This window comes from Pleurodeles waltl, chromosome 11, assembly GCF_031143425.1.
Source record: "Pleurodeles waltl isolate 20211129_DDA chromosome 11, aPleWal1.hap1.20221129, whole genome shotgun sequence".
NCBI lineage: Eukaryota > Metazoa > Chordata > Amphibia > Caudata > Salamandridae > Pleurodeles > Pleurodeles waltl.
This window is the reverse complement of record NC_090450.1, coordinates 938,254,314-938,397,667: the sequence shown is the minus strand read 5'-3', so window position 1 is coordinate 938,397,667 and position 143,354 is coordinate 938,254,314. Positions and strand designations below refer to the sequence as shown.

General features: G+C 48.5%; 13 non-coding genes across 13 annotated transcripts; all 13 read left to right on the top strand.

Annotated features, from left to right (window-relative positions):
- Positions 1-3,623: 3,623 nt before the first annotated feature.
- Positions 3,624-3,764, top strand: LOC138266703 (U4 spliceosomal RNA). Its single transcript, XR_011199636.1, has one exon. It is a non-coding gene; the product is annotated as a U4 spliceosomal RNA (small nuclear RNA).
- An 11,278-nt stretch (positions 3,765-15,042) lies between these two features.
- LOC138266718 (U4 spliceosomal RNA) lies at positions 15,043-15,183 on the top strand. The gene has a single exon (XR_011199650.1). It is a non-coding gene; the product is annotated as a U4 spliceosomal RNA (small nuclear RNA).
- A 10,336-nt stretch (positions 15,184-25,519) lies between these two features.
- LOC138266812 (U4 spliceosomal RNA) lies at positions 25,520-25,660 on the top strand. Its single transcript, XR_011199726.1, has one exon. It is a non-coding gene; the product is annotated as a U4 spliceosomal RNA (small nuclear RNA).
- A 10,326-nt stretch (positions 25,661-35,986) lies between these two features.
- LOC138266811 (U4 spliceosomal RNA) lies at positions 35,987-36,127 on the top strand. Its single transcript, XR_011199725.1, has one exon. It is a non-coding gene; the product is annotated as a U4 spliceosomal RNA (small nuclear RNA).
- A 10,323-nt stretch (positions 36,128-46,450) lies between these two features.
- Positions 46,451-46,591, top strand: LOC138266712 (U4 spliceosomal RNA). The gene has a single exon (XR_011199644.1). It is a non-coding gene; the product is annotated as a U4 spliceosomal RNA (small nuclear RNA).
- Positions 46,592-58,797: 12,206 nt separating this feature from the next.
- On the top strand, positions 58,798-58,938 carry LOC138266705 (U4 spliceosomal RNA). The gene has a single exon (XR_011199638.1). It is a non-coding gene; the product is annotated as a U4 spliceosomal RNA (small nuclear RNA).
- Positions 58,939-69,276: 10,338 nt separating this feature from the next.
- On the top strand, positions 69,277-69,417 carry LOC138266716 (U4 spliceosomal RNA). Its single transcript, XR_011199648.1, has one exon. It is a non-coding gene; the product is annotated as a U4 spliceosomal RNA (small nuclear RNA).
- A 10,338-nt stretch (positions 69,418-79,755) lies between these two features.
- Positions 79,756-79,896, top strand: LOC138266701 (U4 spliceosomal RNA). The gene has a single exon (XR_011199634.1). It is a non-coding gene; the product is annotated as a U4 spliceosomal RNA (small nuclear RNA).
- A 10,325-nt stretch (positions 79,897-90,221) lies between these two features.
- LOC138266706 (U4 spliceosomal RNA) lies at positions 90,222-90,362 on the top strand. The gene has a single exon (XR_011199639.1). It is a non-coding gene; the product is annotated as a U4 spliceosomal RNA (small nuclear RNA).
- A 10,349-nt stretch (positions 90,363-100,711) lies between these two features.
- On the top strand, positions 100,712-100,852 carry LOC138266695 (U4 spliceosomal RNA). The gene has a single exon (XR_011199628.1). It is a non-coding gene; the product is annotated as a U4 spliceosomal RNA (small nuclear RNA).
- Positions 100,853-111,162: 10,310 nt separating this feature from the next.
- LOC138266694 (U4 spliceosomal RNA) lies at positions 111,163-111,303 on the top strand. The gene has a single exon (XR_011199627.1). It is a non-coding gene; the product is annotated as a U4 spliceosomal RNA (small nuclear RNA).
- Positions 111,304-124,979: 13,676 nt separating this feature from the next.
- Positions 124,980-125,120, top strand: LOC138266693 (U4 spliceosomal RNA). The gene has a single exon (XR_011199626.1). It is a non-coding gene; the product is annotated as a U4 spliceosomal RNA (small nuclear RNA).
- A 10,340-nt stretch (positions 125,121-135,460) lies between these two features.
- On the top strand, positions 135,461-135,601 carry LOC138266692 (U4 spliceosomal RNA). Its single transcript, XR_011199625.1, has one exon. It is a non-coding gene; the product is annotated as a U4 spliceosomal RNA (small nuclear RNA).
- Positions 135,602-143,354: the final 7,753 nt, after the last annotated feature.

The window sequence follows — 143,354 nt, the reverse complement described above, 5'->3', positions numbered from 1 at the left end:
TCTTGGGTGCAGGGGGGCCACCAGGGATGAGCTCAGTAGGGAACACCAAGTTTATCCAACACTGGAGAGCTTGAGGCAGCAAGCTGCAGCACAACAGGCAGGGGATGTTAGTGGCACCCATAAGGTGTACTGGGAATACAGACTCCTTTATTCAGAGTCCAGGGATCTCAAAGTTGGTGCCACCAGAAGATTGGTGATCCCTCTGAAATGTAGGGAATATCTGTTGACCCTTGCACATGACATTCCCCTGGCAGATCACTTGGGGCAAAGTAAGACTTGGGACAGGCTTGTCCCGCACTTTCACTGGCCCCACATGTCAGAAGACACAAATGTGTTTTCTCGCTCCTCTGTCACTTGTCAAGACAGGTGGCAACCCAAAGGCCCCCCTCACTTCCACTTCCAGTGGTTTTGGTTCCCTTTGAGAGGGTTGGGGTAGATATTGTTGACCCCTTAAACCCTCCATCAGTCTCTTGGAACAGATGTATACTGGTGGTAGTGGACAATGGCACCAGGTACCCGGAGTCCATTCCTCTTAGGACCACTACAGCTCCTGCAGAGGCCAAAGCCCTCCTCATTATCTTTTCAAGGGCGGGCTTCCCAAAAGAAGTGGTATCAGACAGAGGTGCAAACTTCATGTCTGTATACCTGAAAGCCACGTGGAAGGAACGTGGTGTGACTTACAAGTTCACCACCCCTTACCATCCCCAGACAAATGGCTTAGTAGAGAGATTTAATAAAACTCTCAAGGGTTTGATAATGGGGCTCTCTGAAAAACTCCGCAGGAGATGGAATGTCCTATTACCATGCCTTCTCTTTCCCAACAGGGAGGACCCTCAGAAGGGTGTGGACTACGGCCCATTTCAAGTTCTGTTTGGGCACCCTGTTAGAGATCCCCTTGCTTTTGTTAGGTAAGGCTGGGGACAACCTCTCAGGCCCCCAAACAAGACATAGTGGACTATGTGCTTGGCCTCAGATCAAGGATGGCTGAGTACATGAAGAGGGCTACTAAAAACCTTCAGGCCAGCCAGGAGCTCGGGAAGCAATGGCATGACCAGAAGGCTGTCCTAACTGTCTACCAGCCAGGACAGGAAGTGTGTGTCCTGGAGCTTGTGGCTCTCAGGGCACTCCAGGCAAAGTGGAGTGGTGCCCACACCATTGTGGAGAGAAAAGGGGGGGGTCAGCTACCTGGTAGACCTTGGCACTCCCGGAAGCCCCCATAACCCCTATTATGATAGGTCAGACATGGCTCTGCTCATGGCTACTGATGAGCGACAGGAAGAGGAAAGAGACCCTCTCCCTGACCTCTTCTCCCACAATACAACTGATGGCTCAATTGATGGGGTAGTCCTTTCTGTCTGCCTCTCTGAGTCCCAAAAGGAGGACTGTAGAAACATCCTAGGGCAGTTCTCAGAACTCTTCTCCCTGACACCTGGTCAGACCACACGGTGTAAACACACCATTGACACAAGAGACAGTTTACCTGTGAATAGCAAAATTTACAGACAACCTGACCATGTGAGGGAGTGCATCAAATCTGAAGTTCAGAAGGTGCTAGACCTAGGGGTTATTGAGCCCTCAGATAGCCCTTGTCCAGCCCTGTAGTGCGTATCCCAAAACCTCACTCCCGAGATGGAAAAAGAGAAATTAGGTTTTGTGTTGACTACAGAGGTCTCAAAACAGTTAAAAAACACTGATGCTCATCCTATATCTAGGGCAGATGACAAGTATCTGAGCACCTTTGACTTGACTGCTGGCTACTGGCAGATCAAGTTGGCAGATGATGTTAAACCCAAAACAGCATTTTCCACCCCTAGTGGGCATTATCACTTTACAGTGATGCCCTTTGGGTTGAAAATTGCACCTGCCACATTTCAGAGGCTGGCTTATAAAGTTCTACAGGTGTTGGAAAGCTTCAGTGTAGCATATCTGGATAATATAGGTGTCTTTAGCTCCAGCTGGGAGAATCACCTGGTCTACCTAGGACAGTGGTCTTCAAACTTTTTTTGGCCACTCCCCCCCCCCCCAGAAAACTTTTTTAGAGGTTGGGCCCTCCCTGCCCACCACTACCAGAGGACAATTTCTGTATGTTGGTACTCTGCATCATCAACAGCTATCACCACCTGCATATCCCAAATCATAGCTGGTTATATTTGGCAAATAATATTGAACATGTGTTTAGCAAACTGAAGATTTGTGACTGCCTATGGGCCTCACTTACAAGAATCGGATGCGCCGACATTGATGCGTCAGATTTCTTCTGTTTCCCTATGATCCCCTAACAACGTCATAGATCCTCTGTATTTACAATACAGAGCTCCATGGTGCACGTTTTCACAGATGCATCAGAAAGTGTGATGCATCTGTTGGCGCTGAGCTTACGCATTGTTGGACAAGATCCGTAAAATGACACTGCTCTAGCAATGTGAGGAGGCTCTCCTTGGAAAAACCCCAGCATCAATTTTACGCCTACTCTGAGCAGGCGGTACAGTTTTGACGCAGTGAAGTCTCAAAATGACAAAGTGAAATGTAAATTTAACTGCGTCAGAACTATGTGGCTTTCTCCCTGGTAAGGCCTACCCTGCATACATTATACCTGGGGAAGGTATAATGTGACGGAAAGCTTTACAAACTGACGCATTGGGCACCGTGTGTCAGTTTGTAAATCTGCAGCAGTTCTGTGCACGTCACTGGTGCGCCCATAAAAAAATGATGCAGCAGTGGTGTAAAGGGCATGTTAATTAGGCCCACAATATCACGGTCCCCATACTTTTTTACGGACTTCAACCGCTGCTTCCAGTTTGTTGGTATAGTCACAGCAAAGTAGCAAACATAAATGCATACAGTATTCTCCAAAGTGTCGGTTCTGCTTTACACACACGAGCAGAAAATTGGTTAGCTGCTGGTGTGCTCTCTGACCTACTTGAAGCGATTCTTAGCAAAAATATCTCCTTCGACTGTTGAAGAGACATATAGGTCTTTGAAGTTACTACTTATATAAATAAGGGGGCAACATTGATGTTTTCTTATTGCCCCCTTTCTTCCCCTTAATATGAGTCCACCATTTCCCGAGTTTCTCATTTTACAGATGTTCTCCGGCACACTCTAAGATGTTTTCGAAACGACGAAACCAAAATTGTATTTTTTAAAGGTGTAAATGAAATGCAGCAAATGCAACTGTGTAGCTCAATGAAACGGCTCACCTGCTGTAAGTGCTGTATCGAAAAATGTAGTTTACCATTTACATTTCTTTCAATGATTACCATGCCTCCTTGGTAAACATTTGAAGACATGCTTTAAGAATTCGTGCTTCTTCCATTTCCACACCACATCGCTAGCAGCATGGACCCCATCTTCACATGAAGAGCATCAAACCTGTAACTAGGATGCAGCGCTACCTGTGCAACTATTTAGCATAACATTTCCCAGAGTTCTCTGCTCGCCGGTATGGAATATTTGGGGCAGAGAGTGGACGGAACCTGATAAAACAATCCTAACAAAGTGTATTATTTTGCCTGTTAGAAGCCAGTGGAGGTGTAGTAATTATTGGACAACTAAACGTTTCCTTGGTCTTTGTATCATGAGGTGGTACCCCGAGACGCACCTTTATTCACCTTTTTATTGTTAGCTTTGCGCAGTGGCAGTATCGTAGCCAATGAGGTCTAACCGAGGCGCGATTATTGCTTATTGAAAACTTTACCCAATACCCCGCCATGACGATTTGAAATATAGTCGATATTGGCAATTTTTGATAGTCTTCAAGGAGACTGAATATTAATGTAAAAAAATAAGATTTTTTTTAGTAGTTTATGTGAACGTGTTGGTGTCGGGTAGACCACACAGAGTTTATTTTCTTTTAGTTCACTGTTTTCGATTTAGTTTTAGGCCCATATTTATACTTTTTGACGCTAAACTGCGCTAACGCAGTTTAGCGTCAAAAAATTTTGCACCGTCTAACGCCATTCTGAAGCGCCATGCGGGCGCCGTATTTATGGAATGGCGTTAGCCGGCGCAAGCAGACCGGCGCTGCCTGGTGTGCGTGGAAAAAAACCACGTAGACCAGGCAGCGCCGGCGTTGGGCAAAAATGACGTTAGGGCGTCTTAAAATGGGGCAAGTCAGGTTGAGGCAAAAAAATCGTCTTAACCCGACTTGCGCCATTTTTTAACGACGCCCATCCCCCATCAACATGACTCCTATCATTGTAAAGATAGGAGTCATGCCCCCTTGCCCAATGGCCATGCCCAGGGGACTTCTGTCCCCTGGGCATGGTCATTGGGCATAGTGGCATGTAGGGGGGCACAAATCAGGCCCCCCTATGCCAAAAAAAATTATTAAAAAAAAAAAAAAAATACTTACCTGAACTTACCTGAATGTCCCTGGGGTGGGTCCCTCCAGCCTTGGGTGTCCTCCTGGGGTGGGCAAGGGTGGCAGGGGGGGTCCCTGGGGGCAGGGGAGGGCACTCTGGGCTCATTTTGAGCCCACTTGTCCCTTAACGCCATGCCTGACCCAGGCGTTAAAAAGCGGCGCAAATGCGCCGTTTTTAGCCACGCCCACTCCCGGGCGTCTCTTTTGCCCGGGAGTATAAATACCACGTAAAGGCCTGGGAGTCATTTTTTAGACGGGAACGCCTCCCTTGCATATCATTAACGCAAGGAAGGGGTTCACGCTAAAAAATTACGCACATTCCGGGAACTTTGGCGCTATACGCCTCTAACGCCATAGTATAAATATGGCGTTAGTTGGCGTTAGTTTAGCGTCGAATTTGCGTCGAAAAAAACGACGCAAATTCGGCGCAAACGGAGTATAAATACGGCCCTTAGTGTGTCGGAGTTTCTGCATCCGGCAGGAACTTTCAGGATGCTTTCGTCTTGATTAGTTTTCGTATTTCTGTTGGAAGCCGTTTGTTATCAACAGGATAATGCGGAGAAAGTTCGCTCAGACTGTATGCAGTGTTTGAAACAGAACGAGAGCTGACGAAGGTGTCGAGCGTGACTTTTAACGTTATATAAAGTGGCATATTTAGGAGCCCCTAGCGCCCCCTTGCTCCACATTTGCGTCCTTTGTTTTGACGCAAATGTGGCCCAACGAGGCCAAAAACGCCGCGCCGTTTTTTAAATGCGACGTTACCATGGTGGCGTTAGGGTGGCGTTCAGGGGCTCAAGAAAAGTGGCAGCTCCACTTTTCATAAATCTGCCCCAAAGTGCATTTCTAAGGCGCTTCAGGGCACTCAATTACAGATGTTAACGAGCTCAAGGACAGAGGCGTACCATCTATTGGTACAGCAGGTGCCCAGGGGGCCGCTTTAACCCTAATTTTTCCCGTATTTTATCATTCAAACAGCAACAAAAGGGCCCATTTCCTTCCTTGCACTAGGGACCATTTTTTCGCCTGAGAGGGATGAAAAGCTATAAGGTATATTTGAGAGCCCCTAGCGCCACTTTAGTGCTGCCATAGCGTAATTTTTTTTTTACTCTAAGGCAGCGTTAAAGTGGCATTTTCCCCGGACCGTATTTACAAAGTGGCTCAATGCATCCATTGCACCACTTTGTAAACCCTTGCGTCATATTATGTATGGAAGGATGCAAGGAGGGCGTTCCTGCACTAGGAGAGGCGTAAAAATGGCACAAAGGAATCTACGAGATTCCTTTGTGCCATTTTTACCTGCAATTTTTAACATTGTTAAAAAGAGGCTGACATTGGTTACAATGGGCCACTGGGTGCTTTGCAGGGTTAGCGTCATTATTGTTTATGCTAATCCTGCAAAGCACCGGACTAGCGTAAAAAATTATGAGGCTAGTCACCCTAACTACTGCCATGGTGCGCTGTATTTTAAATACAGCACTACCATGGTGGCGTGAGGGGGGCCGTTAAGGTGCGCAGGAAAAATGACACTGCACCTAGTGCAAGCACAACTTTTCATAAATCTACCCCTGAGCGTGTATGCCCTGTTTGAATACTACGACAATGAGGTCACACAAAGATTCCTTGCATGGTTGCCTCGTCCAACTCAGCTACCAGATCCGGCACATGTGTAGGCTGCACGAGCACAGGGCACAGAACGTACACAGCGGCATGTACCATGCACGCAATACAACTTAGGGCCAGATTTATGAAAAGTGGAGCTGCACCCAGTGCAGTGTCACTTTTCTTGCACCTGTAGAAAAGCACCCTCTTTTTGGCATGGTTACCCCCATTTTTTGCCTAATGTCAGTGTGTTTTTAACTGTGTTCACTGGGATCCTGCTAACTAAGACCCCCAGTGACTGTGCTCTCTTTCTCTAAATTCAGTTGTTCATGGTCTTTTTCACTCCATAATTGGTATACTGGTGCCCCCATGTAAGTTACTAGTATATAGTACCCACGTACCCAGGGCACTGCGGCACCAGGAGTCCCACATGGGCTGCAGCATGTATTATGCCACTCATGGGAGCCCATGCAAAATCTCTCTGCAGGCCTGCCATTGCAGCCTGCGTGGAAGGGTGCGTGCACTCTTTTTACTACAGGTCACTGAAGCAGGTTACTGTAAGCCACCCCTATGGCAGGCCCTCCTAGCCCAGAGGGCAGGGTGCATGTACCTGTGTGTGAGGGTGCCCCTGAATGAGCTGAGGTGCCCCCACAAACTCCAGCTCCATTTTCCTGGACTTTGTGAGTGCGGGTAAGCCATTTTACCTGTGTACTGGACATAGGCCACTACCTATGTCCGGCTACATAATGGTAACTCCAAACCCAGGCATGCTTGGTATCAAACATGTTGAAATCATACCCCAATACTGTTCCCAGTATTGGTTGTATGATCCCATGCACTGTGAGGGCTCCTTCGTGGACCCCCCAGTTTTGCTCCTACCAGTTTGCAAGGTCTTCCTGGGCAGCCTCGCTGCTGCCACCCTCCAGACAGGTTTCTGCCCTCCTGCTGCTTGAGCAGCTCAAGCCCAGGAAGGCAGAACACAGGATTTCCTTTGGGAGTGGGATTGGGAGATAACCCCTCTCCCTTTGGAAATAGGTGTTACAAGGCTTGGGAGGGGTAGCCTCCCCAAGCCACAGGTATGCTTTGAAAGCCACATTTGGTGCCCTTCTTGCAGAAACTGGTTGGCACCAGTCCAGGGATACCGGTCCCTGCTATGGTGCGAAACTGGACAATGTAAAGGGGAGTGACCACTCCCCTGTTTATCACCACCCCAGAGCTCCTACAGGGGATCACTTGGTTCTGCCATCTTGAATCCAGGATGGGCAGAGGCCCCTGGGAGCATCTGAGTGGCCAGGTCAGGCAGGTGACGTCACAGCCCCCTCCTGATAGGTGGTCACCCTGCTAGGTGACCAATCCCCCTTTTAGGGCTACATAGGGTCTCCCTCTTGGGCGGGTCCTCAGATTCGACGTGCAAGATTCCAACAGGACTCCTCTGCAATGTTTACTTTTACTTCTGGCCACTGGAACCGCAACTGGACTCCACAGGAACCGACAATCTGCAGCTCCAGTGACGACTTTGCCTCTGCAACATTGTTTCTCTGGCTCCTCCCAGCTCCTGCAACATTTCCCTGGCTGTGCACCCTCTGAGGGTGGTAAGTCATCAGTCTGCACAAAAGAAGTAAGAAGGAATCTCGCTTGGAGTGAAGGAGTCACTCCCCAGTATCTGCAGCCACCAACGGCTCGACAACCAGCCACGTGGATCCTCTCTCCTGCAACTCTGTGTGCATCCTGCAACCCAGGTGGTGGTCTGAAGTTGTCCCCTTGGTCCTCTCTAACAGATGTCTATCTTTGGAGTGGGTGAGTCTTTGCCCCTCCTTGCATGACAGTACTCCTGTGCACCACGACTCTAGCAGCTACCAAGGCTTGTTGGCTCTTCATCCAAGGAATCTTCAGGCTCCATGTAGTCCTGTCCTCCAGCTCTCGTCTCTGACATGGACAGTCTCCTTCCTGCTACTCCAGTGATTTGGAACTCTCTGCCAGGTGTGCTGAGTGGGCCTCACCGCGACTCCTGTTCTTGCTGCCAGCGGGTCGCCTGTGGGGCCTCCATCTTCGTCTCAAGACTCTTCTAGTTCGTGGGGGTCACCTGGGTCTCCCCTCCATGGGTTGAGTCCCCTCTGACTCTCCTGGTCCCCAGCATTTCTCCAAACTTTTTTTTTAGGTACTCTTGCCATTGCCAAGTCTTGTTAGTGGTTTTCCCTAACCACTTATGTGCTGCATCTCTCCTCGCGATGTGGAACACCGACTGCATCACTCCTGGAACTGCTCTTCTGCTCTTGTGCTGCACAGCCGGCTCCTGTCCTTCCTCGTCAACCTGGTTCAGCATCACCAGAAGGGTGGGTAGTGGCTCCTGACCCAACCGGACACTCCAACTGGAACTGGACTGCTCCCCTTCTTTTGCAGGTCCTCTTCTGGCAGACTCCATCTTCAGTTTCTTCCAGTCTTGCTTGGGTCTTGCATTGTCCTTCTGCAAAGTTTCTCTGTGGGTTTGGGTGAAAAACAGGTAATTACCTCTCTTCTCCTGGTCGCTGGAGGTCACTCTTGTATTTACCTATTGGGGTCCCAAGTGCGTTCAGCTCCCCTCTACAGATCTTACTCACCTGGGTGGGGGTCCGACCTTCACATTCCACTTTTTTAGTACATGGCTTGTTCTCCCCCTAGGGTTCCTGTTGCATACTGTTCTTTCACTGTTTTCTATTGCATTTCAATGCCTTTTCCTATGTACCAGTGTGTATATATAATTGTGTTTACTCACCTGCTAACAGAGCATAACCTATATAGTAATTTAGTATTGATGTTACCAAATAAAGTACCTTTATTTTTGTAACACTGTGTGGTTCTTTCATGTGTGTAAGTGTTGTGTGACTACAGTGGTATTGCATAAGCTTTGCATGTCTCCTAGATAAGCCTGGCCTGCTCATCCACAGTTACCTATAGAGAGCCTGGCTTCCTGGACACTGCCTACACTACACTAATAGGGATACCTCGACCTGGTATAGGGTGAGAACACCTTAGGCATATACCACACACCAGGCCAGCTTCCTACATTGGTGGTCTAGCGTCGGGATAAGCACTTGCAATTGCCTTACCACTCTGCCACTGGGTACTTTCCACAGGAAAGGCTAGTACTGTTAGGTACACAATACATCTAGTATTAGGGATCTAGTCTCCTGAGTTTGGGTAAGCTAGGGGTTGGTATAGCCCTTGCTCCAAACTTTGCTGGGAGCCTAGTGCTAGAGTAGTTAGGGACTCTACACCACTCTAGCTAGCTGACATGTCTTCAGCAGAGCATACCTCTCAGCCCATGGATTCTCCCTATGAGAACCGGACCTTCCAAGAACTTAGGGAGATATGTGCTGAGAGAAAGCTGAAGACAGGGAGAAATCCCAATAAATTCTACTTCTGGGCCTGCTCCTCCAGGATGGCCAGGAACATGCTGGTAGCCAGGAGGTGAGGAGGAAGAAGGAGAGTCTGACCGTCCAGTGCTAGAAAAAGATGATTTAGCCACTGAGGTGGGTCAGGAAGTACCCAAGGAGGATCAGGAAACGTCTAGACACACCCACAGTCCTGTCAGGAGCACTGTTAGCAGTTTAAAGGGGGGTCACACCAGTAGGTCCACCTTTGTCCATAGAGGGCTGGTTGAGAGGGTGTCCAAGAATAGGAATAGATCCTCCTCTGCCCACTCTCACATCTCCTTGATATCTGAGGGAACCCACTGCTCAACTTCAGGGGAAGAATCCCTAGGCAGGGAACTCAGGCAACTGAGAATAGAGGAAGCCAAGCTGAGGCTGCAGTAGCAACAGCTAGCCTTAGATAGGGAGGCCTTGGCAGTGGAGAGAGAAATGCAGGGGTTGGGGTTAGGACCCCTACATGGCAGACGTACTAGTTTCAGGGAAAACAGGGTCAAGGAGGACTCTTTCGACTCTAGGAACCTGAACAAAGTAGTCCCACCTTACAAGATGGGTGATGACATGTACAAGTGGTTCACTGGTCTGGGGAGGGCCTGTAAGGTACAGCGGGTCCCTCAGAGGCAGTGGGCAGCTATTTTGTGGCTCTCCTTCTCTGACAAGGGTATGGACAGACTCCTCACAGTCAGAGAAGAAGATGCAGACAACCACACAGTTTTAAAATCTGCACTTTTAGGTGCCTTTGGTCTGACTACTGAACAATATGGAATCAAGATGAGAGAGACCAGGGAAGAGTCCTCACAGAATTGGGTTGATTTTGTGGCCTGTTCCTTGAAGGCCCTGGAAGGCTAATTGCATGGGAGCAAAGTCAATGATTATCAGGGCTTATACAGCCTAATCTTAAGAGAGCACATTTTGAATAATTGCGTGTCTGATCAGCTGCATCAGTACCTGGTGGACTATGATCTGACCTCTCCCCAAGAACTGGGTAAGAAGGCAGACAAGTGGGTCAGCACCAGGGTGAGTAGGAAGATTCACACAGTGGGTGACCACAAAATGAAGGAAGCAGGTAAGTCTCAGTATAAGCGTGGGGACAAAGATAAAAAAAAAGTCTTTATCAGCCCACAAAACCCATCTGGTGATGGGAACAAATCCTCCTCTTCCTCTTCCTACTACAAAAAGCCTTGGTGTTATGTTTGCAAAAACAAAGGCCGTAGGGCAGGGGAGAGCTCCTGCCCTATGAAAGGCACCACTAAGTCTTCCACAACTACTACCCCCACTTGTACTTCTAGTTCCCCTCACAATAGCAGTAGCGGTGGGACTACTAACAGTAGTCAATCTAAGAGTGTATCTGGGCTCACGTTAGAGTCTGTAGTGGGGTCTGGGCTAGTTAGAGAGACCACTGAGGCTGTCTTGGTCCCTGCTGGGGGCATTGACTTCGCCACCCTTGTTGCCTGTCCCCTTAATATGGGTATCTACAATCAGCATCCCCTCATAAATGGTGGTGAGGCTGAGGCCTACAGGGACACAGGTGCCAGGCTCACTATGGTGACTGAAAAACTGGTGTCTCCTGAGCAACACCTACTTGGTCACACGTCATAAGTGACTGACATTCAGAACAAGACCTTGTTCCACCTCATGGCAGTTATTGATTTCAGCTGGGTGGGTGGGTGGGTGGGGGGAGGGGGGTGTAACAGGTCCTAAAAAGGTTGTGGTTTCCTCAGACCTAACTGTAGAATGTCTACTAGGGGACGACTTGGAGACCTCAGCTTTGGCAGAGGTGGAATTGGAGGTGCACGCAGCAATGCTGAGCATCCAGGGCATATCTATGCCCTTACTAGAGCACAGGCTAAGAAGCAAAAAGAGCAAGGAACCTTGGAGCCTGGAACAATGGCCTAAGAGCTTCCTAAATCCAAGGGCAGGAACTGTAAGAAGTTATGCCCTACTCCAGCCGCCAGTGAGGATTCAACTCTTGAGGGTTCAGAATCCACTCCCTGGGTGGAACCTACACCAGAGGAGCTTCAAGCTGACACAGCTGAACTCTTGGGTGCAGGGGGGCCACCAGGGATGAGCTCAGTAGGGAACACCAAGTTTATCCAACACTGGAGAGCTTGAGGCAGCAAGCTGCAGCACAACAGGCAGGGGATGTCAGTGGCACCCATAAGGTGTACTGGGAATACAGACTCCTTTATTCAGAGTCCAGGGATCTCAAAGTTGGTGCCACCAGAAGATTGGTGATCCCTCTGAAATGTAGGGAATATCTGTTGACCCTTGCACATGACATTCCCCTGGCAGATCACTTGGGGCAAAGTAAGACTTAGGACAGGCTTGTCCCGCACTTTCACTGGCCCCACATGTCAGAAGACACAAATGTGTTTTCTCGCTCCTCTGTCACTTGTCAAGACAGGTGGCAACCCAAAGGCCCCCCTCACTTCCACTTCCAGTGGTTTTGGTTCCCTTTGAGAGGGTTGGGGTAGATATTGTTGACCCCTTAAACCCTCCATCAGTCTCTGGGAACAGATGTATACTGGTGGTAGTGGACAATGGCACCAGGTAACCGGAGTCCATTCCTCTTAGGACCACTACAGCTCCTGCAGAGGCCAAAGCCCTCCTCATTATCTTTTCAAGGGCGGGCTTCCCAAAAGAAGTGGTATCAGACAGAGGTGCAAACTTCATGTCTGTATACCTGAAAGCCACGTGGAAGGAACGTGGTGTGACTTACAAGTTCACCACCCCTTACCATCCCCAGACAAATGGCTTAGTAGAGAGATTTAATAAAACTCTCAAGGGTTTGATAATGGGGCTCTCTGAAAAACTCCGCAGGAGATGGACTGTCCTATTACCATGCCTTCTCTTTCCCAACAGGGAGGACCCTCAGAAGAGTGTGGACTACGGCCCATTTCAAGTTCTGTTTGGGCACCCTGTTAGAGATCCCCTTGCTTTTGTTAGGTAAGGCTGGGGACAACTTCTCAGGCCCCCAAACAAGACATAGTGGACTATGTGCTTGGCCTCAGATCAAGGATGGCTGAGTACATGAAGAGGGCTACTAAAAACCTTCAGGCCAGCCAGGAGCTCGGGAAGCAATGGCATGACCAGAAGGCTGTCCTAACTGTCTATCAGCCAGGACAGGAAGTGTGTGTCCTGGAGCTTGTGGCTCTCAGGGCACTCCAGGCAAAGTGGAGTGGTGCCCACACCATTGTGGAGAGAAAAGGGGGGGGGGTCAGCTACCTGGTAGACATTGGCACTCCCGGAAGCCCCCATAACCCCTATTATGATAGGTCAGACATGGCTCTGCTCATGGCTACTGATGAGCGACAGGAAGAGGAAAGAGACCCTCTCCCTGACCTCTTCTCCCACAATACAGCTGATGGCTCAATTGATGGGGTAGTCATTTCTGTCTGCCTCTCTGAGTCCCAAAAGGAGGACTGTAGAAACATCCTAGGGCAGTTCTCAGAACTCTTCTCCCTGACACCTGGTCACACCACACGGTGTAAACACACCATTGACACAAGGGACAGTTTGCCTGTGAATAGCAAAATTTACAGACAACCTGACCATGTGAGGGAGTGCATCAAATCTGAAGTTCAGAAGATGCTAGACCTAAGGGTTATTGAGCCCTCAGATAGCCCTTGTCCAGCCCTGTAGTGCGTGTCCCCAAACCTCACTCCCGAGATGGAAAAAGAGAAATTAGGTTTTGTGTTGACTACAGAGGTCTCAAAACAGTTAAAAAACACTGATGCTCTTCCTATATCTAGGGCAGATGACAAGTATCTGAGCACCTTTGACTTGACTGCTGGCTACTGGCAGATCAAGTTGGCAGATGATGTTAAACCCAAAACAGCATTTTCCACCCCTAGTGGGTATTATCACTTTACAGTGATGCCCTTTGGGTGAAAATTGCACCTGCCACATTTCAGAGGCTGGTTTATAAAGTTCTACAGGTGTTGGAAAGCTTCAGTGTAGCATATCTGGATAATATAGGTGTCTTTAGCTCCAGCTGGGAGAATCACCTGGTCTACCTAGGACAGTGGTCTTCAAACTTTTTTTGGCCACTCCCCCCCCCCCCCCCCAGAAAACTTTTTTAGAGGTTGGGCCCTCCCTCCCCACCACTACCAGAGGACAATTTCTGTATGTTGGTACTCTGCATCATCAACAGCTATCACCACCTGCATATCCCAAATCATAGCTGGTTATATTTGGCAAATAATATTGAACATGTGTTTAGCAAACTGAAGATTTGTGACTGCCTATGGGCCTCACTTACAAGAATCGGATGCGCCGACATTGATGCGTCAGATTTCTTCTGTTTCCCTATGATCCCCTAACAACGTCATAGATCCTCTGTATTTACAATACAGAGCTCCATGGTGCACGTTTTCACAGATGCATCAGAAAGTGTGATGCATCTGTTGGCGCTGAGCTTACGCATTGTTGGACAAGATCCGTAAAATGACACTGCTCTAGCAATGTGAGGAGGCTCTCCTTGGAAAAACCCCAGCATCAATTTTACGCCTACTCTGAGCAGGCGGTACAGTTTTGACGCAGTGAAGTCTCAAAATGACAAAGTGAAATGTAAATTTAACTGCGTCAGAACTATGTGGCTTTCTCCCTGGTAAGGCCTACCCTGCATACATTATACCTGGGGAAGGTATAATGTGACGGAAAGCTTTACAAACTGACGCATTGGGCCCCGTGTGTCAGTTTGTAAATCTGCAGCAGTTCTGTGCACTGCTAACGTCACTGGTGCGCCCATAAAAAAATGATGCAGCAGTGGTGTAAAGGGCATGTTAATTAGGCCCACAATATCACGGTCCCCATACTTTTTTACGGACTTCAACCGCTGCTTCCAGTTTGTTGGTATAGTCACAGCAAAGTAGCAAACATAAATGCATACAGTATTCTCCAAAGTGTCGGTTCTGCTTTACACACACGAGCAGAAAATTGGTTAGCTGCTGGTGTGCTCTCTGACCTACTTGAAGCGATTCTTAGCAAAAATATCTCCTTCGACTGTTGAAGAGACATATAGGTCTTTGAAGTTACTACTTATATAAATAAGGGGGCAACATTGATGTTTTCTTATTGCCCCCTTTCTTCCCCTTAATATGAGTCCACCATTTCCCGAGTTTCTCATTTTACAGATGTTCTCCGGCACACTCTAAGATGTTTTCGAAACGACGAAACCAAAATTGTATTTTTTAAAGGTGTAAATGAAATGCAGCAAATGCAACTGTGTAGCTCAATGAAACGGCTCACCTGCAGTAAGTGCTGTATCGAAAAATGTAGTTTACCATTTACATTTCTTTCAATGATTACCATGCCTCCTTGGTAAACATTTGAAGACATGCTTTAAGAATTCGTGCTTCTTCCATTTCCACACCACATCGCTAGCAGCATGGACCCCATCTTCACATGAAGAGCATCAAACCTGTAACTAGGATGCAGCGCTACCTGTGCAACTATTTAGCATAAAATTTCCCAGAGTTCTCTGCTCGCCGGTATGGAATATTTGGGGCAGAGAGTGGACGGAACCTGATAAAACAATCCTAACAAAGTGTATTATTTTGCCTGTTAGAAGCCAGTGGAGGTGTAGTAATTCTTGGACAACTAAACGTTTCCTTGGTCTTTGTATCATGAGGTGGTACCCCGAGACGCACCTTTATTCGCCTTTTTATTGTTAGCTTTGCGCAGTGGCAGTATCGTAGCCAATGAGGTCTAACCGAGGCGCGATTATTGCTTATTGAAAACTTTACCCAATACCCCGCCATGACGATTTGAAATATAGTCGATATTGGCACTTTTTGACAGTCTCCAAGGAGACTGAATATTAATGTATAAAAATAAGATTTTTTTTAGTAGTTTATGTGAACGTGTTGGTGTCGGCTAGACCACACAGAGTTTATTTTCTTTTAGTTCACTGTTTTCGATTTAGTTTTAGTGTGTCGGAGTTTCTGCATCCGGCAGGCACTTTCAGGATGCTTTCGTCTTGATTAGTTTTCGTATTTCTGTTGGAAGCCGTTTGTTATCAACAGGATAATGCGGAGAAAGTTCGCTCAGACTGTATGCAGTGTTTGAAACAGAACGAGAGCTGACGAAGGTGTCGAGCGTGACTTTTAACGTTATATAAAGTGGCATATTTAGGAGCCCCTAGCGCCTCCTTGCTCCACATTTCCGTCCTTTTTTTTAGACGCAAATGTGGCCCAACGAGGCCAAAAACGCCGCGCCGTTTTTTAAATGCGACGTTACCATGGTGGCGTTAGGGTGGCGTTCAGGGGCTCAAGATAAGTGGCAGCTCCACTTTTCATAAATCTGCCCCAAAGTGCATTTCTAAACCGCTTCAGGGCACTCAATTACAGATGTTACCGAGCTCAAGGACAGAGGCGTACCATCTATTGGTACAGCAGGTGCCCAGGGGGCCGCTTTAACCCTAATTTTTCCCGTATTTTATCATTCAAACAGCAACAAAAGGGCCCATTTCCTTCCTTGCACTAGGGACCATTTTTTCACCTGAGAGGGATGAAAAGCTATAAGGTATATTTGAGAGCCCCTAGCGCCACTTTAGTGCTGCCATAGCGTCATTTTTTTTTTACGCTAAGGCAGCGTTAAAGTGGCATTTTCCCCGGACCGTATTTACAAAGTGGCTCAATGCATGCATTGCACCACTTTGTAAACCCTTGCGTCATATTATGTATGGAAGGATGCAAGGAGGGCGTTCCTGCACTAGGAGAGGCATAAAAATGGCACAAAGGAATCTACGAGATTCCTTTGTGCCATTTTTACCTGCAATTTTTAACATTGTTAAAAAGAGGCTGACATTGGTTACAATGGGCCTCTGGGTGCTTTGCAGGGTTAGCGTCATTATTGTTTATGCTAATCCTGCAAAGCACCGGACTAGCGTAAAAAATTATGAGGCTAGTCACCCTAACTACTGCCATGGTGCGCCGTATTTTAAATACGGCACTACCATGGTGGCGTGAGGGGGGCGTTAAGGTGCGCAGGAAAAATGACACTGCACCTAGTGCAAGCACAACTTTTCATAAATCTACCCCTGAGCGTGTATGCCCTGTTTGAATACTACGACAATGAGGTCACACAAAGATTCCTTGCATGGTTGCCTCGTCCAACTCAGCTACCAGATCCGGCACATGTGTAGACTGCACGAGCACAGGGCACAGAACGTACACAGCGGCATGTTCCATGCACGCAATAAAACTTAGGGCCAGATTTATGAAAAGTGGAGCTGCACCCAGTGCAGTGTCACTTTTCTTGCACCTGTAGAAAAGCACCCTCTTTTTGGCATGGTTACCCCCATTTTTTGCCTAATGTCAGTGTGTTTTTAACTGTGTTCACTGGGATCCTGCTAACTAAGACCCCCAGTGACTGTGCTCTCTTTCTCTAAATTCAGTTGTTCATGGTCTTTTTCACTCCATAATTGGTATACTGGTGCCCCCATGTAAGTTCCTAGTATATAGTACCCACGTACCCAGGGCACTGCGGCACCAGGTGTCCCACATGGGCTGCAGCATGTATTATGCCACTCATGGGAGCCCATGCAAAATCTCTCTGCAGGCCTGCCATTGCAGCCTGCGTGGAAGGGTGCGTGCACTCTTTTTACTACAGGTCACTGAAGCAGGTTACTGTAAGTCACCCCTATGGCAGGCCCTCCTAGCCCAGAGGGCAGGGTGCATGTACCTGTGTGTGAGGGTGCCCCTGAATGAGCTGAGGTGCCCCCACAAACTCCAGCTCCATTTTCCTGGACTTTGTGAGTGCGGGTAAGCCATTTTACCTGTGTACTGGACATAGGCCACTACCTATGTCCGGCTACATAATGGTAACTCCAAACCCAGGCATGCTTGGTATGAAACATGTTGAAATCATACCCCAATACTGTTCCCAGTATTGGTTGTATGATCCCATGCACTGTGGGGGCTCCTTCGTGGACCCCCCAGTTTTGCTCCTACCAGTTTGCAAGGTCTTCCTGGGCAGCCTCGCTGCTGCCACCCTCCAGACAGGTTTCTGCCCTCCTGCTGCTTGAGCAGCTCAAGCCCAGGAAGGCAGAACACAGGATTTCCTTTGGGAGTGGGATTGGGAGATAACCCCTCTCCCTTTGGAAATAGGTGTTACAGGGCTTGGGAGGGGTAGCCTCCCCAAGCCACAGGTATGCTTTGAAAGGCACATTTGGTGCCCTTCTTGCAGAAACTGGTTGGCACCAGTCCAGGGATACCAGTCCCTGCTATGGTGCGAAACTGGACAATGTAAAGGGGAGTGACCACTCCCCTGTTTATCACCACCCCAGAGCTCCTACAGGGGATCACTTGGTTCTGCCATCTTGAATCCAGGATGGGCGAGAGGCCCCTGGGAGCATCTGAGTGGCCAGGTCAGGCAGGTGATGTCACAGCCCCCTCCTGATAGGTGGTCACCCTGCTAGGTGACCAATCCCCCTTTTAGGGCTATATAGGGTCTCCCTCTTGGGCGGGTCCTCAGATTCGACGTGCAAGATTCCAACAGGACTCCTCTGCAATGTTTACTTTTACTTCTGGCCACTGGAACCGCAACTGGACTCCACAGGAACCGACAATCTGCAGCTCCAGTGACGACTTTGCCTCTGCAACATTGTTTCTCTGGCTCCTCCCAGCTCCTGCAACATTTCCCTGGCTGTGCACCCTCTGAGGGTGGTAAGTCATCAGTCTGCACAAAAGAAGTAAGAAGGAATCTCGCTTGGAGTGAAGGAGTCACTCCCCAGTATCTGCAGCCACCAACGGCTCGACAACCAGCCACGTGGATCCTCTCTCCTGCAACTCTGTGTGCATCCTGCAACCCAGGTGGTGGTCTGAAGTTGTCCCCTTGGTCCTCTCTAACAGATGCCTATCTTTGGAGTGGGTGAGTCTTTGCCCCTCCTTGCATGACAGTACTCCTGTGCACCACGACTCTAGCAGCTACCAAGGCTTGTTGGCTCTTCATCCAAGGAATCTTCAGGCTCCATGTAGTCCTGTCCTCCAGCTCTCGTCTCTGACATGGACAGTCTCCTTCCTGCTACTCCAGTGATTTGGAACTCTCTGCCAGGTGTGCTGAGTGGGCCTCACCGCGACTCCTGTTCTTGCTGCCAGCGGGTCGCCTGTGGGGCCTCCATCTTCGTCTCAAGACTCTTCTAGTTCGTGGGGGTCACCTGGGACTCCCCTCCATGGGTTGAGTCCCCTCTGACTCTCCTGGTCCCCAGCATTTCTACAAACTTTTTTTTTAGGAACTCTTGCCATTGCCAAGTCTTGTTAGTGGTTTTCCCTCACCACTTATGTGCTGCATCTCTCCTCGCGATGTGGAACACCGACTGCATCACTCCTGGAACTCCTCTTCTGCTCTTGTGCTGCACAGCCGGCTCCTGTCCTTCCTCGTCAACCTGGTTCAGCATCACCAGAAGGGTGGGTAGTGGCTCCTGACCCAACCGGACACTCCAACTGGAACTGGACTGCTCCCCTTCTTTTGCAGGTCCTCTTCTGGCAGACTCCATCTTCAGTTTCTTCCAGTCTTGCTTGGGTCTTGCATTGTCCTTCTGCAAAGTTTCTCTGTGGGTTTGGGTGAAAAACAGATAATTACCTCTCTTCTCCAGGTCGCTGGGGGTCACTCTTGTATTTACCTATTGGGGTCCCAAGTGCGTTCAGCTCCCCTCTACAGGTCTTACTCACCTGGGTGGGGGTCCGACCTTCACATTCCACTTTTTTAGTACATGGCTTGTTCTCCCCCTAGGGTTTCTGTTGCATACTGTTCTTTCACTGTTTTCTATTGCATTTCAATGCCTTTTCCTATGTACCAGTGTGTATATATAATTGTGTTTACTCACCTGCTAACAGAGCATAACCTATATAGTAATTTAGTATTGATGTTACCAAATAAAGTACCTTTATTTTTGTAACACTGTGTGGTTCTTTCATGTGTGTAAGTGTTGTGTGACTACAGTGGTATTGCATAAGCTTTGCATGTCTCCTAGATAAGCCTGGCCTGCTCATCCACAGATACCTATAGAGAGCCTGGCTTCCTGGACACTGCCTACACTACACTAATAGGGATACCTCGACCTGGTATAGGGTGAGAACACCTTAGGCATATACCACACACCAGGCCAGCTTCCTACATTGGTGGTCTAGCGTCGGGATAAGCACTTGCAATTGCCTTACCACTCTGCCACTGGGTACTTTCCACAGGAAAGGCTAGTACTGTTAGGTACACAATACATCTAGTATTAGGGATCTAGTCTCCTGAGTTTGGGTAAGCTAGGGGTTGGTATAGCCCTTGCTCCAAACTTTGCTGGGAGCCTAGTGCTAGAGTAGTTAGGGACTCTACACCACTCTAGCTAGCTGACATGTCTTCAGCAGAGCATACCTCTCAGCCCATGGATTCTCCCTATGAGAACCGGACCTTCCAAGAACTTAGGGAGATATGTGCTGAGAGAAAGCTGAAGACAGGGAGAAAATCCAATAAATTCTACTTCTGGGCCGGCTCCTCCAGATTGGCCAGGAACATGCTGGTAGCCAGGAGGTGAGGAGGAAGAAGAAGAGTCTGACCGTCCAGTGCTAGAAAAAGATGATTTAGCCACTGAGGTGGGTCAGGAAGTACCCAAGGAGGATCAGGAAACGTCTAGACACACCCACAGTCCTGTCAGGAGCACTGTTAGCAGTTTAAAGGGGGGTCACACCAGTAGGTCCACCTTTGTCCATAGAGGGCTGGTTGAGAGGGTGTCCAAGAATAGGAATAGATCCTCCTCTGCCCACTCTCACATCTCCTTGATATCTGAGGGAACCCACTGCTCAACTTCAGGGGAAGAATCCCTAGGCAGGGAACTCAGGCAACTGAGAATAGAGGAAGCCAAGCTGAGGCTGCAGTAGCAACAGCTAGCCTTAGATAGGGAGGCCTTGGCAGTGGAGAGAGAAATGCAGGGGTTGGGGTTAGGACCCCTACATGGCAGACGTACTAGTTTCAGGGACAACAGGGTCAAGGAGGACTCTTTCGACTCTAGGAACCTGAACAAAGTAGTCCCACCTTACAAGATGGGTGATGACATGTACAAGTGGTTCACTGGTCTGGGGAGGGCCTGTAAGGTACAGCGGGTCCCTCAGAGGCAGTGGGCAGCTATTTTGTGGCTCTCCTTCTCTGACAAGGGTATGGACAGACTCCTCACAGTCAGAGAAGAAGATGCAGACAACCACACAGTTTTAAAATCTGCACTTTTAGGTGCCTTTGGTCTGACTACTGAACAATATGGAATCAAGATGAGAGAGACCAGGGAAGAGTCCTCACATAATTGGGTTGATTTTGTGGCCTGTTCCTTGAAGGCCCTGGAAGGCTAATTGCATGGGAGCAAAGTCAATGATTATCAGGGCTTATACAGCCTAATCTTAAGAGAGCACATTTTGAATAATTGCGTGTCTGATCAGCTGCATCAGTACCTGGTGGACTATGATCTGACCTCTCCCCAAGAACTGGGTAAGAAGGCAGACAAGTGGGTCAGCACCAGGGTGAGTAGGAAGGCTCACACAGTGGGTGACCACAAAATGAAGGAAGCAGGTAGGTCTCAGTATAAGCGTGGGGACAAAGATAAAAAAAAAGTCTTTATCAGACCACAAAACCCATCTGGTGATGGAAACAAATCCTCCTCTTCCTCTTCCTACTACAAAAAGCCTTGGTGTTATGTTTGCAAAAACAAAGGCCGTAGGGTAGGGGAGAGCTCCTGCCCTACGAAAGGCACCACTAAGTCTTCCACCACTACTACCCCCACTTGTACTTCTAGTTCCCCTCACAATAGCAGTAGCGGTGGGACTACTAACAGTAGTCAATCTAAGAGTGTATCTGGGCTCACCTTAGAGTCTGTAGTGGGGTCTGGGCTAGTTAGAGAGACCACTGAGGCTGTCTTGGTCCCTGCTGGGGGCATTGACTTTGCCACCCTTGTTGCCTGTCCCCTTAATATGGGTATGTACAATCAGCATCCCCTCATAAATGGTGGTGAGGCTGAGGCCTACAGGGACACAGGTGCCAGGCTCACTATGGTGACTGAAAAACTGGTGTCTCCTGAGCAACACCTACTTGGTCACACGTAATAAGTGACTGACATTCAGAACAAGACCTTGTTCCACCTCATGGCAGTTATTGATTTCAGCTGGGTGGGTGGGTGGGTGGGGCGAGGGGGGTGTAACAGGTCCTAAAAAGGTTGTGGTTTCCTCAGACCTAAGTGTAAAATGTCTACTAGGGGACGACTTGGAGACCTCAGCTTTGGCAGAGGTGGAATTGGAGGTGCACGCAGCAATGCTGAGCATCCAGGGCATATCTATGCCCTTACCAGAGCACAGGCTAAGAAGCAAAAAGAGCAAGGAACCTTGGAGCCTGGAACAATGGCCTAAGAGCTTCCTAAATCCAAGGGCAGGAACTGTAAGAAGTTATGCCCTACTCCAGCCGCCAGTGAGGATTCAACTCTTGAGGGTTCAGAATCCACTCCCTGGGTGGAACCTACACCAGAGGAGCTTCAAGCTGACACAGCTGAACTCTTGGGTGCAGGGGGGCCACCAGGGATGAGCTCAGTAGGGAACACCAAGTTTATCCAACACTGGAGAGCTTGAGGCAGCAAGCTGCAGCACAACAGGCAGGGGATGTCAGTGGCACCCATAAGGTGTACTGGGAATACAGACTCCTTTATTCAGAGTCCAGGGATCTCAAAGTTGGTGCCACCAGAAGATTGGTGATCCCTCTGAAATGTAGGGAATTTCTGTTGACCCTTGCACATGACATTCCCCTGGCAGATCACTTGGGGCAAAGTAAGACTTAGGACAGGCTTTTCCCGCACTTTCACTGGCCCCACATGTCAGAAGACACAAATGTGTTTTCTCGCTCCTCTGTCACTTGTCAAGACAGGTGGCAACCCAAAGGCCCCCCTCACTTCCACTTCCAGTGGTTTTGGTTCCCTTTGAGAGGGTTGGGGTAGATATTGTTGACCTCTTAAACCCTCCATCAGTCTCTGGGAACTGATGTATACTGGTGGTAGTGGACAATGGCACCAGGTAACCGGAGTCCATTCCTCTTAGGACCACTACAGCTCCTGCAGAGGCCAAAGCCCTCCTCATTATCTTTTCAAGGGCGGGCTTCCCAAAAGAAGTGGTATCAGACAGAGGTGCAAACTTCATGTCTGTATACCTGAAAGCCACGTGGAAGGAACGTGGTGTGACTTACAAGTTCACCACCCCTTACCATCCCCAGACAAATGGCTTAGTAGAGAGATTTAATAAAACTCTCAAGGGTTTGATAATGGGGCTCTCTGAAAAACTCCGCAGGAGATGGAATGTCCTATTACCATGCCTTCTCTTTCCCAACAGGGAGGACCCTCAGAAGGGTGTGGACTACGGCCCATTTCAAGTTCTGTTTGGGCACCCTGTTAGAGATCCCCTTGCTTTTGTTAGGTAACGCTGGGGACAACCTCTCAGGCCCCCAAACAAGACATAGTGGACTATGTGCTTGGCCTCAGATCAAGGATGGCTGAGTACATGAAGAGGGCTACTAAAAACCTTCAGGCCAGCCAGGAACTCGGGAAGCAATGGCATGACCAGAAGGCTGTCCTAACTGTCTACCAGCCAGGACAGGAAGTGTGTGTCCTGGAGCTTGTGGCTCTCAGGGCACTCCAGGCAAAGTGGAGTGGTGCCCACACCATTGTGGAGAGAAAAGGGGGGGTCAGCTACCTGGTAGACATTGGCACTCCCGGAAGCCCCCATAACCCCTATTATGATAGGTCAGACATGGCTCTGCTCATGGCTACTGATGAGCGACAGGAAGAGGAAAGAGACCCTCTCCCTGACCTCTTCTCCCACAATACAACTGATGGCTCAATTGATGGGGTAGTCCTTTCTGTCTGCCTCTCTGAGTCCCAAAAGGAGGACTGTAGAAACATCCTAGGGCAGTTCTCAGAACTCTTCTCCCTGACACCTGGTCAGACCACACGGTGTAAACACACCATTGACAAAAGAGACAGTTTGCCTGTGAATAGCAAAATTTACAGACAACCTGACCATGTGAGGGAGTGCATCAAATCTGAAGTTCAGAAGGTGCTAGACCTAGGGGTTATTGAGCCCTCAGATAGCCCTTGTCCAGCCCTGTAGTGCGTGTCCCAAAACCTCACTCCCGAGATGGAAAAAGAGAAATTAGGTTTTGTGTTGACTACAGAGGTCTCAAAACAGTTAAAAAACACTGATGCTCATCCTATATCTAGGGCAGATGACAAGTATCTGAGCACCTTTGACTTGACTGCTGGCTACTGGCAGATCAAGTTGGCAGATGATGTTAAACCCAAAACAGCATTTTCCACCCCTAGTGGGCATTATCACTTTACAGTGATGCCCTTTGGGTTGAAAATTGCACCTGCCACATTTCAGAGGCTGGTTTATAAAGTTCTACAGGGGTTGGAAAGCTTCAGTGTAGCATATCTGGATAATATAGGTGTCTTTAGCTCCAGCTGGGAGAATCACCTGGTCTACCTAGGACAGTGGTCTTCAAACTTTTTTTGGCCACTCCCCCCCCCCCAGAAAACTTTTTTAGAGGTTGGGCCCTCCCTCCCCACCACTACCAGAGGACAATTTCTGTATGTTGGTACTCTGCATCATCAACAGCTATCACCACCTGCATATCCCAAACCATAGCTGGTTATATTTGGCAAATAATATTGAACATGTGTTTAGCAAACTGAAGATTTGTGACTGCCTATGGGCCTCACTTACAAGAATCGGATGCGCCGACATTGATGCGTCAGATTTCTTCTGTTTCCCTATGATCCCCTAACAACGTCATAGATCCTCTGTATTTACAATACAGAGCTCCATGGTGCACGTTTTCACAGATGCATCAGAAAGTGTGATGCATCTGTTGGCGCTGAGCTTACGCATTGTTGGACAAGATCCGTAAAATGACACTGCTCTAGCAATGTGAGGAGGCTCTCCTTGGAAAAACCCCAGCATCAATTTTACGCCTACTCTGAGCAGGCGGTACAGTTTTGACGCAGTGAAGTCTCAAAATGACAAAGTGAAATGTAAATTTAACTGCGTCAGAACTATGTGGCTTTCTCTCTGGTAAGGCCTACCCTGCATACATTATACCTGGGGAAGGTATAATGTGACGGAAAGCTTTACAAACTGACGCATTGGGCCCCCTGTGTCAGTTTGTAAATCTGCAGCAGTTCTGTGCACTGCTAACGTCACTGGTGCGCCCATAAAAAAATGATGCAGCAGTGGTGTAAAGGGCATGTTAATTAGGCCCACAATATCACGGTCCCCATACTTTTTTACGGACTTCAACCGCTGCTTCCAGTTTGTTGGTATAGTCACAGCAAAGTAGCAAACATAAATGCATACAGTATTCTCCAAAGTGTCGGTTCTGCTTTACACACACGAGCAGAAAATTGGTTAGCTGCTGGTGTGCTCTCTGACCTACTTGAAGCGATTCTTAGCAAAAATATCTCCTTCGACTGTTGAAGAGACATATAGGTCTTTGAAGTTACTACTTATATAAATAAGGGGGCAACATTGATGTTTTCTTATTGCCCCCTTTCTTCCCCTTAATATGAGTCCACCATTTCCCGAGTTTCTCATTTTACAGATGTTCTCCGGCACACTCTAAGATGTTTTCGAAACGACGAAACCAAAATTGTATTTTTTAAAGGTGTAAATGAAATGCAGCAAATGCAACTGTGTAGCTCAATGAAACGGCTCACCTGCAGTAAGTGCTGTATCGAAAAATGTAGTTTACCATTTACATTTCTTTCAATGATTACCATGCCTCCTTGGTAAACATTTGAAGACATGCTTTAAGAATTCGTGCTTCTTCCATTTCCACACCACATCGCTAGCAGCATGGACCCCATCTTCACATGAAGAGCATCAAACCTGTAACTAGGATGCAGCGCTACCTGTGCAACTATTTAGCATAAAATTTCCCAGAGTTCTCTGCTCGCCGGTATGGAATATTTGGGGCAGAGAGTGGACGGAACCTGATAAAACAATCCTAACAAAGTGTATTATTTTGCCTGTTAGAAGCCAGTGGAGGTGTAGTAATTCTTGGACAACTAAACGTTTCCTTGGTCTTTGTATCATGAGGTGGTACCCCGAGACGCACCTTTATTCGCCTTTTTATTGTTAGCTTTGCGCAGTGGCAGTATCGTAGCCAATGAGGTCTAACCGAGGCGCGATTATTGCTTATTGAAAACTTTACCCAATACCCCGCCATAACGATTTGAAATATAGTCGATATTGGCAATTTTTGACAGTCTCCAAGGAGACTGAATATTAATGTATAAAAATAAGATTTTTTTTAGTAGTTTATGTGAACGTGTTGGTGTCGGCTAGACCACACAGAGTTTATTTTCTTTTAGTTCACTGTTTTCGATTTAGTTTTAGTGTGTCGGAGTTTCTGCATCCGGCAGGCACTTTCAGGATGCTTTCGTCTTGATTAGTTTTCGTATTTCTGTTGGAAGCCGTTTGTTATCAACAGGATAATGCGGAGAAAGTTCGCTCAGACTGTATGCAGTGTTTGAAACAGAACGAGAGCTGACGAAGGTGTCGAGCGTGACTTTTAACGTTATATAAAGTGGCATATTTAGGAGCCCCTAGCGCCTCCTTGCTCCACATTTCCGTCCTTTTTTTTAGACGCAAATGTGGCCCAACGAGGCCAAAAACGCCGCGCCGTTTTTTAAATGCGACGTTACCATGGTGGCGTTAGGGTGGCGTTCAGGGGCTCAAGATAAGTGGCAGCTCCACTTTTCATAAATCTGCCCCAAAGTGCATTTCTAAACCGCTTCAGGGCACTCAATTACAGATGTTACCGAGCTCAAGGACAGAGGCGTACCATCTATTGGTACAGCAGGTGCCCAGGGGGCCGCTTTAACCCTAATTTTTCCCGTATTTTATCATTCAAACAGCAACAAAAGGGCCCATTTCCTTCCTTGCACTAGGGACCATTTTTTCACCTGAGAGGGATGAAAAGCTATAAGGTATATTTGAGAGCCCCTAGCGCCACTTTAGTGCTGCCATAGCGTCATTTTTTTTTTACGCTAAGGCAGCGTTAAAGTGGCATTTTCCCCGGACCGTATTTACAAAGTGGCTCAATGCATGCATTGCACCACTTTGTAAACCCTTGCGTCATATTATGTATGGAAGGATGCAAGGAGGGCGTTCCTGCACTAGGAGAGGCGTAAAAATGGCACAAAGGAATCTACGAGATTCCTTTGTGCCATTTTTACCTGCAATTTTTAACATTGTTAAAAAGAGGCTGACATTGGTTACAATGGGCCTCTGGGTGCTTTGCAGGGTTAGCGTCATTATTGTTTATGCTAATCCTGCAAAGCACCGGACTAGCGTAAAACATTATGAGGCTAGTCACCCTAACTACTGCCATGGTGCGCCTTATTTTAAATACGGCACTACCATGGTGGCGTGAGGGGGGCGTTAAGGTGCGCAAGAAAAATGACACTGCACCTAGTGCAAGCACAACTTTTCATAAATCTACCCCTGAGCGTGTATGCCCTGTTTGAATACTACGACAATGAGGTCACACAAAGATTCCTTGCATGGTTGCCTCGTCCAACTCAGCTACCAGATCCGGCACATGTGTAGACAGAACGAGCACAGGGCACAGAACGTACACAGCGGCATGTACCATGCACGCAATAAAACTTAGGGCCAGATTTATGAAAAGTGGAGCTGCACCCAGTGCAGTGTCACTTTTCTTGCACCTGTAGAAAAGCACCCTCTTTTTGGCATGGTTACCCCCATTTTTTGCCTAATGTCAGTGTGTTTTTAACTGTGTTCACTGGGATCCTGCTAACTAAGACCCCCAGTGACTGTGCTCTCTTTCTCTAAATTCAGTTGTTCATGGTCTTTTTCACTCCATAATTGGTATACTGGTGCCCCCATGTAAGTTCCTAGTATATAGTACCCACGTACCCAGGGCACTGCGGCACCAGGAGTCCCACATGGGCTGCAGCATGTATTATGCCACTCATGGGAGCCCATGCAAAATCTCTCTGCAGGCCTGCCATTGCAGCCTGCGTGGAAGGGTGCGTGCACTCTTTTTACTACAGGTCACTGAAGCAGGTTACTGTAAGTCACCCCTATGGCAGGCCCTCCTAGCCCAGAGGGCAGGGTGCATGTACCTGTGTGTGAGGGTGCCCCTGAATGAGCTGAGGTGCCCCCACAAACTCCAGCTCAATTTTCCTGGACTTTGTGAGTGCGGGTAAGCCATTTTACCTGTGTACTGGACATAGGCCACTACCTATGTCCGGCTACATAATGGTAACTCCAAACCCAGGCATGCTTGGTATGAAACATGTTGAAATCATACCCCAATACTGTTCCCAGTATTGGTTGTATGATCCCATGCACTGTGGGGGCTCCTTTGTGGACCCCCCAGTTTTGCTCCTACCAGTTTGCAAGGTCTTCCTGGGCAGCCTCGCTGCTGCCACCCTCCAGACAGGTTTCTGCCCTCCTGCTGCTTGAGCAGCTCAAGCCCAGGAAGGCAGAACACAGGATTTCCTTTGGGAGTGGGATTGGGAGATAACCCCTCTCCCTTTGGAAATAGGTGTTACAGGGCTTGGGAGGGGTAGCCTCCCCAAGCCACAGGTATGCTTTGAAAGGCACATTTGGTGCCCTTCTTGCAGAAACTGGTTGGCACCAGTCCAGGGATACCAGTCCCTGCTATGGTGCGAAACTGGACAATGTAAAGGGGAGTGACCACTCCCCTGTTTATCACCACCCCAGAGCTCCTACAGGGGATCACTTGGTTCTGCCATCTTGAATCCAGGATGGGCGAGAGGCCCCTGGGAGCATCTGAGTGGCCAGGTCAGGCAGGTGACGTCACAGCCCCCTCCTGATAGGTGGTCACCCTGCTAGGTGACCAATCCCCCTTTTAGGGCTATATAGGGTCTCCCTCTTGGGCGGGTCCTCAGATTCGACGTGCAAGATTCCAACAAGACTCCTCTGCAATGTTTACTTTTACTTCTGGCCACTGGAACCGCAACTGGACTCCACAGGAACCGACAATCTGCAGCTCCAGTGACGACTTTGCCTCTGCAACATTGTTTCTCTGGCTCCTCCCAGCTCCTGCAACATTTCCCTGGCTGTGCACCCTCTGAGGGTGGTAAGTCATCAGTCTGCACAAAAGAAGTAAGAAGGAATCTCGCTTGGAGTGAAGGAGTCACTCCCCAGTATCTGCAGCCACCAACGGCTCGACAACCAGCCACGTGGATCCTCTCTCCTGCAACTTTGTGTGCATCCTGCAACCCAGGTGGTGGTCTGAAGTTGTCCCCTTGGTCCTCTCTAACAGATGCCTATCTTTGGAGTGGGTGAGTCTTTGCTCCTCCTTGCATGACAGTACTCCTGTGCACCACGACTCTAGCAGCTACCAAGGCTTGTTGGCTCTTCATCCAAGGAATCTTCAGGCTCCATGTAGTCCTGTCCTCCAGCTCTCGTCTCTGACATGGACAGTCTCCTTCCTGCTACTCCAGTGATTTGGAACTCTCTGCCAGGTGTGCTGAGTGGGCCTCACCGCGACTCCTGTTCTTGCTGCCAGCGGGTCGCCTGTGGGGCCTCCATCTTCGTCTCAAGACTCTTCTAGTTCGTGGGGGTCACCTGGGACTCCCCTCCATGGGTTGAGTCCCCTCTGACTCTCCTGGTCCCCAGCATTTCTACAAACTTTTTTTTTAGGAACTCTTGCCATTGCCAAGTCTTGTTAGTGGTTTTCCCTCACCACTTATGTGCTGCATCTCTCCTCGCGATGTGGAACACCGACTGCATCACTCCTGGAACTCCTCTTCTGCTCTTGTGCTGCACAGCCGGCTCCTGTCCTTCCTCGTCAACCTGGTTCAGCATCACCAGAAGGGTGGGTAGTGGCTCCTGACCCAACCGGACACTCCAACTGGAACTGGACTGCTCCCCTTTTTTTGCAGGTCCTCTTCTGGCAGACTCCATCTTCAGTTTCTTCCAGTCTTGCTTGGGTCTTGCATTGTACTTCTGCAAAGTTTCTCTGTGGGTTTGGGTGAAAAACAGGTAATTACCTCTCTTCTCCAGGTCGCTGGGGGTCACTCTTGTATTTACCTATTGGGGTCCCAAGTGCGTTCAGCTCCCCTCTACACGTCTTACTCACCTGGGTGGGGGTCCGACCTTCACATTCCACTTTTTTAGTACATGGCTTGTTCTCCCCCTAGGGTTCCTGTTGCATACTGTTCTTTCACTGTTTTCTATTGCATTTCAATGCCTTTTCCTATGTACCAGTGTGTATATATAATTGTGTTTACTCACCTGCTAACAGAGCATAACCTATATAGTAATTTAGTATTGATGTTACCAAATAAAGTACCTTTATTTTTGTAACACTGTGTGGTTCTTTCATGTGTGTAAGTGTTGTGTGACTACAGTGGTATTGCATAAGCTTTGCATGTCTCCTAGATAAGCCTGGCCTGCTCATCCACAGATACCTATAGAGAGCCTGGCTTCCTGGACACTGCCTACACTACACTAATAGGGATACCTCGACCTGGTATAGGGTGAGAACACCTTAGGCATATACCACACACCAGGCCAGCTTCCTACATTGGTGGTCTAGCGTCGGGATAAGCACTTGCAATTGCCTTACCACTCTGCCACTGGGTACTTTCCACAGGAAAGGCTAGTACTGTTAGGTACACAATACATCTAGTATTAGGGATCTAGTCTCCTGAGTTTGGGTAAGCTAGGGGTTGGTATAGCCCTTGCTCCAAACTTTGCTGGGAGCCTATTGCTAGAGTAGTTAGGGACTCTACACCACTCTAGCTAGCTGACATGTCTTCAGCAGAGCATACCTCTCAGCCCATGGATTCTCCCTATGAGAACCGGACCTTCCAAGAACTTAGGGAGATATGTGCTGAGAGAAAGCTGAAGACAGGGAGAAAATCCAATAAATTCTACTTCTGGGCCGGCTCCTCCAGGATGGCCAGGAACATGCTGGTAGCCAGGAGGTGAGGAGGAAGAAGAAGAGTCTGACCGTCCAGTGCTAGAAAAAGATGATTTAGCCACTGAGGTGGGTCAGGAAGTACCCAAGGAGGATCAGGAAACGTCTAGACACACCCACAGTCCTGTCAGGAGCACTGTTAGCAGTTTAAAGGGGGGTCACACCAGTAGGTCCACCTTTGTCCATAGAGGGCTGGTTGAGAGGGTGTCCAAGAATAGGAATAGATCCTCCTCTGCCCACTCTCACATCTCCTTGATATCTGAGGGAACCCACTGCTCAACTTCAGGGGAAGAATCCCTAGGCAGGGAACTCAGGCAACTGAGAATAGAGGAAGCCAAGCTGAGGCTGCAGTAGCAGCAGCTAGCCTTAGATAGGGAGGCCTTGGCAGAGGAGAGAGAAATGCAGGGGTTGGGGTTAGGACCCCTACTTGGCAGACGTACTAGTTTCAGGGACAACAGGGTCAAGGAGGACTCTTTCGACTCTAGGAACCTGAACAAAGTAGTCCCATCTTACAAGATGGGTGATGACATGTACAAGTGGTTCACTGGTCTGGGGAGGGCCTGTAAGGTACAGCGGGTCCCTCAGAGGCAGTGGGCAGCTATTTTGTGGCTCTCCTTCTCTGACAAGGGTATGGACAGACTCCTCACAGTCAGAGAAGAAGATGCAGACAACCACACAGTTTTAAAATCTGCACTTTTAGGTGCCTTTGGTCTGACTACTGAACAATATGGAATCAAGATGAGAGAGACCAGGGAAGAGTCCTCACAGAATTGGGTTGATTTTGTGGCCTGTTCCTTGAAGGCCCTGGAAGGCTAATTGCATGGGAGCAAAGTCAATGATTATCAGGGCTTATACAGCCTAATCTTAAGAGAGCACATTTTGAATAATTGCGTGTCTGATCAGCTGCATCAGTACCTGGTGGACTATGATCTGACCTCTCCCCAAGAACTGGGTAAGAAGGCAGACAAGTGGGTCAGCACCAGGGTGAGTAGGAAGGCTCACACAGTGGGTGACCACAAAATGAAGGAAGCAGGTAGGTCTCAGTATAAGCGTGGGGACAAAGATAAAAAAAAAGTCTTTATCAGCCCACAAAACCCATCTGGTGATGGGAACAAATCCTCCTCTTCCTCTTCCTACTACAAAAAGCCTTGGTGTTATGTTTGCAAAAACAAAGGCCGTAGGGTAGGGGAGAGCTCCTGCCCTATGAAAGGCACCACTAAGTCTTCCACCACTACTACCCCCACTTGTACTTCTAGTTCCCCTCACAATAGCAGTAGCGGTGGGACTACTAACAGTAGTCAATCTAAGAGTGTATCTGGGCTCACCTTAGAGTCTGTAGTGGGGTCTGGGCTAGTTAGAGAGACCACTGAGGCTGTCTTGGTCCCTGCTGGGGGCATTGACTTCGCCACCCTTGTTGCCTGTCCCCTTAATATGGGTATGTACAATCAGCATCCCCTCATAAATGGTGGTGAGGCTGAGGCCTACAGGGACACAGGTGCCAGGCTCACTATGGTGACTGAAAAACTGGTGTCTCCTGAGCAACACCTACTTGGTCACACGTAATAAGTGACTGACATTCAGAACAAGACCTTGTTCCACCTCATGGCAGTTATTGATTTCAGCTGGGGGGAGGGGGGTGTAACAGGTCCTAAAAAGGTTGTGGTTTCCTCAGACCTAAGTGTAAAATGTCTACTAGGGGACGACTTGGAGACCTCAGCTTTGGCAGAGGTGGAATTGGAGGTGCACGCAGCAATGCTGAGCATCCAGGGCATATCTATGCCCTTACCAGAGCACAGGCTAAGAAGCAAAAAGAGCAAGGAACCTTGGAGCCTGGAACAATGGCCTAAGAGCTTCCTAAATCCAAGGGCAGGAACTGTAAGAAGTTATGCCCTACTCCAGCCGCCAGTGAGGATTCAACTCTTGAGGGTTCAGAATCCACTCCCTGGGTGGAACCTACACCAGAGGAGCTTCAAGCTGACACAGCTGAACTCTTGGGTGCAGGGGGGCCACCAGGGATGAGCTCAGTAGGGAACACCAAGTTTATCCAACACTGGAGAGCTTGAGGCAGCAAGCTGCAGCACAACAGGCAGGGGATGTCAGTGGCACCCATAAGGTGTACTGGGAATACAGACTCCTTTATTCAGAGTCCAGGGATCTCAAAGTTGGTGCCACCAGAAGATTGGTGATCCCTCTGAAATGTAGGGAATTTCTGTTGACCCTTGCACATGACATTCCCCTGGCAGATCACTTGGGGCAAAGTAAGACTTGGGACAGGCTTTTCCCGCACTTTCACTGGCCCCACATGTCAGAAGACACAAATGTGTTTTCTCGCTCCTCTGTCACTTGTCAAGACAGGTGGCAACCCAAAGGCCCCCCTCACTTCCACTTCCAGTGGTTTTGGTTCCCTTTGAGAGGGTTGGGGTAGATATTGTTGACCTCTTAAACCCTCCATCAGTCTCTGGGAACTGATGTACACTGGTGGTAGTGGACAATGGCACCAGGTAACCGGAGTCCATTCCTCTTAGGACCACTACAGCTCCTGCAGAGGCCAAAGCCCTCCTCATTATCTTTTCAAGGGCGGGCTTCCCAAAAGAAGTGGTATCAGACAGAGGTGCAAACTTCATGTCTGTATACCTGAAAGCCACGTGGAAGGAACGTGGTGTGACTTACAAGTTCACCACCCCTTACCATCCCCAGACAAATGGCTTAGTAGAGAGATTTAATAAAACTCTCAAGGGTTTGATAATGGGGCTCTCTGAAAAACTCCGCAGGAGATGGAATGTCCTATTACCATGCCTTCTCTTTCCCAACAGGGAGGACCCTCAGAAGGGTGTGGACTACGGCCCATTTCAAGTTCTGTTTGGGCACCCTGTTAGAGATCCCCTTGCTTTTGTTAGGTAACGCTGGGGACAACCTCTCAGGCCCCCAAACAAGACATAGTGGACTATGTGCTTGGCCTCAGATCAAGGATGGCTGAGTACATGAAGAGGGCTACTAAAAACCTTCAGGCCAGCCAGGAACTCGGGAAGCAATGGCATGACCAGAAGGCTGTCCTAACTGTCTACCAGCCAGGACAGGAAGTGTGTGTCCTGGAGCTTGAGGCTCTCAGGGCACTCCAGGCAAAGTGGAGTGGTGCCCACACCATTGTGGAGAGAAAAGGGGGGGTCAGCTACCTGGTAGACATTGGCACTCCCGGAAGCCCCCATAACCCCTATTATGATAGGTCAGACATGGCTCTGCTCATGGCTACTGATGAGCGACAGGAAGAGGAAAGAGACCCTCTCCCTGACCTCTTCTCCCACAATACAACTGATGGCTCAATTGATGGGGTAGTCCTTTCTGTCTGCCTCTCTGAGTCCCAAAAGGAGGACTGTAGAAACATCCTAGGGCAGTTCTCAGAACTCTTCTCCCTGACACCTGGTCAGACCACACGGTGTAAACACACCATTGACAAAAGAGACAGTTTGCCTGTGAATAGCAAAATTTACAGACAACCTGACCATGTGAGGGAGTGCATCAAATCTGAAGTTCAGAAGGTGCTAGACCTAGGGGTTATTGAGCCCTCAGATAGCCCTTGTCCAGCCCTGTAGTGCGTGTCCCAAAACCTCACTCCCGAGATGGAAAAAGAGAAATTAGGTTTTGTGTTGACTACAGAGGTCTCAAAACAGTTAAAAAACACTGATGCTCATCCTATATCTAGGGCAGATGACAAGTATCTGAGCACCTTTGACTTGACTGCTGGCTACTGGCAGATCAAGTTGGCAGATGATGTTAAACCCAAAACAGCATTTTCCACCCCTAGTGGGCATTATCACTTTACAGTGATGCCCTTTGGGTTGAAAATTGCACCTGCCACATTTCAGAGGCTGGTTTATAAAATTCTACAGGGGTTGGAAAGCTTCAGTGTAGCATATCTGGATAATATAGGTGTCTTTAGCTCCAGCTGGGAGAATCACCTGGTCTACCTAGTAAAGTGGTCTTCAAACTTTTTTTGGCCACTCCCCCCCCCCCCCCCCAAGAAAACTTTTTTAGAGGTTGGGCCCTCCCTCCCCACCACTACCAGAGGACAATTTCTGTATGTTGGTACTCTGCATCATCAACAGCTATCACCACCTGCATATCCCAAATCATAGCTGGTTATATTTGGCAAATAATATTGAACATGTGTTTAGCAAACTGAAGATATGTGACTGCCTATGGGCCTCACTTACAAGAATCGGATGCGCCGACATTGATGCGTCAGATTTCTTCTGTTTCCCTATGATCCCCTAACAACGTCATAGATCCTCTGTATTTACAATACAGAGCTCCATGGTGCACGTTTTCACAGATGCATCAGAAAGTGTGATGCATCTGTTGGCGCTGAGCTTACGCATTGTTGGACAAGATCCGTAAAATGACACTGCTCTAGCAATGTGAGGAGGCTCTCCTTGGAAAAACCCCAGCATCAATTTTACGCCTACTCTGAGCAGGCGGTACAGTTTTGACGCAGTGAAGTCTCAAAATGACAAAGTGAAATGTAAATTTAACTGCGTCAGAACTATGTGGCTTTCTCCCTGGTAAGGCCTACCCTGCATACATTATACCTGGGGAAGGTATAATGTGACGGAAAGCTTTACAAACTGACGCATTGGGCCCCGTGTGTCAGTTTGTAAATCTGCAGCAGTTCTGTGCACTGCTAACGTCACTGGTGCGCCCATAAAAAAATGATGCAGCAGTGGTGTAAAGGGCATGTTAATTAGGCCCACAATATCACGGTCCCCATACTTTTTTACGGACTTCAACCGCTGCTTCCAGTTTGTTGGTATAGTCACAGCAAAGTAGCAAACATAAATGCATACAGTATTCTCCAAAGTGTCGGTTCTGCTTTACACACACGAGCAGAAAATTGGTTAGCTGCTGGTGTGCTCTCTGACCTACTTGAAGCGATTCTTAGCAAAAATATCTCCTTCGACTGTTGAAGAGACATATAGGTCTTTGAAGTTACTACTTATATAAATAAGGGGGCAACATTGATGTTTTCTTATTGCCCCCTTTCTTCCCCTTAATATGAGTCCACCATTTCCCGAGTTTCTCATTTTACAGATGTTCTCCGGCACACTCTAAGATGTTTTCGAAACGACGAAACCAAAATTGTATTTTTTAAAGGTGTAAATGAAATGCAGCAAATGCAACTGTGTAGCTCAATGAAACGGCTCACCTGCAGTAAGTGCTGTATCGAAAAATGTAGTTTACCATTTACATTTCTTTCAATGATTACCATGCCTCCTTGGTAAACATTTGAAGACATGCTTTAAGAATTCGTGCTTCTTCCATTTCCACACCACATCGCTAGCAGCATGGACCCCATCTTCACATGAAGAGCATCAAACCTGTAACTAGGATGCAGCGCTACCTGTGCAACTATTTAGCATAAAATTTCCCAGAGTTCTCTGCTCGCCGGTATGGAATATTTGGGGCAGAGAGTGGACGGAACCTGATAAAACAATCCTAACAAAGTGTATTATTTTGCCTGTTAGAAGCCAGTGGAGGTGTAGTAATTCTTGGACAACTAAACGTTTCCTTGGTCTTTGTATCATGAGGTGGTACCCCGAGACGCACCTTTATTCGCCTTTTTATTGTTAGCTTTGCGCAGTGGCAGTATCGTAGCCAATGAGGTCTAACCGAGGCGCGATTATTGCTTATTGAAAACTTTACCCAATACCCCGCCATAACGATTTGAAATATAGTCGATATTGGCAATTTTTGACAGTCTCCAAGGAGACTGAATATTAATGTATAAAAATAAGATTTTTTTTAGTAGTTTATGTGAACGTGTTGGTGTCGGCTAGACCACACAGAGTTTATTTTCTTTTAGTTCACTGTTTTCGATTTAGTTTTAGTGTGTCGGAGTTTCTGCATCCGGCAGGCACTTTCAGGATGCTTTCGTCTTGATTAGTTTTCGTATTTCTGTTGGAAGCCGTTTGTTATCAACAGGATAATGCGGAGAAAGTTCGCTCAGACTGTATGCAGTGTTTGAAACAGAACGAGAGCTGACGAAGGTGTCGAGCGTGACTTTTAACGTTATATAAAGTGGCATATTTAGGAGCCCCTAGCGCCTCCTTGCTCCACATTTCCGTCCTTTTTTTTAGACGCAAATGTGGCCCAACGAGGCCAAAAACGCCGCGCCGTTTTTTAAATGCGACGTTACCATGGTGGCGTTAGGGTGGCGTTCAGGGGCTCAAGATAAGTGGCAGCTCCACTTTTCATAAATCTGCCCCAAAGTGCATTTCTAAACCGCTTCAGGGCACTCAATTACAGATGTTACCGAGCTCAAGGACAGAGGCGTACCATCTATTGGTACAGCAGGTGCCCAGGGGGCCGCTTTAACCCTAATTTTTCCCGTATTTTATCATTCAAACAGCAACAAAAGGGCCCATTTCCTTCCTTGCACTAGGGACCATTTTTTCACCTGAGAGGGATGAAAAGCTATAAGGTATATTTGAGAGCCCCTAGCGCCACTTTAGTGCTGCCATAGCGTCATTTTTTTTTTACGCTAAGGCAGCGTTAAAGTGGCATTTTCCCCGGACCGTATTTACAAAGTGGCTCAATGCATGCATTGCACCACTTTGTAAACCCTTGCGTCATATTATGTATGGAAGGATGCAAGGAGGGCGTTCCTGCACTAGGAGAGGCGTAAAAATGGCACAAAGGAATCTACGAGATTCCTTTGTGCCATTTTTACCTGCAATTTTTAACATTGTTAAAAAGAGGCTGACATTGGTTACAATGGGCCTCTGGGTGCTTTGCAGGGTTAGCGTCATTATTGTTTATGCTAATCCTGCAAAGCACCGGACTAGCGTAAAACATTATGAGGCTAGTCACCCTAACTACTGCCATGGTGCGCCTTATTTTAAATACGGCACTACCATGGTGGCGTGAGGGGGGCGTTAAGGTGCGCAAGAAAAATGACACTGCACCTAGTGCAAGCACAACTTTTCATAAATCTACCCCTGAGCGTGTATGCCCTGTTTGAATACTACGACAATGAGGTCACACAAAGATTCCTTGCATGGTTGCCTCGTCCAACTCAGCTACCAGATCCGGCACATGTGTAGACAGAACGAGCACAGGGCACAGAACGTACACAGCGGCATGTACCATGCACGCAATAAAACTTAGGGCCAGATTTATGAAAAGTGGAGCTGCACCCAGTGCAGTGTCACTTTTCTTGCACCTGTAGAAAAGCACCCTCTTTTTGGCATGGTTACCCCCATTTTTTGCCTAATGTCAGTGTGTTTTTAACTGTGTTCACTGGGATCCTGCTAACTAAGACCCCCAGTGACTGTGCTCTCTTTCTCTAAATTCAGTTGTTCATGGTCTTTTTCACTCCATAATTGGTATACTGGTGCCCCCATGTAAGTTCCTAGTATATAGTACCCACGTACCCAGGGCACTGCGGCACCAGGAGTCCCACATGGGCTGCAGCATGTATTATGCCACTCATGGGAGCCCATGCAAAATCTCTCTGCAGGCCTGCCATTGCAGCCTGCGTGGAAGGGTGCGTGCACTCTTTTTACTACAGGTCACTGAAGCAGGTTACTGTAAGTCACCCCTATGGCAGGCCCTCCTAGCCCAGAGGGCAGGGTGCATGTACCTGTGTGTGAGGGTGCCCCTGAATGAGCTGAGGTGCCCCCACAAACTCCAGCTCAATTTTCCTGGACTTTGTGAGTGCGGGTAAGCCATTTTACCTGTGTACTGGACATAGGCCACTACCTATGTCCGGCTACATAATGGTAACTCCAAACCCAGGCATGCTTGGTATGAAACATGTTGAAATCATACCCCAATACTGTTCCCAGTATTGGTTGTATGATCCCATGCACTGTGGGGGCTCCTTTGTGGACCCCCCAGTTTTGCTCCTACCAGTTTGCAAGGTCTTCCTGGGCAGCCTCGCTGCTGCCACCCTCCAGACAGGTTTCTGCCCTCCTGCTGCTTGAGCAGCTCAAGCCCAGGAAGGCAGAACACAGGATTTCCTTTGGGAGTGGGATTGGGAGATAACCCCTCTCCCTTTGGAAATAGGTGTTACAGGGCTTGGGAGGGGTAGCCTCCCCAAGCCACAGGTATGCTTTGAAAGGCACATTTGGTGCCCTTCTTGCAGAAACTGGTTGGCACCAGTCCAGGGATACCAGTCCCTGCTATGGTGCGAAACTGGACAATGTAAAGGGGAGTGACCACTCCCCTGTTTATCACCACCCCAGAGCTCCTACAGGGGATCACTTGGTTCTGCCATCTTGAATCCAGGATGGGCGAGAGGCCCCTGGGAGCATCTGAGTGGCCAGGTCAGGCAGGTGACGTCACAGCCCCCTCCTGATAGGTGGTCACCCTGCTAGGTGACCAATCCCCCTTTTAGGGCTATATAGGGTCTCCCTCTTGGGCGGGTCCTCAGATTCGACGTGCAAGATTCCAACAAGACTCCTCTGCAATGTTTACTTTTACTTCTGGCCACTGGAACCGCAACTGGACTCCACAGGAACCGACAATCTGCAGCTCCAGTGACGACTTTGCCTCTGCAACATTGTTTCTCTGGCTCCTCCCAGCTCCTGCAACATTTCCCTGGCTGTGCACCCTCTGAGGGTGGTAAGTCATCAGTCTGCACAAAAGAAGTAAGAAGGAATCTCGCTTGGAGTGAAGGAGTCACTCCCCAGTATCTGCAGCCACCAACGGCTCGACAACCAGCCACGTGGATCCTCTCTCCTGCAACTTTGTGTGCATCCTGCAACCCAGGTGGTGGTCTGAAGTTGTCCCCTTGGTCCTCTCTAACAGATGCCTATCTTTGGAGTGGGTGAGTCTTTGCTCCTCCTTGCATGACAGTACTCCTGTGCACCACGACTCTAGCAGCTACCAAGGCTTGTTGGCTCTTCATCCAAGGAATCTTCAGGCTCCATGTAGTCCTGTCCTCCAGCTCTCGTCTCTGACATGGACAGTCTCCTTCCTGCTACTCCAGTGATTTGGAACTCTCTGCCAGGTGTGCTGAGTGGGCCTCACCGCGACTCCTGTTCTTGCTGCCAGCGGGTCGCCTGTGGGGCCTCCATCTTCGTCTCAAGACTCTTCTAGTTCGTGGGGGTCACCTGGGACTCCCCTCCATGGGTTGAGTCCCCTCTGACTCTCCTGGTCCCCAGCATTTCTACAAACTTTTTTTTTAGGAACTCTTGCCATTGCCAAGTCTTGTTAGTGGTTTTCCCTCACCACTTATGTGCTGCATCTCTCCTCGCGATGTGGAACACCGACTGCATCACTCCTGGAACTCCTCTTCTGCTCTTGTGCTGCACAGCCGGCTCCTGTCCTTCCTCGTCAACCTGGTTCAGCATCACCAGAAGGGTGGGTAGTGGCTCCTGACCCAACCGGACACTCCAACTGGAACTGGACTGCTCCCCTTTTTTTGCAGGTCCTCTTCTGGCAGACTCCATCTTCAGTTTCTTCCAGTCTTGCTTGGGTCTTGCATTGTCCTTCTGCAAAGTTTCTCTGTGGGTTTGGGTGAAAAACAGGTAATTACCTCTCTTCTCCAGGTCGCTGGGGGTCACTCTTGTATTTACCTATTGGGGTCCCAAGTGCGTTCAGCTCCCCTCTACACGTCTTACTCACCTGGGTGGGGGTCCGACCTTCACATTCCACTTTTTTAGTACATGGCTTGTTCTCCCCCTAGGGTTCCTGTTGCATACTGTTCTTTCACTGTTTTCTATTGCATTTCAATGCCTTTTCCTATGTACCAGTGTGTATATATAATTGTGTTTACTCACCTGCTAACAGAGCATAACCTATATAGTAATTTAGTATTGATGTTACCAAATAAAGTACCTTTATTTTTGTAACACTGTGTGGTTCTTTCATGTGTGTAAGTGTTGTGTGACTACAGTGGTATTGCATAAGCTTTGCATGTCTCCTAGATAAGCCTGGCCTGCTCATCCACAGATACCTATAGAGAGCCTGGCTTCCTGGACACTGCCTACACTACACTAATAGGGATACCTCGACCTGGTATAGGGTGAGAACACCTTAGGCATATACCACACACCAGGCCAGCTTCCTACATTGGTGGTCTAGCGTCGGGATAAGCACTTGCAATTGCCTTACCACTCTGCCACTGGGTACTTTCCACAGGAAAGGCTAGTACTGTTAGGTACACAATACATCTAGTATTAGGGATCTAGTCTCCTGAGTTTGGGTAAGCTAGGGGTTGGTATAGCCCTTGCTCCAAACTTTGCTGGGAGCCTATTGCTAGAGTAGTTAGGGACTCTACACCACTCTAGCTAGCTGACATGTCTTCAGCAGAGCATACCTCTCAGCCCATGGATTCTCCCTATGAGAACCGGACCTTCCAAGAACTTAGGGAGATATGTGCTGAGAGAAAGCTGAAGACAGGGAGAAAATCCAATAAATTCTACTTCTGGGCCGGCTCCTCCAGGATGGCCAGGAACATGCTGGTAGCCAGGAGGTGAGGAGGAAGAAGAAGAGTCTGACCGTCCAGTGCTAGAAAAAGATGATTTAGCCACTGAGGTGGGTCAGGAAGTACCCAAGGAGGATCAGGAAACGTCTAGACACACCCACAGTCCTGTCAGGAGCACTGTTAGCAGTTTAAAGGGGGGTCACACCAGTAGGTCCACCTTTGTCCATAGAGGGCTGGTTGAGAGGGTGTCCAAGAATAGGAATAGATCCTCCTCTGCCCACTCTCACATCTCCTTGATATCTGAGGGAACCCACTGCTCAACTTCAGGGGAAGAATCCCTAGGCAGGGAACTCAGGCAACTGAGAATAGAGGAAGCCAAGCTGAGGCTGCAGTAGCAGCAGCTAGCCTTAGATAGGGAGGCCTTGGCAGTGGAGAGAGAAATGCAGGGGTTGGGGTTAGGACCCCTACTTGGCAGACGTACTAGTTTCAGGGACAACAGGGTCAAGGAGGACTCTTTCGACTCTAGGAACCTGAACAAAGTAGTCCCATCTTACAAGATGGGTGATGACATGTACAAGTGGTTCACTGGTCTGGGGAGGGCCTGTAAGGTACAGCGGGTCCCTCAGAGGCAGTGGGCAGCTATTTTGTGGCTCTCCTTCTCTGACAAGGGTATGGACAGACTCCTCACAGTCAGAGAAGAAGATGCAGACAACCACACAGTTTTAAAATCTGCACTTTTAGGTGCCTTTGGTCTGACTACTGAACAATATGGAATCAAGATGAGAGAGACCAGGGAAGAGTCCTCACAGAATTGGGTTGATTTTGTGGCCTGTTCCTTGAAGGCCCTGGAAGGCTAATTGCATGGGAGCAAAGTCAATGATTATCAGGGCTTATACAGCCTAATCTTAAGAGAGCACATTTTGAATAATTGCGTGTCTGATCAGCTGCATCAGTACCTGGTGGACTATGATCTGACCTCTCCCCAAGAACTGGGTAAGAAGGCAGACAAGTGGGTCAGCACCAGGGTGAGTAGGAAGGCTCACACAGTGGGTGACCACAAAATGAAGGAAGCAGGTAGGTCTCAGTATAAGCGTGGGGACAAAGATAAAAAAAAAGTCTTTATCAGCCCACAAAACCCATCTGGTGATGGGAACAAATCCTCCTCTTCCTCTTCCTACTACAAAAAGCCTTGGTGTTATGTTTGCAAAAACAAAGGCCGTAGGGTAGGGGAGAGCTCCTGCCCTATGAAAGGCACCACTAAGTCTTCCACCACTACTACCCCCACTTGTACTTCTAGTTCCCCTCACAATAGCAGTAGCGGTGGGACTACTAACAGTAGTCAATCTAAGAGTGTATCTGGGCTCACCTTAGAGTCTGTAGTGGGGTCTGGGCTAGTTAGAGAGACCACTGAGGCTGTCTTGGTCCCTGCTGGGGGCATTGACTTCGCCACCCTTGTTGCCTGTCCCCTTAATATGGGTATGTACAATCAGCATCCCCTCATAAATGGTGGTGAGGCTGAGGCCTACAGGGACACAGGTGCCAGGCTCACTATGGTGACTGAAAAACTGGTGTCTCCTGAGCAACACCTACTTGGTCACACGTAATAAGTGACTGACATTCAGAACAAGACCTTGTTCCACCTCATGGCAGTTATTGATTTCAGCTGGGGGGAGGGGGGTGTAACAGGTCCTAAAAAGGTTGTGGTTTCCTCAGACCTAAGTGTAAAATGTCTACTAGGGGACGACTTGGAGACCTCAGCTTTGGCAGAGGTGGAATTGGAGGTGCACGCAGCAATGCTGAGCATCCAGGGCATATCTATGCCCTTACCAGAGCACAGGCTAAGAAGCAAAAAGAGCAAGGAACCTTGGAGCCTGGAACAATGGCCTAAGAGCTTCCTAAATCCAAGGGCAGGAACTGTAAGAAGTTATGCCCTACTCCAGCCGCCAGTGAGGATTCAACTCTTGAGGGTTCAGAATCCACTCCCTGGGTGGAACCTACACCAGAGGAGCTTCAAGCTGACACAGCTGAACTCTTGGGTGCAGGGGGGCCACCAGGGATGAGCTCAGTAGGGAACACCAAGTTTATCCAACACTGGAGAGCTTGAGGCAGCAAGCTGCAGCACAACAGGCAGGGGATGTCAGTGGCACCCATAAGGTGTACTGGGAATACAGACTCCTTTATTCAGAGTCCAGGGATCTCAAAGTTGGTGCCACCAGAAGATTGGTGATCCCTCTGAAATGTAGGGAATTTCTGTTGACCCTTGCACATGACATTCCCCTGGCAGATCACTTGGGGCAAAGTAAGACTTGGGACAGGCTTTTCCCGCACTTTCACTGGCCCCACATGTCAGAAGACACAAATGTGTTTTCTCGCTCCTCTGTCACTTGTCAAGACAGGTGGCAACCCAAAGGCCCCCCTCACTTCCACTTCCAGTGGTTTTGGTTCCCTTTGAGAGGGTTGGGGTAGATATTGTTGACCTCTTAAACCCTCCATCAGTCTCTGGGAACTGATGTACACTGGTGGTAGTGGACAATGGCACCAGGTAACCGGAGTCCATTCCTCTTAGGACCACTACAGCTCCTGCAGAGGCCAAAGCCCTCCTCATTATCTTTTCAAGGGCGGGCTTCCCAAAAGAAGTGGTATCAGACAGAGGTGCAAACTTCATGTCTGTATACCTGAAAGCCACGTGGAAGGAACGTGGTGTGACTTACAAGTTCACCACCCCTTACCATCCCCAGACAAATGGCTTAGTAGAGAGATTTAATAAAACTCTCAAGGGTTTGATAATGGGGCTCTCTGAAAAACTCCGCAGGAGATGGAATGTCCTATTACCATGCCTTCTCTTTCCCAACAGGGAGGACCCTCAGAAGGGTGTGGACTACGGCCCATTTCAAGTTCTGTTTGGGCACCCTGTTAGAGATCCCCTTGCTTTTGTTAGGTAACGCTGGGGACAACCTCTCAGGCCCCCAAACAAGACATAGTGGACTATGTGCTTGGCCTCAGATCAAGGATGGCTGAGTACATGAAGAGGGCTACTAAAAACCTTCAGGCCAGCCAGGAACTCGGGAAGCAATGGCATGACCAGAAGGCTGTCCTAACTGTCTACCAGCCAGGACAGGAAGTGTGTGTCCTGGAGCTTGAGGCTCTCAGGGCACTCCAGGCAAAGTGGAGTGGTGCCCACACCATTGTGGAGAGAAAAGGGGGGGTCAGCTACCTGGTAGACATTGGCACTCCCGGAAGCCCCCATAACCCCTATTATGATAGGTCAGACATGGCTCTGCTCATGGCTACTGATGAGCGACAGGAAGAGGAAAGAGACCCTCTCCCTGACCTCTTCTCCCACAATACAACTGATGGCTCAATTGATGGGGTAGTCCTTTCTGTCTGCCTCTCTGAGTCCCAAAAGGAGGACTGTAGAAACATCCTAGGGCAGTTCTCAGAACTCTTCTCCCTGACACCTGGTCAGACCACACGGTGTAAACACACCATTGACAAAAGAGACAGTTTGCCTGTGAATAGCAAAATTTACAGACAACCTGACCATGTGAGGGAGTGCATCAAATCTGAAGTTCAGAAGGTGCTAGACCTAGGGGTTATTGAGCCCTCAGATAGCCCTTGTCCAGCCCTGTAGTGCGTGTCCCAAAACCTCACTCCCGAGATGGAAAAAGAGAAATTAGGTTTTGTGTTGACTACAGAGGTCTCAAAACAGTTAAAAAACACTGATGCTCATCCTATATCTAGGGCAGATGACAAGTATCTGAGCACCTTTGACTTGACTGCTGGCTACTGGCAGATCAAGTTGGCAGATGATGTTAAACCCAAAACAGCATTTTCCACCCCTAGTGGGCATTATCACTTTACAGTGATGCCCTTTGGGTTGAAAATTGCACCTGCCACATTTCAGAGGCTGGTTTATAAAATTCTACAGGGGTTGGAAAGCTTCAGTGTAGCATATCTGGATAATATAGGTGTCTTTAGCTCCAGCTGGGAGAATCACCTGGTCTACCTAGTAAAGTGGTCTTCAAACTTTTTTTGGCCACTCCCCCCCCCCCCCAAGAAAACTTTTTTAGAGGTTGGGCCCTCCCTCCCCACCACTACCAGAGGACAATTTCTGTATGTTGGTACTCTGCATCATCAACAGCTATCACCACCTGCATATCCCAAATCATAGCTGGTTATATTTGGCAAATAATATTGAACATGTGTTTAGCAAACTGAAGATATGTGACTGCCTATGGGCCTCACTTACAAGAATCGGATGCGCCGACATTGATGCGTCAGATTTCTTCTGTTTCCCTATGATCCCCTAACAACGTCATAGATCCTCTGTATTTACAATACAGAGCTCCATGGTGCACGTTTTCACAGATGCATCAGAAAGTGTGATGCATCTGTTGGCGCTGAGCTTACGCATTGTTGGACAAGATCCGTAAAATGACACTGCTCTAGCAATGTGAGGAGGCTCTCCTTGGAAAAACCCCAGCATCAATTTTACGCCTACTCTGAGCAGGCGGTACAGTTTTGACGCAGTGAAGTCTCAAAATGACAAAGTGAAATGTAAATTTAACTGCGTCAGAACTATGTGGCTTTCTCCCTGGTAAGGCCTACCCTGCATACATTATACCTGGGGAAGGTATAATGTGACGGAAAGCTTTACAAACTGACGCATTGGTCCCCGTGTGTCAGTTTGTAAATCTGCAGCAGTTCTGTGCACTGCTAACGTCACTGGTGCGCCCATAAAAAAATGATGCAGCAGTGGTGTAAAGGGCATGTTAATTAGGCCCACAATATCACGGTCCCCATACTTTTTTACGGACTTCAACCGCTGCTTCCAGTTTGTTGGTATAGTCACAGCAAAGTAGCAAACATAAATGCATACAGTATTCTCCAAAGTGTCGGTTCTGCTTTACACACACGAGCAGAATATTGGTTAGCTGCTGGTGTGCTCTCTGACCTACTTGAAGCGATTCTTAGCAAAAATATCTCCTTCGACTGTTGAAGAGACATATAGGTCTTTGAAGTTACTACTTATATAAATAAGGGGGCAACATTGATGTTTTCTTATTGCCCCCTTTCTTCCCCTTAATATGAGTCCACCATTTCCCGAGTTTCTCATTTTACAGATGTTCTCCGGCACACTCTAAGATGTTTTCGAAACGACGAAACCAAAATTGTATTTTTTAAAGGTGTAAATGAAATGCAGCAAATGCAACTGTGTAGCTCAATGAAACGGCTCACCTGCAGTAAGTGCTGTATCGAAAAATGTAGTTTACCATTTACATTTCTTTCAATGATTACCATGCCTCCTTGGTAAACATTTGAAGACATGCTTTAAGAATTCGTGCTTCTTCCATTTCCACACCACATCGCTAGCAGCATGGACCCCATCTTCACATGAAGAGCATCAAACCTGTAACTAGGATGCAGCGCTACCTGTGCAACTATTTAGCATAAAATTTCCCAGAGTTCTCTGCTCGCCGGTATGGAATATTTGGGGCAGAGAGTGGACGGAACCTGATAAAACAATCCTAACAAAGTGTATTATTTTGCCTGTTAGAAGCCAGTGGAGGTGTAGTAATTCTTGGACAACTAAACGTTTCCTTGGTCTTTGTATCATGAGGTGGTACCCCGAGACGCACCTTTATTCGCCTTTTTATTGTTAGCTTTGCGCAGTGGTAGTATCGTAGTCAATGAGGTCTAACCGAGGCGCGATTATTGCTTATTGAAAACTTTACCCAATACCCCGCCATGACGATTTGAAATATAGTCGATATTGGCAATTTTTGACAGTCTCCAAGGAGACTGAATATTAATGTATAAAAATAAGATTTTTTTTTTGTAGTTTATGTGAACGTGTTGGTGTCGGCTAGACCACACAGAGTTTATTTTCTTTTAGTTCACTGTTTTCGATTTAGTTTTAGTGTGTCGGAGTTTCTGCATCCGGCAGGAACTTTCAGGATGCTTTCGTCTTGATTAGTTTTCGTATTTCTGTTGGAAGCCGTTTGTTATCAACAGGATAATGCGGTGAAAGTTCGCTCAGACTGTATGCAGTGTTTGAAACAGAACGAGAGCTGACGAAGGTGTCGAGCGTGACTTTTAACGTTATATAAAGTGGCATATTTAGGAGCCCCTAGCGCCTCCTTGCTCCACATTTGCGTCCTTTTTTTAAGACGCAAATGTACGCAAATGTGGCCCAACGAGGCCAAAAACGCCGCGCCGTTTTTTAAATGCGACGTTACCATGGTGGCGTTAGGGTGGCGTTCAGGGGCTCAAGAAAAGTGGCAGCTCCACTTTTCATAAATCTGCCCCAAAGTGCATTTCTAAAGCGCTTCAGGGCACTCAATTACAGATGTTACCGAGCTCAAGGACAGATGCGTACCATCTATTGATACAGCAGGTGCCCAGGGGGCCGCTTTAACCCTAATTTTTCCCGTATTTTATCATTCAAACAGCAACAAAAGGGCCCATTTCCTTCCTTGCACTAGGGACCATTTTTTCACCTGAGAGGGATGAAAAGCTATAAGGTATATTTGAGAGCCCCTAGCGCCAAGTGCTGCCATAGCGTCATTTTTTTTTTACGCTAAGGCAGCGTTAAAGTGGCATTTTCCCCGGACCGTATTTACAAAGTGGCTCAATGCATGCATTGCACCACTTTGTAAACCCTTGCGTCATATTATGTATGGAAGGATGCAAGGAGGGCGTTCCTGCACTAGGAGAGGCGTAAAAATGGCACAAAGGAATCTACGAGATTCCTTCGTGCCATTTTTACCTGCAATTTTTAACATTGTTAAAAAGAGGCTGACATTGGTTACAATGGGCCTCTGGGTGCTTTGCAGGGTTAGCGTCATTATTGTTTATGCTAATCCTGCAAAGCACCGGACTAGCGTAAAAAATTATGAGGCTAGTCACCCTAACTACTGCCATGGTGCGCCGTATTTTAAATACGGCACTACCATGGTGGCGTGAGGGGGGCGTTAAGGTGCGCAGGAAAAATGACACTGCACCTAGTGCAAGCACAACTTTTCATAAATCTACCCCTGAGCGTGTATGCCCTGTTTGAATACTGCGACAATGAGGTCACACAAAGATTCCTTGCATGGTTGCCTCGTCCAACTCAGCTACCAGATCCGGCACATGTGTAGACTGCACGAGCACAGGGCACAGAACGTACACAGCGGCATGTACCATGCACGCAATAAAACTTAGGGCCAGATTTATGAAAAGTGGAGCTGCACCCAGTGCAGTGTCACTTTTCTTGCACCTGTAGAAAAGCACCCTCTTTTTGGCATGGTTACCCCCATTTTTTGCCTAATGTCAGTGTGTTTTTAACTGTGTTCACTGGGATCCTGCTAACTAAGACCCCCAGTGACTGTGCTCTCTTTCTCTAAATTCAGTTGTTCATGGTCTTTTTCACTCCATAATTGGTATACTGGTGCCCCCATGTAAGTTCCAAGTATATAGTACCCACGTACCCAGGGCACTGCGGCACCAGGAGTCCCACATGGGCTGCAGCATGTATTATGCCACTCATGGGAGCCCATGCAAAATCTCTCTGCAGGCCTGCCATTGCAGCCTGCGTGGAAGGGTGCGTGCACTCTTTTTACTACAGGTCACTGAAGCAGGTTACTGTAAGTCACCCCTATGGCAGGCCCTCCTAGCCCAGAGGGCAGGGTGCATGTACCTGTGTGTGAGGGTGCCCCTGAATGAGCTGAGGTGAGGTGAGGTGCCCCCACAAACTCCAGCTCCATTTTCCTGGACTTTGTGAGTGCGGGTAAGCCATTTTACCTGTGTACTGAACCTATGTCCGGCTACATAATGGTAACTCCAAACCCAGGCATGCTTGGTATCAAACATGTTAAAATCATACCCCAATACTGTTCCCAGTATTGGTTGTATGATCCCATGCACTGTGGGGGCTCCTTCGTGGACCCCCCAGTTTTGCTCCTACCAGTTTGCAAGGTCTTCCTGGGCAGCCTCGCTGCTGCCACCCTCCAGACAGGTTTCTGCCCTCCTGCTGCTTGAGCAGCTCAAGCCCAGGAAGGCAGAACACAGGATTTCCTTTGGGAGTGGGATTGGGAGATAACCCCTCTCCCTTTGGAAATAGGTGTTACAGGGCTTGGGAGGGGTAGCCTCCCCAAGCCACAGGTATGCTTTGAAAGGCACATTTGGTGCCCTTCTTGCAGAAACTGGTTGGCACCAGTCCAGGGATACCGGTCCCTGCTATGGTGCGAAACTGGACAATGTAAAGGGGAGTGACCACTCCCCTGTTTATCACCACCCCAGAGCTCCTACAGGGGATCACTTGGTTCTGCCATCTTGAATCCAGGATGGGCGAGAGGCCCCTGGGAGCATCTGAGTGGCCAGGTCAGGCAGGTGACGTCACAGCCCCCTCCTGATAGGTGGTCACCCTGCTAGGTGACCAATCCCCCTTTTAGGGCTATATAGGGTCTCCCTCTTGGGCGGGTCCTCAGATTCGACGTGCAAGATTCCAACAGGACTCCTCTGCAATGTTTACTTTTACTTCTGGCCACTGGAACCGCAACTGGACTCCACAGGAACCGACAATCTGCAGCTCCAGTGACGACTTTGCCTCTGCAACATTGTTTCTCTGGCTCCTCCCAGCTCCTGCAACATTTCCCTGGCTGTGCACCCTCTGAGGGTGGTAAGTCATCAGTCTGCACAAAAGAAGTAAGAAGGAATCTCGCTTGGAGTGAAGGAGTCACTCCCCAGTATCTGCAGCCACCAACGGCTCGACAACCAGCCACGTGGATCCTCTCTCCTGCAACTTTGTGTGCATCCTGCAACCCAGGTGGTGGTCTGAAGTTGTCCCCTTGGTCCTCTCTAACAGATGCCTATCTTTGGAGTGGGTGAGTCTTTGCCCCTCCTTGCATGACAGTACTCCTGTGCACCACGACTCTAGCAGCTACCAAGGCTTGTTGGCTCTTCATCCAAGGAATCTTCAGGCTCCATGTAGTCCTGTCCTCCAGCTCTCGTCTCTGACATGGACAGTCTCCTTCCTGCTACTCCAGTGATTTGGAACTCTCTGCCAGGTGTGCTGAGTGGGCCTCACCGCGACTCCTGTTCTTGCTGCCAGCGGGTCGCCTGTGGGGCCTCCATCTTCGTCTCAAGACTCTTCTAGTTCGTGGGGGTCACCTGGGACTCCCCTCCATGGGTTGAGTCCCCTCTGACTCTCCTGGTCCCCAGCATTTCTACAAACTTTTTATTTAGGAACTCTTGCCATTGCCAAGTCTTGTTAGTGGTTTTCCCTCACCACTTATGTGCTGCATCTCTCCTCGCGATGTGGAACACCGACTGCATCACTCCTGGAACTCCTCTTCTGCTTTTGTGCTGCACAGCCGGCTCCTGTCCTTCCTCGTCAACCTGGTTCAGCATCACCAGAAGGGTGGGTAGTGGCTCCTGACCCAACCGGACACTCCAACTGGAACTGGACTGCTCCCCTTTTTTTGCAGGTCCTCTTCTGGCAGACTCCATCTTCAGTTTCTTCCAGTCTTGCTTGGGTCTTGCATTGTCCTTCTGCAAAGTTTCTCTGTGGGTTTGGGTGAAAAACAGGTAATTACCTCTCTTCTCCAGGTCGCTGGGGGTCACTCTTGTATTTACCTATTGGGGTCCCAAGTGCGTTCAGCTCCCCTCTACAGGTCTTACTCACCTGGGTGGGGGTCCGACCTTCACATTCCACTTTTTTAGTACATGGCTTGTTCTCCCCCTAGGGTTCCTGTTGCATACTGTTCTTTCACTGTTTTCTATTGCATTTCAATGCCTTTTCCTATGTACCAGTGTGTATATATAATTGTGTTTACTCACCTGCTAACAGAGCATAACCCCTATATAGTAATTTAGTATTGATGTTACCAAATAAAGTACCTTTATTTTTGTAACACTGTGTGGTTCTTTCATGTGTGTAAGTGTTGTGTGACTACAGTGGTATTGCATAAGCTTTGCATGTCTCCTAGATAAGCCTGGCCTGCTCATCCACAGATACCTATAGAGAGCCTGGCTTCCTGGACACTGCCTACACTACACTAATAGGGATACCTCGACCTGGTATAGGGTGAGAACACCTTAGGCATATACCACACACCAGGCCAGCTTCCTACATTGGTGGTCTAGCGTCGGGATAAGCACTTGCAATTGCCTTACCACTCTGCCACTGGGTACTTTCCACAGGAAAGGCTAGTACTGTTAGGTACACAATACATCTAGTATTAGGGATCTAGTCTCCTGAGTTTGGGTAAGCTAGGGGTTGGTATAGCCCTTGCTCCAAACTTTGCTGGGAGCCTAGTGCTAGAGTAGTTAGGGACTCTACACCACTCTAGCTAGCTGACATGTCTTCAGCAGAGCATACCTCTCAGCCCATGGATTCTCCCTATGAGAACCGGACCTTCCAAGAACTTAGGGAGATATGTGCTGAGAGAAAGCTGAAGACAGGGAGAAAATCCAATAAATTCTACTTCTGGGCCGGCTCCTCCAGGATGGCCAGGAACATGCTGGTAGCCAGGAGGTGAGGAGGAAGAAGAAGAGTCTGACCGTCCAGTGCTAGAAAAAGATGATTTAGCCACTGAGGTGGGTCAGGAAGTACCCAAGGAGGATCAGGAAACGTCTAGACACACCCACAGTCCTGTCAGGAGCACTGTTAGCAGTTTAAAGGGGGGTCACACCAGTAGGTCCACCTTTGTCCATAGAGGGCTGGTTGAGAGGGTGTCCAAGAATAGGAATAGATCCTCCTCTGCCCACTCTCACATCTCCTTGATATCTGAGGGAACCCACTGCTCAACTTCAGGGGAAGAATCCCTAGGCAGGGAACTCAGGCAACTGAGAATAGAGGAAGCCAAGCTGAGGCTGCAGTAGCAACAGCTAGCCTTAGATAGGGAGGCCTTGGCAGTGGAGAGAGAAATGCAGGGGTTGGGGTTAGGACCCCTACATGGCAGACGTACTAGTTTCAGGGACAACAGGGTCAAGGAGGACTCTTTCGACTCTAGGAACCTGAACAAAGTAGTCCCACCTTACAAGATGGGTGATGACATGTACAAGTGGTTCACTGGTCTGGGGAGGGCCTGTAAGGTACAGCGGGTCCCTCAGAGGCAGTGGGCAGCTATTTTGTGGCTCTCCTTCTCTGACAAGGGTATGGACAGACTCCTCACAGTCAGAGAAGAAGATGCAGACAACCACACAGTTTTAAAATCTCCACTTTTAGGTGCCTTTGGTCTGACTACTGAACAATATGGAATCAAGATGAGAGAGACCAGGGAAGAGTCCTCACATAATTGGGTTGATTTTGTGGCCTGTTCCTTGAAGGCCCTGGAAGGCTAATTGCATGGGAGCAAAGTCAATGATTATCAGGGCTTATACAGCCTAATCTTAAGAGAGCACATTTTGAATAATTGCGTGTCTGATCAGCTGCATCAGTACCTGATGGACTATGATCTGACCTCTCCCCAAGAACTGGGTAAGAAGGCAGACAAGTGGGTCAGCACCAGGGTGAGTAGGAAGGCTCACACAGTGGGTGACCACAAAATGAAGGAAGCAGGTAGGTCTCAGTATAAGCGTGGGGACAAAGATAATAAAAAAGTCTTTATCAGCCCACAAAACCCATCTGGTGATGGGAACAAATCCTCCTCTTCCTCTTCCTACTACAAAAAGCCTTGGTGTTATGTTTGCAAAAACAAAGGCCGTAGGGTAGGGGAGAGCTCCTGCCCTATGAAAGGCACCACTAAGTCTTCCACCACTACTACCCCCACTTGTACTTCTAGTTCCCCTCACAATAGCAGTAGCGGTGGGACTACTAACAGTAGTCAATCTAAGAGTGTATCTGGGCTCACCTTAGAGTCTGTAGTGGGGTCTGGGCTAGTTAGAGAGACCACTGAGGCTGTCTTGGTCCCTGCTGGGGGCATTGACTTCGCCACCCTTGTTGCCTGTCCCCTTAATATGGGTATGTACAATCAGCATCCCCTCATAAATGGTGGTGAGGCTGAGGCCTACAGGGACACAGGTGCCAGGCTCACTATGGTGACTGAAAAACTGGTGTCTCCTGAGCAACACCTACATGGTCACACGTAATAAGTGACTGACATTCAGAACAAGACCTTGTTCCACCTCATGGCAGTTATTGATTTCAGCTGGGTGGGTGGGTGGGTGGGGCGAGGGGGGTGTAACAGGTCCTAAAAAGGTTGTGGTTTCCTCAGACCTAAGTGTAAAATGTCTACTAGGGGACGACTTGGAGACCTCAGCTTTGGCAGAGGTGGAATTGGAGGTGCACGCAGCAATGCTGAGCATCCAGGGCATATCTATGCCCTTACCAGAGCACAGGCTAAGAAGCAAAAAGAGCAAGGAACCTTGGAGCCTGGAACAATGGCCTAAGAGCTTCCTAAATCCAAGGGCAGGAACTGTAAGAAGTTATGCCCTACTCCAGCCGCCAGTGAGGATTCAACTCTTGAGGGTTCAGAATCCACTCCCTGGGTGGAACCTACACCAGAGGAGCTTCAAGCTGACACAGCTGAACTCTTGGGTGCAGGGGGGCCACCAGGGATGAGCTCAGTAGGGAACACCAAGTTTATCCAACACTGGAGAGCTTGAGGCAGCAAGCTGCAGCACAACAGGCAGGGGATGTCAGTGGCACCCATAAGGTGTACTGGGAATACAGACTCCTTTATTCAGAGTCCAGGGATCTCAAAGTTGGTGCCACCAGAAGATTGGTGATCCCTCTGAAATGTAGGGAATTTCTGTTGACCCTTGCACATGACATTCCCCTGGCAGATCACTTGGGGCAAAGTAAGACTTAGGACAGGCTTTTCCCGCACTTTCACTGGCCCCACATGTCAGAAGACACAAATGTGTTTTCTCGCTCCTCTGTCACTTGTCAAGACAGGTGGCAACCCAAAGGCCCCCCTCACTTCCACTTCCAGTGGTTTTGGTTCCCTTTGAGAGGGTTGGGGTAGATATTGTTGACCTCTTAAACCCTCCATCAGTCTCTGGGAACTGATGTATACTGGTGGTAGTGGACAATGGCACCAGGTAACCGGAGTCCATTCCTCTTAGGACCACTACAGCTCCTGCAGAGGCCAAAGCCCTCCTCATTATCTTTTCAAGGGCGGGCTTCCCAAAAGAAGTGGTATCAGACAGAGGTGCAAACTTCATGTCTGTATACCTGAAAGCCACGTGGAAGGAACGTGGTGTGACTTACAAGTTCACCACCCCTTACCATCCCCAGACAAATGGCTTAGTAGAGAGATTTAATAAAACTCTCAAGGGTTTGATAATGGGGCTCTCTGAAAAACTCAGCAGGAGATGGAATGTCCTATTACCATGCCTTCTCTTTCCCAACAGGGAGGACCCTCAGAAGGGTGTGGACTACGGCCCATTTCAAGTTCTGTTTGGGCACCCTGTTAGAGATCCCCTTGCTTTTGTTAGGTAACGCTGGGGACAACCTCTCAGGCCCCCAAACAAGACATAGTGGACTATGTGCTTGGCCTCAGATCAAGGATGGCTGAGTACATGAAGAGGGCTACTAAAAACCTTCAGGCCAGCCAGGAACTCGGGAAGCAATGGCATGACCAGAAGGCTGTCCTAACTGTCTACCAGCCAGGACAGGAAGTGTGTGTCCTGGAGCTTGTGGCTCTCAGGGCACTCCAGGCAAAGTGGAGTGGTGCCCACACCATTGTGGAGAGAAAAGGGGGGGTCAGCTACCTGGTAGACATTGGCACTCCCGGAAGCCCCCATAACCCCTATTATGATAGGTCAGACATGGCTCTGCTCATGGCTACTGATGAGCGACAGGAAGAGGAAAGAGACCCTCTCCCTGACCTCTTCTCCCACAATACAACTGATGGCTCAATTGATGGGGTAGTCCTTTCTGTCTGCCTCTCTGAGTCCCAAAAGGAGGACTGTAGAAACATCCTAGGGCAGTTCTCAGAACTCTTCTCCCTGACACCTGGTCAGACCACACGGTGTAAACACACCATTGACAAAAGAGACAGTTTGCCTGTGAATAGCAAAATTTACAGACAACCTGACCATGTGAGGGAGTGCATCAAATCTGAAGTTCAGAAGGTGCTAGACCTAGGGGTTATTGAGCCCTAAGATAGCCCTTGTCCAGCCCTGTAGTGCGTGTCCCAAAACCTCACTCCCGAGATGGAAAAAGAGAAATTAGGTTTTGTGTTGACTACAGAGGTCTCAAAACAGTTAAAAAACACTGATGCTCATCCTATATCTAGGGCAGATGACAAGTATCTGAGCACCTTTGACTTGACTGCTGGCTACTGGCAGATCAAGGGCCGTATTTATACTCCGTTTGTGCCGAATTTGCGTCGTTTTTTTCGACGCAAATTCGACGCTAAACTAACGCCAACTAACGCCATATTTATACTATGGCGTTAGAGGCGTATAGCGCCAAAGTTCCCGGAATGTGCGTCATTTTTTTGCGTGAACCCCTTCCTTGCGTTAATGATATGCAAGGGAGGCGTTCCCGTCTAAAAAATGACTCCCAGGCCTTTACGTGGTATTTATACTCCCGGGCAAAAGAGACGCCCGGGAGTGGGCGTGGCTAAAAACGGCGCATTTGCGCCGCTTTTTAACGCCTGGGTCAGGCATGGCGTTAAGGCCCATATTTATACTTTTTGACGCTAAACTGCGCTAACGCAGTTTAGCGTCAAAAAGTTTTGCGCCGGCTAACGCCATTCTGAAGCGCCATGCGGGCGCCGTATTTATTGAATGGCGTTAGCCGGCGCAAGCAGACCGGCGCTGCCTGGTGTGCGCGAGAAAAACCACGTACACCAGGCAGCGCCGGCGTAGGGGGAAAATGGCGCATGGGCGTCTTAAAATGGGGCAAGTCAGGTTACGTCGAAAAAATCGTCGTAACCCGACTTGCGCCATTTTTTTTCGACGCCCATCCCCCATCAACATGACTCCTATCATTGTAAAGATAGGAGTCATGCCCCCTTGCCCAATGGCCATGCCCAGGGGACTTCTGTCCCCTGGGCATGGTCATTGGGCATAGTGGCATGTAGGGGGGCACAAATCAGGCCCCCCTATGCCAAAAAAAATTATTAAAAAAAAAAAAAATAATACTTACCTGAACTTACCTGAATGTCCCTGGGGTGGGTCCCTCCAGCCTTGGGTGTCCTCCTGGGGTGGGCAAGGGTGGCAGGGGGGGTCCCTGGGGGCAGGGGAGGGCACTCTGGGCTCATTTTGAGCCCACTTGTCCCTTAACACCATGCCTGACCCAGGCGTTAAAAAGCGGCGCAAATGCGCCGTTTTTAGCCACGCCCACTCCCGGGCGTCTCTTTTGCCCGGGAGTATAAATACCACGTAAAGGCCTGGGAGTCATTTTTTAGACGGGAACGCCTCCCTTGCATATCATTAACGCAAGGAAGGGGTTCACGCTAAAAAATGACGCACATTCCAGGAACTTTGGCGCTATACGCCTCTAACGCCATAGTATAAATATGGCGTTAGTTGGCGTTAGTTTAGCGTCGAATTTGCGTCGAAAAAAACGACGCAAATTCGGCGCAAACGGAGTATAAATACGGCCCTAAGGGACAAGTGGGCTCAAAATGAGCCCAGAGTGCCCTCCCCTGCCCCCAGGGACCCCCCCTGCCACCCTTGCCCACCCCAGGAGGACACCCAAGGCTGGAGGGACCCACCCCAGGGACATTCAGGTAAGTATTTTTTTATTTTATTTTTATAATTTTTTTTGGCATAGGGGGGCCTGATTTGTGCCCCCCTACATGCCACTATGCCCAATGACCATGCCCAGGGGACAGAAGTCCCCTGGGCATGGCCATTGGGCAAGGGGGCATGACTCCTATCTTTACAATGATAGGAGTCATGTTGATGGGGGATGGGCGTCGAAAATAAATGGCGCAAGTCGGGTTACGACGATTTTTTCGACGTAACCTGACTTGCCCCATTTTAAGACGCCCATGCGTCATTTTCCCCCTACGCCGGCGCTGCCTGGTGTACGTGGTTTTTCTCGCGCACACCAGGCAGCGCCGGTCTGCTTGCGCCGGCTAACGCCATTCAATAAATACGGCGCCCGCATGGCGCTTCAGAATGGCGTTAGCCGGCGCAAAACTTTTTGACGCTAAACTGCGTTAGCGCAGTTTAGCGTCAAAAAGTATAAATATGGGCCCAAGTTGGCAGATGATGTTAAACCCAAAACAGCATTTTCCACCCCTAGTGGGCATTATCACTTTACAGTGATGCCCTTTGGGTTGAAAATTGCACCTGCCACATTTCAGAGGCTGGTTTATAAAGTTCTACAGGGGTTGGAAAGCTTCAGTGTAGCATATCTGGATAATATAGGTGTCTTTAGCTCCAGCTGGGAGAATCACCTGGTCTACCTAGGACAGTGGTCTTCAAACTTTTTTTGGCCACTCCCCCCCCCCCCAGAAAACTTTTTTAGAGGTTGGGCCCTCCCTCCCCACCACTACCAGAGGACAATTTCTGTATGTTGGTACTCTGCATCATCAACAGCTATCACCACCTGCATATCCCAAATCATAGCTGGTTATATTTGGCAAATAATATTGAACATGTGTTTAGCAAACTGAAGATTTGTGACTGCCTATGGGCCTCACTTACAAGAATCGGATGCGCCGACATTGATGCGTCAGATTTCTTCTGTTTCCCTATGATCCCCTAACAACGTCATAGATCCTCTGTATTTACAATACAGAGCTCCATGGTGCACGTTTTCACAGATGCATCAGAAAGTGTGATGCATCTGTTGGCGCTGAGCTTACGCATTGTTGGACAAGATCCGTAAAATGACACTGCTCTAGCAATGTGAGGAGGCTCTCCTTGGAAAAACCCCAGCATCAATTTTACGCCTACTCTGAGCAGGCGGTACAGTTTTGACGCAGTGAAGTCTCAAAATGACAAAGTGAAATGTAAATTTAACTGCGTCAGAACTATGTGGCTTTCTCTCTGGTAAGGCCTACCCTGCATACATTATACCTGGGGAAGGTATAATGTGACGGAAAGCTTTACAAACTGACGCATTGGGCCCCGTGTGTCAGTTTGTAAATCTGCAGCAGTTCTGTGCACTGCTAACGTCACTGGTGCGCCCATAAAAAAATGATGCAGCAGTGGTGTAAAGGGCATGTTAATTAGGCCCACAATATCACGGTCCCCATACTTTTTTACGGACTTCAACCGCTGCTTCCAGTTTGTTGGTATAGTCACAGCAAAGTAGCAAACATAAATGCATACAGTATTCTCCAAAGTGTCGGTTCTGCTTTACACACACGAGCAGAAAATTGGTTAGCTGCTGGTGTGCTCTCTGACCTACTTGAAGCGATTCTTAGCAAAAATATCTCCTTCGACTGTTGAAGAGACATATAGGTCTTTGAAGTTACTACTTATATAAATAAGGGGGCAACATTGATGTTTTCTTATTGCCCCCTTTCTTCCCCTTAATATGAGTCCACCATTTCCCGAGTTTCTCATTTTACAGATGTTCTCCGGCACACTCTAAGATGTTTTCGAAACGACGAAACCAAAATTGTATTTTTTAAAGGTGTAAATGAAATGCAGCAAATGCAACTGTGTAGCTCAATGAAACGGCTCACCTGCAGTAAGTGCTGTATCGAAAAATGTAGTTTACCATTTACATTTCTTTCAATGATTACCATGCCTCCTTGGTAAACATTTGAAGACATGCTTTAAGAATTCGTGCTTCTTCCATTTCCACACCACATCGCTAGCAGCATGGACCCCATCTTCACATGAAGAGCATCAAACCTGTAACTAGGATGCAGCGCTACCTGTGCAACTATTTAGCATAAAATTTCCCAGAGTTCTCTGCTCGCCGGTATGGAATATTTGGGGCAGAGAGTGGACGGAACCTGATAAAACAATCCTAACAAAGTGTATTATTTTGCCTGTTAGAAGCCAGTGGAGGTGTAGTAATTCTTGGACAACTAAACGTTTCCTTGGTCTTTGTATCATGAGGTGGTACCCCGAGACGCACCTTTATTCGCCTTTTTATTGTTAGCTTTGCGTAGTGGCAGTATCGTAGCCAATGAGGTCTAACCGAGGCGCGATTATTGCTTATTGAAAACTTTACCCAATACCCCGCCATGACGATTTGAAATATAGTCGATATTGGCAATTTTTGACAGTCTCCAAGGAGACTGAATATTAATGTATAAAAATAAGATTTTTTTTAGTAGTTTATGTGAACGTGTTGGTGTCGGCTAGACCACACAGAGTTTATTTTCTTTTAGTTCACTGTTTTCGATTTAGTTTTAGTGTGTCGGAGTTTCTGCATCCGGCAGGCACTTTCAGGATGCTTTCGTCTTGATTAGTTTTCGTATTTCTGTTGGAAGCCGTTTGTTATCAACAGGATAATGCGGAGAAAGTTCGCTCAGACTGTATGCAGTGTTTGAAACAGAACGAGAGCTGACGAAGGTGTCGAGCGTGACTTTTAACGTTATATAAAGTGGCATATTTAGGAGCCCCTAGCGCCTCCTTGCTCCACATTTCCGTCCTTTTTTTTAGACGCAAATGTGGCCCAACGAGGCCAAAAACGCCGCGCCGTTTTTTAAATGCGACGTTACCATGGTGGCGTTAGGGTGGCGTTCAGGGGCTCAAGATAAGTGGCAGCTCCACTTTTCATAAATCTGCCCCAAAGTGCATTTCTAAACCGCTTCAGGGCACTCAATTACAGATGTTACCGAGCTCAAGGACAGAGGCGTACCATCTATTGGTACAGCAGGTGCCCAGGGGGCCGCTTTAACCCTAATTTTTCCCGTATTTTATCATTCAAACAGCAACAAAAGGGCCCATTTCCTTCCTTGCACTAGGGACCATTTTTTCACCTGAGAGGGATGAAAAGCTATAAGGTATATTTGAGAGCCCCTAGCGCCACTTTAGTGCTGCCATAGCGTCATTTTTTTTTTACGCTAAGGCAGCGTTAAAGTGGCATTTTCCCCGGACCGTATTTACAAAGTGGCTCAATGCATGCATTGCACCACTTTGTAAACCCTTGCGTCATATTATGTATGGAAGGATGCAAGGAGGGCGTTCCTGCACTAGGAGAGGCATAAAAATGGCACAAAGGAATCTACGAGATTCCTTTGTGCCATTTTTACCTGCAATTTTTAACATTGTTAAAAAGAGGCTGACATTGGTTACAATGGGCCTCTGGGTGCTTTGCAGGGTTAGCGTCATTATTGTTTATGCTAATCCTGCAAAGCACCGGACTAGCGTAAAAAATTATGAGGCTAGTCACCCTAACTACTGCCATGGTGCGCCGTATTTTAAATACGGCACTACCATGGTGGCGTGAGGGGGGCGTTAAGGTGCGCAGGAAAAATGACACTGCACCTAGTGCAAGCACAACTTTTCATAAATCTACCCCTGAGCGTGTATGCCCTGTTTGAATACTACGACAATGAGGTCACACAAAGATTCCTTGCATGGTTGCCTCGTCCAACTCAGCTACCAGATCCGGCACATGTGTAGACTGCACGAGCACAGGGCACAGAACGTACACAGCGGCATGTTCCATGCACGCAATAAAACTTAGGGCCAGATTTATGAAAAGTGGAGCTGCACCCAGTGCAGTGTCACTTTTCTTGCACCTGTAGAAAAGCACCCTCTTTTTGGCATGGTTACCCCCATTTTTTGCCTAATGTCAGTGTGTTTTTAACTGTGTTCACTGGGATCCTGCTAACTAAGACCCCCAGTGACTGTGCTCTCTTTCTCTAAATTCAGTTGTTCATGGTCTTTTTCACTCCATAATTGGTATACTGGTGCCCCCATGTAAGTTCCTAGTATATAGTACCCACGTACCCAGGGCACTGCGGCACCAGGTGTCCCACATGGGCTGCAGCATGTATTATGCCACTCATGGGAGCCCATGCAAAATCTCTCTGCAGGCCTGCCATTGCAGCCTGCGTGGAAGGGTGCGTGCACTCTTTTTACTACAGGTCACTGAAGCAGGTTACTGTAAGTCACCCCTATGGCAGGCCCTCCTAGCCCAGAGGGCAGGGTGCATGTACCTGTGTGTGAGGGTGCCCCTGAATGAGCTGAGGTGCCCCCACAAACTCCAGCTCCATTTTCCTGGACTTTGTGAGTGCGGGTAAGCCATTTTACCTGTGTACTGGACATAGGCCACTACCTATGTCCGGCTACATAATGGTAACTCCAAACCCAGGCATGCTTGGTATGAAACATGTTGAAATCATACCCCAATACTGTTCCCAGTATTGGTTGTATGATCCCATGCACTGTGGGGGCTCCTTCGTGGACCCCCCAGTTTTGCTCCTACCAGTTTGCAAGGTCTTCCTGGGCAGCCTCGCTGCTGCCACCCTCCAGACAGGTTTCTGCCCTCCTGCTGCTTGAGCAGCTCAAGCCCAGGAAGGCAGAACACAGGATTTCCTTTGGGAGTGGGATTGGGAGATAACCCCTCTCCCTTTGGAAATAGGTGTTACAGGGCTTGGGAGGGGTAGCCTCCCCAAGCCACAGGTATGCTTTGAAAGGCACATTTGGTGCCCTTCTTGCAGAAACTGGTTGGCACCAGTCCAGGGATACCAGTCCCTGCTATGGTGCGAAACTGGACAATGTAAAGGGGAGTGACCACTCCCCTGTTTATCACCACCCCAGAGCTCCTACAGGGGATCACTTGGTTCTGCCATCTTGAATCCAGGATGGGCGAGAGGCCCCTGGGAGCATCTGAGTGGCCAGGTCAGGCAGGTGATGTCACAGCCCCCTCCTGATAGGTGGTCACCCTGCTAGGTGACCAATCCCCCTTTTAGAGCTATATAGGGTCTCCCTCTTGGGCGGGTCCTCAGATTCGACGTGCAAGATTCCAACAGGACTCCTCTGCAATGTTTACTTTTACTTCTGGCCACTGGAACCGCAACTGGACTCCACAGGAACCGACAATCTGCAGCTCCAGTGACGACTTTGCCTCTGCAACATTGTTTCTCTGGCTCCTCCCAGCTCCTGCAACATTTCCCTGGCTGTGCACCCTCTGAGGGTGGTAAGTCATCAGTCTGCACAAAAGAAGTAAGAAGGAATCTCGCTTGGAGTGAAGGAGTCACTCCCCAGTATCTGCAGCCACCAACGGCTCGACAACCAGCCACGTGGATCCTCTCTCCTGCAACTCTGTGTGCATCCTGCAACCCAGGTGGTGGTCTGAAGTTGTCCCCTTGGTCCTCTCTAACAGATGCCTATCTTTGGAGTGGGTGAGTCTTTGCCCCTCCTTGCATGACAGTACTCCTGTGCACCACGACTCTAGCAGCTACCAAGGCTTGTTGGCTCTTCATCCAAGGAATCTTCAGGCTCCATGTAGTCCTGTCCTCCAGCTCTCGTCTCTGACATGGACAGTCTCCTTCCTGCTACTCCAGTGATTTGGAACTCTCTGCCAGGTGTGCTGAGTGGGCCTCACCGCGACTCCTGTTCTTGCTGCCAGCGGGTCGCCTGTGGGGCCTCCATCTTCGTCTCAAGACTCTTCTAGTTCGTGGGGGTCACCTGGGACTCCCCTCCATGGGTTGAGTCCCCTCTGACTCTCCTGGTCCCCAGCATTTCTACAAACTTTTTTTTTAGGAACTCTTGCCATTGCCAAGTCTTGTTAGTGGTTTTCCCTCACCACTTATGTGCTGCATCTCTCCTCGCGATGTGGAACACCGACTGCATCACTCCTGGAACTCCTCTTCTGCTCTTGTGCTGCACAGCCGGCTCCTGTCCTTCCTCGTCAACCTGGTTCAGCATCACCAGAAGGGTGGGTAGTGGCTCCTGACCCAACCGGACACTCCAACTGGAACTGGACTGCTCCCCTTCTTTTGCAGGTCCTCTTCTGGCAGACTCCATCTTCAGTTTCTTCCAGTCTTGCTTGGGTCTTGCATTGTCCTTCTGCAAAGTTTCTCTGTGGGTTTGGGTGAAAAACAGGTAATTACCTCTCTTCTCCAGGTCGCTGGGGGTCACTCTTGTATTTACCTATTGGGGTCCCAAGTGCGTTCAGCTCCCCTCTACAGGTCTTACTCACCTGGGTGGGGGTCCGACCTTCACATTCCACTTTTTTAGTACATGGCTTGTTCTCCCCCTAGGGTTTCTGTTGCATACTGTTCTTTCACTGTTTTCTATTGCATTTCAATGCCTTTTCCTATGTACCAGTGTGTATATATAATTGTGTTTACTCACCTGCTAACAGAGCATAACCTATATAGTAATTTAGTATTGATGTTACCAAATAAAGTACCTTTATTTTTGTAACACTGTGTGGTTCTTTCATGTGTGTAAGTGTTGTGTGACTACAGTGGTATTGCATAAGCTTTGCATGTCTCCTAGATAAGCCTGGCCTGCTCATCCACAGATACCTATAGAGAGCCTGGCTTCCTGGACACTGCCTACACTACACTAATAGGGATACCTCGACCTGGTATAGGGTGAGAACACCTTAGGCATATACCACACACCAGGCCAGCTTCCTACATTGGTGGTCTAGCGTCGGGATAAGCACTTGCAATTGCCTTACCACTCTGCCACTGGGTACTTTCCACAGGAAAGGCTAGTACTGTTAGGTACACAATACATCTAGTATTAGGGATCTAGTCTCCTGAGTTTGGGTAAGCTAGGGGTTGGTATAGCCCTTGCTCCAAACTTTGCTGGGAGCCTAGTGCGAGAGTAGTTAGGGACTCTACACCACTCTAGCTAGCTGACATGTCTTCAGCAGAGCATACCTCTCAGCCCATGGATTCTCCCTATGAGAACCGGACCTTCCAAGAACTTAGGGAGATATGTGCTGAGAGAAAGCTGAAGACAGGGAGAAAATCCAATAAATTCTACTTCTGGGCCGGCTCCTCCAGGATGGCCAGGAACATGCTGGTAGCCAGGAGGTGAGGAGGAAGAAGAAGAGTCTGACCGTCCAGTGCTAGAAAAAGATGATTTAGCCACTGAGGTGGGTCAGGAATACCCAAGGAGGATCAGGAAACGTCTAGACACACCCACAGTCCTGTCAGGAGCACTGTTAGCAGTTTAAAGGGGGGTCACACCAGTAGGTCCACCTTTGTCCATAGAGGGCTGGTTGAGAGGGTGTCCAAGAATAGGAATAGATCCTCCTCTGCCCACTCTCACATCTCCTTGATATCTGAGGGAACCCACTGCTCAACTTCAGGGGAAGAATCCCTAGGCAGGGAACTCAGGCAACTGAGAATAGAGGAAGCCAAGCTGAGGCTGCAGTAGCAACAGCTAGCCTTAGATAGGGAGGCCTTGGCAGTGGAGAGAGAAATGCAGGGGTTGGGGTTAGGACCCCTACATGGCAGACGTACTAGTTTCAGGGACAACAGGGTCAAGGAGGACTCTTTCGACTCTAGGAACCTGAACAAAGTAGTCCCACCTTACAAGATGGGTGATGACATGTACAAGTGGTTCACTGGTCTGGGGAGGGCCTGTAAGGTACAGCGGGTCCCTCAGAGGCAGTGGGCAGCTATTTTGTGGCTCTCCTTCTCTGACAAGGGTATGGACAGACTCCTCACAGTCAGAGAAGAAGATGCAGACAACCACACAGTTTTAAAATCTGCACTTTTAGGTGCCTTTGGTCTGACTACTGAACAATATGGAATCAAGATGAGAGAGACCAGGGAAGAGTCCTCACAGAATTGGGTTGATTTTGTGGCCTGTTCCTTGAAGGCCCTGGAAGGCTAATTGCATGGGAGCAAAGTCAATGATTATCAGGGCTTATACAGCCTAATCTTAAGAGAGCACATTTTGAATAATTGCGTGTCTGATCTGCTGCATCAGTACCTGGTGGACTATGATCTGACCTCTCCCCAAGAACTGGGTAAGAAGGCAGACAAGTGGGTCAGCACCAGGGTGAGTAGGAAGGCTCACACAGTGGGTGACCACAAAATGAAGGAAGCAGGTAGGTCTCAGTATAAGCGTGGGGACAAAGATAAAAAAAAAGTCTTTATCAGCCCACAAAACCCATCTGGTGATGGGAACAAATCCTCCTCTTCCTCTTCCTACTACAAAAAGCCTTGGTGTTATGTTTGCAAAAACAAAGGCCGTAGGGTAGGGGAGAGCTCCTGCCCTATGAAAGGCACCACTAAGTCTTCCACCACTACTACCCCCACTTGTACTTCTAGTTCCCCTCACAATAGCAGTAGCGGTGGGACTACTAACAGTAGTCAATCTAAGAGTGTATCTGGGCTCACCTTAGAGTCTGTAGTGGGGTCTGGGCTAGTTAGAGAGACCACTGAGGCTGTCTTGGTCCCTGCTGGGGGCATTGACTTCGCCACCCTTGTTGCCTGTCCCCTTAATATGGGTATGTACAATCAGCATCCCCTCATAAATGGTGGTGAGGCTGAGGCCTACAGGGACACAGGTGCCAGGCTCACTATAGTGACTGAAAAACTGGTGTCTCCTGAGCAACACCTACTTGGTCACACGTAATAAGTGACTGACATTCAGAACAAGACCTTGTTCCACCTCATGGCAGTTATTGATTTCAGCTGGGTGGGTGGGTGGGTGGGGGGAGGGGGGTGTAACAGGTCCTAAAAAGGTTGTGGTTTCCTCAGACCTAAGTGTAAAATGTCTACTAGGGGACGACTTGGAGACCTCAGCTTTGGCAGAGGTGGAATTGGAGGTGCACGCAGCAATGCTGAGCATCCAGGGCATATCTATGCCCTTACCAGAGCACAGGCTAAGAAGCAAAAAGAGCAAGGAACCTTGGAGCCTGGAACAATGGCCTAAGAGCTTCCTAAATCCAAGGGCAGGAACTGTAAGAAGTTATGCCCTACTCCAGCCGCCAGTGAGGATTCAACTCTTGAGGGTTCAGAATCCACTCCCTGGGTGGAACCTACACCAGAGGAGCTTCAAGCTGACACAGCTGAACTCTTGGGTGCAGGGGGGCCACCAGGGATGAGCTCAGTAGGGAACACCAAGTTTATCCAACACTGGAGAGCTTGAGGCAGCAAGCTGCAGCACAACAGGCAGGGGATGTCAGTGGCACCCATAAGGTGTACTGGGAATACAGACTCCTTTATTCAGAGTCCAGGGATCTCAAAGTTGGTGCCACCAGAAGATTGGTGATCCCTCTGAAATGTAGGGAATTTCTGTTGACCCTTGCACATGACATTCCCCTGGCAGATCACTTGGGGCAAAGTAAGACTTAGGACAGGCTTGTCCCGCACTTTCACTGGCCCCACATGTCAGAAGACACAAATGTGTTTTCTCGCTCCTCTGTCACTTGTCAAGACAGGTGGCAACCCAAAGGCCCCCCTCACTTCCACTTCCAGTGGTTTTGGTTCCCTTTGAGAGGGTTGGGGTAGATATTGTTGACCTCTTAAACCCTCCATCAGTCTCTGGGAACTGATGTATACTGGTGGTAGTGGACAATGGCACCAGGTAACCGGAGTCCATTCCTCTTAGGACCACTACAGCTCCTGCAGAGGCCAAAGCCCTCCTCATTATCTTTTCAAGGGCGGGCTTCCCAAAAGAAGTGGTATCAGACAGAGGTGCAAACTTCATGTCTGTATACCTGAAAGCCACGTGGAAGGAACGTGGTGTGACTTACAAGTTCACCACCCCTTACCATCCCCAGACAAATGGCTTAGTAGAGAGATTTAATAAAACTCTCAAGGGTTTGATAATGGGGCTCTCTGAAAAACTCCGCAGGAGATGGAATGTCCTATTACCATGCCTTCTCTTTCCCAACAGGGAGGACCCTCAGAAGGGTGTGGACTACGGCCCATTTCAAGTTCTGTTTGGGCACCCTGTTAGAGATCCCCTTGCTTTTGTTAGGTAACGCTGGGGACAACCTCTCAGGCCCCCAAACAAGACATAGTGGACTATGTGCTTGGCCTCAGATCAAGGATGGCTGAGTACATGAAGAGGGCTACTAAAAACCTTCAGGCCAGCCAGGAACTCGGGAAGCAATGGCATGACCAGAAGGCTGTCCTAACTGTCTACCAGCCAGGACAGGAAGTGTGTGTCCTGGAGCTTGTGGCTCTCAGGGCACTCCAGGCAAAGTGGACTGGTGCCCACACCATTGTGGAGAGAAAAGGGGGGGTCAGCTACCTGGTAGACATTGGCACTCCCGGAAGCCCCCATAACCCCTATTATGATAGATCAGACATGGCTCTGCTCATGGCTACTGATGAGCGACAGGAAGAGGAAAGAGACCCTCTCCCTGACCTCTTCTCCCACAATACAACTGATGGCTCAATTGATGGGGTAGTCCTTTCTGTCTGCCTCTCTGAGTCCCAAAAGGAGGACTGTAGAAACATCCTAGGGCAGTTCTCAGAACTCTTCTCCCTGACACCTGGTCAGACCACACGGTGTAAACACACCATTGACAAAAGAGACAGTTTGCCTGTGAATAGCAAAATTTACAGACAACCTGACCATGTGAGGGAGTGCATCAAATCTGAAGTTCAGAAGGTGCTAGACCTAGGGGTTATTGAGCCCTCAGATAGCCCTTGTCCAGCCCTGTAGTGCGTGTCCCAAAACCTCACTCCCGAGATGGAAAAAGAGAAATTAGGTTTTGTGTTGACTACAGAGGTCTCAAAACAGTTAAAAAACACTGATGCTCATCCTATATCTAGGGCAGATGACAAGTATCTGAGCACCTTTGACTTGACTGCTGGCTACTGGCAGATCAAGTTGGCAGATGATGTTAAACCCAAAACAGCATTTTCCACCCCTAGTGGGTATTATCACTTTACAGTGATGCCCTTTGGGTGAAAATTGCACCTGCCACATTTCAGAGGCTGGTTTATAAAGTTCTACAGGGGTTGGAAAGCTTCAGTGTAGCATATCTGGATAATATAGGTGTCTTTAGCTCCAGCTGGGAGAATCACCTGGTCTACCTAGGACAGTGGTCTTCAAACTTTTTTTGGCCACTCCCCCCCCCCCCCCCAGAAAACTTTTTTAGAGGTTGGGCCCTCCCTCCCCACCACTACCAGAGGACAATTTCTGTATGTTGGTACTCTGCATCATCAACAGCTATCACCACCTGCATATCCCAAATCATAGCTGGTTATATTTGGCAAATAATATTGAACATGTGTTTAGCAAACTGAAGATTTGTGACTGCCTATGGGCCTCACTTACAAGAATCGGATGCGCCGACATTGATGCGTCAGATTTCTTCTGTTTCCCTATGATCCCCTAACAACGTCATAGATCCTCTGTATTTACAATACAGAGCTCCATGGTGCACGTTTTCACAGATGCATCAGAAAGTGTGATGCATCTGTTGGCGCTGAGCTTACGCATTGTTGGACAAGATCCGTAAAATGACACTGCTCTAGCAATGTGAGGAGGCTCTCCTTGGAAAAACCCCAGCATCAATTTTACGCCTACTCTGAGCAGGCGGTACAGTTTTGACGCAGTGAAGTCTCAAAATGACAAAGTGAAATGTAAATTTAACTGCGTCAGAACTATGTGGCTTTCTCCCTGGTAAGGCCTACCCTGCATACATTATACCTGGGGAAGGTATAATGTGACGGAAAGCTTTACAAACTGACGCATTGGGCCCCGTGTGTCAGTTTGTAAATCTGCAGCAGTTCTGTGCACTGCTAACGTCACTGGTGCGCCCATAAAAAAATGATGCAGCAGTGGTGTAAAGGGCATGTTAATTAGGCCCACAATATCACGGTCCCCATACTTTTTTACGGACTTCAACCGCTGCTTCCAGTTTGTTGGTATAGTCACAGCAAAGTAGCAAACATAAATGCATACAGTATTCTCCAAAGTGTCGGTTCTGCTTTACACACACGAGCAGAAAATTGGTTAGCTGCTGGTGTGCTCTCTGACCTACTTGAAGCGATTCTTAGCAAAAATATCTCCTTCGACTGTTGAAGAGACATATAGGTCTTTGAAGTTACTACTTATATAAATAAGGGGGCAACATTGATGTTTTCTTATTGCCCCCTTTCTTCCCCTTAATATGAGTCCACCATTTCCCGAGTTTCTCATTTTACAGATGTTCTCCGGCACACTCTAAGATGTTTTCGAAACGACGAAACCAAAATTGTATTTTTTAAAGGTGTAAATGAAATGCAGCAAATGCAACTGTGTAGCTCAATGAAACGGCTCACCTGCAGTAAGTGCTGTATCGAAAAATGTAGTTTACCATTTACATTTCTTTCAATGATTACCATGCCTCCTTGGTAAACATTTGAAGACATGCTTTAAGAATTCGTGCTTCTTCCATTTCCACACCACATCGCTAGCAGCATGGACCCCATCTTCACATGAAGAGCATCAAACCTGTAACTAGGATGCAGCGCTACCTGTGCAACTATTTAGCATAAAATTTCCCAGAGTTCTCTGCTCGCCGGTATGGAATATTTGGGGCAGAGAGTGGACGGAACCTGATAAAACAATCCTAACAAAGTGTATTATTTTGCCTGTTAGAAGCCAGTGGAGGTGTAGTAATTCTTGGACAACTAAACGTTTCCTTGGTCTTTGTATCATGAGGTGGTACCCCGAGACGCACCTTTATTCGCCTTTTTATTGTTAGCTTTGCGCAGTGGCAGTATCGTAGCCAATGAGGTCTAACCGAGGCGCGATTATTGCTTATTGAAAACTTTACCCAATACCCCGCCATGACGATTTGAAATATAGTCGATATTGGCAATTTTTGACAGTCTCCAAGTAGACTGAATATTAATGTATAAAAATAAGATTTTTTTTAGTAGTTTATGTGAACGTGTTGGTGTCGGCTAGACCACACAGAGTTTATTTTCTTTTAGTTCACTGTTTTCGATTTAGTTTTAGTGTGTCGGAGTTTCTGCATCCGGCAGGCACTTTCAGGATGCTTTCGTCTTGATTAGTTTTCGTATTTCTGTTGGAAGCCGTTTGTTATCAACAGGATAATGCGGAGAAAGTTCGCTCAGACTGTATGCAGTGTTTGAAACAGAACGAGAGCTGACGAAGGTGTCGAGCGTGACTTTTAACGTTATATAAAGTGGTATATTTAGGAGCCCCTAGCGCCTCCTTGCTCCACATTTGCGTCCTTTTTTTTAGACGCAAATGTGGCCCAACGAGGCCAAAAACGCCGCGCCGTTTTTTAAATGCGACGTTACCATGGTGGCGTTAGGGTGGCGTTCAGGGGCTCAAGAAAAGTGGCAGCTCCACTTTTCATAAATCTGCCCCAAAGTGCATTTCTAAAGCGCTTCAGGGCACTCAATTACAGATGTTACCGAGCTCAAGTACAGAGGCGTACCATCTATTGGTACAGCAGGTGCCCAGGGGGCCGCTTTAACCCTAATTTTTCCCGTATTTTATCATTCAAACAGCAACAAAAGGGCCCATTTCCTTCCTTGCACTAGGGACCATTTTTTCACCTGAGAGGGATGAAAAGCTATAAGGTATATTTGAGAGCCCCTAGCGCCACTTTAGTGCTGCCATAGCGTCATTTTTTTTTTACGCTAAGGCAGCGTTAAAGTGGCATTTTCCCCGGACCGTATTTACAAAGTGGCTCAATGCATGCATTGCACCACTTTGTAAACCCTTGCGTCATATTATGTATGGAAGGATGCAAGGAGGGCGTTCCTGCACTAGGAGAGGCATAAAAATGGCACAAAGGAATCTACGAGATTCCTTTGTGCCATTTTTACCTGCAATTTTTAACATTGTTAAAAAGAGGCTGACATTGGTTACAATGGGCCTCTGGGTGCTTTGCAGGGTTAGCGTCATTATTGTTTATGCTAATCCTGCAAAGCACCGGACTAGCTTAAAAAATTATGAGGCTAGTCACCCTAACTACTGCCATGGTGCGCCGTATTTTAAATACGGCACTACCATGGTGGCGTGAGGGGGGCGTTAAGGTGCGCAGGAAAAATGACACTGCACCTAGTGCAAGCACAACTTTTCATAAATCTACCCCTGAGCGTGTATGCCCTGTTTGAATACTACGACAATGAGGTCACACAAAGATTCCTTGCATGGTTGCCTCGTCCAACTCAGCTACCAGATCCGGCACATGTGTAGACTGCACGAGCACAGGGCACAGAACGTACACAGCGGCATGTACCATGCACGCAATAAAACTTAGGGCCAGATTTATGAAAAGTGGAGCTGCACCCAGTGCAGTGTCACTTTTCTTGCACCTGTAGAAAAGCACCCTCTTTTTGGCATGGTTACCCCCATTTTTTGCCTAATGTCAGTGTGTTTTTAACTGTGTTCACTGGGATCCTGCTAACTAAGACCCCCAGTGACTGTGCTCTCTTTCTCTAAATTCAGTTGTTCATGGTCTTTTTCACTCCATAATTGGTATACTGGTGCCCCCATGTAAGTTCCTAGTATATAGTACCCACGTACCCAGGGCACTGCGGCACCAGGAGTCCCACATGGGCTGCAGCATGTATTATGCCACTCATGGGAGCCCATGCAAAATCTCTCTGCAGGCCTGCCATTGCAGCCTGCGTGGAAGGGTGCGTGCACTCTTTTTACTACAGGTCACTGAAGCAGGTTACTGTAAGTCACCCCTATGGCAGGCCCTCCTAGCCCAGAGGGCAGGGTGCATGTACCTGTGTGTGAGGGTGCCCCTGAATGAGCTGAGGTGCCCCCACAAACTCCAGCTCCATTTTCCTGGACTTTGTGAGTGCGGGTAAGCCATTTTACCTGTGTACTGGACATAGGCCACTACCTATGTCCGGCTACATAATGGTAACTCCAAACCCAGGCATGCTTGGTATCAAACATGTTGAAATCATACCCCAATACTGTTCCCAGTATTGGTTGTATGATCCCATGCACTGTGGGGGCTCCTTCGTGGACCCCCCAGTTTTGCTCCTACCAGTTTGCAAGGTCTTCCTGGGCAGCCTCGCTGCTGCCACCCTCCAGACAGGTTTCTGCCCTCCTGCTGCTTGAGCAGCTCAAGCCCAGGAAGGCAGAACACAGGATTTCCTTTGGGAGTGGGATTGGGAGATAACCCCTCTCCCTTTGGAAATAGGTGTTACAGGGCTTGGGAGGGGTAGCCTCCCCAAGCCACAGGTATGCTTTGAAAGGCACATTTGGTGCCCTTCTTGCAGAAACTGGTTGGCACCAGTCCAGGGATACCGGTCCCTGCTATGGTGCGAAACTGGACAATGTAAAGGGGAGTGACCACTCCCCTGTTTATCACCACCCCAGAGCTCCTACAGGGGATCACTTGGTTCTGCCATCTTGAATCCAGGATGGGCGAGAGGCCCCTGGGAGCATCTGAGTGGCCAGGTCAGGCAGGTGACGTCACAGCCCCCTCCTGATAGGTGGTCACCCTGCTAGGTGACCAATCCCCCTTTTAGGGCTATATAGGGTCTCCCTCTTGGGCGGGTCCTCAGATTCGACGTGCAAGATTCCAACAGGACTCCTCTGCAATGTTTACTTTTACTTCTGGCCACTGGAACCGCAACTGGACTCCACAGGAACCGACAATCTGCAGCTCCAGTGACGACTTTGCCTCTGCAACATTGTTTCTCTGGCTCCTCCCAGCTCCTGCAACATTTCCCTGGCTGTGCACCCTCTGAGGGTGGTAAGTCATCAGTCTGCACAAAAGAAGTAAGAAGGAATCTCACTTGGAGTGAAGGAGTCACTCCCCAGTATCTGCAGCCACCAACGGCTCGACAACCAGACACGTGGATCCTCTCTCCTGCAACTCTGTGTGCATCCTGCAACCCAGGTGGTGGTCTGAAGTTGTCCCCTTGGTCCTCTCTAACAGATGCCTATCTTTGGAGTGGGTGAGTCTTTGCCCCTCCTTGCATGACAGTACTCCTGTGCACCACGAGTCTAGCAGCTACCAAGGCTTGTTGGCTCTTCATCCAAGAAATCTTCAGGCTCCATGTAGTCCTGTCCTCCAGCTCTCGTCTCTGACATGGACAGTCTCCTTCCTGCTACTCCAGTGATTTGGAACTCTCTGCCAGGTGTGCTGAGTGGGCCTCACCGCGACTCCTGTTCTTGCTGCCAGCGGGTCGCCTGTGGGGCCTCCATCTTCGTCTCAAGACTCTTCTAGTTCGTGGGGGTCACCTGGGACTCCCCTCCATGGGTTGAGTCCCCTCTGACTCTCCTGGTCCCCAGCATTTCTACAAACTTTTTATTTAGGAACTCTTGCCATTGCCAAGTCTTGTTAGTGGTTTTCCCTCACCACTTATGTGCTGCATCTCTCCTCGCGATGTGGAACACCGACTGCATCACTCCTGGAACTCCTCTTCTGCTCTTGTGCTGCACAGCCGGCTCCTGTCCTTCCTCGTCAACCTGGTTCAGCATCACCAGAAGGGTGGGTAGTGGCTCCTGACCCAACCGGACACTCCAACTGGAACTGGACTGCTCCCCTTTTTTTGCAGGTCCTCTTCTGGCAGACTCCATCTTCAGTTTCTTCCAGTCTTGCTTGGGTCTTGCATTGTCCTTCTGCAAAGTTTCTCTGTGGGTTTGGGTGAAAAACAGGTAATTACCTCTCTTCTCCAGGTCGCTGGGGGTCACTCTTGTATTTACCTATTGGGGTCCCAAGTGCGTTCAGCTCCCCTCTACAGGTCTTACTCACCTGGGTGGGGGTCCGACCTTCACATTCCACTTTTTTAGTACATGGCTTGTTCTCCCCCTAGGGTTCCTGTTGCATACTGTTCTTTCACTGTTTTCTATTGCATTTCAATGCCTTTTCCTATGTACCAGTGTGTATATATAATTGTGTTTACTCACCTGCTAACAGAGCATAACCCCTATATAGTAATTTAGTATTGATGTTACCAAATAAAGTACCTTTATTTTTGTAACACTGTGTGGTTCTTTCATGTGTGTAAGTGTTGTGTGACTACAGTGGTATTGCATAAGCTTTGCATGTCTCCTAGATAAGCCTGGCCTGCTCATCCACAGATACCTATAGAGAGCCTGGCTTCCTGGACACTGCCTACACTACACTAATAGGGATACCTCGACCTGGTATAGGGTGAGAACACCTTAGGCATATACCACACACCAGGCCAGCTTCCTACATTGGTGGTCTAGCGTCGGGATAAGCACTTGCAATTGCCTTACCACTCTGCCACTGGGTACTTTCCACAGGAAAGGCTAGTACTGTTAGGTACACAATACATCTAGTATTAGGGATCTAGTCTCCTGAGTTTGGGTAAGCTAGGGGTTGGTATAGCCCTTGCTCCAAACTTTGCTGGGAGCCTAGTGCTAGAGTAGTTAGGGACTCTACACCACTCTAGCTAGCTGACATGTCTTCAGCAGAGCATACCTCTCAGCCCATGGATTCTCCCTATGAGAACCGGACCTTCCAAGAACTTAGGGAGATATGTGCTGAGAGAAAGCTGAAGACAGGGAGAAAATCCAATAAATTCTACTTCTGGGCCGGCTCCTCCAGATTGGCCAGGAACATGCTGGTAGCCAGGAGGTGAGGAGGAAGAAGAAGAGTCTGACCGTCCAGTGCTAGAAAAAGATGATTTAGCCACTGAGGTGGGTCAGGAAGTACCCAAGGAGGATCAGGAAACGTCTAGACACACCCACAGTCCTGTCAGGAGCACTGTTAGCAGTTTAAAGGGGGGTCACACCAGTAGGTCCACCTTTGTCCATAGAGGGCTGGTTGAGAGGGTGTCCAAGAATAGGAATAGATCCTCCTCTGCCCACTCTCACATCTCCTTGATATCTGAGGGAACCCACTGCTCAACTTCAGGGGAAGAATCCCTAGGCAGGGAACTCAGGCAACTGAGAATAGAGGAAGCCAAGCTGAGGCTGCAGTAGCAACAGCTAGCCTTAGATAGGGAGGCCTTGGCAGTGGAGAGAGAAATGCAGGGGTTGGGGTTAGGACCCCTACATGGCAGACGTACTAGTTTCAGGGACAACAGGGTCAAGGAGGACTCTTTCGACTCTAGGAACCTGAACAAAGTAGTCCCACCTTACAAGATGGGTGATGACATGTACAAGTGGTTCACTGGTCTGGGGAGGGCCTGTAAGGTACAGCGGGTCCCTCAGAGGCAGTGGGCAGCTATTTTGTGGCTCTCCTTCTCTGACAAGGGTATGGACAGACTCCTCACAGTCAGAGAAGAAGATGCAGACAACCACACAGTTTTAAAATCTGCACTTTTAGGTGCCTTTGGTCTGACTACTGAACAATATGGAATCAAGATGAGAGAGACCAGGGAAGAGTCCTCACATAATTGGGTTGATTTTGTGGCCTGTTCCTTGAAGGCCCTGGAAGGCTAATTGCATGGGAGCAAAGTCAATGATTATCAGGGCTTATACAGCCTAATCTTAAGAGAGCACATTTTGAATAATTGCGTGTCTGATCAGCTGCATCAGTACCTGGTGGACTATGATCTGACCTCTCCCCAAGAACTGGGTAAGAAGGCAGACAAGTGGGTCAGCACCAGGGTGAGTAGGAAGGCTCACACAGTGGGTGACCACAAAATGAAGGAAGCAGGTAGGTCTCAGTATAAGCGTGGGGACAAAGATAAAAAAAAAGTCTTTATCAGACCACAAAACCCATCTGGTGATGGGAACAAATCCTCCTCTTCCTCTTCCTACTACAAAAAGCCTTGGTGTTATGTTTGCAAAAACAAAGGCCGTAGGGTAGGGGAGAGCTCCTGCCCTACGAAAGGCACCACTAAGTCTTCCACCACTACTACCCCCACTTGTACTTCTAGTTCCCCTCACAATAGCAGTAGCGGTGGGACTACTAACAGTAGTCAATCTAAGAGTGTATCTGGGCTCACCTTAGAGTCTGTAGTGGGGTCTGGGCTAGTTAGAGAGACCACTGAGGCTGTCTTGGTCCCTGCTGGGGGCATTGACTTTGCCACCCTTGTTGCCTGTCCCCTTAATATGGGTATGTACAATCAGCATCCCCTCATAAATGGTGGTGAGGCTGAGGCCTACAGGGACACAGGTGCCAGGCTCACTATGGTGACTGAAAAACTGGTGTCTCCTGAGCAACACCTACTTGGTCACACGTAATAAGTGACTGACATTCAGAACAAGACCTTGTTCCACCTCATGGCAGTTATTGATTTCAGCTGGGTGGGTGGGTGGGTGGGGCGAGGGGGGTGTAACAGGTCCTAAAAAGGTTGTGGTTTCCTCAGACCTAAGTGTAAAATGTCTACTAGGGGACGACTTGGAGACCTCAGCTTTGGCAGAGGTGGAATTGGAGGTGCACGCAGCAATGCTGAGCATCCAGGGCATATCTATGCCCTTACCAGAGCACAGGCTAAGAAGCAAAAAGAGCAAGGAACCTTGGAGCCTGGAACAATGGCCTAAGAGCTTCCTAAATCCAAGGGCAGGAACTGTAAGAAGTTATGCCCTACTCCAGCCGCCAGTGAGGATTCAACTCTTGAGGGTTCAGAATCCACTCCCTGGGTGGAACCTACACCAGAGGAGCTTCAAGCTGACACAGCTGAACTCTTGGGTGCAGGGGGGCCACCAGGGATGAGCTCAGTAGGGAACACCAAGTTTATCCAACACTGGAGAGCTTGAGGCAGCAAGCTGCAGCACAACAGGCAGGGGATGTCAGTGGCACCCATAAGGTGTACTGGGAATACAGACTCCTTTATTCAGAGTCCAGGGATCTCAAAGTTGGTGCCACCAGAAGATTGGTGATCCCTCTGAAATGTAGGGAATTTCTGTTGACCCTTGCACATGACATTCCCCTGGCAGATCACTTGGGGCAAAGTAAGACTTAGGACAGGCTTTTCCCGCACTTTCACTGGCCCCACATGTCAGAAGACACAAATGTGTTTTCTCGCTCCTCTGTCACTTGTCAAGACAGGTGGCAACCCAAAGGCCCCCCTCACTTCCACTTCCAGTGGTTTTGGTTCCCTTTGAGAGGGTTGGGGTAGATATTGTTGACCTCTTAAACCCTCCATCAGTCTCTGGGAACTGATGTATACTGGTGGTAGTGGACAATGGCACCAGGTAACCGGAGTCCATTCCTCTTAGGACCACTACAGCTCCTGCAGAGGCCAAAGCCCTCCTCATTATCTTTTCAAGGGCGGGCTTCCCAAAAGAAGTGGTATCAGACAGAGGTGCAAACTTCATGTCTGTATACCTGAAAGCCACGTGGAAGGAACGTGGTGTGACTTACAAGTTCACCACCCCTTACCATCCCCAGACAAATGGCTTAGTAGAGAGATTTAATAAAACTCTCAAGGGTTTGATAATGGGGCTCTCTGAAAAACTCAGCAGGAGATGGAATGTCCTATTACCATGCCTTCTCTTTCCCAACAGGGAGGACCCTCAGAAGGGTGTGGACTACGGCCCATTTCAAGTTCTGTTTGGGCACCCTGTTAGAGATCCCCTTGCTTTTGTTAGGTAACGCTGGGGACAACCTCTCAGGCCCCCAAACAAGACATAGTGGACTATGTGCTTGGCCTCAGATCAAGGATGGCTGAGTACATGAAGAGGGCTACTAAAAACCTTCAGGCCAGCCAGGAACTCGGGAAGCAATGGCATGACCAGAAGGCTGTCCTAACTGTCTACCAGCCAGGACAGGAAGTGTGTGTCCTGGAGCTTGTGGCTCTCAGGGCACTCCAGGCAAAGTGGAGTGGTGCCCACACCATTGTGGAGAGAAAAGGGGGGGTCAGCTACCTGGTAGACATTGGCACTCCCGGAAGCCCCCATAACCCCTATTATGATAGGTCAGACATGGCTCTGCTCATGGCTACTGATGAGCGACAGGAAGAGGAAAGAGACCCTCTCCCTGACCTCTTCTCCCACAATACAACTGATGGCTCAATTGATGGGGTAGTCCTTTCTGTCTGCCTCTCTGAGTCCCAAAAGGAGGACTGTAGAAACATCCTAGGGCAGTTCTCAGAACTCTTCTCCCTGACACCTGGTCAGACCACACGGTGTAAACACACCATTGACAAAAGAGACAGTTTGCCTGTGAATAGCAAAATTTACAGACAACCTGACCATGTGAGGGAGTGCATCAAATCTGAAGTTCAGAAGGTGCTAGACCTAGGGGTTATTGAGCCCTCAGATAGCCCTTGTCCAGCCCTGTAGTGCGTGTCCCAAAACCTCACTCCCGAGATGGAAAAAGAGAAATTAGGTTTTGTGTTGACTACAGAGGTCTCAAAACAGTTAAAAAACACTGATGCTCATCCTATATCTAGGGCGGATGACAAGTATCTGAGCACCTTTGACTTGACTGCTGGCTACTGGCAGATCAAGTTGGCAGATGATGTTAAACCCAAAACAGCATTTTCCACCCCTAGTGGGCATTATCACTTTACAGTGATGCCCTTTGGGTTGAAAATTGCACCTGCCACATTTCAGAGGCTGGTTTATAAAGTTCTACAGGGGTTGGAAAGCTTCAGTGTAGCATATCTGGATAATATAGGTGTCTTTAGCTCCAGCTGGGAGAATCACCTGGTCTACCTAGGACAGTGGTCTTCAAACTTTTTTTGGCCACTCCCCCCCCCCCAGAAAACTTTTTTAGAGGTTGGGCCCTCCCTCCCCACCACTACCAGAGGACAATTTCTGTATGTTGGTACTCTGCATCATCAACAGCTATCACCACCTGCATATCCCAAACCATAGCTGGTTATATTTGGCAAATAATATTGAACATGTGTTTAGCAAACTGAAGATTTGTGACTGCCTATGGGCCTCACTTACAAGAATCGGATGCGCCGACATTGATGCGTCAGATTTCTTCTGTTTCCCTATGATCCCCTAACAACGTCATAGATCCTCTGTATTTACAATACAGAGCTCCATGGTGCACGTTTTCACAGATGCATCAGAAAGTGTGATGCATCTGTTGGCGCTGAGCTTACGCATTGTTGGACAAGATCCGTAAAATGACACTGCTCTAGCAATGTGAGGAGGCTCTCCTTGGAAAAACCCCAGCATCAATTTTACGCCTACTCTGAGCAGGCGGTACAGTTTTGACGCAGTGAAGTCTCAAAATGACAAAGTGAAATGTAAATTTAACTGCGTCAGAACTATGTGGCTTTCTCTCTGGTAAGGCCTACCCTGCATACATTATACCTGGGGAAGGTATAATGTGACGGAAAGCTTTACAAACTGACGCATTGGGCCCCGTGTGTCAGTTTGTAAATCTGCAGCAGTTCTGTGCACTGCTAACGTCACTGGTGCGCCCATAAAAAAATGATGCAGCAGTGGTGTAAAGGGCATGTTAATTAGGCCCACAATATCACGGTCCCCATACTTTTTTACGGACTTCAACCGCTGCTTCCAGTTTGTTGGTATAGTCACAGCAAAGTAGCAAACATAAATGCATACAGTATTCTCCAAAGTGTCGGTTCTGCTTTACACACACGAGCAGAAAATTGGTTAGCTGCTGGTGTGCTCTCTGACCTACTTGAAGCGATTCTTAGCAAAAATATCTCCTTCGACTGTTGAAGAGACATATAGGTCTTTGAAGTTACTACTTATATAAATAAGGGGGCAACATTGATGTTTTCTTATTGCCCCCTTTCTTCCCCTTAATATGAGTCCACCATTTCCCGAGTTTCTCATTTTACAGATGTTCTCCGGCACACTCTAAGATGTTTTCGAAACGACGAAACCAAAATTGTATTTTTTAAAGGTGTAAATGAAATGCAGCAAATGCAACTGTGTAGCTCAATGAAACGGCTCACCTGCAGTAAGTGCTGTATCGAAAAATGTAGTTTACCATTTACATTTCTTTCAATGATTACCATGCCTCCTTGGTAAACATTTGAAGACATGCTTTAAGAATTCGTGCTTCTTCCATTTCCACACCACATCGCTAGCAGCATGGACCCCATCTTCACATGAAGAGCATCAAACCTGTAACTAGGATGCAGCGCTACCTGTGCAACTATTTAGCATAAAATTTCCCAGAGTTCTCTGCTCGCCGGTATGGAATATTTGGGGCAGAGAGTGGACGCAACCTGATAAAACAATCCTAACAAAGTGTATTATTTTGCCTGTTAGAAGCCAGTGGAGGTGTAGTAATTCTTGGACAACTAAACGTTTCCTTGGTCTTTGTATCATGAGGTGGTACCCCGAGACGCACCTTTATTCGCCTTTTTATTGTTAGCATTGCGCAGTGGCAGTATCGTAGCCAATGAGGTCTAACCGAGGCGCGATTATTGCTTATTGAAAACTTTACCCAATACCCCGCCATGACGATTTGAAATATAGTCGATATTGGCAATTTTTGACAGTCTCCAAGGAGACTGAATATTAATGTATAAAAATAAGATTTTTTTTAGTAGTTTATGTGAACGTGTTGGTGTCGGCTAGACCACACAGAGTTTATTTTCTTTTAGTTCACTGTTTTCGATTTAGTTTTAGTGTGTCGGAGTTTCTGCATCCGGCAGGCACTTTCAGGATGCTTTCGTCTTGATTAGTTTTCGTATTTCTGTTGGAAGCCGTTTGTTATCAACAGGATAATGCGGAGAAAGTTCGCTCAGACTGTATGCAGTGTTTGAAACAGAACGAGAGCTGACGAAGGTGTCGAGCGTGACTTTTAACGTTATATAAAGTGGCATATTTAGGAGCCCCTAGCGCCTCCTTGCTCCACATTTCCGTCCTTTTTTTTAGACGCAAATGTGGCCCAACGAGGCCAAAAACGCCGCGCCGTTTTTTAAATGCGACGTTACCATGGTGGCGTTAGGGTGGCGTTCAGGGGCTCAAGATAAGTGGCAGCTCCACTTTTCATAAATCTGCCCCAAAGTGCATTTCTAAACCGCTTCAGGGCACTCAATTACAGATGTTACCGAGCTCAAGGACAGAGGCGTACCATCTATTGGTACAGCAGGTGCCCAGGGGGCCGCTTTAACCCTAATTTTTCCCGTATTTTATCATTCAAACAGCAACAAAAGGGCCCATTTCCTTCCTTGCACTAGGGACCATTTTTTCACCTGAGAGGGATGAAAAGCTATAAGGTATATTTGAGAGCCCCTAGCGCCACTTTAGTGCTGCCATAGCGTCATTTTTTTTTTACGCTAAGGCAGCGTTAAAGTGGCATTTTCCCCGGACCGTATTTACAAAGTGGCTCAATGCATGCATTGCACCACTTTGTAAACCCTTGCGTCATATTATGTATGGAAGGATGCAAGGAGGGCGTTCCTGCACTAGGAGAGGCGTAAAAATGGCACAAAGGAATCTACGAGATTCCTTTGTGCCATTTTTACCTGCAATTTTTAACATTGTTAAAAAGAGGCTGACATTGGTTACAATGGGCCTCTGGGTGCTTTGCAGGGTTAGCGTCATTATTGTTTATGCTAATCCTGCAAAGCACCGGACTAGCGTAAAACATTATGAGGCTAGTCACCCTAACTACTGCCATGGTGCGCCGTATTTTAAATACGGCACTACCATGGTGGCGTGAGGGGGGCGTTAAGGTGCGCAGGAAAAATGACACTGCACCTAGTGCAAGCACAACTTTTCATAAATCTACCCCTGAGCGTGTATGCCCTGTTTGAATACTACGACAATGAGGTCACACAAAGATTCCTTGCATGGTTGCCTCGTCCAACTCAGCTACCAGATCCGGCACATGTGTAGACAGAACGAGCACAGGGCACAGAACGTACACAGCGGCATGTACCATGCACGCAATAAAACTTAGGGCCAGATTTATGAAAAGTGGAGCTGCACCCAGTGCAGTGTCACTTTTCTTGCACCTGTAGAAAAGCACCCTCTTTTTGGCATGGTTACCCCCATTTTTTGCCTAATGTCAGTGTGTTTTTAACTGTGTTCACTGGGATCCTGCTAACTAAGACCCCCAGTGACTGTGCTCTCTTTCTCTAAATTCAGTTGTTCATGGTCTTTTTCACTCCATAATTGGTATACTGGTGCCCCCATGTAAGTTCCTAGTATATAGTACCCACGTACCCAGGGCACTGCGGCACCAGGAGTCCCACATGGGCTGCAGCATGTATTATGCCACTCATGGGAGCCCATGCAAAATCTCTCTGCAGGCCTGCCATTGCAGCCTGCGTGGAAGGGTGCGTGCACTCTTTTTACTACAGGTCACTGAAGCAGGTTACTGTAAGTCACCCCTATGGCAGGCCCTCCTAGCCCAGAGGGCAGGGTGCATGTACCTGTGTGTGAGGGTGCCCCTGAATGAGCTGAGGTGCCCCCACAAACTCCAGCTCAATTTTCCTGGACTTTGTGAGTGCGGGTAAGCCATTTTACCTGTGTACTGGACATAGGCCACTACCTATGTCCGGCTACATAATGGTAACTCCAAACCCAGGCATGCTTGGTATGAAACATGTTGAAATCATACCCCAATACTGTTCCCAGTATTGGTTGTATGATCCCATGCACTGTGGGGGCTCCTTTGTGGACCCCCCAGTTTTGCTCCTACCAGTTTGCAAGGTCTTCCTGGGCAGCCTCGCTGCTGCCACCCTCCAGACAGGTTTCTGCCCTCCTGCTGCTTGAGCAGCTCAAGCCCAGGAAGGCAGAACACAGGATTTCCTTTGGGAGTGGGATTGGGAGATAACCCCTCTCCCTTTGGAAATAGGTGTTACAGGGCTTGGGAGGGGTAGCCTCCCCAAGCCACAGGTATGCTTTGAAAGGCACATTTGGTGCCCTTCTTGCAGAAACTGGTTGGCACCAGTCCAGGGATACCAGTCCCTGCTATGGTGCGAAACTGGACAATGTAAAGGGGAGTGACCACTCCCCTGTTTATCACCACCCCAGAGCTCCTACAGGGGATCACTTGGTTCTGCCATCTTGAATCCAGGATGGGCGAGAGGCCCCTGGGAGCATCTGAGTGGCCAGGTCAGGCAGGTGACGTCACAGCCCCCTCCTGATAGGTGGTCACCCTGCTAGGTGACCAATCCCCCTTTTAGGGCTATATAGGGTCTCCCTCTTGGGCGGGTCCTCAGATTCGACGTGCAAGATTCCAACAAGACTCCTCTGCAATGTTTACTTTTACTTCTGGCCACTGGAACCGCAACTGGACTCCACAGGAACCGACAATCTGCAGCTCCAGTGACGACTTTGCCTCTGCAACATTGTTTCTCTGGCTCCTCCCAGCTCCTGCAACATTTCCCTGGCTGTGCACCCTCTGAGGGTGGTAAGTCATCAGTCTGCACAAAAGAAGTAAGAAGGAATCTCGCTTGGAGTGAAGGAGTCACTCCCCAGTATCTGCAGCCACCAACGGCTCGACAACCAGCCACGTGGATCCTCTCTCCTGCAACTTTGTGTGCATCCTGCAACCCAGGTGGTGGTCTGAAGTTGTCCCCTTGGTCCTCTCTAACAGATGCCTATCTTTGGAGTGGGTGAGTCTTTGCTCCTCCTTGCATGACAGTACTCCTGTGCACCACGACTCTAGCAGCTACCAAGGCTTGTTGGCTCTTCATCCAAGGAATCTTCAGGCTCCATGTAGTCCTGTCCTCCAGCTCTCGTCTCTGACATGGACAGTCTCCTTCCTGCTACTCCAGTGATTTGGAACTCTCTGCCAGGTGTGCTGAGTGGGCCTCACCGCGACTCCTGTTCTTGCTGCCAGCGGGTCGCCTGTGGGGCCTCCATCTTCGTCTCAAGACTCTTCTAGTTCGTGGGGGTCACCTGGGACTCCCCTCCATGGGTTGAGTCCCCTCTGACTCTCCTGGTCCCCAGCATTTCTACAAACTTTTTTTTTAGGAACTCTTGCCATTGCCAAGTCTTGTTAGTGGTTTTCCCTCACCACTTATGTGCTGCATCTCTCCTCGCGATGTGGAACACCGACTGCATCACTCCTGGAACTCCTCTTCTGCTCTTGTGCTGCACAGCCGGCTCCTGTCCTTCCTCGTCAACCTGGTTCAGCATCACCAGAAGGGTGGGTAGTGGCTCCTGACCCAACCGGACACTCCAACTGGAACTGGACTGCTCCCCTTTTTTTGCAGGTCCTCTTCTGGCAGACTCCATCTTCAGTTTCTTCCAGTCTTGCTTGGGTCTTGCATTGTCCTTCTGCAAAGTTTCTCTGTGGGTTTGGGTGAAAAACAGGTAATTACCTCTCTTCTCCAGGTCGCTGGGGGTCACTCTTGTATTTACCTATTGGGGTCCCAAGTGCGTTCAGCTCCCCTCTACACGTCTTACTCACCTGGGTGGGGGTCCGACCTTCACATTCCACTTTTTTAGTACATGGCTTGTTCTCCCCCTAGGGTTCCTGTTGCATACTGTTCTTTCACTGTTTTCTATTGCATTTCAATGCCTTTTCCTATGTACCAGTGTGTATATATAATTGTGTTTACTCACCTGCTAACAGAGCATAACCTATATAGTAATTTAGTATTGATGTTACCAAATAAAGTACCTTTATTTTTGTAACACTGTGTGGTTCTTTCATGTGTGTAAGTGTTGTGTGACTACAGTGGTATTGCATAAGCTTTGCATGTCTCCTAGATAAGCCTGGCCTGCTCATCCACAGATACCTATAGAGAGCCTGGCTTCCTGGACACTGCCTACACTACACTAATAGGGATACCTCGACCTGGTATAGGGTGAGAACACCTTAGGCATATACCACACACCAGGCCAGCTTCCTACATTGGTGGTCTAGCGTCGGGATAAGCACTTGCAATTGCCTTACCACTCTGCCACTGGGTACTTTCCACAGGAAAGGCTAGTACTGTTAGGTACACAATACATCTAGTATTAGGGATCTAGTCTCCTGAGTTTGGGTAAGCTAGGGGTTGGTATAGCCCTTGCTCCAAACTTTGCTGGGAGCCTATTGCTAGAGTAGTTAGGGACTCTACACCACTCTAGCTAGCTGACATGTCTTCAGCAGAGCATACCTCTCAGCCCATGGATTCTCCCTATGAGAACCGGACCTTCCAAGAACTTAGGGAGATATGTGCTGAGAGAAAGCTGAAGACAGGGAGAAAATCCAATAAATTCTACTTCTGGGCCGGCTCCTCCAGGATGGCCAGGAACATGCTGGTAGCCAGGAGGTGAGGAGGAAGAAGAAGAGTCTGACCGTCCAGTGCTAGAAAAAGATGATTTAGCCACTGAGGTGGGTCAGGAAGTACCCAAGGAGGATCAGGAAACGTCTAGACACACCCACAGTCCTGTCAGGAGCACTGTTAGCAGTTTAAAGGGGGGTCACACCAGTAGGTCCACCTTTGTCCATAGAGGGCTGGTTGAGAGGGTGTCCAAGAATAGGAATAGATCCTCCTCTGCCCACTCTCACATCTCCTTGATATCTGAGGGAACCCACTGCTCAACTTCAGGGGAAGAATCCCTAGGCAGGGAACTCAGGCAACTGAGAATAGAGGAAGCCAAGCTGAGGCTGCAGTAGCAGCAGCTAGCCTTAGATAGGGAGGCCTTGGCAGTGGAGAGAGAAATGCAGGGGTTGGGGTTAGGACCCCTACTTGGCAGACGTACTAGTTTCAGGGACAACAGGGTCAAGGAGGACTCTTTCGACTCTAGGAACCTGAACAAAGTAGTCCCATCTTACAAGATGGGTGATGACATGTACAAGTGGTTCACTGGTCTGGGGAGGGCCTGTAAGGTACAGCGGGTCCCTCAGAGGCAGTGGGCAGCTATTTTGTGGCTCTCCTTCTCTGACAAGGGTATGGACAGACTCCTCACAGTCAGAGAAGAAGATGCAGACAACCACACAGTTTTAAAATCTGCACTTTTAGGTGCCTTTGGTCTGACTACTGAACAATATGGAATCAAGATGAGAGAGACCAGGGAAGAGTCCTCACAGAATTGGGTTGATTTTGTGGCCTGTTCCTTGAAGGCCCTGGAAGGCTAATTGCATGGGAGGAAAGTCAATGATTATCAGGGCTTATACAGCCTAATCTTAAGAGAGCACATTTTGAATAATTGCGTGTCTGATCAGCTGCATCAGTACCTGGTGGACTATGATCTGACCTCTCCCCAAGAACTGGGTAAGAAGGCAGACAAGTGGGTCAGCACCAGGGTGAGTAGGAAGGCTCACACAGTGGGTGACCACAAAATGAAGGAAGCAGGTAGGTCTCAGTATAAGCGTGGGGACAAAGATAAAAAAAAAGTCTTTATCAGCCCACAAAACCCATCTGGTGATGGGAACAAATCCTCCTCTTCCTCTTCCTACTACAAAAAGCCTTGGTGTTATGTTTGCAAAAACAAAGGCCGTAGGGTAGGGGAGAGCTCCTGCCCTATGAAAGGCACCACTAAGTCTTCCACCACTACTACCCCCACTTGTACTTCTAGTTCCCCTCACAATAGCAGTAGCTGTGGGACTACTAACAGTAGTCAATCTAAGAGTGTATCTGGGCTCACCTTAGAGTCTGTAGTGGGGTCTGGGCTAGTTAGAGAGACCACTGAGGCTGTCTTGGTCCCTGCTGGGGGCATTGACTTCGCCACCCTTGTTGCCTGTCCCCTTAATATGGGTATGTACAATCAGCATCCCCTCATAAATGGTGGTGAGGCTGAGGCCTACAGGGACACAGGTGCCAGGCTCACTATGGTGACTGAAAAACTGGTGTCTCCTGAGCAACACCTACTTGGTCACACGTAATAAGTGACTGACATTCAGAACAAGACCTTGTTCCACCTCATGGCAGTTATTGATTTCAGCTGGGGGGAGGGGGGTGTAACAGGTCCTAAAAAGGTTGTGGTTTCCTCAGACCTAAGTGTAAAATGTCTACTAGGGGACGACTTGGAGACCTCAGCTTTGGCAGAGGTGGAATTGGAGGTGCACGCAGCAATGCTGAGCATCCAGGGCATATCTATGCCCTTACCAGAGCACAGGCTAAGAAGCAAAAAGAGCAAGGAACCTTGGAGCCTGGAACAATGGCCTAAGAGCTTCCTAAATCCAAGGGCAGGAACTGTAAGAAGTTATGCCCTACTCCAGCCGCCAGTGAGGATTCAACTCTTGAGGGTTCAGAATCCACTCCCTGGGTGGAACCTACACCAGAGGAGCTTCAAGCTGACACAGCTGAACTCTTGGGTGCAGGGGGGCCACCAGGGATGAGCTCAGTAGGGAACACCAAGTTTATCCAACACTGGAGAGCTTGAGGCAGCAAGCTGCAGCACAACAGGCAGGGGATGTCAGTGGCACCCATAAGGTGTACTGGGAATACAGACTCCTTTATTCAGAGTCCAGGGATCTCAAAGTTGGTGCCACCAGAAGATTGGTGATCCCTCTGAAATGTAGGGAATTTCTGTTGACCCTTGCACATGACATTCCCCTGGCAGATCACTTGGGGCAAAGTAAGACTTGGGACAGGCTTTTCCCGCACTTTCACTGGCCCCACATGTCAGAAGACACAAATGTGTTTTCTCGCTCCTCTGTCACTTGTCAAGACAGGTGGCAACCCAAAGGCCCCCCTCACTTCCACTTCCAGTGGTTTTGGTTCCCTTTGAGAGGGTTGGGGTAGATATTGTTGACCTCTTAAACCCTCCATCAGTCTCTGGGAACTGATGTACACTGGTGGTAGTGGACAATGGCACCAGGTAACCGGAGTCCATTCCTCTTAGGACCACTACAGCTCCTGCAGAGGCCAAAGCCCTCCTCATTATCTTTTCAAGGGCGGGCTTCCCAAAAGAAGTGGTATCAGACAGAGGTGCAAACTTCATGTCTGTATACCTGAAAGCCACGTGGAAGGAACGTGGTGTGACTTACAAGTTCACCACCCCTTACCATCCCCAGACAAATGGCTTAGTAGAGAGATTTAATAAAACTCTCAAGGGTTTGATAATGGGGCTCTCTGAAAAACTCCGCAGGAGATGGAATGTCCTATTACCATGCCTTCTCTTTCCCAACAGGGAGGACCCTCAGAAGGGTGTGGACTACGGCCCATTTCAAGTTCTGTTTGGGCACCCTGTTAGAGATCCCCTTGCTTTTGTTAGGTAACGCTGGGGACAACCTCTCAGGCCCCCAAACAAGACATAGTGGACTATGTGCTTGGCCTCAGATCAAGGATGGCTGAGTACATGAAGAGGGCTACTAAAAACCTTCAGGCCAGCCAGGAACTCGGGAAGCAATGGCATGACCAGAAGGCTGTCCTAACTGTCTACCAGCCAGGACAGGAAGTGTGTGTCCTGGAGCTTGAGGCTCTCAGGGCACTCCAGGCAAAGTGGAGTGGTGCCCACACCATTGTGGAGAGAAAAGGGGGGGTCAGCTACCTGGTAGACATTGGCACTCCCGGAAGCCCCCATAACCCCTATTATGATAGGTCAGACATGGCTCTGCTCATGGCTACTGATGAGCGACAGGAAGAGGAAAGAGACCCTCTCCCTGACCTCTTCTCCCACAATACAACTGATGGCTCAATTGATGGGGTAGTCCTTTCTGTCTGCCTCTCTGAGTCCCAAAAGGAGGACTGTAGAAACATCCTAGGGCAGTTCTCAGAACTCTTCTCCCTGACACCTGGTCAGACCACACGGTGTAAACACACCATTGACAAAAGAGACAGTTTGCCTGTGAATAGCAAAATTTACAGACAACCTGACCATGTGAGGGAGTGCATCAAATCTGAAGTTCAGAAGGTGCTAGACCTAGGGGTTATTGAGCCCTCAGATAGCCCTTGTCCAGCCCTGTAGTGCGTGTCCCAAAACCTCACTCCCGAGATGGAAAAAGAGAAATTAGGTTTTGTGTTGACTACAGAGGTCTCAAAACAGTTAAAAAACACTGATGCTCATCCTATATCTAGGGCAGATGACAAGTATCTGAGCACCTTTGACTTGACTGCTGGCTACTGGCAGATCAAGTTGGCAGATGATGTTAAACCCAAAACAGCATTTTCCACCCCTAGTGGGCATTATCACTTTACAGTGATGCCCTTTGGGTTGAAAATTGCACCTGCCACATTTCAGAGGCTGGTTTATAAAATTCTACAGGGGTTGGAAAGCTTCAGTGTAGCATATCTGGATAATATAGGTGTCTTTAGCTCCAGCTGGGAGAATCACCTGGTCTACCTAGTAAAGTGGTCTTCAAACTTTTTTTGGCCACTCCCCCCCCCCCCCCCAAGAAAACTTTTTTAGAGGTTGGGCCCTCCCTCCCCACCACTACCAGAGGACAATTTCTGTATGTTGGTACTCTGCATCATCAACAGCTATCACCACCTGCATATCCCAAATCATAGCTGGTTATATTTGGCAAATAATATTGAACATGTGTTTAGCAAACTGAAGATATGTGACTGCCTATGGGCCTCACTTACAAGAATCGGATGCGCCGACATTGATGCGTCAGATTTCTTCTGTTTCCCTATGATCCCCTAACAACGTCATAGATCCTCTGTATTTACAATACAGAGCTCCATGGTGCACGTTTTCACAGATGCATCAGAAAGTGTGATGCATCTGTTGGCGCTGAGCTTACGCATTGTTGGACAAGATCCGTAAAATGACACTGCTCTAGCAATGTGAGGAGGCTCTCCTTGGAAAAACCCCAGCATCAATTTTACGCCTACTCTGAGCAGGCGGTACAGTTTTGACGCAGTGAAGTCTCAAAATGACAAAGTGAAATGTAAATTTAACTGCGTCAGAACTATGTGGCTTTCTCCCTGGTAAGGCCTACCCTGCATACATTATACCTGGGGAAGGTATAATGTGACGGAAAGCTTTACAAACTGACGCATTGGGCCCCGTGTGTCAGTTTGTAAATCTGCAGCAGTTCTGTGCACTGCTAACGTCACTGGTGCGCCCATAAAAAAATGATGCAGCAGTGGTGTAAAGGGCATGTTAATTAGGCCCACAATATCACGGTCCCCATACTTTTTTACGGACTTCAACCGCTGCTTCCAGTTTGTTGGTATAGTCACAGCAAAGTAGCAAACATAAATGCATACAGTATTCTCCAAAGTGTCGGTTCTGCTTTACACACACGAGCAGAATATTGGTTAGCTGCTGGTGTGCTCTCTGACCTACTTGAAGCGATTCTTAGCAAAAATATCTCCTTCGACTGTTGAAGAGACATATAGGTCTTTGAAGTTACTACTTATATAAATAAGGGGGCAACATTGATGTTTTCTTATTGCCCCCTTTCTTCCCCTTAATATGAGTCCACCATTTCCCGAGTTTCTCATTTTACAGATGTTCTCCGGCACACTCTAAGATGTTTTCGAAACGACGAAACCAAAATTGTATTTTTTAAAGGTGTAAATGAAATGCAGCAAATGCAACTGTGTAGCTCAATGAAACGGCTCACCTGCAGTAAGTGCTGTATCGAAAAATGTAGTTTACCATTTACATTTCTTTCAATGATTACCATGCCTCCTTGGTAAACATTTGAAGACATGCTTTAAGAATTCGTGCTTCTTCCATTTCCACACCACATCGCTAGCAGCATGGACCCCATCTTCACATGAAGAGCATCAAACCTGTAACTAGGATGCAGCGCTACCTGTGCAACTATTTAGCATAAAATTTCCCAGAGTTCTCTGCTCGCCGGTATGGAATATTTGGGGCAGAGAGTGGACGGAACCTGATAAAACAATCCTAACAAAGTGTATTATTTTGCCTGTTAGAAGCCAGTGGAGGTGTAGTAATTCTTGGACAACTAAACGTTTCCTTGGTCTTTGTATCATGAGGTGGTACCCCGAGACGCACCTTTATTCGCCTTTTTATTGTTAGCTTTGCGCAGTGGCAGTATTGTAGCCAATGAGGTCTAACCGAGGCGCGATTATTGCTTATTGAAAACTTTACCCAATACCCCGCCATGACGATTTGAAATATAGTCGATATTGGCAATTTTTGACAGTCTCCAAGGAGACTGAATATTAATGTATAAAAATAAGATTTTTTTTTTGTAGTTTATGTGAACGTGTTGGTGTCGGCTAGACCACACAGAGTTTATTTTCTTTTAGTTCACTGTTTTCGATTTAGTTTTAGTGTGTCGGAGTTTCTGCATCCGGCAGGAACTTTCAGGATGCTTTCGTCTTGATTAGTTTTCGTATTTCTGTTGGAAGCCGTTTGTTATCAACAGGATAATGCGGTGAAAGTTCGCTCAGACTGTATGCAGTGTTTGAAACAGAACGAGAGCTGACGAAGGTGTCGAGCGTGACTTTTAACGTTATATAAAGTGGCATATTTAGGAGCCCCTAGCGCCTCCTTGCTCCACATTTGCGTCCTTTTTTTAAGACGCAAATGTACGCAAATGTGGCCCAACGAGGCCAAAAACGCCGCGCCGTTTTTTAAATGCGACGTTACCATGGTGGCGTTAGGGTGGCGTTCAGGGGCTCAAGAAAAGTGGCAGCTCCACTTTTCATAAATCTGCCCCAAAGTGCATTTCTAAAGCGCTTCAGGGCACTCAATTACAGATGTTACCGAGCTCAAGGACAGAGGCGTACCATCTATTGGTACAGCAGGTGCCCAGGGGGCCGCTTTAACCCTAATTTTTCCCGTATTTTATCATTCAAACAGCAACAAAAGGGCCCATTTCCTTCCTTGCACTAGGAACCATTTTTTCACCTGAGAGGGATGAAAAGCTATAAGGTATATTTGAGAGCCCCTAGCGCCACTTTAGTGCTGCCATAGCGTCATTTTTTTTTTACGCTAAGGCAGCGTTAAAGTGGCATTTTCCCCGGACCGTATTTACAAAGTGGCTCAATGCATGCATTGCACCACTTTGTAAACCCTTGCGTCATATTATGTATGGAAGGATGCAAGGAGGGCGTTCCTGCACTAGGAGAGGCATAAAAATGGCACAAAGGAATCTACGAGATTCCTTTGTGCCATTTTTACCTGCAATTTTTAACATTGTTAAAAAGAGGCTGACATTGGTTACAATGGGCCTCTGGGTGCTTTGCAGGGTTAGCGTCATTATTGTTTATGCTAATCCTGCAAAGCACCGGACTAGCGTAAAAAATTATGAGGCTAGTCACCCTAACTACTGCCATGGTGCGCCGTATTTTAAATACGGCACTACCATGGTGGCGTGATGGGGGCGTTAAGGTGCGCAGGAAAAATGACACTGCACCTAGTGCAAGCACAACTTTTCATAAATCTACCCCTGAGCGTGTATGCCCTGTTTGAATACTACGACAATGAGGTCACACAAAGATTCCTTGCATGGTTGCCTCGTCCAACTCAGCTACCAGATCCGGCACATGTGTAGACTGCACGAGCACAGGGCACAGAACGTACACAGCGGCATGTACCATGCACGCAATAAAACTTAGGGCCAGATTTATGAAAAGTGGAGCTGCACCCAGTGCAGTGTCACTTTTCTTGCACCTGTAGAAAAGCACCCTCTTTTTGGCATGGTTACCCCCATTTTTTGCCTAATGTCAGTGTGTTTTTAACTGTGTTCACTGGGATCCTGCTAACTAAGACCCCCAGTGACTGTGCTCTCTTTCTCTAAATTCAGTTGTTCATGGTCTTTTTCACTCCATAATTGGTATACTGGTGCCCCCATGTAAGTTCCTAGTATATAGTACCCACGTACCCAGGGCACTGCGGCACCAGGAGTCCCACATGGGCTGCAGCATGTATTATGCCACTCATGGGAGCCCATGCAAAATCTCTCTGCAGGCCTGCCATTGCAGCCTGCGTGGAAGGGTGCGTGCACTCTTTTTACTACAGGTCACTGAAGCAGGTTACTGTAAGTCACCCCTATGGCAGGCCCTCCTAGCCCAGAGGGCAGGGTGCATGTACCTGTGTGTGAGGGTGCCCCTGAATGAGCTGAGGTGCCCCCACAAACTCCAGCTCCATTTTCCTGGACTTTGTGAGTGCGGGTAAGCCATTTTACCTGTGTACTGGACATAGGCCACTACCTATGTCCGGCTACATAATGGTAACTCCAAACCCAGGCATGCTTGGTATCAAACATGTTGAAATCATACCCCAATACTGTTCCCAGTATTGGTTGTATGATCCCATGCACTGTGGGGGCTCCTTCGTGGACCCCCCAGTTTTGCTCCTACCAGTTTGCAAGGTCTTCCTGGGCAGCCTCGCTGCTGCCACCCTCCAGACAGGTTTCTGCCCTCCTGCTGCTTGAGCAGCTCAAGCCCAGGAAGGCAGAACACAGGATTTCCTTTGGGAGTGGGATTGGGAGATAACCCCTCTCCCTTTGGAAATAGGTGTTACAGGGCTTGGGAGGGGTAGCCTCCCCAAGCCACAGGTATGCTTTGAAAGGCACATTTGGTGCCCTTCTTGCAGAAACTGGTTGGCACCAGTCCAGGGATACCGGTCCCTGCTATGGTGCGAAACTGGACAATGTAAAGGGGAGTGACCACTCCCCTGTTTATCACCACCCCAGAGCTCCTACAGGGGATCACTTGGTTCTGCCATCTTGAATCCAGGATGGGCGAGAGGCCCCTGGGAGCATCTGAGTGGCCAGGTCAGGCAGGTGACGTCACAGCCCCCTCCTGATAGGTGGTCACCCTGCTAGGTGACCAATCCCCCTTTTAGGGCTATATAGGGTCTCCCTCTTGGGCGGGTCCTCAGATTCGACGTGCAAGATTCCAACAGGACTCCTCTGCAATGTTTACTTTTACTTCTGGCCACTGGAACCGCAACTGGACTCCACAGGAACCGACAATCTGCAGCTCCAGTGACGACTTTGCCTCTGCAACATTGTTTCTCTGGCTCCTCCCAGCTCCTGCAACATTTCCCTGGCTGTGCACCCTCTGAGGGTGGTAAGTCATCAGTCTGCACAAAAGAAGTAAGAAGGAATCTCGCTTGGAGTGAAGGAGTCACTCCCCAGTATCTGCAGCCACCAACGGCTCGACAACCAGACACGTGGATCCTCTCTCCTGCAACTCTGTGTGCATCCTGCAACCCAGGTGGTGGTCTGAAGTTGTCCCCTTGGTCCTCTCTAACAGATGCCTATCTTTGGAGTGGGTGAGTCTTTGCCCCTCCTTGCATGACAGTACTCCTGTGCACCACGACTCTAGCAGCTACCAAGGCTTGTTGGCTCTTCATCCAAGAAATCTTCAGGCTCCATGTAGTCCTGTCCTCCAGCTCTCGTCTCTGACATGGACAGTCTCCTTCCTGCTACTCCAGTGATTTGGAACTCTCTGCCAGGTGTGCTGAGTGGGCCTCACCGCGACTCCTGTTCTTGCTGCCAGCGGGTCGCCTGTGGGGCCTCCATCTTCGTCTCAAGACTCTTCTAGTTCGTGGGGGTCACCTGGGACTCCCCTCCATGGGTTGAGTCCCCTCTGACTCTCCTGGTCCCCAGCATTTCTACAAACTTTTTATTTAGGAACTCTTGCCATTGCCAAGTCTTGTTAGTGGTTTTCCCTCACCACTTATGTGCTGCATCTCTCCTCGCGATGTGGAACACCGACTGCATCACTCCTGGAACTCCTCTTCTGCTCTTGTGCTGCACAGCCGGCTCCTGTCCTTCCTCGTCAACCTGGTTCAGCATCACCAGAATGGTGGGTAGTGGCTCCTGACCCAACCGGACACTCCAACTGGAACTGGACTGCTCCCCTTTTTTTGCAGGTCCTCTTCTGGCAGACTCCATCTTCAGTTTCTTCCAGTCTTGCTTGGGTCTTGCATTGTCCTTCTGCAAAGTTTCTCTGTGGGTTTGGGTGAAAAACAGGTAATTACCTCTCTTCTCCAGGTCGCTGGGGGTCACTCTTGTATTTACCTATTGGGGTCCCAAGTGCGTTCAGCTCCCCTCTACAGGTCTTACTCACCTGGGTGGGGGTCCGACCTTCACATTCCACTTTTTTAGTACATGGCTTGTTCTCCCCCTAGGGTTCCTGTTGCATACTGTTCTTTCACTGTTTTCTATTGCATTTCAATGCCTTTTCCTATGTACCAGTGTGTATATATAATTGTGTTTACTCACCTGCTAACAGAGCATAACCCCTATATAGTAATTTAGTATTGATGTTACCAAATAAAGTACCTTTATTTTTGTAACACTGTGTGGTTCTTTCATGTGTGTAAGTGTTGTGTGACTACAGTGGTATTGCATAAGCTTTGCATGTCTCCTAGATAAGCCTGGCCTGCTCATCCACAGATACCTATAGAGAGCCTGGCTTCCTGGACACTGCCTACACTACACTAATAGGGATACCTCGACCTGGTATAGGGTGAGAACACCTTAGGCATATACCACACACCAGGCCAGCTTCCTACATTGGTGGTCTAGCGTCGGGATAAGCACTTGCAATTGCCTTACCACTCTGCCACTGGGTACTTTCCACAGGAAAGGCTAGTACTGTTAGGTACACAATACATCTAGTATTAGGGATCTAGTCTCCTGAGTTTGGGTAAGCTAGGGGTTGGTATAGCCCTTGCTCCAAACTTTGCTGGGAGCCTAGTGCTAGAGTAGTTAGGGACTCTACACCACTCTAGCTAGCTGACATGTCTTCAGCAGAGCATACCTCTCAGCCCATGGATTCTCCCTATGAGAACCGGACCTTCCAAGAACTTAGGGAGATATGTGCTGAGAGAAAGCTGAAGACAGGGAGAAAATCCAATAAATTCTACTTCTGGGCCGGCTCCTCCAGATTGGCCAGGAACATGCTGGTAGCCAGGAGGTGAGGAGGAAGAAGAAGAGTCTGACCGTCCAGTGCTAGAAAAAGATGATTTAGCCACTGAGGTGGGTCAGGAAGTACCCAAGGAGGATCAGGAAACGTCTAGACACACCCACAGTCCTGTCAGGAGCACTGTTAGCAGTTTAAAGGGGGGTCACACCAGTAGGTCCACCTTTGTCCATAGAGGGCTGGTTGAGAGGGTGTCCAAGAATAGGAATAGATCCTCCTCTGCCCACTCTCACATCTCCTTGATATCTGAGGGAACCCACTGCTCAACTTCAGGGGAAGAATCCCTAGGCAGGGAACTCAGGCAACTGAGAATAGAGGAAGCCAAGCTGAGGCTGCAGTAGCAACAGCTAGCCTTAGATAGGGAGGCCTTGGCAGTGGAGAGAGAAATGCAGGGGTTGGGGTTAGGACCCCTACATGGCAGACGTACTAGTTTCAGGGACAACAGGGTCAAGGAGGACTCTTTCGACTCTAGGAACCTGAACAAAGTAGTCCCACCTTACAAGATGGGTGATGACATGTACAAGTGGTTCACTGGTCTGGGGAGGGCCTGTAAGGTACAGCGGGTCCCTCAGAGGCAGTGGGCAGCTATTTTGTGGCTCTCCTTCTCTGACAAGGGTATGGACAGACTCCTCACAGTCAGAGAAGAAGATGCAGACAACCACACAGTTTTAAAATCTGCACTTTTAGGTGCCTTTGGTCTGACTACTGAACAATATGGAATCAAGATGAGAGAGACCAGGGAAGAGTCCTCACATAATTGGGTTGATTTTGTGGCCTGTTCCTTGAAGGCCCTGGAAGGCTAATTGCATGGGAGCAAAGTCAATGATTATCAGGGCTTATACAGCCTAATCTTAAGAGAGCACATTTTGAATAATTGCGTGTCTGATCAGCTGCATCAGTACCTGGTGGACTATGATCTGACCTCTCCCCAAGAACTGGGTAAGAAGGCAGACAAGTGGGTCAGCACCAGGGTGAGTAGGAAGGCTCACACAGTGGGTGACCACAAAATGAAGGAAGCAGGTAGGTCTCAGTATAAGCGTGGGGACAAAGATAAAAAAAAAGTCTTTATCAGACCACAAAACCCATCTGGTGATGGGAACAAATCCTCCTCTTCCTCTTCCTACTACAAAAAGCCTTGGTGTTATGTTTGCAAAAACAAAGGCCGTAGGGTAGGGGAGAGCTCCTGCCCTACGAAAGGCACCACTAAGTCTTCCACCACTACTACCCCCACTTGTACTTCTAGTTCCCCTCACAATAGCAGTAGCGGTGGGACTACTAACAGTAGTCAATCTAAGAGTGTATCTGGGCTCACCTTAGAGTCTGTAGTGGGGTCTGGGCTAGTTAGAGAGACCACTGAGGCTGTCTTGGTCCCTGCTGGGGGCATTGACTTTGCCACCCTTGTTGCCTGTCCCCTTAATATGGGTATGTACAATCAGCATCCCCTCATAAATGGTGGTGAGGCTGAGGCCTACAGGGACACAGGTGCCAGGCTCACTATGGTGACTGAAAAACTGGTGTCTCCTGAGCAACACCTACTTGGTCACACGTAATAAGTGACTGACATTCAGAACAAGACCTTGTTCCACCTCATGGCAGTTATTGATTTCAGCTGGGTGGGTGGGTGGGTGGGGCGAGGGGGGTGTAACAGGTCCTAAAAAGGTTGTGGTTTCCTCAGACCTAAGTGTAAAATGTCTACTAGGGGACGACTTGGAGACCTCAGCTTTGGCAGAGGTGGAATTGGAGGTGCACGCAGCAATGCTGAGCATCCAGGGCATATCTATGCCCTTACCAGAGCACAGGCTAAGAAGCAAAAAGAGCAAGGAACCTTGGAGCCTGGAACAATGGCCTAAGAGCTTCCTAAATCCAAGGGCAGGAACTGTAAGAAGTTATGCCCTACTCCAGCCGCCAGTGAGGATTCAACTCTTGAGGGTTCAGAATCCACTCCCTGGGTGGAACCTACACCAGAGGAGCTTCAAGCTGACACAGCTGAACTCTTGGGTGCAGGGGGGCCACCAGGGATGAGCTCAGTAGGGAACACCAAGTTTATCCAACACTGGAGAGCTTGAGGCAGCAAGCTGCAGCACAACAGGCAGGGGATGTCAGTGGCACCCATAAGGTGTACTGGGAATACAGACTCCTTTATTCAGAGTCCAGGGATCTCAAAGTTGGTGCCACCAGAAGATTGGTGATCCCTCTGAAATGTAGGGAATTTCTGTTGACCCTTGCACATGACATTCCCCTGGCAGATCACTTGGGGCAAAGTAAGACTTAGGACAGGCTTTTCCCGCACTTTCACTGGCCCCACATGTCAGAAGACACAAATGTGTTTTCTCGCTCCTCTGTCACTTGTCAAGACAGGTGGCAACCCAAAGGCCCCCCTCACTTCCACTTCCAGTGGTTTTGGTTCCCTTTGAGAGGGTTGGGGTAGATATTGTTGACCTCTTAAACCCTCCATCAGTCTCTGGGAACTGATGTATACTGGTGGTAGTGGACAATGGCACCAGGTAACCGGAGTCCATTCCTCTTAGGACCACTACAGCTCCTGCAGAGGCCAAAGCCCTCCTCATTATCTTTTCAAGGGCGGGCTTCCCAAAAGAAGTGGTATCAGACAGAGGTGCAAACTTCATGTCTGTATACCTGAAAGCCACGTGGAAGGAACGTGGTGTGACTTACAAGTTCACCACCCCTTACCATCCCCAGACAAATGGCTTAGTAGAGAGATTTAATAAAACTCTCAAGGGTTTGATAATGGGGCTCTCTGAAAAACTCAGCAGGAGATGGAATGTCCTATTACCATGCCTTCTCTTTCCCAACAGGGAGGACCCTCAGAAGGGTGTGGACTACGGCCCATTTCAAGTTCTGTTTGGGCACCCTGTTAGAGATCCCCTTGCTTTTGTTAGGTAACGCTGGGGACAACCTCTCAGGCCCCCAAACAAGACATAGTGGACTATGTGCTTGGCCTCAGATCAAGGATGGCTGAGTACATGAAGAGGGCTACTAAAAACCTTCAGGCCAGCCAGGAACTCGGGAAGCAATGGCATGACCAGAAGGCTGTCCTAACTGTCTACCAGCCAGGACAGGAAGTGTGTGTCCTGGAGCTTGTGGCTCTCAGGGCACTCCAGGCAAAGTGGAGTGGTGCCCACACCATTGTGGAGAGAAAAGGGGGGGTCAGCTACCTGGTAGACATTGGCACTCCCGGAAGCCCCCATAACCCCTATTATGATAGGTCAGACATGGCTCTGCTCATGGCTACTGATGAGCGACAGGAAGAGGAAAGAGACCCTCTCCCTGACCTCTTCTCCCACAATACAACTGATGGCTCAATTGATGGGGTAGTCCTTTCTGTCTGCCTGTCTGAGTCCCAAAAGGAGGACTGTAGAAACATCCTAGGGCAGTTCTCAGAACTCTTCTCCCTGACACCTGGTCAGACCACACGGTGTAAACACACCATTGACAAAAGAGACAGTTTGCCTGTGAATAGCAAAATTTACAGACAACCTGACCATGTGAGGGAGTGCATCAAATCTGAAGTTCAGAAGGTGCTAGACCTAGGGGTTATTGAGCCCTCAGATAGCCCTTGTCCAGCCCTGTAGTGCGTGTCCCAAAACCTCACTCCCGAGATGGAAAAAGAGAAATTAGGTTTTGTGTTGACTACAGAGGTCTCAAAACAGTTAAAAAACACTGATGCTCATCCTATATCTAGGGCAGATGACAAGTATCTGAGCACCTTTGACTTGACTGCTGGCTACTGGCAGATCAAGTTGGCAGATGATGTTAAACCCAAAACAGCATTTTCCACCCCTAGTGGGCATTATCACTTTACAGTGATGCCCTTTGGGTTGAAAATTGCACCTGCCACATTTCAGAGGCTGGTTTATAAAGTTCTACAGGGGTTGGAAAGCTTCAGTGTAGCATATCTGGATAATATAGGTGTCTTTAGCTCCAGCTGGGAGAATCACCTGGTCTACCTAGGACAGTGGTCTTCAAACTTTTTTTGGCCACTCCCCCCCCCCCAGAAAACTTTTTTAGAGGTTGGGCCCTCCCTCCCCACCACTACCAGAGGACAATTTCTGTATGTTGGTACTCTGCATCATCAACAGCTATCACCACCTGCATATCCCAAACCATAGCTGGTTATATTTGGCAAATAATATTGAACATGTGTTTAGCAAACTGAAGATTTGTGACTGCCTATGGGCCTCACTTACAAGAATCGGATGCGCCGACATTGATGCGTCAGATTTCTTCTGTTTCCCTATGATCCCCTAACAACGTCATAGATCCTCTGTATTTACAATACAGAGCTCCATGGTGCACGTTTTCACAGATGCATCAGAAAGTGTGATGCATCTGTTGGCGCTGAGCTTACGCATTGTTGGACAAGATCCGTAAAATGACACTGCTCTAGCAATGTGAGGAGGCTCTCCTTGGAAAAACCCCAGCATCAATTTTACGCCTACTCTGAGCAGGCGGTACAGTTTTGACGCAGTGAAGTCTCAAAATGACAAAGTGAAATGTAAATTTAACTGCGTCAGAACTATGTGGCTTTCTCTCTGGTAAGGCCTACCCTGCATACATTATACCTGGGGAAGGTATAATGTGACGGAAAGCTTTACAAACTGACGCATTGGGCCCCGTGTGTCAGTTTGTAAATCTGCAGCAGTTCTGTGCACTGCTAACGTCACTGGTGCGCCCATAAAAAAATGATGCAGCAGTGGTGTAAAGGGCATGTTAATTAGGCCCACAATATCACGGTCCCCATACTTTTTTACGGACTTCAACCGCTGCTTCCAGTTTGTTGGTATAGTCACAGCAAAGTAGCAAACATAAATGCATACAGTATTCTCCAAAGTGTCGGTTCTGCTTTACACACACGAGCAGAAAATTGGTTAGCTGCTGGTGTGCTCTCTGACCTACTTGAAGCGATTCTTAGCAAAAATATCTCCTTCGACTGTTGAAGAGACATATAGGTCTTTGAAGTTACTACTTATATAAATAAGGGGGCAACATTGATGTTTTCTTATTGCCCCCTTTCTTCCCCTTAATATGAGTCCACCATTTCCCGAGTTTCTCATTTTACAGATGTTCTCCGGCACACTCTAAGATGTTTTCGAAACGACGAAACCAAAATTGTATTTTTTAAAGGTGTAAATGAAATGCAGCAAATGCAACTGTGTAGCTCAATGAAACGGCTCACCTGCAGTAAGTGCTGTATCGAAAAATGTAGTTTACCATTTACATTTCTTTCAATGATTACCATGCCTCCTTGGTAAACATTTGAAGACATGCTTTAAGAATTCGTGCTTCTTCCATTTCCACACCACATCGCTAGCAGCATGGACCCCATCTTCACATGAAGAGCATCAAACCTGTAACTAGGATGCAGCGCTACCTGTGCAACTATTTAGCATAAAATTTCCCAGAGTTCTCTGCTCGCCGGTATGGAATATTTGGGGCAGAGAGTGGACGGAACCTGATAAAACAATCCTAACAAAGTGTATTATTTTGCCTGTTAGAAGCCAGTGGAGGTGTAGTAATTCTTGGACAACTAAACGTTTCCTTGGTCTTTGTATCATGAGGTGGTACCCCGAGACGCACCTTTATTCGCCTTTTTATTGTTAGCTTTGCGCAGTGGCAGTATCGTAGCCAATGAGGTCTAACCGAGGCGCGATTATTGCTTATTGAAAACTTTACCCAATACCCCGCCATGACGATTTGAAATATAGTCGATATTGGCAATTTTTGACAGTCTCCAAGGAGACTGAATATTAATGTATAAAAATAAGATTTTTTTTAGTAGTTTATGTGAACGTGTTGGTGTCGGCTAGACCACACAGAGTTTATTTTCTTTTAGTTCACTGTTTTCGATTTAGTTTTAGTGTGTCGGAGTTTCTGCATCCGGCAGGCACTTTCAGGATGCTTTCGTCTTGATTAGTTTTCGTATTTCTGTTGGAAGCCGTTTGTTATCAACAGGATAATGCGGAGAAAGTTCGCTCAGACTGTATGCAGTGTTTGAAACAGAACGAGAGCTGACGAAGGTGTCGAGCGTGACTTTTAACGTTATATAAAGTGGCATATTTAGGAGCCCCTAGCGCCTCCTTGCTCCACATTTCCGTCCTTTTTTTTAGACGCAAATGTGGCCCAACGAGGCCAAAAACGCCGCGCCGTTTTTTAAATGCGACGTTACCATGGTGGCGTTCAGGGGCTCAAGATAAGTGGCAGCTCCACTTTTCATAAATCTGCCCCAAAGTGCATTTCTAAACCGCTTCAGGGCACTCAATTACAGATGTTACCGAGCTCAAGGACAGAGGCGTACCATCTATTGGTACAGCAGGTGCCCAGGGGGCCGCTTTAACCCTAATTTTTCCCGTATTTTATCATTCAAACAGCAACAAAAGGGCCCATTTCCTTCCTTGCACTAGGGACCATTTTTTCACCTGAGAGGGATGAAAAGCTATAAGGTATATTTGAGAGCCCCTAGCGCCACTTTAGTGCTGCCATAGCGTCATTTTTTTTTTACGCTAAGGCAGCGTTAAAGTGGCATTTTCCCCGGACCGTATTTACAAAGTGGCTCAATGCATGCATTGCACCACTTTGTAAACCCTTGCGTCATATTATGTATGGAAGGATGCAAGGAGGGCGTTCCTGCACTAGGAGAGGCGTAAAAATGGCACAAAGGAATCTACGAGATTCCTTTGTGCCATTTTTACCTGCAATTTTTAACATTGTTAAAAAGAGGCTGACATTGGTTACAATGGGCCTCTGGGTGCTTTGCAGGGTTAGCGTCATTATTGTTTATGCTAATCCTGCAAAGCACCGGACTAGCGTAAAACATTATGAGGCTAGTCACCCTAACTACTGCCATGGTGCGCCGTATTTTAAATACGGCACTACCATGGTGGCGTGAGGGGGGCGTTAAGGTGCGCAGGAAAAATGACACTGCACCTAGTGCAAGCACAACTTTTCATAAATCTACCCCTGAGCGTGTATGCCCTGTTTGAATACTACGACAATGAGGTCACACAAAGATTCCTTGCATGGTTGCCTCGTCCAACTCAGCTACCAGATCCGGCACATGTGTAGACTGCACGAGCACAGGGCACAGAACGTACACAGCGGCATGTACCATGCACGCAATAAAACTTAGGGCCAGATTTATGAAAAGTGGAGCTGCACCCAGTGCAGTGTCACTTTTCTTGCACCTGTAGAAAAGCACCCTCTTTTTGGCATGGTTACCCCCATTTTTTGCCTAATGTCAGTGTGTTTTTAACTGTGTTCACTGGGATCCTGCTAACTAAGACCCCCAGTGACTGTGCTCTCTTTCTCTAAATTCAGTTGTTCATGGTCTTTTTCACTCCATAATTGGTATACTGGTGCCCCCATGTAAGTTCCTAGTATATAGTACCCACGTACCCAGGGCACTGCGGCACCAGGAGTCCCACATGGGCTGCAGCATGTATTATGCCACTCATGGGAGCCCATGCAAAATCTCTCTGCAGGCCTGCCATTGCAGCCTGCGTGGAAGGGTGCGTGCACTCTTTTTACTACAGGTCACTGAAGCAGGTTACTGTAAGTCACCCCTATGGCAGGCCCTCCTAGCCCAGAGGGCAGGGTGCATGTACCTGTGTGTGAGGGTGCCCCTGAATGAGCTGAGGTGCCCCCACAAACTCCAGCTCAATTTTCCTGGACTTTGTGAGTGCGGGTAAGCCATTTTACCTGTGTACTGGACATAGGCCACTACCTATGTCCGGCTACATAATGGTAACTCCAAACCCAGGCATGCTTGGTATGAAACATGTTGAAATCATACCCCAATACTGTTCCCAGTATTGGTTGTATGATCCCATGCACTGTGGGGGCTCCTTTGTGGACCCCCCAGTTTTGCTCCTACCAGTTTGCAAGGTCTTCCTGGGCAGCCTCGCTGCTGCCACCCTCCAGACAGGTTTCTGCCCTCCTGCTGCTTGAGCAGCTCAAGCCCAGGAAGGCAGAACACAGGATTTCCTTTGGGAGTGGGATTGGGAGATAACCCCTCTCCCTTTGGAAATAGGTGTTACAGGGCTTGGGAGGGGTAGCCTCCCCAAGCCACAGGTATGCTTTGAAAGGCACATTTGGTGCCCTTCTTGCAGAAACTGGTTGGCACCAGTCCAGGGATACCAGTCCCTGCTATGGTGCGAAACTGGACAATGTAAAGGGGAGTGACCACTCCCCTGTTTATCACCACCCCAGAGCTCCTACAGGGGATCACTTGGTTCTGCCATCTTGAATCCAGGATGGGCGAGAGGCCCCTGGGAGCATCTGAGTGGCCAGGTCAGGCAGGTGACGTCACAGCCCCCTCCTGATAGGTGGTCACCCTGCTAGGTGACCAATCCCCCTTTTAGGGCTATATAGGGTCTCCCTCTTGGGCGGGTCCTCAGATTCGACGTGCAAGATTCCAACAAGACTCCTCTGCAATGTTTACTTTTACTTCTGGCCACTGGAACCGCAACTGGACTCCACAGGAACCGACAATCTGCAGCTCCAGTGACGACTTTGCCTCTGCAACATTGTTTCTCTGGCTCCTCCCAGCTCCTGCAACATTTCCCTGGCTGTGCACCCTCTGAGGGTGGTAAGTCATCAGTCTGCACAAAAGAAGTAAGAAGGAATCTCGCTTGGAGTGAAGGAGTCACTCCCCAGTATCTGCAGCCACCAACGGCTCGACAACCAGCCACGTGGATCCTCTCTCCTGCAACTTTGTGTGCATCCTGCAACCCAGGTGGTGGTCTGAAGTTGTCCCTTTGGTCCTCTCTAACAGATGCCTATCTTTGGAGTGGGTGAGTCTTTGCTCCTCCTTGCATGACAGTACTCCTGTGCACCACGACTCTAGCAGCTACCAAGGCTTGTTGGCTCTTCATCCAAGGAATCTTCAGGCTCCATGTAGTCCTGTCCTCCAGCTCTCGTCTCTGACATGGACAGTCTCCTTCCTGCTACTCCAGTGATTTGGAACTCTGCCAGGTGTGCTGAGTGGGCCTCACCGCGACTCCTGTTCTTGCTGCCAGCGGGTCGCCTGTGGGGCCTCCATCTTCGTCTCAAGACTCTTCTAGTTCGTGGGGGTCACCTGGGTCTCCCCTCCATGGGTTGAGTCCCCTCTGACTCTCCTGGTCCCCAGCATTTCTACAAACTTTTTTTTTAGGAACTCTTGCCATTGCCAAGTCTTGTTAGTGGTTTTCCCTCACCACTTATGTGCTGCATCTCTCCTCGCGATGTGGAACACCGACTGCATCACTCCTGGAACTCCTCTTCTGCTCTTGTGCTGCACAGCCGGCTCCTGTCCTTCCTCGTCAACCTGGTTCAGCATCACCAGAAGGGTGGGTAGTGGCTCCTGACCCAACCGGACACTCCAACTGGAACTGGACTGCTCCCCTTTTTTTGCAGGTCCTCTTCTGGCAGACTCCATCTTCAGTTTCTTCCAGTCTTGCTTGGGTCTTGCATTGTCCTTCTGCAAAGTTTCTCTGTGGGTTTGGGTGAAAAACAGGTAATTACCTCTCTTCTCCAGGTCGCTGGGGGTCACTCTTGTATTTACCTATTGGGGTCCCAAGTGCGTTCAGCTCCCCTCTACACGTCTTACTCACCTGGGTGGGGGTCCGACCTTCACATTCCACTTTTTTAGTACATGGCTTGTTCTCCCCCTAGGGTTCCTGTTGCATACTGTTCTTTCACTGTTTTCTATTGCATTTCAATGCCTTTTCCTATGTACCAGTGTGTATATATAATTGTGTTTACTCACCTGCTAACAGAGCATAACCTATATAGTAATTTAGTATTGATGTTACCAAATAAAGTACCTTTATTTTTGTAACACTGTGTGGTTCTTTCATGTGTGTAAGTGTTGTGTGACTACAGTGGTATTGCATAAGCTTTGCATGTCTCCTAGATAAGCCTGGCCTGCTCATCCACAGATACCTATAGAGAGCCTGGCTTCCTGGACACTGCCTACACTACACTAATAGGGATACCTCGACCTGGTATAGGGTGAGAACACCTTAGGCATATACCACACACCAGGCCAGCTTCCTACATTGGTGGTCTAGCGTCGGGATAAGCACTTGCAATTGCCTTACCACTCTGCCACTGGGTACTTTCCACAGGAAAGGCTAGTACTGTTAGGTACACAATACATCTAGTATTAGGGATCTAGTCTCCTGAGTTTGGGTAAGCTAGGGGTTGGTATAGCCCTTGCTCCAAACTTTGCTGGGAGCCTAGTGCTAGAGTAGTTAGGGACTCTACACCACTCTAGCTAGCTGACATGTCTTCAGCAGAGCATACCTCTCAGCCCATGGATTCTCCCTATGAGAACCGGACCTTCCAAGAACTTAGGGAGATATGTGCTGAGAGAAAGCTGAAGACAGGGAGAAAATCCAATAAATTCTACTTCTGGGCCGGCTCCTCCAGGATGGCCAGGAACATGCTGGTAGCCAGGAGGTGAGGAGGAAGAAGAAGAGTCTGACCGTCCAGTGCTAGAAAAAGATGATTTAGCCACTGAGGTGGGTCAGGAAGTACCCAAGGAGGATCAGGAAACGTCTAGACACACCCACAGTCCTGTCAGGAGCACTGTTAGCAGTTTAAAGGGGGGTCACACCAGTAGGTCCACCTTTGTCCATAGAGGGCTGGTTGAGAGGGTGTCCAAGAATAGGAATAGATCCTCCTCTGCCCACTCTCACATCTCCTTGATATCTGAGGGAACCCACTGCTCAACTTCAGGGGAAGAATCCCTAGGCAGGGAACTCAGGCAACTGAGAATAGAGGAAGCCAAGCTGAGGCTGCAGTAGCAGCAGCTAGCCTTAGATAGGGAGGCCTTGGCAGTGGAGAGAGAAATGCAGGGGTTGGGGTTAGGACCCCTACTTGGCAGACGTACTAGTTTCAGGGACAACAGGGTCAAGGAGGACTCTTTCGACTCTAGGAACCTGAACAAAGTAGTCCCATCTTACAAGATGGGTGATGACATGTACAAGTGGTTCACTGGTCTGGGGAGGGCCTGTAAGGTACAGCGGGTCCCTCAGAGGCAGTGGGCAGCTATTTTGTGGCTCTCCTTCTCTGACAAGGGTATGGACAGACTCCTCACAGTCAGAGAAGAAGATGCAGACAACCACACAGTTTTAAAATCTGCACTTTTAGGTGCCTTTGGTCTGACTACTGAACAATATGGAATCAAGATGAGAGAGACCAGGGAAGAGTCCTCACAGAATTGGGTTGATTTTGTGGCCTGTTCCTTGAAGGCCCTGGAAGGCTAATTGCATGGGAGCAAAGTCAATGATTATCAGGGCTTATACAGCCTAATCTTAAGAGAGCACATTTTGAATAATTGCGTGTCTGATCAGCTGCATCAGTACCTGGTGGACTATGATCTGACCTCTCCCCAAGAACTGGGTAAGAAGGCAGACAAGTGGGTCAGCACCAGGGTGAGTAGGAAGGCTCACACAGTGGGTGACCACAAAATGAAGGAAGCAGGTAGGTCTCAGTATAAGCGTGGGGACAAAGATAAAAAAAAAGTCTTTATCAGCCCACAAAACCCATCTGGTGATGGGAACAAATCCTCCTCTTCCTCTTCCTACTACAAAAAGCCTTGGTGTTATGTTTGCAAAAACAAAGGCCGTAGGGTAGGGGAGAGCTCCTGCCCTATGAAAGGCACCACTAAGTCTTCCACCACTACTACCCCCACTTGTACTTCTAGTTCCCCTCACAATAGCAGTAGCGGTGGGACTACTAACAGTAGTCAATCTAAGAGTGTATCTGGGCTCACCTTAGAGTCTGTAGTGGGGTCTGGGCTAGTTAGAGAGACCACTGAGGCTGTCTTGGTCCCTGCTGGGGGCATTGACTTCGCCACCCTTGTTGCCTGTCCCCTTAATATGGGTATGTACAATCAGCATCCCCTCATAAATGGTGGTGAGGCTGAGGCCTACAGGGACACAGGTGCCAGGCTCACTATGGTGACTGAAAAACTGGTGTCTCCTGAGCAACACCTACTTGGTCACACGTAATAAGTGACTGACATTCAGAACAAGACCTTGTTCCACCTCATGGCAGTTATTGATTTCAGCTGGGGGGAGGGGGGTGTAACAGGTCCTAAAAAGGTTGTGGTTTCCTCAGACCTAAGTGTAAAATGTCTACTAGGGGACGACTTGGAGACCTCAGCTTTGGCAGAGGTGGAATTGGAGGTGCACGCAGCAATGCTGAGCATCCAGGGCATATCTATGCCCTTACCAGAGCACAGGCTAAGAAGCAAAAAGAGCAAGGAACCTTGGAGCCTGGAACAATGGCCTAAGAGCTTCCTAAATCCAAGGGCAGGAACTGTAAGAAGTTATGCCCTACTCCAGCCGCCAGTGAGGATTCAACTCTTGAGGGTTCAGAATCCACTCCCTGGGTGGAACCTACACCAGAGGAGCTTCAAGCTGACACAGCTGAACTCTTGGGTGCAGGGGGGCCACCAGGGATGAGCTCAGTAGGGAACACCAAGTTTATCCAACACTGGAGAGCTTGAGGCAGCAAGCTGCAGCACAACAGGCAGGGGATGTCAGTGGCACCCATAAGGTGTACTGGGAATACAGACTCCTTTATTCAGAGTCCAGGGATCTCAAAGTTGGTGCCACCAGAAGATTGGTGATCCCTCTGAAATGTAGGGAATTTCTGTTGACCCTTGCACATGACATTCCCCTGGCAGATCACTTGGGGCAAAGTAAGACTTGGGACAGGCTTTTCCCGCACTTTCACTGGCCCCACATGTCAGAAGACACAAATGTGTTTTCTCGCTCCTCTGTCACTTGTCAAGACAGGTGGCAACCCAAAGGCCCCCCTCACTTCCACTTCCAGTGGTTTTGGTTCCCTTTGAGAGGGTTGGGGTAGATATTGTTGACCTCTTAAACCCTCCATCAGTCTCTGGGAACTGATGTACACTGGTGGTAGTGGACAATGGCACCAGGTAACCGGAGTCCATTCCTCTTAGGACCACTACAGCTCCTGCAGAGGCCAAAGCCCTCCTCATTATCTTTTCAAGGGCGGGCTTCCCAAAAGAAGTGGTATCAGACAGAGGTGCAAACTTCATGTCTGTATACCTGAAAGCCACGTGGAAGGAACGTGGTGTGACTTACAAGTTCACCACCCCTTACCATCCCCAGACAAATGGCTTAGTAGAGAGATTTAATAAAACTCTCAAGGGTTTGATAATGGGGCACTCTGAAAAACTCCGCAGGAGATGGAATGTCCTATTACCATGCCTTCTCTTTCCCAACAGGGAGGACCCTCAGAAGGGTGTGGACTACGGCCCATTTCAAGTTCTGTTTGGGCACCCTGTTAGAGATCCCCTTGCTTTTGTTAGGTAACGCTGGGGACAACCTCTCAGGCCCCCAAACAAGACATAGTGGACTATGTGCTTGGCCTCAGATCAAGGATGGCTGAGTACATGAAGAGGGCTACTAAAAACCTTCAGGCCAGCCAGGAACTCGGGAAGCAATGGCATGACCAGAAGGCTGTCCTAACTGTCTACCAGCCAGGACAGGAAGTGTGTGTCCTGGAGCTTGAGGCTCTCAGGGCACTCCAGGCAAAGTGGAGTGGTGCCCACACCATTGTGGAGAGAAAAGGGGGGGTCAGCTACCTGGTAGACATTGGCACTCCCGGAAGCCCCCATAACCCCTATTATGATAGGTCAGACATGGCTCTGCTCATGGCTACTGATGAGCGACAGGAAGAGGAAAGAGACCCTCTCCCTGACCTCTTCTCCCACAATACAACTGATGGCTCAATTGATGGGGTAGTCCTTTCTGTCTGCCTCTCTGAGTCCCAAAAGGAGGACTGTAGAAACATCCTAGGGCAGTTCTCAGAACTCTTCTCCCTGACACCTGGTCAGACCACACGGTGTAAACACACCATTGACAAAAGAGACAGTTTGCCTGTGAATAGCAAAATTTACAGACAACCTGACCATGTGAGGGAGTGCATCAAATCTGAAGTTCAGAAGGTGCTAGACCTAGGGGTTATTGAGCCCTCAGATAGCCCTTGTCCAGCCCTGTAGTGCGTGTCCCAAAACCTCACTCCCGAGATGGAAAAAGAGAAATTAGGTTTTGTGTTGACTACAGAGGTCTCAAAACAGTTAAAAAACACTGATGCTCATCCTATATCTAGGGCAGATGACAAGTATCTGAGCACCTTTGACTTGACTGCTGGCTACTGGCAGATCAAGTTGGCAGATGATGTTAAACCCAAAACAGCATTTTCCACCCCTAGTGGGCATTATCACTTTACAGTGATGCCCTTTGGGTTGAAAATTGCACCTGCCACATTTCAGAGGCTGGTTTATAAAATTCTACAGGGGTTGGAAAGCTTCAGTGTAGCATATCTGGATAATATAGGTGTCTTTAGCTCCAGCTGGGAGAATCACCTGGTCTACCTAGTAAAGTGGTCTTCAAACTTTTTTTGGCCACTCCCCCCCCCCCCCAAGAAAACTTTTTTAGAGGTTGGGCCCTCCCTCCCCACCACTACCAGAGGACAATTTCTGTATGTTGGTACTCTGCATCATCAACAGCTATCACAACCTGCATATCCCAAATCATAGCTGGTTATATTTGGCAAATAATATTGAACATGTGTTTAGCAAACTGAAGATATGTGACTGCCTATGGGCCTCACTTACAAGAATCGGATGCGCCGACATTGATGCGTCAGATTTCTTCTGTTTCCCTATGATCCCCTAACAACGTCATAGATCCTCTGTATTTACAATACAGAGCTCCATGGTGCACGTTTTCACAGATGCATCAGAAAGTGTGATGCATCTGTTGGCGCTGAGCTTACGCATTGTTGGACAAGATCCGTAAAATGACACTGCTCTAGCAATGTGAGGAGGCTCTCCTTGGAAAAACCCCAGCATCAATTTTACGCCTACTCTGAGCAGGCGGTACAGTTTTGACGCAGTGAAGTCTCAAAATGACAAAGTGAAATGTAAATTTAACTGCGTCAGAACTATGTGGCTTTCTCCCTGGTAAGGCCTACCCTGCATACATTATACCTGGGGAAGGTATAATGTGACGGAAAGCTTTACAAACTGACGCATTGGTCCCCGTGTGTCAGTTTGTAAATCTGCAGCAGTTCTGTGCACTGCTAACGTCACTGGTGCGCCCATAAAAAAAAGATGCAGCAGTGGTGTAAAGGGCATGTTAATTAGGCCCACAATATCACGGTCCCCATACTTTTTTACGGACTTCAACCGCTGCTTCCAGTTTGTTGGTATAGTCACAGCAAAGTAGCAAACATAAATGCATACAGTATTCTCCAAAGTGTCGGTTCTGCTTTACACACACGAGCAGAATATTGGTTAGCTGCTGGTGTGCTCTCTGACCTACTTGAAGCGATTCTTAGCAAAAATATCTCCTTCGACTGTTGAAGAGACATATAGGTCTTTGAAGTTACTACTTATATAAATAAGGGGGCAACATTGATGTTTTCTTATTGCCCTCTTTCTTCCCCTTAATATGAGTCCACCATTTCCCGAGTTTCTCATTTTACAGATGTTCTCCGGCACACTCTAAGATGTTTTCGAAACGACGAAACCAAAATTGTATTTTTTAAAGGTGTAAATGAAATGCAGCAAATGCAACTGTGTAGCTCAATGAAACGGCTCACCTGCAGTAAGTGCTGTATCGAAAAATGTAGTTTACCATTTACATTTCTTTCAATGATTACCATGCCTCCTTGGTAAACATTTGAAGACATGCTTTAAGAATTCGTGCTTCTTCCATTTCCACACCACATCGCTAGCAGCATGGACCCCATCTTCACATGAAGAGCATCAAACCTGTAACTAGGATGCAGCGCTACCTGTGCAACTATTTAGCATAAAATTTCCCAGAGTTCTCTGCTCGCCGGTATGGAATATTTGGGGCAGAGAGTGGACGGAACCTGATAAAACAATCCTAACAAAGTGTATTATTTTGCCTGTTAGAAGCCAGTGGAGGTGTAGTAATTCTTGGACAACTAAACGTTTCCTTGGTCTTTGTATCATGAGGTGGTACCCCGAGACGCACCTTTATTCGCCTTTTTATTGTTAGCTTTGCGCAGTGGCAGTATCGTAGCCAATGAGGTCTAACCGAGGCGCGATTATTGCTTATTGAAAACTTTACCCAATACCCCGCCATGACGATTTGAAATATAGTCGATATTGGCAATTTTTGACAGTCTCCAAGGAGACTGAATATTAATGTATAAAAATAAGATTTTTTTTTTGTAGTTTATGTGAACGTGTTGGTGTCGGCTAGACCACACAGAGGGGCATATTTATACTCTGTTTGCACCGAATTAGTGTCATTTATTTTTACTCTAATTCGGTGCAAAACTAACTCCATATTTATACTTTGGTGCTAGACCCCTCTAGCACCAAATTTATGGAGTTAAAGTCATTTTTTGAAAGTGGATACCTTCTTTGCCTTAATGAGATGCAAGGTAGGCGTTTCCGTGCAAAAAATGACTCTATGGCCTTAACGCCATATTTAGGGGCATATTTATACTCTGCGGCATATTTATACTCTGTTTGCACCGAATTAGCGTCATTTTTTTTTACTCTAATTCGGTGCAAATCTAACTCCATATTTATACTTTGGTGCTAGACCCATCTAGCACCAAGGCCCTGATTTAAATTTTTTTTGCACCGCATTAACGTCATTTTATGACGCAAAAGTGGCGTAAACTTACAAAATATTGGCCCTTATTTATACTTTATGCTGCAAAACTGCACTAACTCAGTTTTGCACCAAAATGTTTAGCACCGGCTTGCACCATTTCTGTGCACCAGCCGGGCACCATATTTATGGAATGGTGCAAGTCGGTGCAAAGGGTAGTCTAGAGTAAAAAAAAAAGACTTTAGTCGGGTGGGGCTGCTAGTATAGAAGAAGAGGGTTTAGCACCAAAAAACGACTTTAGGCAGGTTAGAGTAAAAATAAATGACTCTAACCAGATTAGCGTCATTTTATGGTGCTAAACCTACCATGCCCATTTCAGGGCCCCCTATGGCACTTAAACAAAAACAAACAAAAAATTAAATACAATCTTATCTGTACTTACCTGGGATAGGGTCCCCCATCCTCCGCAGTCCCTATGATGTGGGTGGGGGTGCACCTGGGGCCTGGGGAGGGCACCTCTGGGCTTATTCCATGGTGTTGCACCATGGAAATAGGCCCACAGGTCCCCTAACCCCTGCCCTGACCCAGGTCTTAAAAAATGGGGCAAAGCTTGCTTTGCCCCATTTTTTGACCCCTCCTCCCTCCCTTGCACCATTTTTACATGGGAGTATAAATATGGTGTTAAAGCCATAGAGTCATTTTTTTGCACGGGAACGCCTACCTTGCATCTTATTAAGGCAAGGTAGGTTTCCACTTCCAAAAAATGACTTTAACTCCATAAATTTGGTGCTAGACGGGTCTAGCACCAAAGTATAAATATGGAGTTAGTTTTGCACTGAATTAGAGTTTTAAAAAACGGACGCTAATTCAGTGCAAACAGAGTATAAATATGCCCCTTAGCATCAAAAAATGATGCTAATCTGGTCAGATTAATTTATTTTGACTCAAAACTGCCTAACGTCATTTTTTTTAAAGCTAGCCTACCCTTTGCACCGGCTTGCACCATTCCATAAATATGGTGCCCAGCTGGTGCTAAAAAATGGTGCAAGCTGGTGCAAAACTTTTTGGGGCAAAACTGCCTTAGTGCAGTTTTGCACCAAAAAGTATAAATACGGCCCAGAGTTTATTTTCTTTTAGTTCACTGTTTTCGATTTAGTTTTAGTGTGTCGGAGTTTCTGCATCCGGCAGGAACTTTCAGGATGCTTTCGTCTTGATTAGTTTTCGTATTTCTGTTGGAAGCCGTTTGTTATCAACAGGATAATGCGGTGAAAGTTCGCTCAGACTGTATGCAGTGTTTGAAACAGAACGAGAGCTGACGAAGGTGTCGAGCGTGACTTTTAACGTTATATAAAGTGGCATATTTAGGAGCCCCTAGCGCCTCCTTGCTCCACATTTGCGTCCTTTTTTTAAGACGCAAATGTACGCAAATGTGGCCCAACGAGGCCAAAAACGCCGCGCCGTTTTTTAAATGCGACGTTACCATGGTGGCGTTAGGGTGGCGTTCAGGGGCTCAAGAAAAGTGGCAGCTCCACTTTTCATAAATCTGCCCCAAAGTGCATTTCTAAAGCGCTTCAGGGCACTCAATTACAGATGTTACCGAGCTCAAGGACAGAGGCGTACCATCTATTGGTACAGCAGGTGCCCAGGGGGCCGCTTTAACCCTAATTTTTCCCGTATTTTATCATTCAAACAGCAACAAAAGGGCCCATTTCCTTCCTTGCACTAGGGACCATTTTTTCACCTGAGAGGGATGAAAAGCTATAAGGTATATTTGAGAGCCCCTAGCGCCAAGTGCTGCCATAGCGTCATTTTTTTTTTACGCTAAGGCAGCGTTAAAGTGGCATTTTCCCCGGACCGTATTTACAAAGTGGCTCAATGCATGCATTGCACCACTTTGTAAACCCTTGCGTCATATTATGTATGGAAGGATGCAAGGAGGGCGTTCCTGCACTAGGAGAGGCGTAAAAATGGCACAAAGGAATCTACGAGATTCCTTCGTGCCATTTTTACCTGCAATTTTTAACATTGTTAAAAAGAGGCTGACATTGGTTACAATGGGCCTCTGGGTGCTTTGCAGGGTTAGCGTCATTATTGTTTATGCTAATCCTGCAAAGCACCGGACTAGCGTAAAAAATTATGAGGCTAGTCACCCTAACTACTGCCATGGTGCGCCGTATTTTAAATACGGCACTACCATGGTGGCGTGAGGGGGGCGTTAAGGTGCGCAGGAAAAATGACACTGCACCTAGTGCAAGCACAACTTTTCATAAATCTACCCCTGAGCGTGTATGCCCTGTTTGAATACTGCGACAATGAGGTCACACAAAGATTCCTTGCATGGTTGCCTCGTCCAACTCAGCTACCAGATCCGGCACATGTGTAGACTGCACGAGCACAGGGCACAGAACGTACACAGCGGCATGTACCATGCACGCAATAAAACTTAGGGCCAGATTTATGAAAAGTGGAGCTGCACCCAGTGCAGTGTCACTTTTCTTGCACCTGTAGAAAAGCACCCTCTTTTTGGCATGGTTACCCCCATTTTTTGCCTAATGTCAGTGTGTTTTTAACTGTGTTCACTGGGATCCTGCTAACTAAGACCCCCAGTGACTGTGCTCTCTTTCTCTAAATTCAGTTGTTCATGGTCTTTTTCACTCCATAATTGGTATACTGGTGCCCCCATGTAAGTTCCAAGTATATAGTACCCACGTACCCAGGGCACTGCGGCACCAGGAGTCCCACATGGGCTGCAGCATGTATTATGCCACTCATGGGAGCCCATGCAAAATCTCTCTGCAGGCCTGCCATTGCAGCCTGCGTGGAAGGGTGCGTGCACTCTTTTTACTACAGGTCACTGAAGCAGGTTACTGTAAGTCACCCCTATGGCAGGCCCTCCTAGCCCAGAGGGCAGGGTGCATGTACCTGTGTGTGAGGGTGCCCCTGAATGAGCTGAGGTGAGGTGAGGTGCCCCCACAAACTCCAGCTCCATTTTCCTGGACTTTGTGAGTGCGGGTAAGCCATTTTACCTGTGTACTGAACCTATGTCCGGCTACATAATGGTAACTCCAAACCCAGGCATGCTTGGTATCAAACATGTTAAAATCATACCCCAATACTGTTCCCAGTATTGGTTGTATGATCCCATGCACTGTGGGGGCTCCTTCGTGGACCCCCCAGTTTTGCTCCTACCAGTTTGCAAGGTCTTCCTGGGCAGCCTCGCTGCTGCCACCCTCCAGACAGGTTTCTGCCCTCCTGCTGCTTGAGCAGCTCAAGCCCAGGAAGGCAGAACACAGGATTTCCTTTGGGAGTGGGATTGGGAGATAACCCCTCTCCCTTTGGAAATAGGTGTTACAGGGCTTGGGAGGGGTAGCCTCCCCAAGCCACAGGTATGCTTTGAAAGGCACATTTGGTGCCCTTCTTGCAGAAACTGGTTGGCACCAGTCCAGGGATACCGGTCCCTGCTATGGTGCGAAACTGGACAATGTAAAGGGGAGTGACCACTCCCCTGTTTATCACCACCCCAGAGCTCCTACAGGGGATCACTTGGTTCTGCCATCTTGAATCCAGGATGGGCGAGAGGCCCCTGGGAGCATCTGAGTGGCCAGGTCAGGCAGGTGACGTCACAGCCCCCTCCTGATAGGTGGTCACCCTGCTAGGTGACCAATCCCCCTTTTAGGGCTATATAGGGTCTCCCTCTTGGGCGGGTCCTCAGATTCGACGTGCAAGATTCCAACAGGACTCCTCTGCAATGTTTACTTTTACTTCTGGCCACTGGAACCGCAACTGGACTCCACAGGAACCGACAATCTGCAGCTCCAGTGACGACTTTGCCTCTGCAACATTGTTTCTCTGGCTCCTCCCAGCTCCTGCAACATTTCCCTGGCTGTGCACCCTCTGAGGGTGGTAAGTCATCAGTCTGCACAAAAGAAGTAAGAAGGAATCTCGCTTGGAGTGAAGGAGTCACTCCCCAGTATCTGCAGCCACCAACGGCTCGACAACCAGCCACGTGGATCCTCTCTCCTGCAACTTTGTGTGCATCCTGCAACCCAGGTGGTGGTCTGAAGTTGTCCCCTTGGTCCTCTCTAACAGATGCCTATCTTTGGAGTGGGTGAGTCTTTGCCCCTCCTTGCATGACAGTACTCCTGTGCACCACGACTCTAGCAGCTACCAAGGCTTGTTGGCTCTTCATCCAAGGAATCTTCAGGCTCCATGTAGTCCTGTCCTCCAGCTCTCGTCTCTGACATGGACAGTCTCCTTCCTGCTACTCCAGTGATTTGGAACTCTCTGCCAGGTGTGCTGAGTGGGCCTCACCGCGACTCCTGTTCTTGCTGCCAGCGGGTCGCCTGTGGGGCCTCCATCTTCGTCTCAAGACTCTTCTAGTTCGTGGGGGTCACCTGGGACTCCCCTCCATGGGTTGAGTCCCCTCTGACTCTCCTGGTCCCCAGCATTTCTACAAACTTTTTATTTAGGAACTCTTGCCATTGCCAAGTCTTGTTAGTGGTTTTCCCTCACCACTTATGTGCTGCATCTCTCCTCGCGATGTGGAACACCGACTGCATCACTCCTGGAACTCCTCTTCTGCTCTTGTGCTGCACAGCCGGCTCCTGTCCTTCCTCGTCAACCTGGTTCAGCATCACCAGAAGGGTGGGTAGTGGCTCCTGACCCAACCGGACACTCCAACTGGAACTGGACTGCACCCCTTTTTTTGCAGGTCCTCTTCTGGCAGACTCCATCTTCAGTTTCTTCCAGTCTTGCTTGGGTCTTGCATTGTCCTTCTGCAAAGTTTCTCTGTGGGTTTGGGTGAAAAACAGGTAATTACCTCTCTTCTCCAGGTCGCTGGGGGTCACTCTTGTATTTACCTATTGGGGTCCCAAGTGCGTTCAGCTCCCCTCTACAGGTCTTACTCACCTGGGTGGGGGTCCGACCTTCACATTCCACTTTTTTAGTACATGGCTTGTTCTCCCCCTAGGGTTCCTGTTGCATACTGTTCTTTCACTGTTTTCTATTGCATTTCAATGCCTTTTCCTATGTACCAGTGTGTATATATAATTGTGTTTACTCACCTGCTAACAGAGCATAACCCCTATATAGTAATTTAGTATTGATGTTACCAAATAAAGTACCTTTATTTTTGTAACACTGTGTGGTTCTTTCATGTGTGTAAGTGTTGTGTGACTACAGTGGTATTGCATAAGCTTTGCATGTCTCCTAGATAAGCCTGGCCTGCTCATCCACAGATACCTATAGAGAGCCTGGCTTCCTGGACACTGCCTACACTACACTAATAGGGATACCTCGACCTGGTATAGGGTGAGAACACCTTAGGCATATACCACACACCAGGCCAGCTTCCTACATTGGTGGTCTAGCGTCGGGATAAGCACTTGCAATTGCCTTACCACTCTGCCACTGGGTACTTTCCACAGGAAAGGCTAGTACTGTTAGGTACACAATACATCTAGTATTAGGGATCTAGTCTCCTGAGTTTGGGTAAGCTAGGGGTTGGAATAGCCCTTGCTCCAAACTTTGCTGGGAGCCTAGTGCTAGAGTAGTTAGGGACTCTACACCACTCTAGCTAGCTGACATGTCTTCAGCAGAGCATACCTCTCAGCCCATGGATTCTCCCTATGAGAACCGGACCTTCCAAGAACTTAGGGAGATATGTGCTGAGAGAAAGCTGAAGACAGGGAGAAAATCCAATAAATTCTACTTCTGGGCCGGCTCCTCCAGGATGGCCAGGAACATGCTGGTAGCCAGGAGGTGAGGAGGAAGAAGAAGAGTCTGACCGTCCAGTGCTAGAAAAAGATGATTTAGCCACTGAGGTGGGTCAGGAAGTACCCAAGGAGGATCAGGAAACGTCTAGACACACCCACAGTCCTGTCAGGAGCACTGTTAGCAGTTTAAAGGGGGGTCACACCAGTAGGTCCACCTTTGTCCATAGAGGGCTGGTTGAGAGGGTGTCCAAGAATAGGAATAGATCCTCCTCTGCCCACTCTCACATCTCCTTGATATCTGAGGGAACCCACTGCTCAACTTCAGGGGAAGAATCCCTAGGCAGGGAACTCAGGCAACTGAGAATAGAGGAAGCCAAGCTGAGGCTGCAGAAGCAACAGCTAGCCTTAGATAGGGAGGCCTTGGCAGTGGAGAGAGAAATGCAGGGGTTGGGGTTAGGACCCCTACATGGCAGACGTACTAGTTTCAGGGACAACAGGGTCAAGGAGGACTCTTTCGACTCTAGGAACCTGAACAAAGTAGTCCCACCTTACAAGATGGGTGATGACATGTACAAGTGGTTCACTGGTCTGGGGAGGGCCTGTAAGGTACAGCGGGTCCCTCAGAGGCAGTGGGCAGCTATTTTGTGGCTCTCCTTCTCTGACAAGGGTATGGACAGACTCCTCACAGTCAGAGAAGAAGATGCAGACAACCACACAGTTTTAAAATCTGCACTTTTAGGTGCCTTTGGTCTGACTACTGAACAATATGGAATCAAGATGAGAGAGACCAGGGAAGAGTCCTCACATAATTGGGTTGATTTTGTGGCCTGTTCCTTGAAGGCCCTGGAAGGCTAATTGCATGGGAGCAAAGTCAATGATTATCAGGGCTTATACAGCCTAATCTTAAGAGAGCACATTTTGAATAATTGCGTGTCTGATCAGCTGCATCAGTACCTGGTGGACTATGATCTGACCTCTCCCCAAGAACTGGGTAAGAAGGCAGACAAGTGGGTCAGCACCAGGGTGAGTAGGAAGGCTCACACAGTGGGTGACCACAAAATGAAGGAAGCAGGTAGGTCTCAGTATAAGCGTGGGGACAAAGATAATAAAAAAGTCTTTATCAGCCCACAAAACCCATCTGGTGATGGGAACAAATCCTCCTCTTCCTCTTCCTACTACAAAAAGCCTTGGTGTTATGTTTGCAAAAACAAAGGCCGTAGGGTAGGGGAGAGCTCCTGCCCTATGAAAGGCACCACTAAGTCTTCCACCACTACTACCCCCACTTGTACTTCTAGTTCCCCTCACAATAGCAGTAGCGGTGGGACTACTAACAGTAGTCAATCTAAGAGTGTATCTGGGCTCACCTTAGAGTCTGTAGTGGGGTCTGGGCTAGTTAGAGAGACCACTGAGGCTGTCTTGGTCCCTGCTGGGGGCATTGACTTCGCCACCCTTGTTGCCTGTCCCCTTAATATGGGTATGTACAATCAGCATCCCCTCATAAATGGTGGTGAGGCTGAGGCCTACAGGGACACAGGTGCCAGGCTCACTATGGTGACTGAAAAACTGGTGTCTCCTGAGCAACACCTACATGGTCACACGTAATAAGTGACTGACATTCAGAACAAGACCTTGTTCCACCTCATGGCAGTTATTGATTTCAGCTGGGTGGGTGGGTGGGTGGGGCGAGGGGGGTGTAACAGGTCCTAAAAAGGTTGTGGTTTCCTCAGACCTAAGTGTAAAATGTCTACTAGGGGACGACTTGGAGACCTCAGCTTTGGCAGAGGTGGAATTGGAGGTGCACGCAGCAATGCTGAGCATCCAGGGCATATCTATGCCCTTACCAGAGCACAGGCTAAGAAGCAAAAAGAGCAAGGAACCTTGGAGCCTGGAACAATGGCCTAAGAGCTTCCTAAATCCAAGGGCAGGAACTGTAAGAAGTTATGCCCTACTCCAGCCGCCAGTGAGGATTCAACTCTTGAGGGTTCAGAATCCACTCCCTGGGTGGAACCTACACCAGAGGAGCTTCAAGCTGACACAGCTGAACTCTTGGGTGCAGGGGGGCCACCAGGGATGAGCTCAGTAGGGAACACCAAGTTTATCCAACACTGGAGAGCTTGAGGCAGCAAGCTGCAGCACAACAGGCAGGGGATGTCAGTGGCACCCATAAGGTGTACTGGGAATACAGACTCCTTTATTCAGAGTCCAGGGATCTCAAAGTTGGTGCCACCAGAAGATTGGTGATCCCTCTGAAATGTAGGGAATTTCTGTTGACCCTTGCACATGACATTCCCCTGGCAGATCACTTGGGGCAAAGTAAGACTTAGGACAGGCTTTTCCCGCACTTTCACTGGCCCCACATGTCAGAAGACACAAATGTGTTTTCTCGCTCCTCTGTCACTTGTCAAGACAGGTGGCAACCCAAAGGCCCCCCTCACTTCCACTTCCAGTGGTTTTGGTTCCCTTTGAGAGGGTTGGGGTAGATATTGTTGACCTCTTAAACCCTCCATCAGTCTCTGGGAACTGATGTATACTGGTGGTAGTGGACAATGGCACCAGGTAACCGGAGTCCATTCCTCTTAGGACCACTACAGCTCCTGCAGAGGCCAAAGCCCTCCTCATTATCTTTTCAAGGGCGGGCTTCCCAAAAGAAGTGGTATCAGACAGAGGTGCAAACTTCATGTCTGTATACCTGAAAGCCACGTGGAAGGAACGTGGTGTGACTTACAAGTTCACCACCCCTTACCATCCCCAGACAAATGGCTTAGTAGAGAGATTTAATAAAACTCTCAAGGGTTTGATAATGGGGCTCTCTGAAAAACTCAGCAGGAGATGGAATGTCCTATTACCATGCCTTCTCTTTCCCAACAGGGAGGACCCTCAGAAGGGTGTGGACTACGGCCCATTTCAAGTTCTGTTTGGGCACCCTGTTAGAGATCCCCTTGCTTTTGTTAGGTAACGCTGGGGACAACCTCTCAGGCCCCCAAACAAGACATAGTGGACTATGTGCTTGGCCTCAGATCAAGGATGGCTGAGTACATGAAGAGGGCTACTAAAAACCTTCAGGCCAGCCAGGAACTCGGGAAGCAATGGCATGACCAGAAGGCTGTCCTAACTGTCTACCAGCCAGGACAGGAAGTGTGTGTCCTGGAGCTTGTGGCTCTCAGGGCACTCCAGGCAAAGTGGAGTGGTGCCCACACCATTGTGGAGAGAAAAGGGGGGGTCAGCTACCTGGTAGACATTGGCACTCCCGGAAGCCCCCATAACCCCTATTATGATAGGTCAGACATGGCTCTGCTCATGGCTACTGATGAGCGACAGGAAGAGGAAAGAGACCCTCTCCCTGACCTCTTCTCCCACAATACAACTGATGGCTCAATTGATGGGGTAGTCCTTTCTGTCTGCCTCTCTGAGTCCCAAAAGGAGGACTGTAGAAACATCCTAGGGCAGTTCTCAGAACTCTTCTCCCTGACACCTGGTCAGACCACACGGTGTAAACACACCATTGACAAAAGAGACAGTTTGCCTGTGAATAGCAAAATTTACAGACAACCTGACCATGTGAGGGAGTGCATCAAATCTGAAGTTCAGAAGGTGCTAGACCTAGGGGTTATTGAGCCCTAAGATAGCCCTTGTCCAGCCCTGTAGTGCGTGTCCCAAAACCTCACTCCCGAGATGGAAAAAGAGAAATTAGGTTTTGTGTTGACTACAGAGGTCTCAAAACAGTTAAAAAACACTGATGCTCATCCTATATCTAGGGCAGATGACAAGTATCTGAGCACCTTTGACTTGACTGCTGGCTACTGGCAGATCAAGGGCCGTATTTATACTCCGTTTGTGCCGAATTTGCGTCGTTTTTTTCGACGCAAATTCGACGCTAAACTAACGCCAACTAACGCCATATTTATACTATGGCGTTAGAGGCGTATAGCGCCAAAGTTCCCGGAATGTGCGTCATTTTTTTGCGTGAACCCCTTCCTTGCGTTAATGATATGCAAGGGAGGCGTTCCGGTCTAAAAAATGACTCCCAGGCCTTTACGTGGTATTTATACTCCCGGGCAAAAGAGACGCCCGGGAGTGGGCGTGGCTAAAAACGGCGCATTTGCGCCGCTTTTTAACGCCTGGGTCAGGCATGGCGTTAAGGCCCATATTTATACTTTTTGACGCTAAACTGCGCTAACGCAGTTTAGCGTCAAAAAGTTTTGCGCCGGCTAACGCCATTCTGAAGCGCCATGCGGGCGCCGTATTTATTGAATGGCGTTAGCCGGCGCAAGCAGACCGGCGCTGCCTGGTGTGCGCGAGAAAAACCACGTACACCAGGCAGCGCCGGCGTAGGGGGAAAATGGCGCATGGACGTCTTAAAATGGGGCAAGTCAGGTTACGTCGAAAAAATCGTCGTAACCCGACTTGCGCCATTTTTTTTCGACGCCCATCCCCCATCAACATGACTCCTATCATTGTAAAGATAGGAGTCATGCCCCCTTGCCCAATGGCCATGCCCAGGGGACTTCTGTCCCCTGGGCATGGTCATTGGGCATAGTGGCATGTAGGGGGGCACAAATCAGGCCCCCCTATGCCAAAAAAAATTATTAAAAAAAAAAAAAAAAATACTTACCTGAACTTACCTGAATGTCCCTGGGGTGGGTCCCTCCAGCCTTGGGTGTCCTCCTGGGGTGGGCAAGGGTGGCAGGGGGGGTCCCTGGGGGCAGGGGAGGGCACTCTGGGCTCATTTTGAGCCCACTTGTCCCTTAACACCATGCCTGACCCAGGCGTTAAAAAGCGGCGCAAATGCGCCGTTTTTAGCCACGCCCACTCCCGGGCGTCTCTTTTGCCCGGGAGTATAAATACCACGTAAAGGCCTGGGAGTCATTTTTTAGACGGGAACGCCTCCCTTGCATATCATTAACGCAAGGAAGGGGTTCACGCTAAAAAATGACGCACATTCCGGGAACTTTGGCGCTATACGCCTCTAACGCCATAGTATAAATATGGCGTTAGTTGGCGTTAGTTTAGCGTCGAATTTGCGTCGAAAAAAACGACGCAAATTCGGCGCAAACGGAGTATAAATACGGCCCTAAGGGACAAGTGGGCTCAAAATGAGCCCAGAGTGCCCTCCCCTGCCCCCAGGGACCCCCCCTGCCACCCTTGCCCACCCCAGGAGGACACCCAAGGCTGGAGGGACCCACCCCAGGGACATTCAGGTAAGTATTTTTTTATTTTTTTTAAATAATTTTTTTTGGCATAGGGGGGCCTGATTTGTGCCCCCCTACATGCCACTATGCCCAATGACCATGCCCAGGGGACAGAAGTCCCCTGGGCATGGCCATTGGGCAAGGGGGCATGACTCCTATCTTTACAATGATAGGAGTCATGTTGATGGGGGATGGGCGTCGAAAATAAATGGCGCAAGTCGGGTTACGACGATTTTTTCGACGTAACCTGACTTGCCCCATTTTAAGATGCCCATGCGCCATTTTCCCCCTACGCCGGCGCTGCCTGGTGTACGTGGTTTTTCTCGCGCACACCAGGCAGCGCCGGTCTGCTTGCGCCGGCTAACGCCATTCAATAAATACGGCGCCCGCATGGCGCTTCAGAATGGCGTTAGCCGGCGCAAAACTTTTTGACGCTAAACTGCGTTAGCGCAGTTTAGCGTCAAAAAGTATAAATATGGGCCCAAGTTGGCAGATGATGTTAAACCCAAAACAGCATTTTCCACCCCTAGTGGGCATTATCACTTTACAGTGATGCCCTTTGGGTTGAAAATTGCACCTGCCACATTTCAGAGGCTGGTTTATAAAGTTCTACAGGGGTTGGAAAGCTTCAGTGTAGCATATCTGGATAATATAGGTGTCTTTAGCTCCAGCTGGGAGAATCACCTGGTCTACCTAGGACAGTGGTCTTCAAACTTTTTTTGGCCACTCCCCCCCCCCCAGAAAACTTTTTTAGAGGTTGGGCCCTCCCTCCCCACCACTACCAGAGGACAATTTCTGTATGTTGGTACTCTGCATCATCAACAGCTATCACCACCTGCATATCCCAAATCATAGCTGGTTATATTTGGCAAATAATATTGAACATGTGTTTAGCAAACTGAAGATTTGTGACTGCCTATGGGCCTCACTTACAAGAATCGGATGCGCCGACATTGATGCGTCAGATTTCTTCTGTTTCCCTATGATCCCCTAACAACGTCATAGATCCTCTGTATTTACAATACAGAGCTCCATGGTGCACGTTTTCACAGATGCATCAGAAAGTGTGATGCATCTGTTGGCGCTGAGCTTACGCATTGTTGGACAAGATCCGTAAAATGACACTGCTCTAGCAATGTGAGGAGGCTCTCCTTGGAAAAACCCCAGCATCAATTTTACGCCTACTCTGAGCAGGCGGTACAGTTTTGACGCAGTGAAGTCTCAAAATGACAAAGTGAAATGTAAATTTAACTGCGTCAGAACTATGTGGCTTTCTCCCTGGTAAGGCCTACCCTGCATACATTATACCTGGGGAAGGTATAATGTGACGGAAAGCTTTACAAACTGACGCATTGGGCCCCGTGTGTCAGTTTGTAAATCTGCAGCAGTTCTGTGCACTGCTAACGTCACTGGTGCGCCCATAAAAAAATGATGCAGCAGTGGTGTAAAGGGCATGTTAATTAGGCCCACAATATCACGGTCCCCATACTTTTTTACGGACTTCAACCGCTGCTTCCAGTTTGTTGGTATAGTCACAGCAAAGTAGCAAACATAAATGCATACAGTATTCTCCAAAGTGTCGGTTCTGCTTTACACACACGAGCAGAAAATTGGTTAGCTGCTGGTGTGCTCTCTGACCTACTTGAAGCGATTCTTAGCAAAAATATCTCCTTCGACTGTTGAAGAGACATATAGGTCTTTGAAGTTACTACTTATATAAATAAGGGGGCAACATTGATGTTTTCTTATTGCCCCCTTTCTTCCCCTTAATATGAGTCCACCATTTCCCGAGTTTCTCATTTTACAGATGTTCTCCGGCACACTCTAAGATGTTTTCGAAACGACGAAACCAAAATTGTATTTTTTAAAGGTGTAAATGAAATGCAGCAAATGCAACTGTGTAGCTCAATGAAACGGCTCACCTGCAGTAAGTGCTGTATCGAAAAATGTAGTTTACCATTTACATTTCTTTCAATGATTACCATGCCTCCTTGGTAAACATTTGAAGACATGCTTTAAGAATTCGTGCTTCTTCCATTTCCACACCACATCGCTAGCAGCATGGACCCCATCTTCACATGAAGAGCATCAAACCTGTAACTAGGATGCAGCGCTACCTGTGCAACTATTTAGCATAAAATTTCCCAGAGTTCTCTGCTCGCCGGTATGGAATATTTGGGGCAGAGAGTGGACGGAACCTGATAAAACAATCCTAACAAAGTGTATTATTTTGCCTGTTAGAAGCCAGTGGAGGTGTAGTAATTCTTGGACAACTAAACGTTTCCTTGGTCTTTGTATCATGAGGTGGTACCCCGAGACGCACCTTTATTCGCCTTTTTATTGTTAGCTTTGCGCAGTGGCAGTATCGTAGCCAATGAGGTCTAACCGAGGCGCGATTATTGCTTATTGAAAACTTTACCCAATACCCCGCCATGACGATTTGAAATATAGTCGATATTGGCAATTTTTGACAGTCTCCAAGGAGACTGAATATTAATGTATAAAAATAAGATTTTTTTTAGTAGTTTATGTGAACGTGTTGGTGTCGGCTAGACCACACAGAGTTTATTTTCTTTTAGTTCACTGTTTTCGATTTAGTTTTAGTGTGTCGGAGTTTCTGCATCCGGCAGGCACTTTCAGGATGCTTTCGTCTTGATTAGTTTTCGTATTTCTGTTGGAAGCCGTTTGTTATCAACAGGATAATGCGGAGAAAGTTCGCTCAGACTGTATGCAGTGTTTGAAACAGAACGAGAGCTGACGAAGGTGTCGAGCGTGACTTTTAACGTTATATAAAGTGGCATATTTAGGAGCCCCTAGCGCCTCCTTGCTCCACATTTGCGTCCTTTTTTTTAGACGCAAATATACGCAAATGTGGCCCAACGAGGCCAAAAACGCCGCGCCGTTTTTTAAATGCGACGTTACCATGGTGGCGTTAGGGTGGCGTTCAGGGGCTCAAGATAAGTGGCAGCTCCACTTTTCATAAATCTGCCCCAAAGTGCATTTCTAAACCGCTTCAGGGCACTCAATTACAGATGTTACCGAGCTCAAGGACAGAGGCGTACCATCTATTGGTACAGCAGGTGCCCAGGGGGCCGCTTTAACCCTAATTTTTCCCGTATTTTATCATTCAAACAGCAACAAAAGGGCCCATTTCCTTCCTTGCACTAGGGACCATTTTTTCACCTGAGAGGGATGAAAAGCTATAAGGTATATTTGAGAGCCCCTAGCGCCACTTTAGTGCTGCCATAGCGTCATTTTTTTTTTACGCTAAGGCAGCGTTAAAGTGGCATTTTCCCCGGACCGTATTTACAAAGTGGCTCAATGCATGCATTGCACCACTTTGTAAACCCTTGCGTCATATTATGTATGGAAGGATGCAAGGAGGGCGTTCCTGCACTATTAGAGGCGTAAAAATGGCACAAAGGAATCTACGAGATTCCTTTGTGCCATTTTTACCTGCAATTTTTAACATTGTTAAAAAGAGGCTGACATTGGTTACAATGGGCCTCTGGGTGCTTTGCAGGGTTAGCGTCATTATTGTTTATGCTAATCCTGCAAAGCACCGGACTAGCGTAAAACATTATGAGGCTAGTCACCCTAACTACTGCCATGGTGCGCCGTATTTTAAATACGGCACTACCATGGTGGCGTGAGGGGGGCGTTAAGGTGCGCAGGAAAAATGACACTGCACCTAGTGCAAGCACAACTTTTCATAAATCTACCCCTGAGCGTGTATGCCCTGTTTGAATACTACGACAATGAGGTCACACAAAGATTCCTTGCATGTTTGCCTCGTCCAACTCAGCTACCAGATCCGGCACATGTGTAGACAGCACGAGCACAGGGCACAGAACGTACACAGCGGCATGTACCATGCACGCAATAAAACTTAGGGCCAGATTTATGAAAAGTGGAGCTGCACCCAGTGCAGTGTCACTTTTCTTGCACCTGTAGAAAAGCACCCTCTTTTTGGCATGGTTACCCCCATTTTTTGCCTAATGTCAGTGTGTTTTTAACTGTGTTCACTGGGATCCTGCTAACTAAGACCCCCAGTGACTGTGCTCTCTTTCTCTAAATTCAGTTGTTCATGGTCTTTTTCACTCCATAATTGGTATACTGGTGCCCCCATGTAAGTTCCTAGTATATAGTACCCACGTACCCAGGGCACTGCGGCACCAGGTGTCCCACATGGGCTGCAGCATGTATTATGCCACTCATGGGAGCCCATGCAAAATCTCTCTGCAGGCCTGCCATTGCAGCCTGCGTGGAAGGGTGCGTGCACTCTTTTTACTACAGGTCACTGAAGCAGGTTACTGTAAGTCACCCCTATGGCAGGCCCTCCTAGCCCAGAGGGCAGGGTGCATGTACCTGTGTGTGAGGGTGCCCCTGAATGAGCTGAGGTGCCCCCACAAACTCCAGCTCCATTTTCCTGGACTTTGTGAGTGCGGGTAAGCCATTTTACCTGTGTACTGGACATAGGCCACTACCTATGTCCGGCTACATAATGGTAACTCCAAACCCAGGCATGCTTGGTATCAAACATGTTGAAATCATACCCCAATACTGTTCCCAGTATTGGTTGTATGATCCCATGCACTGTGGGGGCTCCTTTGTGGACCCCCCAGTTTTGCTCCTACCAGTTTGCAAGGTCTTCCTGGGCAGCCTCGCTGCTGCCACCCTCCAGACAGGTTTCTGCCCTCCTGCTGCTTGAGCAGCTCAAGCCCAGGAAGGCAGAACACAGGATTTCCTTTGGGAGTGGGATTGGGAGATAACCCCTCTCCCTTTGGAAATAGGTGTTACAGGGCTTGGGAGGGGTAGCCTCCCCAAGCCACAGGTATGCTTTGAAAGGCACATTTGGTGCCCTTCTTGCAGAAACTGGTTGGCACCAGTCCAGGGATACCAGTCCCTGCTATGGTGCGAAACTGGACAATGTAAAGGGGAGTGACCACTCCCCTGTTTATCACCACCCCAGAGCTCCTACAGGGGATCACTTGGTTCTGCCATCTTGAATCCAGGATGGGCGAGAGGCCCCTGGGAGCATCTGAGTGGCAAGGTCAGGCAGGTGACGTCACAGCCCCCTCCTGATAGGTGGTCACCCTGCTAGGTGACCAATCCCCCTTTTAGGGCTATATAGGGTCTCCCTCTTGGGCGGGTCCTCAGATTCGACGTGCAAGATTCCAACAGGACTCCTCTGCAATGTTTACTTTTACTTCTGGCCACTGGAACCGCAACTGGACTCCACAGGAACCGACAATCTGCAGCTCCAGTGACGACTTTGCCTCTGCAACATTGTTTCTCTGGCTCCTCCCAGCTCCTGCAACATTTCCCTGGCTGTGCACCCTCTGAGGGTGGTAAGTCATCAGTCTGCACAAAAGAAGTAAGAAGGAATCTCGCTTGGAGTGAAGGAGTCACTCCCCAGTATATGCAGCCACCAACGGCTCGACAACCAGCCACGTGGCCTCTCTCCTGCAACTCTGTGTGCATCCTGCAACCCAGGTGGTGGTCTGAAGTTGTCCCCTTGGTCCTCTCTAACAGATGCCTATCTTTGGAGTGGGTGAGTCTTTGCCCCTCCTTGCATGACAGTACTCCTGTGCACCACGACTCTAGCAGCTACCAAGGCTTGTTGGCTCTTCATCCAAGGAATCTTCAGGCTCCATGTAGTCCTGTCCTCCAGCTCTCGTCTCTGACATGGACAGTCTCCTTCCTGCTACTCCAGTGATTTGGAACTCTCTGCCAGGTGTGCTGAGTGGGCCTCACCGCGACTCCTGTTCTTGCTGCCAGCGGGTCGCCTGTGGGGCCTCCATCTTCGTCTCAAGACTCTTCTAGTTCGTGGGGGTCACCTGGGACTCCCCTCCATGGGTTGAGTCCCCTCTGACTCTCCTGGTCCCCAGCATTTCTACAAACTTTTTTTTTAGGAACTCTTGCCATTGCCAAGTCTTGTTAGTGGTTTTCCCTCACCACTTATGTGCTGCATCTCTCCTCGCGATGTGGAACACCGACTGCATCACTCCTGGAACTCCTCTTCTGCTCTTGTGCTGCACAGCCGGCTCCTGTCCTTCCTCGTCAACCTGGTTCAGCATCACCAGAAGGGTGGGTAGTGGCTCCTGACCCAACAGGACACTCCAACTGGAACTGGACTGCTCCCCTTCTTTTGCAGGTCCTCTTCTGGCAGACTCCATCTTCAGTTTCTTCCAGTCTTGCTTGGGTCTTGCATTGTCCTTCTGCAAAGTTTCTCTGTGGGTTTGGGTGAAAAACAGGTAATTACCTCTCTTCTCCAGGTCGCTGGGGGTCACTCTTGTATTTACCTATTGGGGTCCCAAGTGCGTTCAGCTCCCCTCTACAGGTCTTACTCACCTGGGTGGGGGTCCGACCTTCACATTCCACTTTTTTAATACATGGCTTGTTCTCCCCCTAGGGTTCCTGTTGCATACTGTTCTTTCACTGTTTTCTATTGCATTTCAATGCCTTTTCCTATGTACCAGTGTGTATATATAATTGTGTTTACTCACCTGCTAACAGAGCATAACCTATATAGTAATTTAGTATTGATGTTACCAAATAAAGTACCTTTATTTTTGTAACACTGTGTGGTTCTTTCATGTGTGTAAGTGTTGTGTGACTACAGTGGTATTGCATAAGCTTTGCATGTCTCCTAGATAAGCCTGGCCTGCTCATCCACAGATACCTATAGAGAGCCTGGCTTCCTGGACACTGCCTACACTACACTAATAGGGATACCTCGACCTGGTATAGGGTGAGAACACCTTAGGCATATACCACACACCAGGCCAGCTTCCTACATTGGTGGTCTAGCGTCGGGATAAGCACTTGCAATTGCCTTACCACTCTGCCACTGGGTACTTTCCACAGGAAAGGCTAGTACTGTTAGGTACACAATACATCTAGTATTAGGGATCTAGTCTCCTGAGTTTGGGTAAGCTAGGGGTTGGTATAGCCCTTGCTCCAAACTTTGCTGGGAGCCTAGTGCTAGAGTAGTTAGGGACTCTACACCACTCTAGCTAGCTGACATGTCTTCAGCAGAGCATACCTCTCAGCCCATGGATTCTCCCTATGAGAACCGGACCTTCCAAGAACTTAGGGAGATATGTGCTGAGAGAAAGCTGAAGACAGGGAGAAATCCCAATAAATTCTACTTCTGGGCCTGCTCCTCCAGGATGGCCAGGAACATGCTGGTAGCCAGGAGGTGAGGAGGAAGAAGGAGAGTCTGACCGTCCAGTGCTAGAAAAAGATGATTTAGCCACTGAGGTGGGTCAGGAAGTACCCAAGGAGGATCAGGAAACGTCTAGACACACCCACAGTCCTGTCAGGAGCACTGTTAGCAGTTTAAAGGGGGGTCACACCAGTAGGTCCACCTTTGTCCATAGAGGGCTGGTTGAGAGGGTGTCCAAGAATAGGAATAGATCCTCCTCTGCCCACTCTCACATCTCCTTGATATCTGAGGGAACCCACTGCTCAACTTCAGGGGAAGAATCCCTAGGCAGGGAACTCAGGCAACTGAGAATAGAGGAAGCCAAGCTGAGGCTGCAGTAGCAACAGCTAGCCTTAGATAGGGAGGCCTTGGCAGTGGAGAGAGAAATGCAGGGGTTGGGGTTAGGACCCCTATATGGCAGACGTACTAGTTTCAGGGACAACAGGGTCAAGGAGGACTCTTTCGACTCTAGGAACCTGAACAAAGTAGTCCCACCTTACAAGATGGGTGATGACATGTACAAGTGGTTCACTGGTCTGGGGAGGGCCGGTAAGGTACAGCGGGTCCCTCAGAGGCAGTGGGCAGCTATTTTGTGGCTCTCCTTCTCTGACAAGGGTATGGACAGACTCCTCACAGTCAGAGAAGAAGATGCAGACAACCACACAGTTTTAAAATCTGCACTTTTAGGTGCCCTTGGTCTGACTACTGAACAATATGGAATCAAGATGAGAGAGACCAGGGAAGAGTCCTCACAGAATTGGGTTGATTTTGTGGCCTGTTCCTTGAAGGCCCTGGAAGGCTAATTGCATGGGAGCAAAGTCAATGATTATCAGGGCTTATACAGCCTAATCTTAAGAGAGCACATTTTGAATAATTGCGTGTCTGATCAGCTGCATCAGTACCTGGTGGACTATGATCTGACCTCTCCCCAAGAACTGGGTAAGAAGGCAGACAAGTGGGTCAGCACCAGGGTGAGTAGGAAGGCTCACACAGTGGGTGACCACAAAATGAAGGAAGCAGGTTAGTCTCAGTATAAGTGTGGGGACAAAGATTAAAAAAAGTCTTCATCAGCCCACAAAACCCATCTGGTGATGGGAACAAATCCTCCTCTTCCTCTTCCTACTACAAAAAGCCTTGGTGTTATGTTTACAAAAACAAAGGCCGTAGGGCAGGGGAGAGCTCCTGCCCTATGAAAGGCACCACTAAGTCTTCCACCACCACTACCCCCACTTGTACTTCTAGTTCCCCTCACAATAGCAGTAGCGGTGGGACTACTAACAGTAGTCAATCTAAGAGTGTATCTGGGCTCACCTTAGAGTCTGTAGTGGGGTCTGGGCTAGTTAGAGAGACCACTGAGGCTGTCTTGGTCCCTGCTGGGGGCATTGACTTTGCCACCCTTGTTGCCTGTCCCCTTAATATGGGTATGTACAATCAGCATCCCCTCATAAATGGTGGTGAGGCTGAGGCCTACAGGGACACAGGTGCCAGGCTCACTATGGTGACTGAAAACTGGTGTCTCCTGAGCACCACCTACTTGGTCACACGTAATAAGTGGCTGACATTCAGAACAAGACCTTGTTCCACCTCATGGCAGTTATTGATTTCAGCTGGGTGGGTGGGTGGGGGGAGGGGGGTGTTACAGGTCCTAAAAAGGTTGTGATTTCCTCAGACCTAACTGTAGAATGTCTACTAGGGGACGACTTGGAGACCTCAGCTTTGGCAGAGGTGGAATTGGAGGTGCACACAGCAATGCTGAGCATCCAGGGCATATCTATGCCCTTACCAGAGCACAGGCTAAGAAGCAAAAAGAGCAAGGAACCTTGGATCCTGGAACAATGGCCTAAGAGCTTCCTAAATCCAAGGGCAGGAACTGTAAGAAGTTATGCCCTACTCCAGCCGCCAGTGAGGATTCAACTCTTGAGGGTTCAGAATCCACTCCCTGGGTGGAACCTACACCAGAGGAGCTTCAAGCTGACACAGCTGAACTCTTGGGTGCAGGGGGGCCACCAGGGATGAGCTCAGTAGGGAACACCAAGTTTATCCAACACTGGAGAGCTTGAGGCAGCAAGCTGCAGCACAACAGGCAGGGGATGTCAGTGGCACCCATAAGGTGTACTGGGAATACAGACTCCTTTATTCAGAGTCCAGGGATCTCAAAGTTGGTGCCACCAGAAGATTGGTGATCCCTCTGAAATGTAGGGAATTTCTGTTGACCCTTGCACATGACATTCCCCTGGCAGATCACTTGGGGCAAAGTAAGACTTAGGACAGGCTTGTCCCGCACTTTCACTGGCCCCACATGTCAGAAGACACAAATGTGTTTTCTCGCTCCTCTGTCACTTGTCAAGACAGGTGGCAACCCAAAGGCCCCCCTCACTTCCACTTCCAGTGGTTTTGGTTCCCTTTGAGAGGGTTGGGGTAGATATTGTTGACCTCTTAAACCCTCCATCAGTCTCTGGGAACTGATGTATACTGGTGGTAGTGGACAATGGCACCAGGTAACCGGAGTCCATTCCTCTTAGGACCACTACAGCTCCTGCAGAGGCCAAAGCCCTCCTCATTATCTTTTCAAGGGCGGGCTTTCCAAAAGAAGTGGTATCAGACAGAGGTGCAAACTTCATGTCTGTATACCTGAAAGCCACGTGGAAGGAACGTGGTGTGACTTACAAGTTCACCACCCCTTACCATCCCCAGACAAATGGCTTAGTAGAGAGATTTAATAAAACTCTCAAGGGTTTGATAATGGGGCTCTCTGAAAAACTCCGCAGGAGATGGAATGTCCTATTACCATGCCTTCTCTTTCCCAACAGGGAGGACCCTCAGAAGGGTGTGGACTACGGCCCATTTCAAGTTCTGTTTGGGCACCCTGTTAGAGATCCCCTTGCTTTTGTTAGGTAACGCTGGGGACAACCTCTCAGGCCCCCAAACAAGACATAGTGGACTATGTGCTTGGCCTCAGATCAAGGATGGCTGAGTACATGAAGAGGGCTACTAAAAACCTTCAGGCCAGCCAGGAACTCGGGAAGCAATGGCATGACCAGAAGGCTGTCCTAACTGTCTACCAGCCAGGACAGGAAGTGTGTGTCCTGGAGCTTGTGGCTCTCAGGGCACTCCAGGCAAAGTGGAGTGGTGCCCACACCATTGAGGAGAGAAAAGGGGGGGTCAGCTACCTGGTAGACATTGGCACTCCCGGAAGCCCCCATAACCCCTATTATGATAGATCAGACATGGCTCTGCTCATGGCTACTGATGAGCGACAGGAAGAGGAAAGAGACCCTCTCCCTGACCTCTTCTCCCACAATACAACTGATGGCTCAATTGATGGGGTAGTCCTTTCTGTCTGCCTCTCTGAGTCCCAAAAGGAGGACTGTAGAAACATCCTAGGGCAGTTCTCAGAACTCTTCTCCCTGACACCTGGTCAGACCACACGGTGTAAACACACCATTGACAAAAGAGACAGTTTGCCTGTGAATAGCAAAATTTACAGACAACCTGACCATGTGAGGGAGTGCATCAAATCTGAAGTTCAGAAGGTGCTAGACCTAGGGGTTATTGAGCCCTCAGATAGCCCTTGTCCAGCCCTGTAGTGCGTGTCCCAAAACCTCACTCCCGAGATGGAAAAAGAGAAATTAGGTTTTGTGTTGACTACAGAGGTCTCAAAACAGTTAAAAAACACTGATGCTCATCCTATATCTAGGGCAGATGACAAGTATCTGAGCACCTTTGACTTGACTGCTGGCTACTGGCAGATCAAGTTGGCAGATGATGTTAAACCCAAAACAGCATTTTCCACCCCTAGTGGGTATTATCACTTTACAGTGATGCCCTTTGGGTGAAAATTGCACCTGCCACATTTCAGAGGCTGGTTTATAAAGTTCTACAGGGGTTGGAAAGCTTCAGTGTAGCATATCTGGATAATATAGGTGTCTTTAGCTCCAGCTGGGAGAATCACCTGGTCTACCTAGGACAGTGGTCTTCAAACTTTTTTTGGCCACTCCCCCCCCCCCCCCAGAAAACTTTTTTAGAGGTTGGGCCCTCCCTCCCCACCACTACCAGAGGACAATTTCTGTATGTTGGTACTCTGCATCATCAACAGCTATCACCACCTGCATATCCCAAATCATAGCTGGTTATATTTGGCAAATAATATTGAACATGTGTTTAGCAAACTGAAGATTTGTGACTGCCTATGGGCCTCACTTACAAGAATCGGATGCGCCGACATTTATGCGTCAGATTTCTTCTGTTTCCCTATGATCCCCTAACAACGTCATAGATCCTCTGTATTTACAATACAGAGCTCCATGGTGCACGTTTTCACAGATGCATCAGAAAGTGTGATGCATCTGTTGGCGCTGAGCTTACGCATTGTTGGACAAGATCCGTAAAATGACACTGCTCTAGCAATGTGAGGAGGCTCTCCTTGGAAAAACCCCAGCATCAATTTTACGCCTACTCTGAGCAGGCGGTACAGTTTTGACGCAGTGAAGTCTCAAAATGACAAAGTGAAATGTAAATTTAACTGCGTCAGAACTATGTGGCTTTCTCCCTGGTAAGGCCTACCCTGCATACATTATACCTGGGGAAGGTATAATGTGACGGAAAGCTTTACAAACTGACGCATTGGGCCCCGTGTGTCAGTTTGTAAATCTGCAGCAGTTCTGTGCACTGCTAACGTCACTGGTGCGCCCATAAAAAAATGATGCAGCAGTGGTGTAAAGGGCATGTTAATTAGGCCCACAATATCACGGTCCCCATACTTTTTTACGGACTTCAACCGCTGCTTCCAGTTTGTTGGTATAGTCACAGCAAAGTAGCAAACATAAATGCATACAGTATTCTCCAAAGTGTCGGTTCTGCTTTACACACACGAGCAGAAAATTGGTTAGCTGCTGGTGTGCTCTCTGACCTACTTGAAGCGATTCTTAGCAAAAATATCTCCTTCGACTGTTGAAGAGACATATAGGTCTTTGAAGTTACTACTTATATAAATAAGGGGGCAACATTGATGTTTTCTTATTGCCCCCTTTCTTCCCCTTAATATGAGTCCACCATTTCCCGAGTTTCTCATTTTACAGATGTTCTCCGGCACACTCTAAGATGTTTTCGAAACGACGAAACCAAAATTGTATTTTTTAAAGGTGTAAATGAAATGCAGCAAATGCAACTGTGTAGCTCAATGAAACGGCTCACCTGCAGTAAGTGCTGTATCGAAAAATGTAGTTTACCATTTACATTTCTTTCAATGATTACCATGCCTCCTTGGTAAACATTTGAAGACATGCTTTAAGAATTCGTGCTTCTTCCATTTCCACACCACATCGCTAGCAGCATGGACCCCATCTTCACATGAAGAGCATCAAACCTGTAACTAGGATGCAGCGCTACCTGTGCAACTATTTAGCATAAAATTTCCCAGAGTTCTCTGCTCGCCGGTATGGAATATTTGGGGCAGAGAGTGGACGGAACCTGATAAAACAATCCTAACAAAGTGTATTATTTTGCCTGTTAGAAGCCAGTGGAGGTGTAGTAATTCTTGGACAACTAAACGTTTCCTTGGTCTTTGTATCATGAGGTGGTACCCCGAGACGCACCTTTATTCGCCTTTTTATTGTTAGCTTTGCGCAGTGGCAGTATCGTAGCCAATGAGGTCTAACCGAGGCGCGATTATTGCTTATTGAAAACTTTACCCAATACCCCGCCATGACGATTTGAAATATAGTCGATATTGGCAATTTTTGACAGTCTCCAAGGAGACTGAATATTAATGTATAAAAATAAGATTTTTTTTGGTAGTTTATGTGAACGTGTTGGTGTCGGCTAGACCACACAGAGTTTATTTTCTTTTAGTTCACTGTTTTCGATTTAGTTTTAGTGTGTCGGAGTTTCTGCATCCGGCAGGCACTTTCAGGATGCTTTCGTCTTGATTAGTTTTCGTATTTCTGTTGGAAGCCGTTTGTTATCAACAGGATAATGCGGAGAAAGTTCGCTCAGACTGTATGCAGTGTTTGAAACAGAACGAGAGCTGACGAAGGTGTCGAGCGTGACTTTTAACGTTATATAAAGTGGTATATTTAGGAGCCCCTAGCGCCTCCTTGCTCCACATTTGCGTCCTTTTTTTTAGACGCAAATGTGGCCCAACGAGGCCAAAAACGCCGCGCCGTTTTTTAAATGCGACGTTACCATGGTGGCGTTAGGGTGGCGTTCAGGGGCTCAAGAAAAGTGGCAGCTCCACTTTTCATAAATCTGCCCCAAAGTGCATTTCTAAAGCGCTTCAGGGCACTCAATTACAGATGTTACCGAGCTCAAGGACAGAGGCGTACCATCTATTGGTACAGCAGGTGCCCAGGGGGCCGCTTTAACCCTAATTTTTCCCGTATTTTATCATTCAAACAGCAACAAAAGGGCCCATTTCCTTCCTTGCACTAGGGACCTTTTTTTCACCTGAGAGGGATGAAAAGCTATAAGGTATATTTGAGAGCCCCTAGCGCCACTTTAGTGCTGCCATAGCGTCATTTTTTTTTTACGCTAAGGCAGCGTTAAAGTGGCATTTTCCCCGGACCGTATTTACAAAGTGGCTCAATGCATGCATTGCACCACTTTGTAAACCCTTGCGTCATATTATGTATGGAAGGATGCAAGGAGGGCGTTCCTGCACTAGGAGAGGCATAAAAATGGCACAAAGGAATCTACGAGATTCCTTTGTGCCATTTTTACCTGCAATTTTTAACATTGTTAAAAAGAGGCTGACATTGGTTACAATGGGCCTCTGGGTGCTTTGCAGGGTTAGCGTCATTATTGTTTATGCTAATCCTGCAAAGCACCGGACTAGCGTAAAAAATTATGAGGCTAGTCACCCTAACTACTGCCATGGTGCGCCGTATTTTAAATACGGCACTACCATGGTGGCGTGAGGGGGGCGTTAAGGTGCGCAGGAAAAATGACACTGCACCTAGTGCAAGCACAACTTTTCATAAATCTACCCCTGAGCGTGTATGCCCTGTTTGAATACTACGACAATGAGGTCACACAAAGATTCCTTGCATGGTTGCCTCGTCCAACTCAGCTACCAGATCCGGCACATGTGTAGACTGCACGAGCACAGGGCACAGAACGTACACAGCGGCATGTACCATGCACGCAATAAAACTTAGGGCCAGATTTATGAAAAGTGGAGCTGCACCCAGTGCAGTGTCACTTTTCTTGCACCTGTAGAAAAGCACCCTCTTTTTGGCATGGTTACCCCCATTTTTTGCCTAATGTCAGTGTGTTTTTAACTGTGTTCACTGGGATCCTGCTAACTAAGACCCCCAGTGACTGTGCTCTCTTTCTCTAAATTCAGTTGTTCATGGTCTTTTTCACTCCATAATTGGTATACTGGTGCCCCCATGTAAGTTCCTAGTATATAGTACCCACGTACCCAGGGCACTGCGGCACCAGGAGTCCCACATGGGCTGCAGCATGTATTATGCCACTCATGGGAGCCCATGCAAAATCTCTCTGCAGGCCTGCCATTGCAGCCTGCGTGGAAGGGTGCGTGCACTCTTTTTACTACAGGTCACTGAAGCAGGTTACTGTAAGTCACCCCTATGGCAGGCCCTCCTAGCCCAGAGGGCAGGGTGCATGTACCTGTGTGTGAGGGTGCCCCTGAATGAGCTGAGGTGCCCCCACAAACTCCAGCTCCATTTTCCTGGACTTTGTGAGTGCGGGTAAGCCATTTTACCTGTGTACTGGACATAGGCCACTACCTATGTCCGGCTACATAATGGTAACTCCAAACCCAGGCATGCTTGGTATCAAACATGTTGAAATCATACCCCAATACTGTTCCCAGTATTGGTTGTATGATCCCATGCACTGTGGGGGCTCCTTCGTGGACCCCCCAGTTTTGCTCCTACCAGTTTGCAAGGTCTTCCTGGGCAGCCTCGCTGCTGCCACCCTCCAGACAGGTTTCTGCCCTCCTGCTGCTTGAGCAGCTCAAGCCCAGGAAGGCAGAACACAGGATTTCCTTTGGGAGTGGGATTGGGAGATAACCCCTCTCCCTTTGGAAATAGGTGTTACAGGGCTTGGGAGGGGTAGCCTCCCCAAGCCACAGGTATGCTTTGAAAGGCACATTTGGTGCCCTTCTTGCAGAAACTGGTTGGCACCAGTCCAGGGATACCGGTCCCTGCTATGGTGCGAAACTGGACAATGTAAAGGGGAGTGACCACTCCCCTGTTTATCACCACCCCAGAGCTCCTACAGGGGATCACTTGGTTCTGCCATCTTGAATCCAGGATGGGCGAGAGGCCCCTGGGAGCATCTGAGTGGCCAGGTCAGGCAGGTGACGTCACAGCCCCCTCCTGATAGGTGGTCACCCTGCTAGGTGACCAATCCCCCTTTTAGGGCTATATAGGGTCTCCCTCTTGGGCGGGTCCTCAGATTCGACGTGCAAGATTCCAACAGGACTCCTCTGCAATGTTTACTTTTACTTCTGGCCACTGGAACCGCAACTGGACTCCACAGGAACCGACAATCTGCAGCTCCAGTGACGACTTTGCCTCTGCAACATTGTTTCTCTGGCTCCTCCCAGCTCCTGCAACATTTCCCTGGCTGTGCACCCTCTGAGGGTGGTAAGTCATCAGTCTGCACAAAAGAAGTAAGAAGGAATCTCGCTTGGAGTGAAGGAGTCACTCCCCAGTATCTGCAGCCACCAACGGCTCGACAACCAGCCACGTGGATCCTCTCTCCTGCAACTCTGTGTGCATCCTGCAACCCAGGTGGTGGTCTGAAGTTGTCCCCTTGGTCCTCTCTAACAGATGCCTATCTTTGGAGTGGGTGAGTCTTTGCCCCTCCTTGCATGACAGTACTCCTGTGCACCACGACTCTAGCAGCTACCAAGGCTTGTTGGCTCTTCATCCAAGAAATCTTCAGGCTCCATGTAGTCCTGTCCTCCAGCTCTCGTCTCTGACATGGACAGTCTCCTTCCTGCTACTCCAGTGATTTGGAACTCTCTGCCAGGTGTGCTGAGTGGGCCTCACCGCGACTCCTGTTCTTGCTGCCAGCGGGTCGCCTGTGGGGCCTCCATCTTCGTCTCAAGACTCTTCTAGTTCGTGGGGGTCACCTGGGACTCCCCTCCATGGGTTGAGTCCCCTCTGACTCTCCTGGTCCCCAGCATTTCTACAAACTTTTTATTTAGGAGAACTCTTGCCATTGCCAAGTCTTGTTAGTGGTTTTCCCTCACCACTTATGTGCTGCATCTCTCCTCGCGATGTGGAACACCGACTGCATCACTCCTGGAACTCCTCTTCTGCTCTTGTGCTGCACAGCCGGCTCCTGTCCTTCCTCGTCAACCTGGTTCAGCATCACCAGAAGGGTGGGTAGTGGCTCCTGACCCAACCGGACACTCCAACTGGAACTGGACTGCTCCCCTTTTTTTGCAGGTCCTCTTCTGGCAGACTCCATCTTCAGTTTCTTCCAGTCTTGCTTGGGTCTTGCATTGTCCTTCTGCAAAGTTTCTCTGTGGGTTTGGGTGAAAAACAGGTAATTACCTCTCTTCTCCAGGTCGCTGGGGGTCACTCTTGTATTTACCTATTGGGGTCCCAAGTGCGTTCGGCTCCCCTCTACAGGTCTTACTCACCTGGGTGGGGGTCCGACCTTCACATTCCACTTTTTTAGTACATGGCTTGTTCTCCCCCTAGGGTTCCTGTTGCATACTGTTCTTTCACTGTTTTCTATTGCATTTCAATGCCTTTTCCTATGTACCAGTGTGTATATATAATTGTGTTTACTCACCTGCTAACAGAGCATAACCCCTATATAGTAATTTAGTATTGATGTTACCAAATAAAGTACCTTTATTTTTGTAACACTGTGTGGTTCTTTCATGTGTGTAAGTGTTGTGTGACTACAGTGGTATTGCATAAGCTTTGCATGTCTCCTAGATAAGCCTGGCCTGCTCATCCACAGATACCTATAGAGAGCCTGGCTTCCTGGACACTGCCTACACTACACTAATAGGGATACCTCGACCTGGTATAGGGTGAGAACACCTTAGGCATATACCACACACCAGGCCAGCTTCCTACATTGGTGGTCTAGCGTCGGGATAAGCACTTGCAATTGCCTTACCACTCTGCCACTGGGTACTTTCCACAGGAAAGGCTAGTACTGTTAGGTACACAATACATCTAGTATTAGGGATCTAGTCTCCTGAGTTTGGGTAAGCTAGGGGTTGGTATAGCCCTTGCTCCAAACTTTGCTGGGAGCCTAGTGCTAGAGTAGTTAGGGACTCTACACCACTCTAGCTAGCTGACATGTCTTCAGCAGAGCATACCTCTCAGCCCATGGATTCTCCCTATGAGAACCGGACCTTCCAAGAACTTAGGGAGATATGTGCTGAGAGAAAGCTGAAGACAGGGAGAAAATCCAATAAATTCTACTTCTGGGCCGGCTCCTCCAGATTGGCCAGGAACATGCTGGTAGCCAGGAGGTGAGGAGGAAGAAGAAGAGTCTGACCGTCCAGTGCTAGAAAAAGATGATTTAGCCACTGAGGTGGGTCAGGAAGTACCCAAGGAGGATCAGGAAACGTCTAGACACACCCACAGTCCTGTCAGGAGCACTGTTAGCAGTTTAAAGGGGGGTCACACCAGTAGGTCCACCTTTGTCCATAGAGGGCTGGTTGAGAGGGTGTCCAAGAATAGGAATAGATCCTCCTCTGCCCACTCTCACATCTCCTTGATATCTGAGGGAACCCACTGCTCAACTTCAGGGGAAGAATCCCTAGGCAGGGAACTCAGGCAACTGAGAATAGAGGAAGCCAAGCTGAGGCTGCAGTAGCAACAGCTAGCCTTAGATAGGGAGGCCTTGGCAGTGGAGAGAGAAATGCAGGGGTTGGGGTTAGGACCCCTACATGGCAGACGTACTAGTTTCAGGGACAACAGGGTCAAGGAGGACTCTTTCGACTCTAGGAACCTGAACAAAGTAGTCCCACCTTACAAGATGGGTGATGACATGTACAAGTGGTTCACTGGTCTGGGGAGGGCCTGTAAGGTACAGCGGGTCCCTCAGAGGCAGTGGGCAGCTATTTTGTGGCTCTCCTTCTCTGACAAGGGTATGGACAGACTCCTCACAGTCAGAGAAGAAGATGCAGACAACCACACAGTTTTAAAATCTGCACTTTTAGGTGCCTTTGGTCTGACTACTGAACAATATGGAATCAAGATGAGAGAGACCAGGGAAGAGTCCTCACAGAATTGGGTTGATTTTGTGGCCTGTTCCTTGAAGGCCCTGGAAGGCTAATTGCATGGGAGCAAAGTCAATGATTATCAGGGCTTATACAGCCTAATCTTAAGAGAGCACATTTTGAATAATTGCGTGTCTGATCAGCTGCATCAGTACCTGGTGGACTATGATCTGACCTCTCCCCAAGAACTGGGTAAGAAGGCAGACAAGTGGGTCAGCACCAGGGTGAGTAGGAAGGCTCACACAGTGGGTGACCACAAAATGAAGGAAGCAGGTAGGTCTCAGTATAAGCGTGGGGACAAAGATAAAAAAAAAGTCTTTATCAGACCACAAAACCCATCTGGTGATGGGAACAAATCCTCCTCTTCCTCTTCCTACTACAAAAAGCCTTGGTGTTATGTTTGCAAAAACAAAGGCCGTAGGGTAGGGGAGAGCTCCTGCCCTACGAAAGGCACCACTAAGTCTTCCACCACTACTACCCCCACTTGTACTTCTAGTTCCCCTCACAATAGCAGTAGCGGTGGGACTACTAACAGTAGTCAATCTAAGAGTGTATCTGGGCTCACCTTAGAGTCTGTAGTGGGGTCTGGGCTAGTTAGAGAGACCACTGAGGCTGTCTTGGTCCCTGCTGGGGGCATTGACTTTGCCACCCTTGTTGCCTGTCCCCTTAATATGGGTATGTACAATCAGCATCCCCTCACAAATGGTGGTGAGGCTGAGGCCTACAGGGACACAGGTGCCAGGCTCACTATGGTGACTGAAAAACTGGTGTCTCCTGAGCAACACCTACTTGGTCACACGTAATAAGTGACTGACATTCAGAACAAGACCTTGTTCCACCTCATGGCAGTTATTGATTTCAGCTGGGTGGGTGGGTGGGTGGGGCGAGGGGGGTGTAACAGGTCCTAAAAAGGTTGTGGTTTCCTCAGACCTAAGTGTAAAATGTCTACTAGGGGACGACTTGGAGACCTCAGCTTTGGCAGAGGTGGAATTGGAGGTGCACGCAGCAATGCTGAGCATCCAGGGCATATCTATGCCCTTACCAGAGCACAGGCTAAGAAGCAAAAAGAGCAAGGAACCTTGGAGCCTGGAACAATGGCCTAAGAGCTTCCTAAATCCAAGGGCAGGAACTGTAAGAAGTTATGCCCTACTCCAGCCGCCAGTGAGGATTCAACTCTTGAGGGTTCAGAATCCACTCCCTGGGTGGAACCTACACCAGAGGAGCTTCAAGCTGACACAGCTGAACTCTTGGGTGCAGGGGGGCCACCAGGGATGAGCTCAGTAGGGAACACCAAGTTTATCCAACACTGGAGAGCTTGAGGCAGCAAGCTGCAGCACAACAGGCAGGGGATGTCAGTGGCACCCATAAGGTGTACTGGGAATACAGACTCCTTTATTCAGAGTCCAGGGATCTCAAAGTTGGTGCCACCAGAAGATTGGTGATCCCTCTGAAATGTAGGGAATTTCTGTTGACCCTTGCACATGACATTCCCCTGGCAGATCACTTGGGGCAAAGTAAGACTTAGGACAGGCTTTTCCCGCACTTTCACTGGCCCCACATGTCAGAAGACACAAATGTGTTTTCTCGCTCCTCTGTCACTTGTCAAGACAGGTGGCAACCCAAAGGCCCCCCTCACTTCCACTTCCAGTGGTTTTGGTTCCCTTTGAGAGGGTTGGGGTAGATATTGTTGACCTCTTAAACCCTCCATCAGTCTCTGGGAACTGATGTATACTGGTGGTAGTGGACAATGGCACCAGGTAACCGGAGTCCATTCCTCTTAGGACCACTACAGCTCCTGCAGAGGCCAAAGCCCTCCTCATTATCTTTTCAAGGGCGGGCTTCCCAAAAGAAGTGGTATCAGACAGAGGTGCAAACTTCATGTCTGTATACCTGAAAGCCACGTGGAAGGAACGTGGTGTGACTTACAAGTTCACCACCCCTTACCATCCCCAGACAAATGGCTTAGTAGAGAGATTTAATAAAACTCTCAAGGGTTTGATAATGGGGCTCTCTGAAAAACTCAGCAGGAGATGGAATGTCCTATTACCATGCCTTCTCTTTCCCAACAGGGAGGACCCTCAGAAGGGTGTGGACTACGGCCCATTTCAAGTTCTGTTTGGGCACCCTGTTAGAGATCCCCTTGCTTTTGTTAGGTAACGCTGGGGACAACCTCTCAGGCCCCCAAACAAGACATAGTGGACTATGTGCTTGGCCTCAGATCAAGGATGGCTGAGTACATGAAGAGGGCTACTAAAAACCTTCAGGCCAGCCAGGAACTCGGGAAGC